The following is a 121,896-nucleotide window of genomic DNA, read 5'->3' on the forward strand; positions in this document are numbered from 1 at the left end:
CGAGATAATTAATATATAACGTGAAAGAGTTTTTTTTTTTTGCTGATCACGAGAGTTTTACTTTATTCGATAAAACCGTAATGTTTGCTGTAAGAGCGATTATTCCGTTCGTCTCTTCAATTTTGGGGTTAATTTCTTCTTGAATAATTACGCGCAATTCGCGAACGAACCAGAAATCGACGGCGCCACCGCCGTCGCCGCGACAACGCATAAATCGCATGGCCAACATGAGTGACGTTAACTGCTGCTAACACACACGTGGGTGTGACACGCTCTGTGGACCACACAGTGCCCATTCCCGCTTTTCTCTCTACCTTCGCCTTCTCTTGTCGGCCCTTTCGCTTCGAGTTACGCAGCGAATCACACATAAAGGGGCTAAAATGAATAATTGTAGCATATAATTATATAACAGGCTAGATATAATTATTATTGGTTAATATTGATATAAAGTGTGACAGTTAAATTCAAAATCAATTTTTTAATTTTGAAATTTTGATTGTCAATTAGCTTGAGAATTTTGTAGATTTATAGAAGAGCATTTCTTTAAATTCCTATAATGCTCGTTTTATTCAGCTACCTTCCTCATTTTATCGTAAATTACTCTGATCATTTATTCAAAACTATAATAAATCCGGGAAGCTTCGCAAATCGTATATATATTTTTAGTCGAGAGAGTTTGCCACCTCCCAGGTTTCGTGCTCTTGTTCATTAACATGTTGTATTAATCTTATTTCAGCTTATATATAAAGCAGTAATAATATAATTTTCTTAATACAATTTTCTATTTTAATTAATAATTACTCGCATTCTGTGAGATACCAGTATTTCGCTCGATTCCTTCTTCGATATTGTCTTCTTCAAACTTTTTATTTGTGTCACAAACTCCTCTGCGATCTTTATTTTCTTATTTATGGCTTCAATTATTTTATTTTATCAATTTTATGATCCACTTTGAAGGATTCTCAGACCCTCATAAATATCTTAATGATATTTTTCAAGTTTCAATCACGTGAAACTCTAACAAACTCCACTTGTTTTTTGCCGGGTGTTCGTGTCAGAGACACCCGAGCAGAAAACCGGGAATATATAAAATGCGGAAGGGAAAGAATGCTTTGTCAAGGTTACGCAAAGCGTGATTTTTGCGCTGTCCTTCTCTAGGTGTGGCCTTTTCCCGCGAAACGCGAAAAAAGTCTCGAGACGAGAATAGGAAAGTCGAAAAAGAAATCGCTGACTATTTTCTAGCTGACTATACGACCCTGCTGAAGCTGAAGGCGCCCACGTGGACGCGACACGATCTCCAGGAGGCGATCGAGGCCGTGGTGACCCAGAAGATGCGCTTCACCCAGGCATCGACCAAGTACGGGATCCCGAAAGGCACCCTCTACGACAACATCCTCGGCAAGTCCAAGAGGATGATGATACTCGAGGAGGCCGGCCTCGACCCGGCCGAGGAAACGGCCGTGCTCGAATTCTGTTGCGACATAAGCGTCAGCCCGTACAATCGACGGACGAAAAAGTCCCTGAACGCGATACTAAATTTTGTCGAGCAGCTCAGGCAGAAGCGCGATCCCGCTTTCATGTTTACCGGGCTGTCGGGCTTCCGCTGGTGGTGGGCCTTTTGCAAGAAGCACTCGATAGTCTCGCTCTATTTCAATGACGAGAACGAGAACGGGGCCGATTCTTCTTAACGTTTGCCGCTCCTTTTGACGTGCTTTCACAAAATCATAATCGAAAACGTACATGTGATGATTTATATCACTATAAAAAAATTGTCAAAGCGTTCAGACCGTTTTGTCTGAATTTTCACGTCTGGAGATCTAAAAGTAATTTAAGATAATGTGTCATAATCATCAGAATCATCTTTCTGAAGATTGAAAAACATTTCAGACACGCTGTCCGAATTTTTTAGATGATAGATTGTCTGAAATTATATAGATATCCAGATCTAAAAATTCAGAAAAAAAATCTGAATTTGTAGACAATTTCTTACAGTGTATTTGTTCTGACAGCAAAATTTTACTTTAATTTACAAAATCATATATTTTCGGAACTCGTCGCGCGATTCAATACTTTAATGTTCGATCGATGTAATTTTTACGTATAGTCGCGAACATAATCCAAAGTGGGGGATTTCTCTCTCGATCGTCGCAACTGTAAAAATCGCCCGCCGAGAATGCGAGAGGAAAAATGCGGAAAATTTAATGCCTCGGCGACAACGAGAGTTCATTCGGCCGACGTTAAGGCAAAGGGAATATAATAAGCCGGACTTTCCAGCGACGCGACTCACTATGCGACCATTATTCATTTCCGCAAGCGAGACACACTCGCATTCTCGGAGAGAATGCAAGAAGCACGTTTAAAGGCGACCAGACGCGTTCCAGGAGAAGCTACGGCTTGATATCGCACTCGATTATCCCGAAATTAAGTGAGCAAAAGTGCCTCTCGAAATCGTATAAATGATAGTACATATCTTTCAAAAAATTATAATTTTATAGTTATAAAATTAAACGAGAGAAGAATAATCACGTTTACATTTCACACAGCAAAGCCCGTTCAAGTGTCTTTCAAAACCAAAAGTGTCAGATTGGATAGAATAATAATGTAATGTCACTGAGATTTGCGCATATCTGGGAAAATTATCGAAATGGATTATTCAACGTTTTTGGGAGGATCTGCCGAGGTCTTCTCCAAGTCTATCAAGACTTTAAGAGATGTATAATATTACACTCCTGAGAGAGAGAGAGAGAGAGAGAGAGAGAGAGAGAAAAAGAGAGAGAGAGCAACACCATATTCGAACATATTTCCGCAATCACTGCCCTTGTTCTTTTTTTAATCCATTTTTTCCCGATTTTTTGTCGCGTTTTTTTCTTTTTTTTTTCTATCCACTTGTATGATTCCTCTGGAGCATGCGCGCGAAACCGACAACCGACGCGCAATCCGTAGACTTCAACGCGGAAAATCGCTGCACAAGCAGGGTCGCAGGAAGAATTTGCCTGGTAATTGAAAATCGAACGCCGCGTTGCCGCTGCGTGCGCGGGGCAATCGCGCGAAATAATAACGCGATTAAAATCGGGGGACTTTAATGGGCAAAAAATGTCTACGTTCGATTAAATTTAATATCCATCAGAATCGATTGCATCAACGGCGATTAGCGCGGTTATTCCCCTGCGACAATGTTTCTCGATCTTTTTTTTCCCTCGGTGTCCGACGCTTCTGAAGTAATAGAATTTTTCATTTGATACACATTAATACAATAAGAGAACTAATTCGTTTATTCGTTAATAACTCCATTTGCTGAAAAAGCGCGCAGGAAATATTTTCAATTAAAAAGGAAACCGGGTATAGAGAGAGCAATATATTAAATATTAAGTTTTTATGAATTGTTGAAATATTTTTCAGGCACGTTAATTTGTAATATAATTTTAAATAATACACTGACAAATAATATTAATATACATTAATGTTGTTTTTCCAACTTGTGCGTTTACAAAAATTTCAATAATTTATAAAAAACAATATTATCAGGCTATTATTGCATTATACATACACACACTTATACACAGTGAATTATTCTATTTCTTGATAAATAATAAAAAATTAATATTAATATTAAAAACAAAAAAAAAAAGAAAATTACTGTTATGGAAATTCTTCGAGTGTCATTAATTTCGGGAATTCTATTGCGAATTATATTCTTGCAAATCAAATTGCTCGTGAAACAATCTAATGTATGATTTTAGTGCCTTCCATTTATCTGCGTCTTCCACATTAATGTTAATCTACAACGAATCCGAAAATATATAATTCATATATATATATATATATATATATATATATATATATATATATATATATATATATCCAAGTGATAGCTTATACTATATTTTGTATATACTTCTGGCTATCATGTGTATCTCAAATCGATGGGACCAAATCATCGCTGAAATCGTTGTTGTTCACGTATATTATAATAAGATGTATCGCGTACAATTAGATATTTTTCTACGAGTTTTATTATTAGCTAAACATGTTTAAGTTATTAACGTTGCCATGCTGCTACTGACAATAATTGCGCGAGGTCATTTCTAGTACAGTACTAGTATATTAAGATCGTGATGAAGGAATGAACGTTCTGTATATGAAAGTATGCGTATTTTTGTTAACATTCCATCTAATTATTGAATAATCGCATATGTGAAACAAGTACATATCTTTTTCTTGTTAAAGCAACGCACATAGTTAATTAGAAAAATGATTTATAAATATTAAAGAGAAAGAGAGAGAGAGAGCAAATGGATGAAGGAAATATGTCACGTACTTACAAAAACTGATTTAGTAGGGCGATAATATTTAATCAGCTTTAAAACGATATTATCGAGCTTATTATTTAAAGTTTATAAATAATTGCGCGCTTTGCCGGTTATATTATATTTATATAATAGCGATATAAATAATATAAATATAACGCGGAAAAAAAATGATTTAGACAAATTTAACGAGAAAGTAGAGCGCAAAACAACAGGGATTTTTCCCATATAAAAGGGCTGCATCTAAATACCATCGATCAGTTGCACGCGACTTAAATCTTGATAACGGCAGATTATCTCACATTCGGTTCATATTTATTCATAAAAATAATATACAGCGACTTTGCATGTTTTATAAATACGAGTAATCTGCTTGTAATTAAACTTAAATTGCCCCAACTGCAAACTGGAATATACACATCTTGATACAGTAATATATTAAAGTTATATACCGGCAAAGCATGCGGCTCAAAATATTTTATGCTAAAACGAGTAGCCATATCTCCCTCGTGCGTTTAGCTCTCCGCTTGTGAAAAATTTCATTCCGCAACGCATAATGGTAATAATTACAAGTGACGACGATGAATGATATTAGATTACTTCCCTGGTGTGTTGCCCCGGAGGAGCACTGTGAGAGCGTGTGATACTTTTATCGGTGTACTTGTGCATCCCGCGTGAAATAAAAGGAAAGCCGAGTCGATTACGCGCGAAGAACAGGACGGGCAGACGATTTAATAGGCTACGCTTTAGACGGCCTTTAGACTTTTTGCGACAATTATCGAGTGCGCTCGCCGGGCAATAAGCGACTAATATCCAGCAATTATCGATCAACACGCGGCAGTTAATGTCGAGATCATCGCTCGGGTTTTCTCGTGAGGAAAAAAAAAAAAAAAAAAAAAACATAATTCCGCTAATTCCCACTGATGCGTTGATAAGGACAGACTAATAGTGAGTTAGATTTCAAGATAAGTATAGCTGGAGAAAGATTCAGTCGGCGAAACCACACACACATTCCAGTATTGTAATTAACTTATAAACTGTAAAAAAGAAAAGAAAAAAAATGACATTTCGACGCCAGCTAAATTATTCTGCCACGTCAAGAGGTACTTTCTCGCGCGGATTATTACGTTTTATTGTTCGCGAACTCGCCTCGAGGCCCCGAGGAGCTCGAAACAACACCCGACGTCCGCCTTCCTCCTTTGGCGACGCGTTGCTGCACTTCTCGCGTCACATTATCGTCGATCCCTGTGGAAGGATGGGAGGAAGGGGAGGGGACTCACAGCTCGCGTATTTACGAGCGGCGCGTTAATTGAATCCCGGTGAGAACGATGTAATATTATACCGCTGTTATCGCGCGTCCGCTAAAAGTGCGGCGACACAGCAAAGTGTGCCTGAGAACGCGAAAGCGAGAGAGAGAGAGAGAGAGAGAGAGAGAGAGAGAGAAAGGGTGCGAGGTGAGAAAATTAAGTGTGAATGAGCGGTATTAAAATAGGCGAATATATACACGACATTCCCCGATAAAGTATCGAAAGTAAGGTACCACGATATCTCGCGGGACGGCCATAAAACGGTGGCGTTACGATGGTGCTACCGCTGCTACGGATTGTGATCGCGATCACAAGGTGTAATCCAGCGGAATCCGCGAGTTTCGCAAAAGTAGCGAGGACGCTTCTCATTCATAAGGCTAGATTAGATCGCGAACGGAATGTAACGTCGCGAAGGAGAATAAAAAAGCGCTACGAACGCGAAAAGCGTTACATTGTAAACAATTGCCTAAGAATTCAGACGCATATTTGTCTGAATTTTTAGATCTGAAAGTGATTCCAGAAAAGCCTTCTCTTAATCGTCAGTTATTTTTATAAAAGTTTAAAAGAATGACAATTTTGACATTTTTCTGAAAATTCGGACAGTGTGTCTGTAAAAAAATTTTGACACTTGGCAGTTATATTTTACTGTAAGAAATTATCTAAGAATTCAGACACATTTTTGTCTGAATTTTCTCAGAGATCTGGATGTCTGAAAACAATTTCAGATAATCCGTCTTAATCATCAGAGTGATTTTTCTGAAAGTTTAGAAGAAAATTCAAACAATGTGTAAGAAAACTTCAAACACTTTGTCTGCAGTTCTTTTTTAGTGTAAATTTGTGTGTCGTAGTAAAAAATCTGCGTCACACTTTTGCTCGAAAGCGATCGAAGAAAAATGTGTTGTACTTAGTGCCTTTTTTTATAGGTAAATAAAATAAGTAAAATTAGAGAGAGAGAGAGAGAGAGAGAAAGAGTTGCGCCCGAGAATGCGGATCTAAAAATAGATAGAATAGTCGCGCGCGCATTTTCCAATGAATTGTATTAATCGTCAAATTGGTCAGGAGGTTCTTAATTAGAGTCAATAACTTAACTATTAAATAATCGTTGCGAATTGAGGTCGGCCATACGTGCCATACGCGAACGGCGGAAGTTACTGTAAATGTCCGCCGCCGGACATTTCTTTCGCTCGTAACCTCGTTATTAGACTCTCCTTTTTGCGTCACAAATATTTCTCGATCGAGATCTTTGTTGATAAATCTTTCCGCACGCAACGTTGAAAAATACTCTATTATATCAAGGAGACTCTTAAAATGCACGAACGCGATATGTGATAAATTAATAATGTGTGTAAAGTAACGTGTACCACTTATTCTGTGAGATTTCTGATTTAGCATACCGATATTAAAATGAAGTGATTATAGATTATAGCACAAAGGACTCAACGATTATTTAAGTTTCGAATTTCATTTTCATGTTATATTTTATAACATTATATAATATTATTATATAATATTAGAAACGAAATGTTTCTAGCTTAAAGTGGAATTTATTTAATTTGATTTATTTTATTTTTTTCTCTTTTCTTTTGTTGCGTTATGAAATAATTAAAGTTACTCTCAACACAATTACACAAATTTTGTGATAATTATATATATATATATATATATATATATATATATATATATATATATATATATATATATATATATATTCATATGGGAGACACGTATCTTAAAACTAATTACAGGTTGCAGTTACACGAGGCGTGTTTTACGACTCCGGCTTCCTGACTTTCTTCTGGTTTAAGAGACGTGTCTTAAGATATATATATACAGCATCCTGCATTTCTCGAGAGCCTCCGCGACGCAATAATTACTCGTTCGTGTTAAGTAGCGTTAAGTACCATTTAACGTAACGCACGCGTTAATGCTCACCGACAACGCGACGCGATTGTCTCGTTAAGCGTACGACTTTATAAAAGCTCTGTAACGATTGTACGACAACGGCAATACAATCGATATTTGCGTTTCATTTTAGAAAAAGGCATAATTCCTTCGACTTTACCTCGCCGCAACCTGCTTACACACATACACATGTAACACACACACACATACACACACGCACACCTGTCTTCCTTAAGCGCCGTTTTCCAGGTGACTCCGCCCACGCTCGAGGTATAACATAAACGTTAGATGCACCTGCGTGCATCGAGACCAGCGGTTAATATCGATTTAAGATTGCACACATTTGCGGAATCGCAAACTGCGATATATATTTGCCCCTCGTTCGCGATAGCGATCTCGAACGAGGTACGCGTTTACGGGAGTCGATCCGATTAATAAAAGAATCATGCAATAATGAGAATATTTATTCCATCCTGAACCCTATATCCTCTGCTCTATCCTATCCCTGAACTCGTGTCGATCGGCCCTAACTAATAGCTGCTTTTCTGTGTTTTCTCTTTTCCACGGGGGGCGTTAACTAGCAGACAGCTACCAGTACCAGCTTCAATCCATGTGGCAGAAGTGTTGGAACACCAATCAGAGCCTGGTGCACAATCTGCGCTTTCGGGAACGCGGACCCCTCAAGTCCTGGCGGCCGGAAACCATGGCGGAGGCGATCTTCAGCGTCCTGAAGGAAGGGCTTTCCCTCAGCCAAGCGGCAAGGTATGTCTATAAAAGCCATACATATTTATTCCGCGCGATATATATATATATATATATATAATATATATGTACTTGGTATTTTAATCTTTCGATTGATATTCTTAGAGTATTTTAATTTATTAAAATGTTTTCTCTTCAATCTCACTAATAAACTAAAACGCTACGGATACTTTGACATATTTTATCGAGGGAGAATCGACTGCTAAGAATTGTTTATTTAAAAATATTAGAATGAGAGAGAGAGAGAGAGAGAGAGAGAGAGACAGAGTTAGTGGAGGGGAGGATATTCGCATATAATATTAATACTATTCGATATTTCATCGTATTAAAATCTTAAAAACCTTGAAACATTTTCAACGTGTTTCGCGAAAATTATTTATCTCATTTAATTGCACTTTTTCAGCAATATTACATATATTAATACACCGACTGGTACAAAACAAGTTAATTTAAAAAATTATTGAAATGCCTCCGCAACGCGTATATTGCAAAAATAATTAATTTAGTTGCAATCATTTTCTGTATACGATGCACATACCATCCATCGCATCATGTGTGTATAGCGTGGAACCAATAATAAAATTAATAATAAACTCCCCCGCGCAGAGTTGCATAAAAGTTGGGCGCGCGACATTCAATATTAATATCGAGTGATGAAATGCGTTAATATAAAAATTAAAGAGTTATTTTTAAAAAATTGCTTATCCCCCAAGAGTTTGTACGGACTCGCCGGCTGTTCTAGCGTGTTCTTTGCGAGCGTTAATAAATAACACGCGAAAGATAAATATTTTATGCGAGTTTATTCCGCCGCGTTATGTTTCCTCCAGCGCGCCAACTCACGCAATGTACCGGGTAAATAGTTAAAATTGTTATATAAATGTCTTATGATGTGGCGCGTACAATAGAGTCGAGTTATTACGCAATGAAAAATTCCTGGAAATTACTGCATCAGGCATACATATCTTATCGCCATGCCTGAATCATGCTGAATAATCGTCCGATCTACTGTTCAAAGCAGCTGCTTTAAAATCATTTGCGCGCAGGCGTCGTAAAGTCTGTATCACGTTTGCGTAACAACTTGCGTCGACTCGCCGTTAAAGGGATTTCTTTTAATTCGCGTACAAAGCGACTCAATAAAGCGCGACTTTACGAGTTCGCGAACGATAATTTTTATGATAATCCGACCCGACGCGATCGATAATGCTTGCCTAATGCTCCCCATTGTAATATTGTGATTATTTTCTTGTGCCATTTTTTTTTCCCAATCGTAAAATGTTATTAACTTTTTGTTAATATATTACAACTTGATATATCATTAAAATAAGAGAGACAACAAAGTATATAATAATAATTAATAATACATATATTACATAGTGTAAAGAGTGTAAGACAACTGTGAGTTTCATCGCTCCTTGCGAGAAGTTACTGTATTATTTTGTTAAACGCACCATGTCACTGCTTATATTTCTCCCACGCGGTTACATAATTTCGAGAGATTGCATAATTTCCATCGCCATGCATTCAAATACGTGTTTTGTTGAATCTTTTATACCATCGGTATGATAAAATTAATATAAATGAAAACGAAATGTAATGAAATGGAGAATAAAATAATATTAAAATACAATTAGATAAGTTAATATATAACGTAAAAATAAATTAAGAAATATTGTATAATGCAATGAGTGTAAAATATAGCACGGGTTGAAGACCGTCAATTTTAATACGTTCCTTTTTCTTTTTCAGAAAATACGACATCCCCTACCCGACGTTCGTCCTATACGCGAATCGAGTGCACAACATGCTGGGTCCGAGCGCCGATGGTGGGGCCGGTGAGTGTTAGCTGTCACTTTCAGTATTCTCGGAGAATGCCTCTGCTCTTCCGTTAAAATATATCACATATTTCTCAATGATAAGACCAAGATTAATGCCGACATGTACAGGGTGTCTACTTAAATCTTTTAAAAAGATTCCCTGAAAATTCCTTGATTTTTTTTTAGATATTTTTTTGTTAAAAATTTCACTGGTAAAAAGAACAAGATTTTTTGATTCAACTTTCTAAAGTTTTTTTATTGCGTTTTCTAATATTTGTCACTCATACGAAGGAAAAACATTCAAGTTTCAAGTGTAAATTTGCAAATAAAAAAAACTGAGTAGCATTTATAAGATAAATATTTTTTCATTTGCATAACACATTTCCATTTTTCTTTATCACTAAATATTACAATAAAAAAATATATACCGTATATTTAATATTTTGTTAAGATATTAAACAAAGATAGATATATATTTAAACACATAATTCATATCTTGATTTATCGGATTGCTTATAATGTAAAAGTATTATCACAGAATTTTAAAAAAATTCCCTAAGTTTGAATAAAATTTCATAAGAATTCCCTGATTTTCCAGGTACAAAAGAAATCCTGAGAATTCTAGGTTTTCCATCTTTTCCAGGAAGTAGACACCCTGATATAGATAAATATTCAACGACAGCAGATTATTAATGCCGAGGGTGAAGATTTATTAAAACAAATTTTTATGGTTTGTCGGCAAAATAAAATTGTTCCAGACGATTCAAATGTGTACGTACTCTCTTAAGATATATGTATACACTTAAGATATACACAAGAATTTTATATATGTCTGGTTTTATCGTTTATTTTATTATAATCCTGTAGTATGGAATATACGAAAATGGATTTAAAATTCCGCAACACGTTCGTTTCTCATTTATCCCGATCGTTACCTCAAGACCTTCTCAAGACCCTAGTTAATCGTGCAAAGGGCTCGCTTAATGGACCGCGATGGTGTAGCCAATTGTAAATAGTTAATAAGCGACGGCCGATCAGGAGAAGAATAATCCAAAGATTCAGTTACGCTCGTAAAAGTCGTAATTACATTGTACAATTACGTCGGCCAAGCTAGCAATCGACGTTTAGTTATCGCATTAGCAATTACATTCTGTAATATTACCTAATTTCATATTATAATTTATAATATAATTTATTAAATTTATTTATAATTAAATTTTTAAGATTTATTTATTTTATGTCATTTATTTATACGATTGACAATCGCAGTTGTCAAATTTTTCTTCACATTTATTTGTATTCTAAATTCGTATCTCCATTTATAATGATTGATTAGCAAGATTTTGCGACGCGAAATTCATTGATAAAATGAAAGAGCTCTTTCCGACGATATCCCAGCCTTCTTTCCCATCGTTTAGTTTTAAACACTTTCTTTATCACAATTATCGAAAATTTTCAAAATATGTGCGAAGGAATTTTGCATTTGCTTGTTGATCTCTAACCCTGGATTTTCCGTATAGATTTGCGCCCTAAAGGAAGAGGAAGACCGCAAAGGATTCTGCTGGGTGTCTGGCCGGACGAGCACATCCGCGGTGTGATTCGCGCGGTGGTATTCCGCGACGGGCACTCGCCCCATATCGTCAAGGAAGAGCCGACCACGATATACCCTACCCTGGCGAATTATGCAGCCTGCAATGGTCCGGAAGGCGCGGTCAGTCCGGGTGCGGCGGCCGCGGCCGCGGTCGCGGCGGTCGCTCAAGGTACCAGTCGATTTCTTTATTTTTCCTAAATTGATATTTTAAAATCAAGATTTATTCCATCTATACCATTTCATGTGGAAAAACGCAATCTCATTCCGGAAGTTTCACCCTTTTACAGAACGCTGTTATAAAATAAAGGAGGACGATGGGTAAAATATGCTGATTTTTGCCCAGAAAGTAACGTAAGTTACATATATTTTCTTATAGTTTTTGAATTGTTGAATACGAAAATACTCGTTTTATTGGTCCGTGGGAAAGTGATCAAAATTTGCTTTAAATGGTCGAAATAAGTCATTTTTATTATTAATTCGATTAGTGTTGATTTTGTTGAAATAAGACTTCAAAATGAAACATTTTAGAAATATTAAATCTATATATATAACATAACAAAATCAATATAATGTAATAATGAAAAAATAAATAATCAATTTATTCAAAGAATCTTAAGTTTCATCAGATGCAACTGTATATATTGTACAGTTTTAAATATCTTAAGATGGACTTTTACTACCATAGAGGTTCCACATAGAAGTGCGTCAACTTTTTTATACATAGTAGACCTTTGCCTGGAGCCCTATTATATTTTTTGTACTTTTCGTATTATACTGTATAGCGTTTCGTTTTATTCGTCAGCGGAATCTTAATCTTGTCAGTTTCTTAGTTGATCGGGTCCGCTAATGTTATTTAAAGTCGAAATATCTATTCCTAAATGTCTTTTTATATTTTTGAAATTCTCTCCTCAACATTTAATTATTTTTATAAGCTGCACATCTGATGAGACTCCTTGAATAAATTGACTATTTATTTTTTAATTTTTATATTATATATTGATTTTGCTATGTTAGATTTAGTATTTCTAAAGTCTTTCGTTAAAAGTGTTTTTTTTTTCAGTTTTCAGTAAAAGAAATTGTAAAACTATAATATAAATAATTAAATAATTGCAAAATCGACACAAATTGAATTACTATTAAAAGAGACTTATGCTTTTAAGGCAAACCACTTTTCTATGGGCTTAGACCAATAAAACGGATATTTTTGTATTCAGCAAATCAAAAACTATAAAGAAAATATATGTAACTTACACTTTCTGGACAAAAGTCAGCACATTTTACCCTTCCTCCTTTACTGGAACATTAGTACTTATTATTTATTTTTATTATGTTTTTTAATTAAAAACTTTTGTATCGTTTCTCAAGTTCTTTCAAGAATTTGCAACAAGATGTCTAAAAATGCGAGAAAAGATTACGATTTAAATTTTATTAATTTTTTATTAAACTAATCTCTCTAAACTTATCAAGATTATTAATTTTTCTTACCTTTATTATCCAGGTCTGCGACATCAAATGTGCAGTATGGTAGCGGCGGCGCATTCGCAGCAACACGACATGATGGCGACGAATTTGTCGACGAATCTGTCGACAAGTCTGTCCTCCAGTCTGTCGTCAAACTTGCAGGCAGCGATGCAGGCTAGCCAGCACCACAATAACAATAACACAAGTGGCAGTAACGCGAGTGGTCTCGGCGGCAATAGCGGCATCGGCAACAACGGCAATTCTCCGTTGAATCTTGGTCTGGCGAGCCCGAGCTCGGGCGGGCCGCCAGAGAGTCCGATGGAGAGTCCCCTGGCGAGTCCGTTGGGCCCGTTGATGGATCCGGGTCACATACCCAGCAGCGTGGAAGTCGGCATCGGCGTGAGCGGTATGACGTATAAGCCGGCGCGAAGCTTCGTCAGTCCCCGCCCGGAGACTCTCTTCCAGGAGGACATCGCCGATCTGGTGAAGAGTCCCCACGGTCTCAAGGACAAGGACAAGATCCCGGTGAAGCTCGAGCCACTCACGGACTCGCGCTGCGAATAGTAAGCCATCGATACGGTGGCCACGGGACGAGGAGCGGAAACGACGACGTGACGTCACCGCTGCAGAATCGCCGGCAAATCGAGGAAGGACGAAGAGCGTCGATGACACCTCAGGTGGACCTCTCTCTCTTCGAGGCCGTTAACGGCCGGGGCCCGGTGATTGCGGATCGGTAGGTGCTGAGAGTCACTTTGACGCTTCTCGCGAAGAATCGAGCTTCGTCTGATTCACTTGGCGACACTCACTTCGCCTCCTTGCGCGCGGAAGAGAGTTTATAGTATATATGTATAACATATACGTGACTCTGAACATTGTACGCGAGCACGATTGAGCGCGATATATTGTGCATACGAGTATGTTAGAGAGAAAGAGGCTTACAATCAAAAAAGAAAAAAAAAAAAAATACAGAGACACACAGCGTGAACGAGATAAGCGAGTGTAGAGAGAGTTTCTCGCCTGGTTTACGTATCGAGGAAGTATGATTTAGCGATCGTGCAGACTAGACGAAAATCGCTCAATCGATTCTCCTGCAACGTGGAAAGAGGTAAACACTGAAAAAGAGAGAGTAAAACCTTCTTCTAGCGAACGTACTATAGCTATTGGGTCGTCGGCGCCCCGCGAGCGCGCCGCCACCTTTTTCCAATCTAGATAGTCGTGTCATCGTCGTGTCGTACAGACTATGTACATGTAATAAAGGTAAAACCTACACGCTATACACGAGCGCATATATGAACATACATACACTCACACACGAGAGAAACACGAGCGCGCCATACACAGGAATACACATTCGAAAATTTATACCTACGCATATATGATAACTGTACTTTTAATGCCAAATGTATAATAACTCGTAAGGGGTCGCCTACTGCCGAATGATTGATTATTCGAGACGAGTCTCGATGAGAAAGTAAGCCGCCTCGAACAGAGCTACACACGTTGTACTATCGAGTCCTTACACAACATGTCATGGATCAGTTTGTGATATATCCTAATAATTCTTAGGTATCACACAAAAAATTCGCTTTAAATTATTTTTAAAAAAAAAGTTAAAGTAAGGTTCTTTTCTTATATTGTTAATATACATCGCGAAAAAAATAGATTATAGACGTCGTGAAGTTACTTTTTATTTTTATAAATTATTACGTCAACATAAATCATTATACATATATATATATATATATATATGATTTATGATATATATATATATATATATATATATATATGATTTATGATATATATATATATATATATATATACATATATATATCTATCAAATGGATCTGGTTTTTTTATATTGCTTCAATAATATAAATTCTTTTTTCTTTCTGCGTCGAACGTTTTAACATAAGTAAGCGGATGATAAATTTTGCTACACGAATCTCTCCGAAACAGAAAATCTCAATTTTGTCCACGACGCTTTGTGCAAGAGTATTCTTTTTGACGCCAGGCAGTAAGCGACGTCACTGATCTAAGCTCGATAAGAGAATATGAGAGGGAGATGTACAAAATTCACTATGACTGTCTACCAAGCAAGTAAAAAAAAAAAAACACGAGCAAAAAGAAAAATTAGGGAGCGAAAGAAAGAGAAAGAGGAAGAACGACGGAAAGAAAAAGGTAAAGACAAAGTATTTAGAGACGGAGAAAACAAATTTAACGGCTTATAAAGCGAGCACACTCTAGGCCGAGATGATCGCTATAACGTTATTAAGTATAATGATTGCCTTCCTGCCATATTTGGGGTATGCCAAGTATAAAAATTATAAGGTTTAGGGATTAGGGAACGAGAAACTCTGTGGCTCGACACGACAGACCGTGTCGAAATTTCGGTGAGTTCGGCGACCACGAGTGTGTGCATCGGTGCGAGATTACGAATCTGAATATGGGCCTGAATGCGAATTTGAACGCGAGTACGAACGCGAGAGATGTACGGATGAAAGGGTGAATGAATTGAAAAAAAACTCGTGTGCGTGCGTTCTTCTTTCGAAAGATCGTGCTATTTTTCAAAATTTTACATGTCGCGCGTGATTTCGAGTCCTCGACAATCGATGAACGAGTCGTGCCGACCCCAGTTGGAGCGAACAGGTATTTTAATATCGAGCAAGATTACGCACGAGTCAAATTTATTTCCTTTGCTAAATTCAATCAATCAATTAAATTTTTGCAAAGTATCACTTTTTAAAATGGTGCTAATAAAGATTTTCATATTTGATCGTTATTTGTGAAATAAACAAGTAATTTTTATTACAATATAATACAGAATAAAATCGGGCAAAATTATGCGCGATTAAAATTCATTGGATCTTATAATCGATCGTCTACGCTAAATTCGGTTCATCTGCAATTTCAAATTGGATTATCGTAAAGTATCGCTTTTCGATGGTGCTAATATGAAAGTTTCATTAACATCACTATAAACTAATCGATAGTTTTTCGAATGGTTTAATTCTAAATGTATTTATCGTAAAAAATGGAATTTTCTGAAGATTCTAATATCGGCACGCTAGTTCGGGAAAGAGAGAGAAAGAGAGAGAGAGAGAGAGTGTGAGAGAATGAGAGCAAGAGTGAGAGAAAGAGAGAGAGAAAGAGACTCCACATGTAAGTGTAAAAAATAAACAAAAAAAATCGAAGTGGCCTTCGGTGAAAGGGAAAGATCATCGCTTTTCGCTTTTGCTCGTACGAGGCTTTTGGCGAAACAAGCCATCCGTGTTATCCATTTGTCTGGGAAAACTTTTACGAAAGAGAGGATAAAAAAAATCGCAGAAGGAAGAAAATTGATTCTCGCGCCACGCTCATGCAGCCAGAATATTTCCAGTCAAGTAGACGAAGAGAGAGGGGGAAAAAAGGGAGAGAAGAAGGGATCGCGCGTTCGTAGCACGTATCGGCGATTAGAGAAACGAAACATCGGTCAAGGCAAAAATAAAAAAAAAAAAAAAAAAAGTAACACGTTATTCTTGATACAAACAATTTTTGTGCGCGACGGATTCGCGAAGCGATGTAGACGGCGAGTTATTCTTAGTATACGCATTGCAATATTTCGATCGACCACGTTTTTCATTTTGGCGGAAGAAATTCGGAAAGCGCGAATATATTCTATTTAGGCATAATGTGTTCAAACGTATAAATTCGCGCGAGACGTGCGACGGTAAAAAAAAAAAAAGATTACGCGAACGAAAAGTTTTAAAATTTACTAGAGAAAAATGCGCAAGCCGAAACGAAAATGACGGAAACAAGAGAGAAAGGACGAAAGAAAGAAAGAGAGAGAGAGAGAGAGAAAGAAAGAGAGAGAGAGAGAGAGAGAGCGAAAGAAAGAGAGAGAATACAGAAGGTCGCGAGAGCGTGGGGAAGAGAGAGAGAAAGAGCGAATGCGAAAGAGTTTAAAATTAAATATTGTATAAAAAGAAAAAAAGTAGTAAGTGCCTTCCAAAAAAATTAAGTGTCCCGTAGACCGTGACCACTTGACTAAGCGACGAGAAAAAGTCATTCGAAATTCTGCTGAATGCATTATTCGTGAGATTACGTTTATAGACACGCTGCGTAAAACTGACACTTAGTTTTTTTTTTAATTAATATATTCTATATTCTAAAATATACTCTTGGCAGATATAAAAAAAATTTATCTTTATTCTCGATTTAATCGAGAAGAAGAGAGAGAGAGAGAGAGAGAGAGACGAAGAAGAAGAGGAAGAAGCTAAATTAATAACTTTGGAAGGGCGAAATGTCTATAATTCATATCCTCCTTTTGTTCTTATTTCGTTTTAAATTAAGAGAATATTAATGTTTAATTATACTCTTGGCTTGATTTAATTTATACTCTACAATGTAGAGAGCATTCCATCTTTCAAATAATATCTAATTTAATTCAATATAATATATATAATTTAAATTTATAATATATAATTAAATTCAATATAACATATGATTTAATTTTATATATATATATATATATATTATGATTTTTACATTTACATCAATATCTGAATTTGACGGTTTTTTATTCTTTTATATAAATTTATAGTTGCATTTGGAGTCGTTTTTCAATATAAAATTTTCGATAGTTCCTAAACCGTTCGCAAAAAAAAAAAGAGTATCCTTTTCGATACGAAATATTTTCTGTTAATCAGTGAACTCTTATGTCGAGTACGCAACGTGTCTACGAACTATGTGTGTATGTCAGAATGAATGTCCGAAGCAACAAACTACCCAACAAAAATTGTGTTTTGGATCAATCCACACAGGTAATACCCTGAATGGCATATTCTCGAGATGTTTTCCTTTTTGGTTTCCCAGCAAATATAAAGTCGACGTATACTTTAGATATGAGGAGAGAGAGAGAGAGAGAGAGAGAAAGAGAGAGAGAGAGCATAAAAAAAGATGAAAAGAGAAACAGCTTACACACCGATAGAAAGGGAGAACGGCTATTTCGAGAGGACCCTTTTGTTTCCACATTTTTGATATATACATATATGTATCTGTGAACAGATGAAAAAAAAGAATACTTATATTACATACCTAAGATGTAAGTGAACAAAAAAAGCATCTAATACGCTATTATTGATATAGAACAAAAAGTGAATATATATATATGAGAAAAAAAGTATATTATATATATATAAATATATATATAAAAAATTGATATATTGACGCTGTAGGATTATACTGAGGTGTGTTTATTGCGCGAAAGAGAGAGAGAGAACGCGAGCGAGCGAGAGAGAGAGATAAAGCGAGATATAGAGGCCGCGGTTCTTTTTTCCGAACGTCGTCGAGGACGAAACAAAAGTTCACGGGCAGAGTTTTGCGCCAGGTGAACTAAAGTTAAAAGGCTGAAGGCTTTAGAATCGAGAAGACAAAATAGCTCGTAGGGTTTTTATCGGGCTGACAAAAAAAAAAAAAAAAAGGATAGACGTGCGTGACTCTGGCGCTACCTTAGAGAACCAATTCAGTTTCTCAGCTCGCGGACATGTATCCCGTTTATCGATAGACACATTGATTTTCCTTCCTTTTTTAACAAATCAGCCATTGCAATTATCTGACGTTAAATTCACAATCCAGTTTTATAAATTTTACAATACCTTTCTTTTATAAATATAAAAGAGAAATACACAAGTTAATTCGATTTAATAAAATAATTTAATAATAATTTTATTTCATAAAATATAATTATTATTATTTTATTTCATAAAATAATTATATAGTTATTATTATTTAATTATTTATTATTTAATTATTTTTAAATATGTTATTTTATTATTTAATTCAATTATTTTTATTTCAATTTTTAATAATTACTTTTGCTTCAATTATTATTATTGTATTATACTTAATTATTAAAAACAATTAAATTTTTAAAATTGGATTTTATAAAAGATTTTAAAACTGTAAAGGCTAAAAACTCACAAGATCGCTCTCACAAGAGCGACTATCGATATACGGGCGATCCAGGAGTTTCAGATCACACGCATGCAAAAACCGATCGGCGAGAGCTTTCGTTCCACGCACGCATGAAATCTTTCCTTTGATCGTCGTTATTGCCGCGGTATTGAGTGGTCAGAGAAAAAAAGCTGCGAGAGAGAGAGAGAGAGAGAGAGAGAGAGAGAGAAAGAAAAAGAGAGCAAATTGAACAGCGACAGCCGACTATAAACAGAGCATAAGTAGTCTCCAAGTACACACGATTTATGACTAGTTTACAGGACGCGCGGTCGACGACGGCGTTTTCCCTCGTCGTGGAAGAGGTTCAGGCTGGCGTATATATATATATGTATATATACATATTATATATATTTATATAATATATATATATATATATGTATTGCATAATCGCGCTGAATTTTATTCGAACAGGAATTGTATGCGCGAGGGAAGACGCGCGTCGTTGAAGCCGCGCGAAGATATACCCGCCGCGTTTCCGTTTCTCTACCATAGTTAACGTTCAAAGAGGACAACTTAGGTGTGGCATCTTTCATTTTGCGAGAACTATTAGTCGAGCGATAGAATTCTCGCGCACTTTCCAGAAAACCCAGTTATTTAATCGCACACGAGCCCGAGTATATAACACATACATTTGTAAACAAAAGAGACACACACGGATATACATGACATACATTTACATCTACTCTTCAAGAAGCCGAGAGAATGAGAGAAGGGACACACGAGATTGTTTGTCTTAACTGTAAATAGACGAGGAGCAGCATGTACGGCAAGGTTTCATCATCGTTATCACTGTATAACGTGTAACATATTTATTTCTCTCGTGGAGTTCTCGTTGAGGACTCTTCTTTAAGTATAGCCTAAGAGACCCGGATTTTATTTTGATTTTTCTGCTGATCGAAGAGAACCGCGCCGAGCGAACCGCGGTTTGGGCGTCTTTCAAATGTGACATTTCAAATGTCAAAAAAGTCTTCATTCCCGAAAGCGTTTTTGACACGTGCCCAAATCGTTGGTGAACTCTTGCGTCTCTTAGGCATTGCCTCGATTCAAGGATAGCGGAAATAAAAAAAGAAAAAAAAAAACGTGCGACGTCCGTGAAAATATTCAAAACCGAATAATTTCAACATCTTGAAATAATTTTCGCTGTAACCAGATTTTTTCAGTCGATTTTTTGGCAAGGCTACTTTCTTACAATATCTCTACTCCTTTCTTACATCGTCAACTTTAGATCGCACGTTTTTTTGGCAATATTCTGCTCTTAATCCGCAATACACAAGGAGACTATCTTTTTAATATATTTATACGATGAATAGGAGAAACTTGTTAGAGCTATTTAAGAGTTTAAGATATTTAAGCAATTATTTACAATTATAATTAATTGAAAAAATTATTAGATACGACAAGAAAAATCTCTAATAAATCGTATTTATAATTATAGTTAAGAAATTTATTTGAAATGACAAATTTCTCTAATATAGATCATATACATATAATATATTTACGAATATTAATTTAAAAATTTATGTTGAAAGAGGAACGTATCTCTAGTTAAACAGTTATTACGTTATTGAGATGTAGGAATTTATCATTTCTCGTATAATATATCGTGTACTATATATTGAAAGCATAGTCTTCAAAGTGATTTAATCGAGACAGTGCTGGCGGAAATGGTATTATCGATTATAAGCGCGCTCGTTGCACTCGTCGTGTGCGACGACAACGGCGAACGGCAATATTTTATAGAGTTACTATCATTTTATTTTCTGCCTTTAAGAGAAAAATGAGAAAGGAGCACACACACACACATACACACACACACACACATACACACAAACACACACACACATGCAAGTATTTCTTTTCTGTAGGTAGCCCAATTTGTTGGATAAGTCGCCCGACCTACCGATATAGATTATATCGATAGAAAGAGATAACGTCGATATAGATTGTATCGGACAACGCGTGATAACGCGTGCGAGATGTAGCCGTGACGACGAAAACTCGTGAAACGACGTTCGTTCCCGATTTACTTCGAGAAAGAAAAGGAAAAAAAAAGAAAAAAAAAAAGAAAAAAACGCGCGAAGACGTGCTGCTTCGCGCACCGTTTGCTTTAGTCACGGACGCAGAAACGCAGAATCGTTCGCCCATTATTAAACGCGTTTTCCACCTCCCCCCCTCCATCACCCCTGCTCTCCCAACCCTCAGATTCCTTCCCCCTCAGTCCGGCCCCCGAGTTCCACTTTTATTTATTACCGATTAGCTCGTAAGATGACGTTCTACCGCGAGGTATGCTATACTTATAAATACACCCTATATATAGTGGAGTAAGCAAGTTACATTACCTACCTACCTACCTACCTATCCGCGCGCTTGACGGGTGGAACAAACAGATGAATCACGCAATCATACATTTAAGTTGCTACTTGGCACGTATACCTAAGTAATATACTAACATAAACAGTATGCAATAACAAATAAATATGAGAAATAAAACATGTGTTTCTTTCTATCTGCATCACAAAAATCTTCCCTTCTCTATCCTTTCTTTTAAATATTTCTTAATTTTAGTAAACCTACTCATTTTTTTGATAGTATTAATTGTAAACATTAGAAGTTTAGTTTTATTAAATTTAGAGATTTCAATTTGTGTAATCCCTGACTTGAGACTTTGAAAGATAATAATAGAGTTATGATAACTAATTCTTTTTCGGAAAACATTTATTCAAGCAATTAAGACATTTATACAACATAAATAGCTTTAGTAGCTTTTTTTCAAGTTTTTTTTTTTAAGTAAAGAAACATTTTTCTAAACAACTGAAAATTTTTGTTCTATCTTGTTAACAATTTTTTGTTGAATGACAATTCGATTGTCTACAAAAAACAAGTTAAATATATATACGTGTATATATACATACATATATATATATATATATATAGGTATATTTATAAAAATATCGATAATTTTATTTTAAAAAAATTTATAATGTATATATATATTTTATATATATTTAAAATAAAATTATTATCGATATTTTTTGTAAAAAGTATCTGTACTTGCATTTTCTAAAATTGCAATCTCTTTTCTTAAATTTTATATAACTCTTTTTACATCGAAAATTATCGAACTATTTCGATATTTTTATCGATTTACAAAAAAACAAACTAAAAATACTTTCACCGATTATCTGGCCGGTGTTTTGCATTATTTACACTTTCTGCACTTTCGGTATACTATTCTGATTAATTTGCTGTTCAGCGGACTTTAGATTCTCTGGAAGATTGTGACTGGGTTGTGCAGGTCCTTGATTGTTCAATGGAGCATTACCCTGAGTATTCTGTGGCACATGATTCTGCGTTTGTTGTTGCGTTTGCTGTTGACTTTGCGGTTGGTTTTGAGATTGTTGTTGGACTTGCTGAGGCTGGCTCTGGAATTGTTGCTGAGCCTGCTCAGCCTGTTGAGGCTGACCCTGGAATTGTTGCTGAGCCTGCTGAGGCTGGCCCTGGAATTGTTGCTGAGCCTGCTGAGGATGAGCCTGGAATTGTTGCTGAGTCTGTGGTGGATGGCCCTGGTATTGTGGTTGAGCTTGGAAATGCTGCTGTGGTACTGGCACTTGATACTGTGGCTGCTGCGCTTGATATTGATGTTGTTGCTTTTGAATCTGATCAGGATAATGTTGTTGCGGTGGAGATTGATAGAATTGTTGCTGCGGCACTTGTCCCTGATATTGTGGCGGTACATGACCGACTATCGGTTGTTGCGGTGGTATCTGTCCTGGATATTGTTGCTGCGAAGGTTGTATCTGCGGATGATACTGCTGCGGATGATATTGCGGTGGAAACTGTAGAATATAATAAAAGATACATTAAGAAGACATAATTGCTAGTTTGATAAAAGACGCGGATTTGCAAATGCTTCACGATTTCGCGATTACTTACCTGTTCATGTTGGACAGGTAGATTTGCAGTATCAGAGGGTGATGGTAACTAACAACAACAACAGAAAGTGCACAAGCTAGGTTAATTACTCTAATCACTACAAACGACTTGTCTCTTAGTCGAAGTGAGATAACAACTATTTAAGTTTGTTGTCAAACGACGAGCCGTCAAATGTGTTTATAATTACAGCGAAATTATGTCTATAAATGGCCTGCTACTCAATTGAAAAATAAAGCGGTTCCTATCTTTACCTCGAACATGCTGTCAAAGAAATATATAACAAAATCGTCACACAAAAAATCGGCAGACACAAAATCATTTCGATTGCGTTCAAGTCTATCTAAAAAATAAAAAAAAAAAAAAAAAACAAAAAACAAAATCACTCGACATATGTGAGGGTATTTAATCTTGTAGTAGTTACTAGTCAGGTACACGCAATTGGATTTGTGGATTGTGATCTTTCTCTACTTATTTTTAAGTGCATTCACATAGGATTACACACGATTTAATTAAGCGCTTACCATTTCTTTGGCAATTAAGTTCTGAATTGCTTCCTGCTTGCGTTTCTCAAGCGCTTGTTTATAAGCTTCATATTCTTCTTTAGAGTACATTTGTTGCTCGTCCAATCCTTGCCATCCTTCATCTTGTTGGAAATCGGGCTTCTTTGTCTGTTCCAAGAACTCTTGATAACTGTAAGAAGCAAAAAACATAAATTTTTTTGTTACCTATGATTCTGTGATAGTCAATTAACGAAAAGAATTTTGAATACGAAATTTAGTAATTTATTGAAATAAGTACCTTATGAGACCATCGTGATTAAGATCAGCTTCGTTGAACACGTGTTCTCTCATTCTTTCCATTTCTTCGTGTCTCTCAAAGATATCGTCTTCCGGAGCACCTTCCGAGTAAAGTTTATCTAATTCCTTCAGGAATAGAGCCTTTACCTCATCTTGATCCCAGAAACCATTACCATCCAAATCTAAATCAATTTGAAATTACATGCATAAATATGACATTTTTTAATAGGATAAAATAACATATCATTAACAATGATGATATTTCGTACCGTGAAGATAAAAGAACGTTTTAGGATTAAATTCTTGATCTTCCATATGATCTTGTTTCTCCCATACTTCCTCCAATTGTTGCTTACTACCAGGATGATGTAACTGCAAATTCATATTACTTTATAGAGAAGAAAGTAGAAAAAAGGCTTGCATCTGTTTTTCAACTTACTGGTTTGTGATCCTTATGTTTCTTTTTCATCGCTTCCAATTCCTCTTCATATTTTTTCCTCTCTTCTTCCTTCATACCTTCCAAAAATAAAAGACATTAATTCAAAAAGTTTAATAATTATTTTAATATTAAATAATAAATTTAATTATATAATTAATTTATTTATTTATAATTATTTGCTAAATTTTTATAATTATTATTAGTTTAACAATAATATTATTAGTTAATAAATAAACAAGCCTGAAAGTGTTATGTTCTGTACCAGTATTACCCTTCATCTTTTGCTCTTCCTCAAATTTCTTTTCCATCTCATATTCTTTAAACTGCTGACGTCTTCGTTGATCAGCAACCGCCAATTCTTTCGTAGTCTACAATATTTTAGTAACAATTGAATACATTTTTATCAAACAAGATGATTCTTGTATAACAACTCGTTATAAATGTAATATATTACCTACAAAAACATAAAAGTTCCTACCTTGGTAATCAATTTTTTTAAATCATCTATCTCAAACGTATGCGTGTTGGAGTGATCCAAATGCTCCGCTATTTTCAAATGCTCCAGATCCAGACCATTTGCTAGATTATGCTCTTTGGTAGCAAGATGCCTCAGTCTCTCCAATTCCTCTCGTTTTAATTCGTCCAGCTTCGTCCTGATCTTGTGATCCACGAATTGCAATTCATGTGCTATCTTTCCCGTCTGTGAACAAAATTATTAAATGAAAATTATAGATTGTGTATTTCCATGAGTCTGAAAATATTAAATATTCAATTCGTTAATCATAGCATCATAAATCTCAATCTATTTGCCACTTGACGCTCTTGTAACAACTTCATTGTTAAAAAATTATTATTTGTTGTTGTGATATTCTAAATTTTTTCTATTTTAAAACAAGACAACAATATCTATTTTATATTGATTCAATGTGGGAAAAGACCTTTCTCTACTTTCCTTTTTTAAATATATTTCCATGTTTTATAGTAACACTTTTTTGATGTATTATATTTATGTTATATTATATTTATATATTATATTATTTTATATTATCCACCCTTCGTAGATATATATAAATATAATATATTTTCATTTATAGTAAAATAATTTAGCACTTTTGATAGCTTATATATATAGTAAAAATTTACATTTCCACTCAAATCAACTTCTCATCTCTATGAAGGATGATGAAGGGTGGAAAAGCCTGGATTGCCAGGCAAACACTGAGTAATTTATAAAAAGCATTATTCTTATAATATAATACTTACACGTATATCATCTTCGTCTGCCTTTTCCAATTTCGCGCGAAAATCTGCGTCTTTTTCTAGAGCCTGCACCACTTCCTTCAAATACCTCTTATATTCTATCTGATATTCTATAAAATTCCCCTGTAAAGACGAACGTTTCATAATTCCATCACAGAAGAAGTTAGAGATCAATAGAATCATTTAAAAAATAACATACTATTTCTTCCATATCGTCGGCCTCGTTCTCTTTGTGATCCCCATCCTTTTTTTGTTGCGTGACGGGCGGTGCAACCGATGTTTGTAGTATTAAAGCTACTAAAAATAGTGGCAAACAGTACTGCATTTTTCTGGAACTATATAAAAGAAAATACGAGTGATAAGAAGCAAAAAATTTGTCAACATAAGATGAAAGTAAAATGATATATTATAGATTAGACATAATTTATCTATTCAAAATGTTTACTTTAATCGTTAGTTTCATGTCTATTATTCAACTATATATCTTCCATTCAACAATATAGGTTCTTTATGTATTTAATGAAAAAAAATATGATCGAGTTTTTATCTGACTTTTTGCCTGTCATACTAAACTGTCATACCAAAATTTAAATCAGAATGTATGTATTTATGCACAATTATGTCATACATGTGAGTACAATAATTTAAAAAAGAGCTGGAAATATAAAAATCACGAAATACTACTATATATATTTAAATTCGTGAAAACTCACACAAATATAAACTATTGCCTACCAGAAAAAAAACAAATTCTTAAATAAAAAAATAAGCTTCTAAGAATATAAATACGCTTAAAGACTTATTTAAATTTTTAAAATTTGATTTTAGAATTGTGAAAGATGAAATAGAATACTAATGAGTTATTATTATTAATTATTAAGACAATGCACAGGGCGTACAACATATTCAAGAAATATCTATATAAATAACAAGTATAAAAATAAAGATAAGAAAGAGATGGGGGAATTAATATTGTAAGAGAAATGAGGATAAAAGATAAGAGTTATCTTTATTTTTATTTTTGTTTTTTCATTCTATTTTTATTCTTGCAATAAAAACATATGTCTAATGCAATACAAGTGTTATATTTCGTCACACATACGAAATAATAATAAAAAATATGGAGCAACATTGTACAATCCACATACAAACATGTATAACATTCTCATTTTTATATATGAGGAAATTATGTACGTTTATTTGTTTACACAAACATGCGTATATTATGTGTGTAGAGTATAGAACGGCTTTTATTCCACGTACTTTTGCTTGTTCAATCGATGAAACTTTTTTTTTATTGCAACATCCATGAATTCGCTTCGCTTATGTGTCAATGCAAGACGAAGCACAATCTCACAAGTACATACGTATAAATTGAAAAACATGATGAGGTGTGCAGAGGACGGGGAGCATACAACGCGATCAAGGCCGCGAACGAATGATTGAGGGAAAAATTGTTCGCCAGAGAGAACGCGGTGAAAGTTTCAGCGCGCGAGATATAATCAAGGACAGCACGAAATTTCCCGGGGACGATAGTCGTGTATTGGATAACCTAATAAGTCATAGGTTAGAAAGGCAAATTGATAGACTCGATGAAGACTTACGTGTGCAATGCAGCTTGTGTAAATAATGTCGTGGTAGCTCGCAAATCAGCAGATGACAATCAGAAAGTGAAAACAGACCGTCGAATACGGCGGATAAATACACACGAACCAACCACAAACGCGGCCAAACAGCGTCTGCCAGCTGCCAACACTCGCCACTTGTCACTTTTAGAAGCCTGAGAGGCGCCATGAAGCCGTTTTTGAGGGAACCCATTTTCACCGCGGTACAGTGGCGCTAACTGGATCGATTTTAGAGCCGGTGGAACTACGTAGCTGGATCGACTTTCTAGCGGTTCGCGTCCGTGCTAGATCCACAAATTACGGTTCGTGTCCGTGCTAGATCCATAACTGTGGATCTCAAAAGTACGAAACATATACATTCATTAATATTTTATTACATATTATTAATTGCAACTGCGCGTGATCTTTTTTCACTTTAACATATATTATGAAGTAATATATATATATATATATATATATATATATATATATATATATATATATATATATATATGTATAATATATGTATAAAAAATGCTCATTTTATTTCACATAAAATTTATTGTTTTAATGATTTCAATGAAAGTATTTGGTAAATATTCACATAAGGTCACCCCTTTCAGAAGTCAATGACCTTGACATATGTTGTCAAGATCATCACCCTCGGTAACGCTTAAAAGGTTTTAGACGTCGCTCGTTGTTTACTAAAAAGTTACATACAAAAATTGTTAAAAATTGACGTTTTATCCAATTATTTTATCAAATACTGGAAATTTAAAAAAATGTTTCAAATGAAAGTCTCTTCAAAATACACGTTTTATATTCTATCCATTTTTATTATACGAGTGATAGTTTTCGAGAAAAACAAAAATAAGACTACAAACCTCATACAATATTAATTATATCATATATAATATAGTTCCACTGTATCCGCATATATATATATAGTATAAATTTTAAGTTTAACGATCGATAAGCATAAGTACAGAGCTGATGTTTTGCATAATATAAATTAATTGTATTACGATGATATTATTGATTAAGTTTTCTATTATTGAAATTGCTAATAAACGATAAGTAATCGTCAACTAATTTTTCAAACACAAAATGTTTTCATTATTGTCTGATATATTTGCAATCTCTTTCATCTTCATTTTCCAACATTGCAAATAAAATGATTTAATATATAATCTATAACCGTAAAAAAATGCTGTTAAGCGAACAAACAATCAAACTGTCCGTTTATAGTTGAATTCTATATACAAATTTGTACGTGTGCGTGTACGTATGTATTATATATTAAATTTATAAGCATATTTTAATTGCTAAACGAAGAATAAAAAATTGCTGTGTAATAAACAGAACTATTTAATTAAGATATGGCACACTTTATCATAAACTAGGAATTAATTTGAAAAATCTGTCTCACGCATAAACATCTTCTTTTTAAAACTGTTTGGTTCTATATAGTCTTTGAATATTTATTATAATGTCATTTTATTATAATGATATCTGTAAATTATTTTATCTTATTTTCTAAATTTCTAAATTTATTCTGTGTTTATTTTCGTTAATCGCATAAACCTATAATTAGGCAGATTTTACATTTGAAATACATTTTGTGTTATACTTATTTAAGACACGTTGTTGAATTTCGCAATTAGAAACTTTATTAATTACTGTTAATTAATGCCGATTATGCAATTGACATACTCGTGCACGATTAGTAATACGTGTCTTCAAATATCCTCGAAAGTTCAATTTTTATTAATAAAATATTTTACATAAATATCGGCAATGTACTATGTAATACTTCGCGAGCAGTAATGTATCTTAAAACGCTCGAAAATTCGCTCCTGAATGATTAGAAAAACATATTTCGCAAAGAAGGTATCGCTAAAATCCGTGGGAAGAACGATACCTTATTTGCACTGTAAATGCATTTATTTGCGTTTACTAATATGCGATTCGTGTTAATAACTTTTGGGAAAAGCTGATGAGATAATAATAGTACAGCAATTTTGTCCCGGCGTTATATTGGAAAGTGCATTTTTGTACAGTATTTTGTATGTTTGGTAAGAAACTTATTACATTTTGTGTGTCTGCGTACTTTTAAGTGTTTTAATGTGTTATATATTCTTACGTTGAGTTGTTGAAGTTGGACCGAAACATTCAAATAAATGCGTTCTTTTATTAAAAAAAATTTGAATTATTTGCGTTCTTTACACTCTGTTCTCCTATTGTCTTTCCTTTTTCCATGACGGAATCGTATAGCAATATTAGAACAGAAAGAAGCCTGAGGCTATAATTATACGAGCAACTTATTTTTAGCATCGATAAGATATTATTAAAGATCGTTAATCTTAGGTAAATTTCATGACTGTCGAGTAGTAGGAGACATAAGATTTTAGAAAAATTTTGAAAAAAAGCAAATAACAAACGTTGTCTTTGTTTGGACTCTCATCAGTGTCAAAAACCTTAAATCGAATGAATAATCCATTTATACATTTTTATAAAAGTAGATATTAGATACTTAGCATCATAATAGTTTTATGAAAAGAAGTTACCGAAAAAAAATTGTGAATGTAATGATGTAATAACGTTTTTAAACGGTCAGTACCATGAATGATACTTAAGCTCAATTAACACAAAGACAAAGATATATCCTAAAAAAAAAAAAAAATATGTCAGAGAAAGGGAAAACAAAATTTATCACAGACAGGACAATTCTCATCGCAAAGTTAATTTTTTACAGCAGAAAAAATCATAGAAAAAGATTTTATTAATGTAGATAATTTTCTTTATATCTATAAATAATATATAATTAGCATTATAAAATAAGAAAAATTTATGTTCCATTCTAGTCATAAATTTTTTACTACAGTTTTCATAGCAGCATATTAAATGTATTTAGACGTTAATATGTTCAACACATTTTTCTTTGAGTTCTCAGATTATTATAAAATTATTATTAGATTATTATTTATATTTTATTCCAGTTTGGTTTCTTTTTAAGAGGAAAATGCATTAAGCACTCCTCGTCGATCGGTCTAGCGAAGAAGTGTGAGACTCCCGCCCCCCCCCCCCCGTCAATAGAAAGTGGTATACCCACTAAAATTTTATTATAAATTTTATTATAAATATAAATTTAATTTTTATCCAATAATCTTTTTTATAATTGTTTTCTTTTTCTTTTTTTATATATTATATTTTATAATTTATATATAATTTACATTTAATGATTTCTTTTTATTTCTCCGAAAAATATTACATTATTTTTATATTTTTTCCCTTAAATTTAAATTTAATTTTAGAGCTTTAATTTTATAGCTTTAGATTTAATTTTATTAAATTTTATTTTCTTTTCCAATATCCTAATAATGCCATAGCAGACCAAGTAGACCTCACTCTACTTGCTGGTTACACTAGCAAAAATACATGATAAAGCGATTTGGGGATCCTAATTGGGAATTCGCGGTAAGATTTAGGAAATCACGATCAAATATATTTTTTACGCCTTTTCGCCAGTTTACCATTTTGACCACGTATTATATTTTTCCAGCCAGTTGGACCTACCTTTGTTGCTCCTGGCTATAGTTATTTTAACTCGATTTCTACGAGCCAAGAATTGAAGAAGAAAAATAACTTCTTCTACTGCCGGTAATAATTATCACCGGCAAATAAGACGACTTATATAACAAATATAATCATGTATATACCGAAAAAATTGTACTCTAAATGTAGACTTTATAAGCCTTCTTAATAGATATTCTTAATAAATAAGAATAATTTTTTACCGTGATATATTTTAAAACACCTTATTTATAATGAAATTAAATGAATAAATGAATAAAACTATTGTATATAATAATATATTGTATATATTTAACTTGTCAAAATTTTAATAAATAGCAAATGTCTATTTGTAAAATTGCTTTTTTTTTTGTTATTGGGATTCATAATCTCAAATATTAAATAATATAATGATAAGAAAATATTCTATTCAGTATATATATTCTTATTTGCTAAGAATATCTGAAAGTACTCTTTAGAAGATTTCTCTCTTAAACTAATTGTAAGAAGATCTTCTTAATGTTTATTTTAAAGAAATATATTATAAAGTTAAATGAAATATTCTTAAGCTGAGAATATAATTTTTTCGGTGTATGTAAAATATATTAGCATGCATATCAATCTGTCGGCGGGTCATTAAACATTTGTATCTTTAAAATTGTTTTATAAAAATCTAATATATATATAATTAAAATAAATATTTCATGTATGTCTTGCATAAAAACTGGAATAAATCATATATTTTTATTTTTTTAAATATTTTTCTTTTTTTTTCAATTTTAGAGATAAAATTTTTTTATAATTTAAAATTGACCCAGAGCATGCATGCATTCCGCCGTCCGAGGGTTAAAGCAACGAATTTATCTACAAGTCTATTAATCTACATCTACAAATCTCTACACAAATCCGTTGCTTTAAAATATATAAAAAGCTTTTTATCACTCACCGACACTGATGTGCAACAGCGGAGTTGTTGATATTAAATCTATACGTTGTCTGTAACATACAAATATAAAACATAAATTATAGCAGCGCTTAAAATAATTAATATTCAAGAATTTATTATTATATATGCTCATCAAATTATTATTATGTACTCATCAAATTTTATATTCAATGCGTACAATAATAAGCAGATATATAAATATCGAATAATTTTATAATTAAAAAAAAGAACTATTTTTAAAAAAAATAGACTTTTATAAGATTTATGTAAAAGTCTTTATCTCTGAGTTTCTCTTATTAAAATCAATCAACTAAATAAATTGAATTAAATCATATACGTAATTTATAATAATTAATCTACAAATAATAATATATAAATTATATTTACCCTGGGGTTGCTCCGCCGATGCAGCATGCCTCTCCTAGGCCTCCTCCTCCTCTCAGATTGTAAGGGACGTCAGGAACTATTGTTTTATACGCGCGATATACTTTTTTTAACTTGCTGAAACGGCACAAAATTAAATCGCGCAATATTTTAAACCGTACAAAAGTAAAAACGCGCGATAGTTTGAACGGCACTTCCGCACTTTTACGCGCGGTACTTTGACGGCACTCCCGAATTTCGAAACGATCGAAAATCCCATTTCATCACGCACGAGAATCATACTTGAAGTCGACAAGTCGGGCGCGATCAAACTCCGAGCAAGAGTTAAGTCCGAATCGGAAGAGGACGGAAGATCGAGGGAATCGATCGCGAATGGGGTACGCTCGATTCTCGTTCGTGCAGTTCCGCATCTCAGACCGACTCAAACTCAGGCACGATTTCGAATGAGCATATGTGTCTATCATACAGACAGTCCACATGATACGTCATAGGGCTGGTAGACGGATCAAGAGGAACACCCATTTCATGAATGTTCAACAATCTGAACATTTATCAACTGGATCGGACCTCTTTACTGAGCGTAAATCATGACCTAAATCTTCCAGTCGACGTCCTCAATGCGATACGTCGTATTGCCGATACAAGAAAAGGGGCCCATCAACGATTTATTCCAACAATCGACCGACCTCTAATCGACTAGGACCGAAACCCGTTGCCGAAGCAGAGACCGTGCTCTCAACAACCGATTATCGAGCGTTAGCTCAATATTAATTCGCGCGTTCAGGTATCTCTCTATACTGAACATACGTTCTACGCAGCCGGCATTCGCCTCAGCCGCGATACTGAGGCGTGTAAACGTTGTTGCCCAGTAAGAAATGACGATTGAAAAAATGCAAATTAAACGCCGATAATCGACATCCATTTGACAACATCTTCCTCAATCAATCATTTTTCACTGGAAAGCAACGCTGAGAGAATCCCAATTAGTCGGCATCAAATACGATCCCCGACAACATAATTTCGTGATCGAAATCAGGAAATATGAACGAAAACACGACCGCGATCGCGATGAAGCCGAGAACCGAGAGCCGAGAGTCGAGACGAATGTCAAAAACAATAGCGCGCTATATGTCACCAAGGTCGAATGTTATTATTTTATTTCGAAATCATTTTAGACGTATTTTAACACGTTAAGATTTATCGTAATATTATTGCATATTATTCGTATTATTATTACGTATATTATTGTTGCGAGAAACGTGTACGGCGCGCTCGACCTCGAGGTGACCGAACGCGAGGCGCACGTGCCGGCGCCGGCGCCGACATCGGAGTAAAAACACGTGCGCACATTACGACGGCCGGAGTAAGAATGAATGACTCATGGCTGTCACTAGTCACGTACGCCGTACGCGCCGGGCTCCCCTCTCTTACTATGGAATGCGTGACGTCAAAGACAAGGTCGAGTATGCTCTTTCTCTCTCTCTCTCTCTCTCTCTCTTTCTTCTCGCGCCAAACAATAACAAATACGCACTATACTACGTGACACAATTTAACGCGTTGAAATATGTACAATCAAATGATTTTAAAATACATATAAAATTCCTTAACTAAAATAATATTATTATTCGATTTAATGCGATATATTTAAAATACATGAAACGCGATTACGAAATTTGTAAAATACCTCAACGAAAGCAATCTTATGACTTACTGTATGACTATTATAATTGCACGATTAATTTATTATATTCGTAAAAAATTATATCAATGATGTGTGTGTGTGTGTGTGTGTGTGTGTGTGTGTGTGTGTGTGTGTGTGTGTGTGTGTGTGTGTGTGTGTGAACAATTATTTGTAAAAGCGATAGAAATTTATATTATAGATACACACATATATATTTATAGACGTATAATAATTAAATATAAATTAATAATAAAAAATATGCACAAATTTACTGCCTGTATTTATTACATTTACTAAATATGTATAATTCTCTGTAATTATAGAAATTTGTCATGTTATATTAAATAAATGTTCTCTCTTTCATCGTAACTATATAATTATTCATTTATATATATATATATATATATATATATATATATATATATATATATATATATATATATATATATATATTACGTATGTTTGTTTTTTTTCTATCAGAAAAAGAAAAAGAAAGAGAGAAAAGAACAGATATTCTATCACTAAAAATTAATGTATTAAATACAATTTATTAATATTTTAATATTTGTTTATTATAAAAAAGTTTTTTATTAGATGTGCCTGTTTTTATTATAGCTTATACTATTTAATTTATTCGATTAAAATATAAATTTTTATTAATAAAATATTTTACATAAATATCGGCAATGTACTTCACGAACAGTAATATATCTTAAAATGCCCGAAAATTCGCTTCTGAGTTATTAGGAAAACATATTTCGCAAAGAAGGTATCGCTCTTTCCGCGGATTATAAGGATACCTTCTTTGCGAAATATGTTCTCCTAATAACTCAGAAGCGAATTTTCGAGCATTTTAAGATATATTACTGCTCGTGAAGTATGTTGCCGATATTTATGTACAATATATTATTAATAAAAATCGAACTTTCGAGAAGATTAAAAGACACATATTATTAATCGCGTATAAGTATGCCAACTGCATAATCGGCGTTAATTAACAGTAATTAATAAAGTTTCATTTCCCAAAATTAATATATTAAACGTCCTGCTATTAAAATTGTAAATTCAAAGCGACAAATAGATGAATTAAATGAGTCAACTGATGAATAGAATTACAGTAATTAAATAAAATAAAATTATATTATAATTATGTATTCGTATATTATATAAGAGTCTCTTGCAACAATGATTTCGGTTAATTAATTTTGATAAGTAATTTTCCTATTCTTTTCGAATCACGATTAGTTGTTACAGAAAGCGTCTCGCATCAACTTTTTTATTAATAATACAAGTATTTATAAAATTAAATATCATAAAATAAATTGTTTGTTTTTGCAAAAAGGAAGAGAGAGAGAGAGAGAGAGAGAGAGAGAGAGAGAGAGAGAGAGAGAGAGAGAGAGAGAATATAATTCATCGTTGTGTTCTCTCAATTTCTAATGTTATATTTATATATAACAATTATTTGTTAATGTGAAATATATGGGAAACATATCGCTACATTTGTTTAAATATGAACCATATAATCCAACACATTATATCATCTTTCATATTTTAATCACAAGAATCTAATCCATTAAAATTATTTTTAAACTAGTAAAATGCAAAGTGGAAGTTTGATTAAAATGATACACCTCATAATTCAAATAATTTTTATTGTATCGCAAAAGTTACGATAACTTTAAAATTATGTTTTCTATAAGATGTATAACTGATCGTGGACAGCATTACCCATCTTTATACATATTGTTTTATTAATAAAAGTCAAAAAGACGAACTTTCGAGAATATTAAAAGATACATATTACTAATCGCGCACAAGTATGCCAACTGCATAATTAGCGTTAATTAACAGCAATTAATAAAGTTTTCTTTTTTCCCGAAATTAGCGTATCAAGCATATTCTGTTGTTTAAATAAACCAAATAGGTGTATTAAACGTGTTAAACTGATGAATAATATTATAATAATAAAATAAAGTAAAATAAATTTAAAAAAAATATATATATATATATATATATATATATATATATATGTAAAGTTACTATAGAAGAATATATAATGTTGGATTATATGTTTCATATTTAAACATATGTAGAGATATGTTTTTTATATACATATTTAGCATTAACAATTATATATAACATTAAAAATTTTACACTATTTTACGGTATAACGGTGTTGGGCATTTACGGATAGACTTAGGTATAAACGACACAGTTATTGACCACTTGAGAAATATTTATTCTTAATTATGAAACAATCGATAGAGATCTTGTCAATAATTATATTTCATTGTATGTATGTGGTAAACAAAAATATTAATTTTATTTGCAAGTTTTTCGTAGACAATGTAAAACATTAGCAAGAAGCATGTAGAGCGAGTTTACATTAAAAGTTAAAATATAAAAGCTACATATACTGATCATTTTTAAAAATCTATTATATAAAAGAATCTGCGATACTTTATTTAAAGAAAAAAACATATCGCGAGTATTAAAGATAAATAAAAACTCGCGGTTTAAATAAAAATTGACAAATGCAAGTGATCAATAATTACAGTGGTCAGTAATTACTTTATACATAGAATACTAAAACTGTCACCTTCTAAGTGTGTAGCGCAATTTTAAATTACCGTGAAGAAATATGAGGTCTATGGACTATTGTTTTTCACATTTAAATACAATCTAAAAGCCATATAAAGTTATCTAAAAGACGCCTTGATCCGTGTCAGACGTCTTTTAAATGCCTTTTGTAAACATGTTTCTTTCGGACATTTGTGTTGTTCCAGAGATAGCTTAATTACACATAAAGTGATAGTTTAGATATTCTACGCCGTTAGTATCGTTTACTCGAAGACGCCCAAGACTGGTAGTCGTTTAGAAGACACTATATAAAAGTATATCGTGGCGTGTAAGTTCGTGAATTTATATTCTTTACGCGAACAACACGCAGCGATAAGTTTCACTCCTCCTCCGTCCCATCCGTACAATTTGCAATAAATAAAGTCGCTATTTTTTTCATACAAAAAAATTCTCCCACGAGACGGCTTACAATTGCACGTATCAGATCGCATTTAATAATCGTCCATTTTCGCGAAGAGAGGAGATTAATCATACCATTAAATATCGCGGCAACATATCGATTATGATAATAAATCATCACTGCTACGATGACGACGCAATCATCATCGTCATCACGGCGGTGATGTATCATAAATAGAGAGAAACGATTGTTTGTAACGGAAAGATCATCGCGTTTCAGCCGGGATGAAAATGATTTTTTAATTAATTTCTCTTAGATCTCTGCGATTATTTATTTCACAACACTATTGTCATATGGAATATTTGGTAATGTATGGTATGTTTCAACAATGTTGATTCTGATTTAATCTTGTATGCAGATTGCAGATTGCACATTAGAGTGACAAATCGAAAAAGAAATTTGAATTTCTTATTTGTTATCAAAATAATTTTTGCACGTACAAAAAAATGTAATTTTCCATTACATCGACCCAGCTGTGACGCTCGCGCGATTGGATTAACATAATATTGATACTAATATTGATAACACGATATTAAAAATAGTCGTAATATGTAATCGATAATCTAATCAATGTTAAGAGATATTACCGTTAATAATTTGATACTCGTTAGCTCCGACAACATCATTCGCATAATCATTTTCATACTTCTCAATCGATTCGCCCATACCCACGACCGTGAAAAAACTTGTTTTGCAAAAGGAGAAATGGTGTGAAAGAGTAAGATACATAGATTAAAAGTGCGAGTATGGGACGGAGAACGAACGGGGAGGAAAGAGAGAAAGTGCAATGCACACGGATGAATTGACGTCCATACGGTATGTATACACATTTGTATCACGAAACAATTGCGTAGGGACAATTAAAAATGAAAAATTAATCATTTTTTTAATATTAATTATTTTTTTTTAATTTATATTCAAAATAAGATTTCTTCTTTCTTTATTTTCACTTCATTTTAAAACATCTATTTTTTTTACGTAAAAGTTGCAATAAAACTTTCGTCATTGACATACATAATCATAACAAATCGCGCTACTGCCCGATCTATAATGGAATTATGTTTAAGTAAGAAAAGAGCAAAAAGAGATAGAAAGAGATTTAGAAGATAAGAATAACGTCCCACTTGTACGCTACGTCAATTTCGATGTCAATGTTCTCCTTCGTCGCTCATGTATATATAATATATTTAGTCCTAAGTGTATATTTTATACTGAAATATTGGTAACAGTAGCGCTAATTAAGCGCTCGGTCATATTGATAGATCGACAAACCAAAGGATTCGTGCGCGGTTTTCTCGTATTTGCGTTCCTGAGTAAGAATGAAAGAGAATAAACGAAGAAAGTAAAGAGAAATGCATTTCCTCGTAAAACATTTATTTCCTCGACGGATTATCAGAGAGCAATAAGATCAGATAAAACAATATAATTAATCACGTTTCATATTTAATTTTTATTTTAATCATTTTTCATTGGCTCCCTTTCTCCTTTAATATCGCTTCAATAACGTCATATGATATGTATTTCGCAAATTATATATTTATAAGCAAAATGTTAATGATAACTGGACACTAAAAGAACAAATTATTTAAAAAATTCATCAAGTCCATTTATGCATAAAGTAATCTGCCTGAATTTTTTATCTAGCGTCAAACTTTTGAAGTATTATTTAAACAAAAATGCCAATTTGTGTCACATTTAAATTTTTTATTTTTCACGACATAACTTGAGCTAAATTCAAATTAAAAATTACTTTACGCGAAAAATTAACAAATGCAAATTTTGTTAATTATTAATTAACTTTAGTTTTAGTTAAATATACTAGAATGTTACTCAATAGAATTATACCTATATCAGAACCATTTTTCATCGCTGAAATGAATCTTCCTCAGGAAAAAAAACGAATTCTTCTCAAAAAGATTTATCAATGAGCAATGTGAGAAATTATGCATTTTTAATATCTGATATTAATATTAATATTAAAATTTTGTTTATGCATTTTTATTAAACTTTAGTTATAATAATTTAGTTATAGTATTTTATTCGTTGTTAAAAAAATATTCGTGATATCTTGCTTTTATACGATTAAAAAAGAATTTGAGATTTATTGTAATTTAATCGAACATATGGGACAAAACTTCTCGATCTAACAATAAAAATCAGACTCTCATTCGTTATACAAACTATTATAGATTATAATTACAAATGCGTCACACAAGCTTGTTTGTGTATTTAAATAGTACGATATATGTTTTCTTATTTTTTATTTTAATAAATTATGGAATATTCAACAAGATTGATGCAGGAAAAATTTTGCATCTCTCTTTCAGGAAAATACGTTTTTTTAAATAAAAATATATGAAAATTTGTTTTTTATAAAGTGTATATATATATATATATATATGCAAAGTCCAGAAAAAAAAACATAATGAGAAAGATATTTAGCTGTCTGGATAAATAAACTTAAGGACCATAAAAATAAATCTAAAATACTTGAATTATTTTAAAGTCATAAAAAGTGTCCTAAAAATATTTTTAAAAATATAAACACTGAAGCTTATACATTTTTCATTACAAATTTTTACTAAAACGCTATTTAAAATTAGGACAATCAGGAATGTAAAACAAATAGAAAAGCACGTTGATGTATATCTGCATTTTGAATTTTGATTCGCGAATTCCTTTCTTTCCGCAACTATTTTGCATATTTCTCGTTTTTATCGTTCTAGTTATAATTAACTCGCCATTTTGCAGATTGCGTTCTGCAATCACGCATGCCACTTCGAATTCACAATTGATCGGCAAGTTTTAACGCAAGTCTGAGAAGAAACACATGTTTTTATAGCTATCGATGTGTAACGAGAATAAATAACGTGCGTTAGCTATTAAATAAGACTTATCCTGTAATCGCATTAAGGGAGAGAATTTTAATCCAGCGGTATTTTAAAAAAATACAAAAGTAAGACAAAGATGCAGAGAACACAGTTCGAAAAGGATCGGCTGACAATCCACAATTAATTTCGCACTTCCTTAATTGACTGAACCGATCACGATGACTTATGTGTTTCGGTTCAATCTGTGCGCGCGAATGCGAATCGTCGTTCTACGCTCATCTATCTTAAGGGGTGATAATAGTCTTCACGATATATAACACATACATACATACATGCACATATATATATATATATGTGTGTGTGTGTGTGTGTGTGTATGTATGTATAACACAACGCACTATTATTGCGTATGGGCGTATAAATATCTAGCAAATACGACTGTATTATTTGTACGAATAATCACATTCAAGGAGCACGGGATATCCTTCCGCATCATTCATGAATAAACAAATTTCTTTACAATATGCCAACTAATCAAGAATGCTTTATACCAGACATGCTTTTAATAGTTTTAGGCTCAATCGCACCAATATTATTTTAGATTTAAGTGGGACTTAAACATGTTATCTTTATCTTTTACGTACAAAAAGAACGTATAAAAAGAAATTCTTCTATGATTTAAGATTGACTCAGAATTCATTAGAATGCACTATATCTTGCCGTCCGAGGGTTAAAGCAACGAATTTATCTACAATCTACATCTCTATCTATCAAAATCTCTACATAAATCCGTTGCTTTTAAATAAAAACTTTTTTTCGCTCACCGACACTGATGCAAAACAGCAGAGTTGTCGACATTAAAGCTACGTTGTCTGTAACATACAAAATAAAATCTAAATTATAGCAACGATTTTAAATAATTAATATTAAAGAATTTATTATTATTATACTTAATAAATTTATATTCGACTTAATAAATTTATATTCGTACAATAATAAGCAGATATATATAAATATGGAATAACTTTGTAAATTAAAAAAAAATTTTTTTAAATAAAAACTTTATAAATAACTTATAAGATTCGTGTAAAAATCTTTATCTCTGAGTTTCTCTTGATTAAATTATTCAAATAAATGAATCGAACTCATTCCTATAAAGAATTTATAATAATTAATATACAAATAATGTTTACCCTAGGGTTGCTCCGCCGATGCAGCATGCCTCTCCTAGGCCTCCTCCTCCTCTCAGATTGTAAGGGACGTCAGGAACTATTGTTTTATACGCGCGATATACTTTTTTTAATTTGTTGAAACGGCACAAAAATAAAATCGCGCAATATTTTAAACCATACGAAAGTAAAAACGCGCGATAGTCTGGACGGCACTTCCGCACTTTTACGCGCGATACTTTGACGGCACTCCCGAATTTCGGAACGATCGAAAATTCAGTTTCATCACGCGCGAGAATCATACTTGGAGTCGACAGGTCGAGCACGATCAAACTCCAATGAAAGAAAGATTAAAATCAGGATAAATGAACGAAAACACGATCGCGATCGCGACGAAGTCGAGACAAATGTCAAAAACAATAGCGCTCTATATGTCACGAAGGTCGAATGTTATTATTTTATTTCGGAGTCATTTTAGACATACTTTAACACGTTAAGATTAATCGTAATATTATTACATATTATTCGTATTATTATTACGTATTATCGTCGCGAGAAACTTGTATGGCGCGCTCGACCTCGAGGTGACCGAACGCGAGACGCACATGCCGGCGCTGACGGAGTAAAAACACGTGCGCACACTACGTCCGCCCAAGTCGGAATGAATGACTCACCGCTGTCACGAGTCGCGTACGCCGTGGTCTCCCCTCTCTTACCTCTTACTATGGAATGCGTGACGTCAAAGACAAGGTCGAGTATGCTCATTCCTCCGCGGGAAGAGCGATACCTTCTTTGCGAAACATGTTCTCCTAATAACTCAGAAGCGAATTTTCGAGCATTTTAAACTACATTACTGCTCCTAAAGTACATTACCGATATCTATGTAAAATATTTTATTAATAAAAACTGGACTTTCGAGGATATTAGAAAACACATATTACTAATCGCGTACGAGTATATGTCAATTGCATTAATTAACAGTAATTAATAAAGTTTCTTTTCTCGAAATTAGTGTATAAAACATATTCCGTTGTTAAAATTGTTACTAACCAAATAGCTGAATTAAACGTGTTAAACTAATGAATAATATTATAATTAAATAAAATAAAATAAAATAAAATTATTAATATGTATTTATATATATAGGTATATATACGTATATAGTTACTATAGAAGAATATAATATGTTGGATTATATGTTTCATATTTAAACAAATGTAGAGATATGTTTCTTATATACATATTTAGCATTAACAATTATATATATAACATTAAAAATTGACAAAACACAACGATGAATTATATTCTCTCTTAATATCTCTCTCTCTCTCTCTTTCTTTTTTCAAAAACAAGCAATTTATTCTATGATATTTAATCTTATAAATTTTTGTATTATTAATAAAAAAGTTGATGCGAGACACTTTCTGTAACAACTAATCTTGATTTGAAAAAAAAAGGAAAATTACTTATCAAAATTAATTTACCGAGATCATTGTTGCAAGAGACTCTTATATAATATATGAATACATAATTATAATATAATTTTATTTTATTTAATTATTTTAATTCTATTCATCAGTTGACTCATTTAATTCATCTATTTGTTGCTTTAAAATTACAATTTTAAAAGCAGGACGATTGATATATTAATTTCGGGAAAAGAAACTTTATTAATTACTGTTAATTAATAAAGTTTATGATTATGCAATTGACATACTCGTACGCAATTAATAATATGTGTCTTCTAATCTCCTCGAAAGTTCAATTTTTATTAATAAAATATTTTACATAAATATCGGCAATGTACTTCACGAGCAGTAATATATCCGCGTGAAGAGCGATACCTTCTTTGCGAAATATGTTTTCCTAATAACTCAGAAGCGAATTTTCGGGCATTTTAAGATATATTACTGCTCGTGAAGTACATTGCCGATATTTATGTAAAATATTTTATTAACAAAAATTCATATTTTAATCGAAGAAATAAAATAGAATAAGCTATAATAAAAACAGGTACATCTAATAAAAAACTTTTTTATAATAAACAAATATTAAAATATTAATAAATTGTATTTAATAAATTAATTTTTATTGATAGAATAAAGTGATAGAGTATCTGTTCTTTTCTCTCTTTCTTTTTCTTTTTCTGATAGAAAAAACAAACATACGTAATATATATGAATAATTAAATAGTTACGACGAAAAAGAGAATATGTATTTAATATATTATGACAAATTTCTATAATAGCATAAAGTTATAAATATTTAATAAATGTATTTATACGCAGTAAATTTCTATTTTAATATTTTTCGATTTACGTTTAGTTTTGTCTAATAAATAAACTTATGCGTGTGTCCGTAACTCCGCCAGTGGGAATAGTTTATCTAGGACCACTGCCAGTCCCAAACCTGGATAAAGGAGGAGGGTTTGTGCGATGAGCTGATTCCTCATTCACAGTAAAAAAAAACTCTTGTCGCGAATAAGTAATAGAATATCTGTTCTTTTCTTTCTTCCTTCTCCTTTTTCTGATAAAATAAAACAAACATACGTAATATATATAAATGAATAATTAAATAGTTACTATGAAAGAGAGAATATTTATTTAATATAATATGACAAATTTCTATAATTATATAGAGTTATACATATTTAGTAAATGTAATAAGTATAGGCAGTAAAAAAAAAATTTGTACATATTTTTCATTATTAATTTATATTTAATTATTATATGTCTATAAATATATGCGGGTATTTATAATATAATTGTCTATCATTTTTACAAATAATTGTTTACATCATTGATATAATTTTTAACAAATATAATAAAGAAATCGTTATACAGTTATACAGTAAGTCATAAGTTTAGTTTCGTTAAAGTATTCTACATATTTAGTAATCGCATTTCATGTATTTTAAATGTATCGCATTAAATCGGATAATAATATCATTTGAGTTAAGAAATTTTACATGTATTTTAGAATCATTTGATTGTACATATTTCAACGCGTTAAATTATATCACGTAGTATAGTGCGTATTTGTTATTGTCTGGCGCGAGGAGAAAGAGAGAGAGAGAGAATGAGCATACTCGAGCTTGTCTTTGACGTCACGCATTCCATAGTAAGAGAGGGGAGCCCGGCGCGTACGGCGTACGTGACTAGTGACAGCCATGAGTCATTCATTCTTACTCCGGCCGTCGTAATGTGCGCACGTGTTTTTACTCCGATGTCGGCGCCGGCGCCGGCACGTGCGCCTCGCGTTCGGTCACCTCGAGGTCGAGCGCGCCGTACACGTTTCTCGCAACAATAATATACGTAATAATAATACGAATAATATGCAATAATATTACGATAAATCTTAACGTGTTAAAATACGTCTAAAATGATTTCGAAATAAAATAATAACATTCGACCTTGGTGACATATATAGCGCGCAATTGTTTTTGACATTCGTCTCGACTCTCGGCTCTCGGTTCTCGGCTTCATCGCGATCGCGGTCGTGTTCTCGTTCATATTTCCTGATTTCGATCACGAAATTATGTTGTCGGGGATCGTATTTGATGCCGACTAACTGGGATTCTCTCAGCGTTGCTTTCCAGTGAAAAATGATTGATTGAGGAAGATGTTGTCAAATGGATGTCGATTATCGGCGTTTAATTTGCATTTTTTCAATCGTCATTTCTTACTGGGCAACAACGTTTACACGTCTCAGTATCGCGGCTGAGGCGAATGCCGGCTGCGTAGAACGTATGTTCAGTATAGAGAGATACCTGAACGCGCGAATTAATATTGAGCTAACGCTCGATAATCGGTTGTTGAGAGCACGGTCTCTGCTTCGGCAACGGGTTTCGGTCCTAGTCGATTAGAGGTCGGTCGATTGTTGGAATAAATCGTTGATGGGCCCCTTTTCTTGTATCGGCAATACGACGTATCGCATTGAGGACGTCGACTGGAAGATTTAGGTCATGATTTACGCTCAGTAAAGAGGTCCGATCTAGTTGATAAATGTTCAGATTGTTGAACATTCATGAAATGGGTGTTCCTCTTGATCCGTCTACCAGCCCTATGACGTATCATGTGGACTGTCTGTATGATAGACACATATGCTCATTCGAAATCGTGCCTAATGAGTTTGAGTCGGTCTGAGATGCGGAACTGCACGAACGAGAATCGAGCGTACCCCATTCGCGATCGATTCCCTCGATCTTCCGTCCTCTTCCGATTCGGACTTAACTCTTGCTCGGAGTTTGATCGCGCCCGATTTGTCGACTTCAAGTATGATTCTCGTGCGTGATGAAATGGGATTTTCGATCGTTTCGAAATTCGGGAGTGCCGTTAAAATATCGCGCGTAAAAGTGCGGAAGTGCCGTCTAAACTATCGCGCGTTTTTACTTTCGTACGGTTTAAAATATTGCGCGATTTTATTTTTGTGCCGTTTCAGCAAGTAAAAAAAGTATATTGCGCGTATAAAACAGTAGTTCTTGACGTCCCTTACAATCTGAGAGGAGGAGGAGGCCTAGGAGAGGCATCCTGCATCGGCAGAGCAACCCTAGGGTAAATATAATTTATATATTATTATTTGTAGATTAATTATTATAAATCACGTATATGATTTAATTCAGTTTATTTAGTTGATTGATTTTAATAAGAGAAACTCAGAAATAAAGACTTTTACATAAATCTTATAAAAGTCTATTTTTTTTTAAATAGTTCTTTTTTTTAATTATATAATTATTCGATATTTATATATGTGCTTATTATTGTACGCATTGAATATAAAATTTGATGAGTACATAATAATAATTTGATGAGTATATATAATAATAAATTCTTGAATATTAATTATTTTAAGCGCTGCTATAATTTATATTTTATATTTGTATGTTACAGACAACGTATAGATTCAATATCAACAACTCCGCTGTTGCACATCAGTGTCGGTGAGTGATAAAAAGCTTTTATTATATTTTAAAGCAACGGATTTGTGTAGAGATTTGTAGATGTAGATTAATAGACTTGTAGATAAATTCGTTGCTTTAACCCTCGAACGGCGGAATGCATGCATGCCGTACTCTGGGTCAATTTTAAATTATAAAAAAATTTCTTCTCTAAAATTGAAAGAAAAAGAAAAATATTAAAAAAAATAAAAATATATGATTTATTCCAGTTTTTATGCAAGCCATACATGAAATATTTATTTTAATTATATATATATTAGATTTTTATAAAACAATTTTAAAGATACAAATGTTTAATGACCCGCCGACAGAGGAATTGATATGCATGCTAATATATTTTACATACACCGAAAAAATTATATTCTCAGCTTAAGAATATTTCATATAACTTTATAATATATTTCTTTAAAATAAACATTAAGAAGATCTTCTTACAATTAGTTTAAGACAATTAGTTAAGAGAGAAATCTTCTAAAGAGTACTTTCAGATATTCTTAGCAGATAAGAATATATATACTGAATAGAATATTTTCTTATCATTATATTATTTAATATTTGAGATTATGAATCCCAATAACAAAAAAAAAAAAGCAATTTTACAAATAGACATTTGCTATTTATTAAAATTTTGACAAGTTAAATATATATAATATATTAATATATACAATAGTTTTAATTTCATTATAAATAAGGTGTTTTAAAATATATCACGGTAAAAAATTATTCTTATTTATTAAGAATATCTATTAAGAAGGCTTATAAAGTCTACATTTAGAGTACAATTTTTTCGGTATATACATGATTATATTTGTTATATATCTTTAGCAACTTTCGACGACTAATGATACGCATTTACAAAACGATTGTATTATAATATCATACGATCCTAAATGAATATAAGTCGTCTTATTTGCCGGTGATAATTATTACCGGCTGTAGAAGAAGTTATTTTTCTTCCTCAATTCTTGGCTCGTAGAAATTGAGTTAAAATAACTATAGCCAGGAGCAACAAAGGTAGGTCCAACTGGCTGGAAAAATATAATACGTGGTCAAAATGGTAAACTGGCGAAAAGGCGTAAAAAATATATATGATCGTGATTTCCTAAATCTTACCGCGAATTCCCAATTAGGATCCCCAAATCGCTTTATCATGTATTTTTGCTAGTGTAACCAGCAAGTAGAGTGAGGTCTACTTGGTCTGCTATGGCATTATTAGGATATTGGAAAAGAAAATAAAATTTAATAAAATTAAATCTAAAGCTATAAAATTAAAGCTCTAAAATTAAATTTAAATTTAAGGGAAAAAATATAAAAATAATGTAATATTTTTCGGAGAAATAAAAAGAAATCATTAAATGTAAATTATATATAAATTATAAAATATAATATATAAAAAAAGAAAAAGAAAACAATTATAAAAAAGATTATTGGATAAAAATTAAATTTATATTTATAATAAAATTTATAATAAAATTTTAGTGGGTATACCACTTTCTATTGACGGGGGGGGGGGGGCGGGAGTCTCACACTTCTTCGCTAGACCGATCGACGAGGAGTGCTTAATGCATTTTCCTCTTAAAAAGAAACCAAACTGGAATAAAATATAAATAATAATCTAATAATAATTTTATAATAATCTGAGAACTCAAAGAAAAATGTGTTGAACATATTAACGTCTAAATACATTTAATATGCTGCTATGAAAACTGTAGTAAAAAATTTATGACTAGAATGGAACATAAATTTTTCTTATTTTATAATGCTAATTATATATTATTTATAGATATAAAGAAAATTATCTACATTAATAAAATCTTTTTCTATGATTTTTTCTGCTGTAAAAAATTAACTTTGCGATGAGAATTGTCCTGTCTGTGATAAATTTTGTTTTCCCTTTCTCTGACATATTTTTTTTTTTTTAGGATATATCTTTGTCTTTGTGTTAATTGAGCTTAAGTATCATTCATGGTACTGACCGTTTAAAAACGTTATTACATCATTACATTCACAATTTTTTTTCGGTAACTTCTTTTCATAAAACTATTATGATGCTAAGTATCTAATATCTACTTTTATAAAAATGTATAAATGGATTATTCATTCGATTTAAGGTTTTTGACACTGATGAGAGTCCAAACAAAGACAACGTTTGTTATTTGCTTTTTTTCAAAATTTTTCTAAAATCTTATGTCTCCTACTACTCGACAGTCATGAAATTTACCTAAGATTAACGATCTTTAATAATATCTTATCGATGCTAAAAATAAGTTGCTCGTATAATTATAGCCTCAGGCTTCTTTCTGTTCTAATATTGCTATACGATTCCGTCATGGAAAAAGGAAAGACAATAGGAGAACAGAGTGTAAAGAACGCAAATAATTCAAATTTTTTTTAATAAAAGAACGCATTTATTTGAATGTTTCGGTCCAACTTCAACAACTCAACGTAAGAATATATAACACATTAAAACACTTAAAAGTACGCAGACACACAAAATGTAATAAGTTTCTTACCAAACATACAAAATACTGTACAAAAATGCACTTTCCAATATAACGCCGGGACAAAATTGCTGTACTATTATTATCTGATCAGCTTTTCCCAAAAGTTATTAACACGAATCGCATATTAGTAAACGCAAATAAATGCATTTACAGTGCAAATAAGGTATCGTTCTTCCCACGGATTTTAGCGATACCTTCTTTGCGAAATATGTTTTTCTAATCATTCAGGAGCGAATTTTCGAGCGTTTTAAAATACATTACTGCTCGCGAAGTATTACATAGTACATTGCCGATATTTATGTAAAATATTTTATTAATAAAAATTGAACTTTCGAGGATATTTGAAGACACGTATTACTAATCGTGCACGAGTATGTCAATTGCATAATCGGCATTAATTAACAGTAATTAATAAAGTTTCTAATTGCGAAATTCAACAACGTGTCTTAAATAAGTATAACACAAAATGTATTTCAAATGTAAAATCTGCCTAATTATAGGTTTATGCGATTAATGAAAATAAACACAGAATAAATTTAGAAATTTAGAAAATAAGATAAAATAATTTACAGATATCATTATATAAAATGACATTATAATAAATATTCAAAGACTATATAGAACCAAACAGTTTTAAAAAGAAGATGTTTATGCGTGAGACAGATTTTTCAAATTAATTCCTAGTTTATGATAAAGTGTGCCATATCTTAATTAAATAGTTCTGTTTATTACACAGCAATTTTTTATTCTTCGTTTAGCAATTAAAATATGCTTATAAATTTAATATATAATACATACGTACACGCACACGTACAAATTTGTATATAGAATTCAACTATAAACGGACAGTTTGATTGTTTGTTCGCTTAACAGCATTTTTTTACGGTTATAGATTATATATTAAATCATTTTATTTGCAATGTTGGAAAATGAAGATGAAAGAGATTGCAAATATATCAGACAATAATGAAAACATTTTGTGTTTGAAAAATTAGTTGACGATTACTTATCGTTTATTAGTAATTTCAATAATAGAAAACTTAATCAATAATATCATCGTAATACAATTAATTTATATTATGCAAAGCATCAGCTCTGTACTTATGCTTATCAATCTTTAAACTTAAAATTTATACTATATATATACATACACATATATATATATATATATATATATATATATATATACATACATACATATATATATATATATATTTATATATATATATATATGCGGATACAATGGGACTATATTATATATGATATAATTAATATTGTATGAGGTTTGTAGTCTTATTTTTGTTTTTCTCGAAAACTATCACTCGTATAATAAAAATGGATAGAATATAAAACGTGTATTTTGAAGAGACTTTTATTTGAAACATTTTTTTAAATTTCCAGTATTTGATAAAATAATTGGATAAAACGTCAATTTTTAACAATTTTTGTATGTAACTTTTTAGTGAACAACGAGCGACGTCTAAAACCTTTTAAGCGTTACCGAGGGTGATGATCTTGACAATATATGTCAAGGTCATTGACTTCTGAAAGGGGTGACCTTATGTGAATATTTACCAAATACTTTCATTGAAATCATTAAAACAATAAATTTTATGTGAAATAAAATGAGCATTTTTTATACATATATTATACATATATATATATATTACTTCATAATATATGTCAAAGTGAAAAAAGATCACGCGCAGTTGCAATTAATAATATGTAATAAAATATTAATGAATGTATATGTTTCGTACTTTTGAGATCCACAGTTATGGATCTAGCACGGACACGAACCATAATTTGTGGATCTAGCACGGACGCGAACCGCTAGAAAGTCGATCCAGCTACGTAGTTCCACCGGCTCCAGTTAGCGCCACTGTACCGCGGTGAAAATGGGTTCCCTCAAAAACGGCTTCATAGCGCCTCTCAGGCTTCTCTTTGTTAATGTACATACATATATAATGGAGTAATGTATATATATATATGTGTACACGTGTTTATCATCGCGTATTACGACAATGAATCGCGACGAGTCACGTGTTGCGTACGCTAGATGGTGACGGATGTCTCGAGCTCAACTTGATATATATCAGCTGACGCATCTCTGTACTCAAGTATATGAAATAATTCGATATCTAAAGATACTTTCAATAGCGAATTTATATAATTTTTGTAATCCAAAATTATATATGTATATAAATATTTTTTCTCTACTATTAAATATAAATAAAATTAAAATTTTTAAATTAAAAGTAGATTTTTTTAGAACTACATATTTATATGTAAGTGTGTAGAGATTCTTTCTCTATTATCAAATATTAATAAAATTGAGATTAGATTAATAAGAGCACATATTAAAGTTACATATTTTGAAGATGGTATAAGATCTCATAATATAAGAAGTAAACTACAATTTTTTAAATTTATATGTAAATCCAACCTTTATTTATTTTGATTAATTAAAATAAATAATAATAAATGTAAGAGAGCAAGCTTTACATTTTTCATATTGTTGTACTTTCATATTAACAACTTAAATATTGAACGAATAATTCTATGTAATTATACTACGATATAGAAGAAAATTATAGTATAAGGATTGAAAATTGATGAATTAAAGTTAGAAGCTAAATAGTATAGTTTAACCTTCTAAAGAAATTGCGCATAAACTTATCGAGTACCGCGCAACACAGATAATTACTGTTTCAATTCACAGCTTGATAGTTACATTGGCCGAGTGCCAGACGTAGTTGCGAACGTGCAACTTGTACAAACAAAACATATTGGCATTGCTGATGATTATTTTTTTTATTACACCGAGATCTAATTTATAAAATAAATTATCAAACTGAACCTTAATTATAAAAAAATATAATAAATAAATAAATAACATTCATTTTCTGCGAATAGAAGGAATTTCTAATGAGAATCTCGCTACGCAATTAATTACCCTACAAGTATAATTAATTATGGACGAAACAGACGAAACTTTTTTCTCAGGTCTCAGAGAGACGTGGCAATAATTAACGCAACGTTATAAGGTCCACCATAAAATTCGTGATCGAGCCGACTGAATCGTGAAGAAGAAGAAAAAAGTCTGCAGGCGCGACGTGCTAAACGCGGTGCTGTGGCAAAGTGGAAATCTATTACCGGGCTTAAAGGCTCTTTCTCTCTCTCTCTCTCTCTTTCTCTCTTTCTCTCTCTCTCTCTCTGTTTTGCTCTTTCTCAGGCCAATAACCCCATTTACGTTTTATGGCCAGCTGTTCTATCTTGATTTGGGCGGCAAGTAGGTCCGGTGTGTTTCTCGCTCTTGAAACCGGAAAGGGAACACCGAGCGCGTCGAGAAAGAAAGAAAGAAGAAGAAATAAAGAGAGTGAGAGAGAGAGAGAGAGAGAGAGAGAGAGAGAGAGAAAAGGAGAGAAAGTCATCGTATCGATGGTGAACGAATGAACGAACGTCGACAGGTACAAGGTGGTCTCCAAACTATATACACCGATGAACACTAAAGTTTACGACCACGCCCCTGACAGATCGGAACCTGTATGCCGGACACGATTCTCCACTTGGCTTTAACCGAGTGTCATCACTTTGGAACACCCGTGCAGTTTTCAACAATACCCAGAACTAATCCAGCGCGCAAATCGCATCAACATTCTTCATTTCTGAGATAAAATTTTTCAAATTCTTTTTATACATGTCTCTTATCTCATTGTCAGTTAAATCCCTTCTAGGCTTTCAATGATTCTATAAGCTCAACATATTGATAACTTCATGTCATAAATTTCTTTCTTGTTGATAAGAAAATGTATTGTTATAAATTATGTTTAATAACCATTTTTCATTTTAAGTTTTCATATTTAAAATTTAAAATCACGAGAAAGATTACAAGTTCTATTCGACGAGATATATCGCATCTGTGATAACGGTACTTCATACGGTGTCCTACGCGCTTTTGAGTCATGTCTATCGTCGTCGCAAGTGACGTTTCTCAATGATCACATACGTTCGATAGACAAGAACGCGATGCAGATCACTACACCGCCATCAAAGTCCTTGTTAGATCGATTCCGAGCGAGTACCGACCCCCTGCCGGTGCCAAAGGGGCATCACACGTCATGGTGGATCACACGCGAGTTTCCACATCCTGTGAGACGCCACGAGGAAGCCCAGGCCTCCCTGCCAACTCGGTTTCTTTCCAATTTCAACAGCAAAGGTTTTGAATTCTTGGACCGGTCATTAAGACGGTATACCTGTGTCTATACTATATCTTTTGTATAGGCCTGTTACCTCGCCGACCACAATGCTTCGGGGCCCCGACAAGTGTTTTCGTATCTGATTGACCCATCTCTGAAGCATAGCTCCGACAAACGGCTAATTTTTCTTCGAGCTAACGATCTTCGTATACCTGACATCCTCCATTTACTCCCACCCTCCTCTCCTCCTCTATCTCTTCACTCACTCTGCTGACCAATTTCGCTTCTTTTGTCTTTTCCCGCTGCTACGCGCCCTGCTTTTTACGTCCACCTTTGCCTATCGCAAAACTGCAAAGTCACCGGAAACGCTCGCGAGCCGGTTGATCTCGTCGTCGCGTAGAGCGCTCTTCTATCACCCTCTGTATTCTCCGAAGGCCTCGTCCTCCCCCTCGCTTTCGAAAGCGAAGCTCACTCGGAGAGGAATCGAGCTGACGGCGCGTTCATCCTCCACAACTGGACCACCTACCGTGCCTAGGGATAACGTATCTTCTCGTGTCCTGCTGGAGGACCCGCCGCCAGGTTTAGAAGCTTTTTTTTTACCGTTACTTATTTCCTCGCGGAATTCGGGATGTAAAACAAAGGAAAATTTTATTGAAATATATATATGTATATTTAAAAAAAGGTATGTGTGCCTCTTTTTGGCTAAAAGTCCAAGTAATGCATCATGCAAGAAAAATTTCGTCAGGATCAATGCTTTTTTCAGACGGAAATACTTTTCTAGGGTCCCTTCTTGATAACATTGAAGTGTTAAAATATCGAATTTATCTTTTTTCACAAGCGTTCTCACGGTCGAGAGACTAGATAAGTTATACTTTCGAAAATTCAATTATTGGATCGATACTTCAATTTTGCTAGAAATCATTAGGTTTAAGTATATATTACTTATGCATAACCTTTAATGTATAACATCATATATATTAAGTGTATAAGTTATATCTTGAATAAAGTGCGCGTAATTAACGAACACCTAAAGTCGATAATAGGAACTAAGACTAGTTTTAATATTATATTGTCTTGTCTCGAAATTCGAGATAAGATTTTTAATTATCAAGATAATACCAAGAATAAAATTATCAAGATTATTTACAAATTATATGAGAAAAAATTAGTATATTATATACAAATTTAAACAATTTTATTTAATAAATAAAAACATTTATGTTAACAAATTTAGAAATATTTAATACAATAAACAATATAAAATTTTACATAATTATTCAGCTGTACAAAACTAAATATATGTTAAGTTTTAAGAAATAAATGAATAACATAAATAGTATTAATTATCTTAAATTATATTATAAAGATTATGTTTAAAAAAATATTATTTTAAACAATTGTTTAACATTAGATCAAAATTGTTATAAAATTGAGACAAAACATTACAAGACAATTTTTGCTACAAAGATTCACTCAAGATCAAGACAAGATTTAAATTTTTTAAAATTTTCAATACCGATATAATATTTTTACGAATTGTCTTGTGCAATCTTAATCAATATATATATATATATATATATATTTTTTTTTATTTTCTTTTCCTTTCGGAATATTAATAAACGTATAGAGTTAATTCACTTTAAATATCACCTCACTCTCTCTTTCTCTCTCTATCTAACAATTTTACTTTTACTTTACTTTAAACTTTCTTTACGGAACAATCGTGGCTAGATGCATTGTTCTATGATAGGATTATCTACCTGTAGATTTTTCATTCTGTTCCATCTGTCAATTATCTTCCCTTGTTTTTTCCAAGAGACTCAGCCTCTTATCTTTCGAGTTTCTTCCGTGATAAATGGAATGATCTTCTCACGCTTGTCAGAATCACAAGTTTGTTTCTTTAAACGTTCCTTTTTTACACTTTTAGTACTTGAAGTGAAACAGGTAAAAGAAATACATTTTTTACTTAAACATTTGTTTTGAGGACCATTCTTAAATATATCTTATTAAAAAGCTTCATTACTGAGAGATGTCTAAAATAAAATGAAAAACGCTCTAAAATAAATAATATTAAGCAAAAATTACTTTCTCTATTCGCTTATAGATATTATAATTCTAATAATTACACATAATATACATATATAAAATAATAAATTTTTTTAATAATTTTATATTTTACACACAAAATTCGCACGGTATAAAATGTTATTATATGAAAAAAAATGACTTGTAATCTCTTTTATCATTAAATATCTTCAATCTATTTCGTACAGAGAGAAAGAGAAAGAGAGAGACATCCTAAATTGTGCGATGAGTGTGTGACGAGTATTCGATACTAGAGTATCAACGAGTGTTATCACTAACCGCCGCCTTCAAGAATGGATGACATACGGAATTACGGAGTCGTTCATCGTGCAACCTCTCATTTCCCTCCTACTGCAATCAGCGGCATTTAAGCCTGCCTTTCGAGCGTTTAAGCATTTAGCCGCTTCCGCCATATCTCGCGGTTGTCTTGTACCGGGCATACTTTTTTCGCGGAATCGGATGGCTCTCCCTCGTTCGGTTCCCAGAAGAACGGACGCGGCGATGGAGGTTGCTATGGCATGTCGTGGCAGCATGTCGTGACAAGAATTGTACGAGTCACCATAGATCCCCATTCACGTAATTATAAAGCAGGAAGACAGAGATCGACACGGGTCGTGATTTTGGCTTCGTTTAAAACTATCGAGAATGCAATTAAGTAAAATTAAAGTTGGAATGAGATACAAATGGGTTTTCACTCATTTGTTACGTTACGTCAAAGATAATACAAGTCGACTCCAAATTGCTCGAATTATCATTAGCGGAAACAAAATGCGATAATTTCAATAATGCATACATCATACATAGGGGAACGTGGGGTAGAACGGCCAACGTAAGAATTGAACAAGTTTTCAACATATTAAAAAAAAATAAATCCATCTTTTTTTTACTAAAAATATTCTTTGGAATATCCACTATAAGAAAAAACACAAGTTTATTATAAAATAATAGTTTAAATAGACGAGATTATTGATTTAGTAAAAGCCTAAATTTTCGTGATATGCTTTTCATGCGGGGATATGCGGGGTATAGACTACCTCCAAAAATTGTTTATTTCATTAACATTGATGTCTAAAACTTCTTAAAAGTTGTATATTATAATGTGATATATAGAACATAAGTATATAGATTTGTATTTTTAAATGATAACTATAAATTAATAAATAAAAACAATTCTCTTGTTATAATAAATATTTTTCTCTTTAAAACATGGAAAAATATCCTTTAATGTAATATTTTTTGGTATTAATTTTGAAAGACGGCATCTATGTGTACTCTCTTTCTTTCTCTAGTATAAAAATAAAAAGTACAACGAGAAGTTTTACATAACGAGAAATTTATAAAAAAGAGAGAAATAGCAGAAATGTTTTTCATCAAGAAATTTAACAACAACACAATAAACTTACAAAAAGACAGAAAATCTACATAATATTTATGACAAGATTATAAAAGTCGTCTAAAATGTTTTTTAAAAATCGACAGTTTAGTTTCGATATTAGTTTTGACAAGACGTGTTCCGTCACTTGTTGGTTCGTCAAATCATTATGTTTAACTAACTGCTACCTGTACAACACATTGATATACATCTTTGTTCACTCGAATGTATGTACTAAATTTATTTGGTTTTTTTTTTTTTTTTTGATTGATTTACTGCGTTTACCGTCTTGGTTCAATTTATAATTTATTTGTTATTCATTGTAGTTAAACTTGAAAAGGACCACAACCAAATGGTCGAAACAACGTTTTAATATTAAATAAAAATATTATTGGCTAGTTTGGTCGTTCTACTTACTTGCTATTAATTGAGTACTAGCGATTGGAATTTAATAATTTGGAAAAAGTACAACATTTCGTGGGCTAATATTTTATTAAAAACGTATTTATTTACTTTTGATCATATAAAAAATTATAATTAATCAATATTTACATAGACACAGTATGAAATTAATAAGAAAAGATCATTTTAAAACATAAATGTATTTACGGTAATAAAAAATAGAATTTTATCATTGTTTATCTTATGTAAATATATCGAAGAATTGCAACTCAGTCGCGGAGAGCACAGCAAGTGCATTAAATAATTTATAGCACTTTCAACTAAAAATATTGCGACCACTGATAACAGCACGCAGAAAGAGACACCTAATAGCAATAATTGCAACATATTTCATGACATGGTAGCATCTCTGTAAAAAGATATCGACTCTGCACTATTGTACCCCGCGGTGCCGTTCTACCCCACGTTCCCCTATTATCGATTTTGTATCATAACATATAAGATGTCATCTAGGATTTCTATGTTTCTCAGGAATTTTAAGAGAAGTAAAATGTAAAAAGTATCCTTCTCTTACAATACTCTTTATCGAGATAAAAGGACTTCATAATCTTTAAAATCCCATTTTTCAACAAATGTAGGAATAAAAAAATATACTTTGTAAGGAGGGTCTACTCAAATCTTATTATTAAAAAAATTTCCTAATCTTTCAGGTAATTTTATTCAAAATTCCAGGTAAAGAGAATATTTTAAAGATTTTTTGATGCAATTGTCTAAAATAAATTTTTTATTGTATGTACACGTTTTCTAATGTCTTTCACTTATAAAAAAAAACACCAAGCCACTTAAGTTTTAAAAGTTAGATTTACAAATGTAAAAAAAACTGTTTTATATATAAAATAGTTTATGTAGAATAGTTTTTGTTAAAATAACAGTTTCTAACTTTCATAATATTTTCATTTTTTATTATTAAAAATTAAAATAAAGAATATATACTTCAATATTTTGTTAAAACATCGAATATGTAAACAGAGATAGATTTATAGTAAAATTATAAAAGAGAAAATAAAAAAAAATCCTGAGTTTTAATAAAATTCCATAAGAATTCCCAACTTTCTTCAGGTATAAACATTCCTTGAAAAGATTTGTCACGCTTTTCCAGGGAGTATACATTAACATTATATCTGATTTATGTCACAGAAATGTTATATAAATTTCTTCAATTTTTTATTATACGTTTTCACAAATTTTTCTTCACGAGACTTTTAAAATATAATTAAATAATATATATAAATAATAATTACCTTATCAAACCTTTGTAAAAGAATTGTGATTTAACTATCAGAAGGCACTTGAAAGAACAATTTTCATAAAATTGAATCCACACACAAGACACAACATTTTATACGCAATAATTCATTTGATTATATAAATTTTCATTATACATCGTAATATCGATACGCTACAAATGACAATCTAGAGCCCGGATCGACTTGAGATTTGCCAGTTCCCAGCCACACAACCGCGAGTCCTTCGTGCAATCGCTCCCCTTTCGATATTGCGATACGCAATCGTCGATCTGCTCGCGTGTTTTTTATCCTCACGGAAATCGCCTTCTTATTGAAACGGCGGTTGAATAATTTTACACCCAACGAGTCGAGGCGAGAAAGGTCAGCCGGATATCTGCACGAGTTTCGGAATGCATTATCTCTCTCTCTCTCTCTCTCTCTCTCTCTCTCTCTCTCTCTCTCTCTCTCTCTCTCTCTCTCTCTCTCTTTCTCTCTCTCCTCGTTATCGGAGATTATTGCGGAATATCAGTTTCCTTTTTCGTAATCGATAGCGAGTGCATCGGCGTTGCAAATGTCACGATCTTTTAATTTCGCACTTACTGCGAGCATGCGGGCGAGATAGGTCAGCCGGATATCAACGAGTTTCGGAATGCATTCGTCAAGAATCGTTGCGTTGTTACATAGGAGGAACTTTATACCGTCGATGTTGTGAAACGATTGCGAGAAATCATGCGCGAGAGTAGCTGTGCAATCGAATACAAATATTTATTTACTTAACACACACACACACACACACTTTGCGCGTGAGATATACATATATGTAATCAGCAAACTTTGTGTATACGACAATTTATAAAGTATTTTTCAGTTAATTATCATGAAAATGTGATAATAAAATTGTTTCTGAAATTATTAATAATATTGTGATAATTATTTATTTATTAAAAAATAACATGTTTAAAAAAAATATATTGGTTATAAGCATATTTGCATTTGCATTATCTCTTGCATAAATTCATGAAAATATCTTATTTCCATTTTTTACTACATGATTTATTAAGTTATAATTTTATGATTATATTACATACCTTATAAAATAAAATAAGGCAATTATATGACAATATCACAAATTTTCATCTTTCGATCGTCGAAACTTTAGTCTCATATCCTGCATCCTTATAAAAGCGGCCTATAAGTTTAATCGAGTCTTGCGTCGAGAGTAGTTTTACACACATTGTATTAACGGAGTGTTTACTACATAGATGGCAATAATGAATTGTACAGCCTTGGAATAAAAATGCGATTATGCTAACCTGCCAACGCGCATCCTCGGATGAAAAACGGGATGACTTATGATCGGCAACAGCGATGAGTAAACTGAATTCCATGACCGCCATTCTTGTTGTGACGATCGGAAGCTTTCAAGGGTTTCGCAATACGCATTAATTTAATCCACCAAGTGCATATGCGTAAACTTCGCGAACTTCCTCTTACGCAACACGCACAACGCGTGCTGGGATTTTTCTGCGCGCTCAAATTCTTTGCGTGTTTTCTTTCCTTGCAACGCAAAAAAAGGCGTCGCGCGCACGCTGGGTAATATGTACTCCGAATGCAACCTGCACTCATCTGCATTCCTCAGATGCTGACGCTCGCGCAGAAACACACAAGCGCGAATACCAACGTAAAATGCGATGGTCTACGAAATTCGCAAAAAAAACCCACCTCAATTATTTTTCGATAAAAAATTCACGTGGTAAAAAAAAAAGAGATTATTGTGTAAAAAATTTTCAGATAATTATAATTAATTAAAAATAAGGTTCGACATACAATAGAGAAAATATTAAGAATAAAAATAAAAAATTAAATAATATAATAATAAAAATAAATATTAAGTAATATTAGGAATATAAATAAAAAAGTGGAATTATTTCTTTTGAAAAAAAGAAAATAAAATGGATTAACGCATAATAAATTAAGAATAATTAATTCATTCCATTTTCTTATTTGAAGTAAAATAATTCTAAATTGCGTTTCCTAATATTTAATATTTATTTCTAATATTTTCTCTATTGCGTTGGAACCAATATGAAAAATGATAATCCTTAGCAGATTAGACGTAATATAATTATTATAATTTTAATATTAAATTGTTTTTAATATTTTATTGTTAAACATAATTTATAGTAAAATTATGTTTAACAATGTAATACAAAAAAAACATTAAATATATAAAAAATGTGAACTTGTAAGGAAAGTTACAAAAATTAAAGCGAAAAGGAGAATAATGAAGAGTAAAACGTATATATTTACATTTCGAAAGCTCTATTTCAAATAAAAAAACGTGTTCATGCTTTTGATCATTTATCAAACATTAATCAAAATCTAGAATTTTCTAAATGATATTTTCAAATCGACACATTTTGGAGAATCGCAATTTTGTGTCTATTGAAGCGCTTGGTGACGACTTAACCGGTATTAATTTAGTCACGATTGCAATTTAATATTTCATGAAGAATGAAACACAACGTTTATTTTAGATACGCAGAATATTCAGCCGATGCGCAAAAACAAGTTAAGTCAGTTTTTAAATCGTTAATCTCCGCGGAGAGTTTCGATTGAAAAAGACTCATCGAAGATAAATCTTCTGGGACGAGCTATATTAGCATACGCGATTTATGTTATTGACAAAAAAGCCGCTATTTTCGCGAGCATAAAACACGCTAGTTAATCCCCCGACAAGCTGTTTGATTTCCATGCGCATATTAATATAATGAAATAATAAAGTAATATCTAATCGAGACGAGAAGCGATTCTTAATTCTGGGCTTATCAAATTTCAGCAAGAATATTTAAAGACGCTTCAATTAATCAAAATTGTGAAAATTATTTGGATTGTATGTCAATAAAAAAAAAAAAAAAAAAAAAAAAAAAAAATAAATAAATTGTCTTTTCAATTCGATCATTTTATATTATTAGATCGGTACAAGGTTAAAAAAGAAAGCTTTTTTCTGATTAAAATTTTGTGCGATTTGATTAAACTTAACCGCGTAATAAATACGAATGAACTCTTATTAATTTGACAATCAAATTCTTCTCCACTAATATTCCTTAATATTATCCTTTGTTCTCGGAGACCGAAAGTCTCGAAGCACCCAGGGACTGAAAGATTCATCACGCAGGATGACCATCCACGAAGAGAGATCCATCTTCGAGAATTTCGGAGTCGGCCCGATCGACCGGCGGCGATCGAGGAGCAGCGACGGCCCGGAGCTCTCGACTCACCCGTTACTCGTCTAGCACGCTCTGCGGGAGGGCAAGGGAGGAAGAGAGGGTCGAAGAACAGGGGGAGAGGGAGAGAGAGAGAGAGAGAGAGAGAGAGGCGGTGAGGCTGTGCCGAGGTACAGGTAAAACAAAAAGTCGGGAAAAAATTGAAAACCAGTCTTATGCAGTCAGTAGTCCGGACTACCCGACCGTCAGCGGACTCTCTTTCTCTCTCTCTCTCTCTCTCTCTCTCTCTCTCTTTGACTTCTTCTTGCTCTCTCTTCTTTTTCTCTCTTCATCATTCTTGCTCTCTCTCTCTCTTTCTTGCACGAGCTCTCTCGTTCTCGCTCTTCTCTTCTCCACCTCCACCAGAGAGATCCGCGACGGTATAACCACTACCACCATCATCATCATCAGCGGCGAGCGCTGCCACCACCTCCTTTTCCTCCTCCTCCATCTCCTTCTTCCGCTTCTCCGCGATCCTTCTCCGCACGGTCCACGCTCTTCCTTAATTCAGTCCAATGAGAACCGCTCTTCGATTCGTCACACCCGCCGACAAATCTCTTTCTGTACTCCGTTTCTATTTCCTCTCTCTTTCTCTCTCTCTCTCTCTCTCTTTCTCTCGCTCTTCCTCTTTCTCCCTCGCTTCGAAATATAGCCGCCAATTTTGAAAAAAAACCGAGACGACGGGTCCGGGTATTCCGGGTACCATCGAGCTCCTCGACGCCGCCGATCCACGGAGCGAGATCGCGATCCGGCACGACGCAGTGCGTCGCGATGCGTCGCAGCAACGTGATAAGGTCAACGTGAATCGTGGATCTGGCGAGGAACTCGCATTCGGAATTCGCGCGGTGCGAATTTTCCGCGCCGGATGGGAGAGCAGGAAGAGGATCCTCCTCGCGGAAGACGGACGCGGCTCGTCATTCCGCGAGTTTGTTTCGACGACGGGTCACCGTGTATACTGCGCCCGCGAGAGGCGGCGAGAGAGTCGGTGTGTCGTAAACACACGCCTGTGTGATATATAGTGCGCGATTCCCGCGAGAACGCGTTTATATCGAACGCATGATCGAACGTCGGAGGAGGCGCGAGCGCGCGGGGCCGATCGATCGGACGCAATCGACCCGTTTCCATCGCAAGGAAATACGATTGTGAAAAAAAAAAAAAAAAAAAAAACTGACGAGGAGACTTTTCTTCTTCTTTTCGAATACACGGACCAGTTTTCGATAAGTTTGTGACAATCAGTTTGACAGGTGGATAAGATCTTATCCTCGATCGTGCGGTTTGGCCATTTAAATCCTCCAGGTTGTGACAGACGCGACGAATCTCCTAACTGCCAGGACTCTCCTTCGCGCGAAAGGGAATCGCTCTTCCCGAAGGATGGAAGGAAGGATTTCGCCTCTCGCCGAAGAAACATGTCCCGCGGCGGTCGTCGCAACGCGCGAACCGGTTGCGCGCTCTTAAAATAGTTTCTCACGCGCGTAGGACTTAACTGGCGCGCACACAACCGTCCTCCCGCTGTTGAAACACCAGAGAAAACGTCATTGTAGTAGTATCAGGTAAGTAAATATATATATATATATATATATCGATCGACTATCGCCGTTAGATAGATCCCCTATTGCGCGCGAGAGAGAAAGAGAGAGAGAGAGAGAGAGAGAGAGAGAGAGAGAGAGAGAGAGAGAGAGAGAGAGAGGAAGGGAGAAGGGAGATCCACCCGGATCCGGCGCAATCGCGATCGTGCCGGCCTCCTCTCTTGTGATCATGGAAAATAGCTCGCTTCCAATTAAAGAGGTATTCGAATTCGAGCGTAATCATCGCCGCGATCTCTGGCTGCGAGTTATTACCCGATCCCGGGTCCCCCGGAACGGCCGACGAACTGCGGAGAAACACACACACGGTTCCTCCTTCCTTCTCTTCACGGAAATTGCTTCTTGGAGAGCTTGTTTGTTGACATAGAACTCGAAAAGTTTGTTCAACGAGAGAGGCTGCGAAGACGGAGAAAGCCCGATGCCTCGGACCAGAAAGAGAACTGCTGTTTCTAATTTCTGTGTGTTTAGAGTTCCCTTCTTCCTCTCTTCTTCTTCTTCTTCTTCTTCTTCTTCTTCTTCTTCTTCTTCTTCTTCTTCAGCTTTTCGCTGAAACTTCTTTAACGAGAGGAGAGTTATTTTCGATGGAGGGTGGATTGGTGTGGTTTTGCGCGGGGAACAAATCTACATATATTTACATGTGGGAGGGGGATTCGAGGAATCGTCTCGCAAGTGAGTGACGGAAAATTCGATCCGGGATCGATCTAAATACTACGTCTCTTATCGATTCGCGTTTTATCAACCCACATCAATTGAGAGAGAAAGAGACGCTCATCAGTCGAGCTCGTTGATGGAATTCATTCTCAATAGCGATCTATATTCGCACATCTATGTTAGCGTTCAATGCGCACACTTTTTCATCGCTCGGTTTCCAATTCTCGGGAAAACCGCAAGAGAGAACCGCAAATGCTTCTGCGATGCAGATCGATAGATCGTGAACACGCGTGTAAATTTATTTACCTTTCCGGGTAACGAACGTTAATTCAATTAGCGCCTGAGGAAGACAGCGTTGAAATTCCGGGGATTAAGCGATCGGAAAAGTCAATCTTCCAAGAAGCTCAAAATAGAAATTTCTATCGATATCACGACAGTTCGATTTATCAAAAGTTTATTAAGCAGTGACCTTATTTTGTATATCCCAATTAACGATTGTTCAATTCTACGTTTCACTTGAATTCATTAATAATTGTTATTTTAAATAAGGAGTAAATAAGAAATGATAATCACTAAATATAATTGATATAAAAAGAGATAAATGAATATTTGTATATATATTTGTAAATAAATTCCTTATAATATTAATTATAATAAATATATAAATATATATTACAATTATACAATTAATTTCTCCGGATTAAACTTGTATTAAATATAGTGCAATCTTTTTTATAACGGTCTTGCTATTAATAAACATTTTTAACATTAAACATCTTAAACATCTTAAATGGCGTAGTGGCCGTGATTCCGATCTTTCCTTCGTCTATTATTAAGATGCTATTCAATGTTATCACAGACTATCGCGTCCTGCATAGCTACATTTAGCATACATTTAATGCCAAGCGCGTGTTGTAAGTTGGAGCTGTCGATGACGAAGAGCGTGAATAGGCTCGCAAGCGCGTGTCTCGTGTGCTCGGTAATTCCTGCAATAACCGAAAATAATAATATAGCAGACGACACCGTAAATGGCAGCGATAGCGTAATAACGGTGCGATGTCAATTGACAGTGATGCTTCGATAACGCGGATATTTACGCGCAAAGGAGGTCACCAGATGCGACCAGTCTTCTAGAAATTTATACCGAGTTGCTATAAATTTTAGATTGAGTCGCTATACTTATTTCACACGATCGTTTAATTAAAAAAGAAAGAGAAAGAGAGAAAAAGGGCGTAAATTCTTTTTATAATTAATTTTAATAATCTTTCCCCCCAAAAATGCTAGAGTCAAAATATCATTCGTCTGCTCGATGTCTGATGTAGGGCTTGAGAAATTATACGGTTTTTGATTATCTAAGCGGTGACGTTCACCTTTATCAAAATACTAATGGAAATATTATCTTACTATATGAATAAGAAAGAGAAAGAGAGAGAGAGAGAGAGAGAGAGAGAGAGAGAGAGAGAGAGAGAGAGAGAGAGAATGGGAAGGAGATTAAGAGATATTCAGATCTGTTGGTTATTACGTCATGGTGAACGCGACATGTAAAAGGCTAACCTTTCACGAAATTTAACTCCGATTCCACCGAAGCGTAATGATCGCCATCTCAACCCTTTTCAAGTGATTTGCGTATTGAATATTGGGTTGTCAAGTTAACTTGACATTAACTTTTTAACGAAGCGTTTTACGAACATGTTTTATAAGAACTTTCTTTTTATATATGTACAGCCAATTTTTACGAAACACTGTGTATATTTATATTTGCATCAGTTGTTAGGTGATTTTTTTTATTGAGGCGTTTAAAGGAGGCACGCGACGAGAACGGAGGAAGAGAAGAAAAGATGAGCCAGAGGGGAGTCCGTTTCAGTAGTAACACAAAATGATTGGAAAGTCTTCCTCCGTCGTGTGAACGCGCATACATACACGTAGCTGACACGTAGGTAGAGATACCAGGCTTGCTGCCGCCTTCTGCGAAGGCGATTGGCGATTTGTTATTGAAGTTATTCCATCGCCTCGGGCGATGAGAGAACGAGAGGCGAGGCTGTGATTGTGAGTGCCAGCATGAGCGGCAGCATACCTGTCCCTGGATGACAAACATCCACATTTCGCTCGCGAGTTGGAATTTTTATTAAAAAACTCTTTGATTGCCCCTCTCTCTCTTTTTCTCTCTCTCTCTTTTCTCGTATACTCGGTGTACCAGACGTATCACGCGCGTCGCGTGTTTATTTATTCGAGCTTTCTGCCTTCAGGTTCTCTAACAAGCTTCCTTTGACCGTAGAAAGTGGAGTGATTTATTGCTTATAATGAATAGCTCGAACGATAAAGTGCGGGAAAGTTTGCTCTTCCACTTTACGTAATGATTCTACGGTCGTCAAATAACGTTTATCGCGTCTCTCGATGGTATAATAGGGTGCTATTGTTGTCTCGTAGCGGTAGTTTTATTGTCCCGACACACAGGTATGCGATGTAATGGACGCAGAGAACTTTGTAAAAAAGCCTTTTGCGGAATATTTGAAATATCTTCGGTTTATACGCAATTAGTCTAAATTTTAAAATCATAATCCGCATTTTTATACATAGAAAAAAAGTAAGTGTCGAATCAAAACTTATATACTCATGTGAACGCGTTCATTGTTTCATATATACGCAACAATTTATAATCTTCTTAGAAGAATTTACAAATCTGAAATTTCAACAATATTATAATCTTATTTTAATACTACAATAGGGAGTTTGCATTAAAAAAAATACATTTTTTTATATATGTAATTTAAATATATATTATTATAAATTTATTTATGAAAAATTTTAAATTTTAATCAATAGGAAGGTATAAAATATTACATTAAAATTTAATAAATTTAAATTGTGAGAAAACGCTTTTGATTGGTTGGAGTGCGTGACGTCACAGTGCAATAGTTTCAAACGTTTGTTTTCTGTATTCTGTATTGCGATATTTGGTCATTCTTGAAGCGTTTAAATTTATTGAGTGTTTTAATTGTTGTACTTTTACATAGAGGTAGAAAACAAGTTTTGTGTTACCTTTGCCTATTTTCACAATAACTGAATATTTTAATAAATAAAAATAGTGTGTTGTCACTGTATATATTGGTTAGGTTTGGGAGACGCTATTTCACTCTATTTAGCGCTATTAGCGTCTCCCCGAATGCAGATATTGCAATGTGACGTCACATCGCGTTTGGGAGGACTCGGTCGTTTCCGGATCGTATTCGATAATTTCAAATAATGTAATTTTTATTATTGATTTTCTCGCTTAATTTGCATTAAAAAATTACAAAAAAAATAATTATATTTAAAACTATATATAAATTATAAAATGCAATTGTTTTTCAAAATCATGCAAACTCCCAATTGTCATTTCAAGAATAAAATAATTATTTCAACTCTAAAAAAAATTGTAATCTCCGATTTGAACATGTGTTATCTTCTATCCAACATTTTTTCTTCTCCATTCAAGAAAATTATTCTTAAATAACGAGAATATATTTTTTTTGGTTCAACTATATAAAATGTCTTCATCCAAACAAATTTTCTTTATTTAAATATAATCTCATTTCAAGATTTACATTTGAAACTAAAGATAAATAATGTCAAAATAAGAATATTCTTTTTTTCTGTTTAGTGACATTAGTTGGACACTACAACAGTAGGATCTTCTTGTAGGGCTTTACAAGTTTTGCTTACGCTACATTTTTCCCTTTGTCAATTTTTCCCACCATAAAATCTACCTCGAAAACGGTTCTTAAAAAATCAACCGTCACTGTAATTTGTCAAAGGTAAAACATTTCTGTATATCGGAAGCATAAAAGGATTTAACGAAAAGAATTTAATTTTATTGTTGGAATAAGATATTGTTCGCAAATTTCTTGGATACGGATTGGCCGAAGAAAATTTTTGAATCAGTTTTCAAAGTGATTATAACTCTTATCGCGTGATTTATCTGTCAAGAACCTTTTCATGACGCATTTTCGGGGAAAAAAGAAAAAAGACAACCTTTTAACAGCCCTGAGCTGCCGAAAAGTGATGCGATTGCTCACGTCGAAGAGAGCGAATAGCAGATAATTACCTGAAAGCCATCGTAAAACCGTTGCATGGTGGCCGGTGCGCTTTCATTTACGGATGATTTCCGAGACCCTTTCGAAATTAGAGTGGGGATCTCCTACCTAAAAACTATAGCTGTCCCTTTGTCAAAATTTTACCGTGAGTTCACTAGAGAAATCTGCCTCAGTAAGTTCTGTCATTCAGTAGCGCGCTCGTCAAATTACCTCTGTGAAACTTAACTAATTGAAAAGATACAATAAAGTAACAAGTAGTAATTTTGAGAAAAGTGAGTTTTTTCAACAATTATACGTAAGATACATGCAATGTACATATAAGTGTAAGAAATAATTACATATGTGTATGTGAATATAAAAAATAATTATATAAAAATATAAATTTAAAAGTATATAAAAATAATAAAAGTTGCATAAAAATATATTTGTTGTAAAAATACAAATTTGTTTAAAGTATGTTTGAAGTGTGTGTGAATTTTGCTTGTATTTGACAATCAAGAAACAAGATCACGCAACAAGATCTTATTCAAGTACCAAATTATTTGAAATAATACTTATGTGTCTAAAATTCTCATTCTATAAATTGATTCTATTATTAATTATCCTTTTTTATTATAATTATTAACAACTATTAATTTATACAGAAATTAATCATTAATAATTATTAGCAAATCAAGCAAAAAAAGAAACCAAAGTTTTAATTAACATATTCTCTAAAATGTAAAAATAATATTACATAACAATACTTTTAATATTTTTAATATTACAATGAAGATAAATCAATTAGCATGTCTATCAGATACTTATATTGAAGAAATCGATAAAAATTTATTGGCATTAACAAACTAATCGATTGAGCGATAAGATTAATTGGATAGTTAGATACTATCTTTCCTCTTTTCTAGCTTTAACTTAAATTAATTACCACTGGTATTTAGTAGTATATTAATGAACAGAAGATAAGAGAAACAACATGTGGAAAGTGAACGTGAAAGTCGTCGCTAGTAGTGACACATATCACATTGTATCACGATCGCGCCTTTTCGATCTCCGTGTGTAACAGGTCGTTGTGTAGTGGAATTCTTTTCCAATAATAATTCACCCGAGTTGTCGTAGGACGCAATTAAGCGCGATATAAATAGGCGGTTAATGGGCATGTTGGAAAGATGCAATTATTGCGCGAACGATTTCGCATCCGATTAATGTCGTTCTTCTCCTTCTCCATTTCGCTACATTGAGGTATTCAATGCTCTGAGAAATAATTTGCGCATACCTGTCGGCTCGCAGAGAGACATAATAAAGCTCTGAAAGTGAAGAATATGATCGCTACATTTGCTTGCCATTTTATGAAATTTCTTAGAATCACTTTTTAATTTGTAGCAAATTTTCACGCTTATTTTATATCATTTTTTTAAAGGATAATTAAATTCGTAATGTACAGAAATGAATTGCACATTCTATACAAGAGATATATCTAAGATAAAAAATAGTTTTTACGTAAAAACATAATTTTGATGAATATTAATATAAAGCATCTTAAAAGTGTATAAATAATTATATATTAAATAAATTTTATTTTAATAAATAAATTAATAAATGTATTAATGAGAATGTGGTTCTTTCTCTTTTGTATTTATTTGTTTACAAACTCATTTTATTTTTATTATTCTCGTAGACGTAAGAGATTTGCAACAAGTTCTCAAATTTCCACGGTTATGTTTTCTAGTAGGAAGTGAAGTCACTTTCATGCATTTGTTAACACAAAAAGATGCCGAATTCGTGAAGATTTTAAACGACTTTAAACGTGTGACCTCGACGTCATCCCTGAACTGGAGAGGAGCAACATTACGCTGATTGCTCGGGTTAGCGCGTTAGTAGCATTTATCCAGGAGAGGAGACTGAAATTTCATTCTTTTTAGCACGCGTTCTCGCTTAATGACACCCTGACTCACATTCGTGAATATTCTTAATAATCTTAATCGGCCCTCGTCGGCATAATCGCCGCTCTTCTCGTCTTCGTAATCACTCTGAAAAGCATGCGAGTAGGGGGATATAATCATAGTGTCCAGCATCTACGCATAAACAATAGTTCACGTATGAAAAGCATGTAATAGAAATATTACATATAAGAGATTATGGCTTAACGATATTGAGAATTTGATTTGTATTTTAGTAAGTACTGTCAGATTCTATTCTGCGAGTTCTACAAAGAAAAGAAACCTAGCTCTATGTGAAAAAAATGTTTTAACACTGTGCATAGCATGATCAACATGACGTATCGTTTGAATTATGTAGGAAATATCGATTAACATAGCCTTCTAATTATATTTTATTTATATTTTTGGATATGTGGGAAATTAAAATAACTATTTTGTGCAAATTTTTTAGGTTAAAATATTTTTAAAAGTTTTTAATTAAGTTGGCACAATTTTTTTGATAACATTATTTTTGGATATATAGGATATATATTTTACACAATATACATATAATAATTTTTGACAATTGTAAAATTAGCCTCTTTAAAAAAAAAGATAAGTTTTTACAGTTTTATTTAGGTTTTTAGGATACATTAAATTATCTCCTTCCTTTTTATCTACACTATTTCTCCATTGATTTAGTAATTTACAAATATACTAAAAATAATGTATAATAAATATATAATAAATATTTCTAAATTTATTAATATATATATATATATATATAAAATGTACAAAATATTACGAGTCATCATAATCTTTCCATTACACGCTGATTAAAGTGTGTTGTTGTCAATTTATTCCAACACATTTCTTCATGACTTGTTTATTTACATGAATAGATAATATTAGGAAAGGTCTTATCCTTTTTGTACCTCTTTGTTACAAATTACGTAGACTTAGAAAAATATTTACAAAAATTTAGTGTGTGTGTGTGTGTGTGTGAGAGGGAGAGAGAGAGAGAGAGAGAGAGAGAGAGAGAGAGATGTTTGAGAGCATTTCATCCGGTAGTGTAGATCATGCGAGGGAACTAAATCAAATCTGTCGCGAGTAGGATGACAAGCTGGAGTGTGTTGTTCGTCGCAGCCGCCGTCGGGATTCTGCTGCTGATGACCGCGACGAAACGCTCGGAAGCGTGCAACGAGGCGATCTGCGCCAGCGTCGTGAGCAAGTGCATGCTCACGCAGAGCTGTAAGTGCGACCTGGTTACCTGCACCTGTTGCAAGGAATGCTTTTCGTGCTTGAGTTACCTGTATGACGAGTGCTGCTCGTGCGTAGGTAAGGAACGCGGACGATACTTCAATCTGATATGTATATTGATATTTATATCAGGGTGTTGGAAGTAGTTTATATTATGTGTGCAATATTAGAAAATTAATTATAAAAATTATAAGAAGTATATAACAATTGCAAAAATTAGGAGACAACAACAGGATTTAAATTACAGTTCCAAATCAAGTTTAGAGGACATTTTTTTACGTTTTAAAAATTATAAATAAATTCTATAGATTATGTTTCTTTTTTTTTTATATTGTATCAATATATTACATATACACATATATCATTTTATTAATATATTTTTGGAAAAGCTTTATATGGAAGAAAATAAAACAGACGCTTTTTAATTTAAGCTTGTACGATTGATTTTATTCTATTACTCAGATAAAAAAGAAAATGATATATAATTTCGAAATATTTGTAAATAACGTAACATGTCTTTGCGAGTACAGATCTTTGCCCGAAGCCAAATGTTACTAAAAAAAGCCAGTCTCAGGTGGTGGAATTCACTGATCCGATACCAGCGCTTTTCCAAGCACTCACGGCCGAGGCGGACCCACGCGAACGATGGCTTACCTTCACGTATCCAGTAGATTTTGACATGTCACTACTCACACCAAAGCACGAAAACGAGATGAAATATCAATTGCGTAAGTATCGAATATTTTGAATATACATATAATTGCAAATAAAAGTATGAACATATATTTTTTTGCAACATATTCAGTGCCAAAAAGTATGAAAAAAACTGCTAAAATGAGTTAGTTAATCGCAAATTGCATAATATGCATATTATATACAATAGCTGATTAAAATATTAATATAAATAAGATAATATTAATATCAAAATTATATAAATTATATATATGTGTTAAAAAATAATAAAATAAAACAAGTTTTCGTACAGTGAAAATTTTATAATTAAACTTATCGATGCACAGACTTCGGTTAAATGACGCGAGAAATCGATATATTTTGAATGACAGAATTCGCGGACGGAAAGCTGAGCCCGCTGAAACCAAACGTGATGACGGTGAATTGCACCGTCGCGTTTATGGCACAGTGTACTTCCTGGAACAAATGTCAAAACTCGTGCCAGAGTATGGGCGCCTCGAGCTTCAGGTGGTTCTTCGACGGTTGTTGCGAATGCATAGGCCACACGTGCATAAACTATGGAATCAACGAGTCTAGATGCACGCAATGTCCACTGGAGAAGGAGGGCGAGTCGGATGAGTACAACGATTACGGTCAGGACGAGGAGGAGTTGGACGAGGACGAAATGGATTAGCTGTCAGTTATTGTATCTTTTTATCACTTTTGTCGCGTGATCAAGAGAAAAGTGCTTCGCGCAAACGATGGTGATTGTTACATCGCGGAGTTGACTTTGATAAAAAAAAGTCTGTCGTGTGCAAAAGTGAATTTTACCCTGGACTTTAATATACACTTAGAGTTTTATTTTTCCAAAATAATTACGCAACGTTAAAGCAATTTTTTCATAATAATAATTAAATTTTTTAGTAACTTTATTAATAAAAATTTTACCTGTTTTACGAATTTTGAAAATGACTTTGAATTGTTGAAATCACACAACATCCCAGGTAGCACTGTTCGTTTTATAAACGTTTTCTAAACGTATCTAATACGAAAAGATACGTTTATAAAACGTTTATTAAACGAACATGTGCTACTTGGGATACACATGCTCGAAAATTTCTCAGTTTTTGCAAAATTAATTTTTTGATCGTGATAAAATTCATAAGTGTAAATCTAATTGTAGAGTGTCGTAAGTTTTTTCTTTTAGAGAAAGAAATTTATAATGAACTTTATCGCAATATAATTTAAGATAGAGTCGCCGACTGCCGACGACGTAGAAATGTGTCAAGGAACACGAAGGCGACCAGACACGACTGTTCTCCAAGAGATCTAGTTTCTGTGTATGACTGCAATAATAAAGCTGTAAATGTAGTCTTTCGAATCTTTTTTTATTAAGAATGCACTCGAGTAGCATTAAGTTAGATTATAACGTCGAAAATTTTTATTATCGCATTCGTGCCATAAGTAAAATTGTACATACATCAATTCTCATCTCGATTCTTAAGAACATCGAGATCGCTTTACACACGTAAGACACCTCCAAATTCTTCTGGGAAAGGAAATTGAAACTTACAATACTCCCCGTTACCATGATAAATCTCTAAATATATATACTGTAAAACGACAACAAGTATTTGCAGCGACCATTTTAAAGCAATCGCAAGAATTATAACAGACCATAATCATATGTTGTATTTATAAAAATATATTTTTAAGATAAATATTTTAGTAAAAAAAAAAAAAAAAAAGAAAAAAAAATACAAGTTAAGGCACGTAAAGCGTGTGATAAATTTGTACATGTATATCCGAAGATATATCGATTATAAATATACATTAAAGAAAAAAAGTTTAAAATTAATTTTTTAGAGATATAGATATCGACAATAAATTCTATTCGGATCTTTATTTATATAATTAATGCAGCTATATTGAATTCTCTATTTATGTAATATGGGATATATGGTCGAGAATTTACGAAGAATTTACTGCGTCTGAGACAGTCGTACGGTGTTAGATACGCAGTAGAAGTAAATATAAATGCGTCATTTCTTCGAATGGAATGTGATATGCTTCATTGATTGTATAATGATATTTAGCAAGGTGTGAAAAAACACTCTCGAGTTTTACATTATCCGATTAAATGGTAGTAGTAAATCACAGGTTTTGGTATCGACAGGAATTCGAGAAAGATTGATTCTCTTCAATTGTGAGCCAAATGATACTGTCCTCGATTGGTTCATGCATACATATATACGTATATTAGGAGTTTTAACAATATATAGGGCGTTTATTTTTAAACGTAAGCTTCACACTTCGTAGTATTTATCAGATTAGTAGAAATGATTTAAATGTTTATGTATACGTACGCGATACGATACGCCCTTTTAAATATAGCGAATAGGACATGTAAATTTATACTAATTTGATATATATTTTACGATTTAAAATATCTCACAATAAATAAATATTACGAAGTGAGCACCCTGTATAACGTTCTTTATATATTTTTCTATATTGTACACTCAATATACACGTACTAACTCGCGCTCACAAATATCAAACATGTATACACATCACGAATAAAATTGGTCGAATCACTATTGTAAGTGAATTCACGGATCAACAAATTTCATCTTTGAGATGATTTACCTTTGGATTGCTAGATCACAAGAGATATACTTCTATTTTTTTTTCACACTAATGATTGAAACAACATTTTATATATTAGATTTTCTATTATTTTTTTAGGGTGTAATATCTTTAAAAAATCACATAAAAAGGATTATTTCACGATTTATCAGTAATCCAAAGATTGAATTTCTCATCGGATACATTTGAAATAAGAAGTGGCAGACATTTAAGTGGGTGGATGTTCATCTTGTATCTCGTTGCTCTCCGGCAACTTGATGAAGGACAAGTCGCCACCGCTCCACATCGAGTACAATTGCGATCTCGTACATTCCTAAAAGCAACGATGTTTAGAGATGTATGAGAGAGGGAATCAAGAGAGCAAGCGAGAAATTAGAGTTTCCAAGCGTCGTGTAATATAACGAGACAGTGTAAATAGAAGGATGTAACCGTATATAAGTAATTTGTACGCTATCTTAATTTTTTTTAGATCGCATATACATCTCTTAAATACATATCCTCTAGCATTAATCGTTTTGTCTAAATCTTCAAATTTTTTGTATATATAGTTCTAGAATTTATATATCTATTATTTTAAATCGCATGAAGCCGAGACATTCACTGTGCAAAAGTGTCAAACATCTTTTTTTATCCACTGTATATTTCAGAAAAGATATTGGCTTATAATAAACTTAAGTTCACTAACAATCAGAAAACAACTGATCTCGTTTATTTACCCCGCCACCAGCGCTTTCTGAACCCGATCGGCTGTGCGCCGAGAGGCAGGAATCGGTCGACGAGCTGCTCTTGCGAGAGGGCAATGTGTCCGCTGTACCTTCAACGAAAGCGTGCGAGCTGAGATCATCGCGTTTGATCAAGTTTTATAGAGATTACGTATTCTTAGAACAAAAAAAAATATTTCGGGTACGGCACGATATATTTAACGTACTCACCAGTTTCCGTTTCTCTATGATCGCAATGCGAATGAATGCTATCCTTACTATCGCCGTGACTGCCACTGGCACCGCTTTGTTCTGCAATGACATTATGACAATATTATTTATGATTTTCATGATTTTAAAATCCTCATCTTTAAATGAACGACGATAAATCTTACCCGAATCTCTGTGTTCGCCGCTATGAATACTGTGATCGCTATCACGATGTCCGGATTGATCGGAATGATCGCTAGAATCCTGAGGCCAGCATCTGGGAGAACCTATTCTACGCGATCTCGACCAGATGGCAGAGTCGTAATTCGAGTCGAAATTGCAGGTTGTCAAAGTGACGCCCGGGATATGCTGACTAGTGTAAGCCGAGAGTTGATTGGACGGCCGAACTCCTGCACAACGCACAACCTTCCAATTGCATGGAGAATACGAAACAAAGAATAGCTTGTATATTTTTTTTTTTAATTTTACGAAAATTACAAATTAAAAGAGAAATATGAATTTCTAATACTCGCAGGAGCAGATATTGAGCTTTTGTATTAATTTCAAAGATGATTAAAACTTGATCCACATTCCTCATAAAAAAAGATTCACTTACATCTTGCGAAGAAATATTTCCTCTCACAACATGAAAATCATTTGTTTTATTTTGAAGAACGCGAGAAGGTTCATTAAAGAACTTGTTGAGGTTTTTTTTAGCTCTACCTGGTTTACAAGATAACAACTGAATCGCTTCTTGCAGACCGTCCTGACTAGCCATCGTAGACGTTTTCCACACCGAATCAGGCGTAGTTGATCTGCTGCGATCTTGCTGGGGTACCCTTAATCTCGACCTCGCATCCTGACGTGGCCACTCTATTACGTGCTTGCAATCCCAAGGCATCGACCAACGCCTCATCGTGCTCTCGACGGACTCGCCTGACATTTCCGCCGCCGCCGTTTCCGACCACCTCCTCTGAACCTTTATACACGAAACCAAGCATGACCGAGCTTACTACAAGTCGTTTCCAAGTTAACAAACATACATGCTAATTACCTGCGGAAACAACGAATACGGCAAGGGGGATCTCCGACAATTAGATTGTTGGGTGGACGAGGAGGAAATTGGCGGTATCGGTGAACTGTAAAGACGTTCAAAGCATTGCTGTAACGTGGCGATATCGCAATCGCCGCTACCGTTCTGGGAGCAAGAACATTCTGCCATACCACCTGAATAGTCAAATTAGAGAACAATTGAAAGTAGAACTTTGTTAAACCAAACTCAAAGTGTCATCATTATCTGTATTGCTTCAATTCAAATTTCTATTAAATCTAGCGTTACTTTAATGTTTCAATCTATTTTTTAATTTTAATATTTTTCTAAAATAATCTTATTCTAATTTGCTTAAAATATTTCAATAATTTTATCTAGTGACCAAATGTAATAACTTTAATAATACAGGCTTACCCAAGCACTCACAACAAGCAACGCAGAACTGATATTGCAAGTTTATGAATGTTAAGAGATTTTCTCTCAGAATATCCTGAAAGTGCAAAAGCACTCTGTCAGTTACGCTAATACTTTAAAGAGATAATATAATTAAAGAGATAATTTAATTATATTACTAACATGTTTGTCCCCATCATTGTCACGAGATTCATGATCCCTCAGAGCAGTGATTACATGATTCTTAACAGTACTGCTGGCTATATGTGTGGCTCTTGTCAACTCTTCCCATCCAGCCAGACATTGACCTGTCAAACGGCACTGTGCCACTGTATCATGCATAGAAAGAAGTGCTTGCAGGGATTGAGCCAACTTAGTACCAGCTGTACATAGGCCATTAAGTGTCTGTAGTATGAGAGATGATTTATTTTCTGCATGGCGATACAACACAAGTACTATCGAAGGCATACCAACCTGTAAGTATATCAACCAGTTACCAAGGCATTCATTTATTTCTAACTGACCTCTTGAAATCTGGCCGTCAATAGACTTTGGCTCTGTTCCACCTTCAGCCATAGCTGAACTCTTTTAGATTGTCAAATGCCTAATAAAGCTCATCACTTAGTCTCACGCATAAATATTTCAAATATCCAACATAAAGAGAAGGTACAAAATACAGTCACTAGAATTTATCACAAAATAGTAAAATACTACAGAAGCAACAACTTTGTGGCAAAAAAGTCAATGCACTGATGCAGTGCAGACCCTTCCTGAAAAAAAAAAACAAAAATAGAGCAACGTTAATGAGAGACATATAAATCATTGAATTTAATTGACAATAACGTGATTTCAGTACTCACATGTTTCTAATTAAATTAACTCAAAGGCTTGAATTATCTCGTGGGAAAATCATGATTCTTGTACTGATGCCGGCGCCAACCCTACGGGTATTCGCCATACAAATACAAGTGAGATACCAAAGCACCTGCACGCGCGTTCCGTCCACTGTCATCGCTGGTCGTCGCTCCGGCTGCGAATGCTGAGTGAGACATAGTACTACGAGAGTCTGTTAGATGACGCCATTCGATAGTTGTAACGTTTATAATCGAACGATACATCGCGCTCTCGTCAAGGAATCACGCGACTCGATTGAGAGATAACATTGTTTTGACAGATGCGACGTTATTTCACATTAATGTCCTTACTCTTATAATTTTAAGCAAGACTTTGGTTTATTTTTATTGCAATGTTCGATATTTTTATTCTTTTCAAATTCGTGATATGTGATATATAACAGCAGAAAGAAGCCTGAGAGTCATCCCCTCGATTTATTTATAGTCCGTTCTTATATATAAGATCATCTTAAGACATGTTTTTAGTCGACTTAAGACTACGTTCAGCTAATCCGGCCGAATAGAATTTTAAGATCTTACTTAAGACGAGCTTGAATATAAGAACGGACTATGAATACCGGCCTTATGTTCATAAAAAATGGACATTGCAACTACATAGCTGTGTCCACGAAATTTATTATTTTGCTTATTCGCTTTCACCTGAAAATAATTTGTTATTTCTCTTCACTCTGGCAATAATTTACTTTTAATATTAAATAACCAAATAAATATTGTCAATATTCTAATTTCGCCAATAATATCTTGATTTTCTATAATTCTTTTTCTTTTATTAAACTCGAGTTTAATAAAGCTAAATCGAGGGGATGACCGCTCTCAGGTTTCTCTTTGTATATAATTATCCCTACAATACAATGATATATTGATGGAATATTGCGGGAATATTGTTTTGTAAAATTGGAATATTGCATGCAACATGCCTGAAAGCTTGCCACAATATAAATATGTCCGCTCCGAAATTATATTGTGCAATATCTGTAATGATGCTGATATATTTCTGCAACGTCAATACAAGATATTGCAGAATAGTTCTTATTTTTGTATAATACTTATTTATTCGATTTTTAAACAATTAGTTTAATACCTGAATTCTTTTAGGTACACGATATATCACAAATTAAGCTGATAGAAAAATAGAGTTAATAGTTGCATTTGTAACTTTAGATACTTTCATAAAAAAACTTGAATACGGAATAAATAACATATAGTTAACTAACAAAAGATATGTGATTGCATTATAGTAATATTTTGCAAGATATAGTAATATTTTGCAATATCTCTAATAAAATATTAAATTTATATATATATATTTGCACAAATATGGCTGCAATTTGTAAAATGTCACAATATTGAAATATTTATGCAATATTTCAGTAATATTTTGTGCTGTAACAATTTAATTTTTGTATAAATTTTCTATAAATTATACTTGTTCTTTTGTAAATACACAAACAAACAAAAATATATATTTTTATAAAAATCTCGTTTAATAAATAAATATATTTTTTTGTTTGTATATTTACAAAAGAATAGCGTAATTTATAGAAAATTTATATGCAAAAATTAAATTGCTATATAGCGCGAAATATTCATAAAATATTGCATGAATATAAGTAACCAAATTTGTCAAGAGTTCGCACAGTGCAAGAAAATAAAATAATGTATAAGATTGTATTAGATTATTATATATTGCATACTATACATTTTGAAATATTTATATAATACTTTGTTTAAAATTGAAATTATATATGTAATATAGTATATATTTCTTTCTATTAAACTATACATTCGCTATCTAATTACATTATTATTTATTAGACAATTATATTATTATATAATATTTTGCAAAGAGTTAAAAGTAACATTTATCGAAATCCTTATAAAAAGGATTCTTATAACATATATATATAAGGTTAAAAATATGAATGATAAAAACTGTACAAAAATTTTTAAATCGATCAAATAGTTTAATAGCGATGATCAATTTTATTATATAATTCCGTAATTTTATTTTTATTAAATAAATTCCAAATAATATCGTTTATATTTAACATAATTTAGGAACGTAACATTATTTTAACATAGATATACGACGCATTCGGTTGACATTCGATTGTAATTATAATAGGAACGCGGATATAATTTTATAAAATTTATAATGTCGAAGATCTTGCGGAAGGAAAGCGGAGGCGGCTTCTCTAACTCGTTAATCCGTTTCGCGTCTTTAACATCCCTAATTATAGCCTTAGAAAAGTAGTCTTTCCTGCAACACAAAACGCACGTTTCTTCATACTCAACCAGCTAACTAAAGTTGTTAGGATTTTATTAAAATCTTATTCAAATCTAAATATATTCTTTATTATTCCTAATTATATCTCAAAATATAGCTAAAAAATGCGAAAGAAAGAAAATTAAATTAATTTTTTTTATAAAACTAAATGTAATCACGATACATTTGATTGTATTATCATATATCACATGTATAAGTGTTTATTTTGAGAAGTGATGGTTTTAAAATATAACTGATTGCTCTTTTTTAAAGACATATCTAACAATACCTAAACATTTTAAAAACAGATTATTTTTTTAACATTTTTGTTTTTCGTTAAATCTAATTAAAAAGTTATTTTAATTTCAAGTTTTCGATTATATGTATATATTAAAAGTATATACTATATATACTAAAAAAGTCACATTAAAACATTAAATTATATTGAAAAGATAGTTTTAGTCGAGTCGATTAGAATAATAATTTTTTGTTTAATTTAATAAATTTAGCAACAAAAAAAGAAAGTAACTAAAATTATCTATATATATATATATATATATATATATATATATATATATATATATATATAGCTTTATTAACATGTTATAAATATTTAAGTTTATTAAACAATCTTTCTAAAATAAATACATTAGCCGTTTTTTCAGAATTTAAATTAATCGCTATCATAGAACATTATCATTTTACCCAAGTCTATTTTATTCTCAAAAATCACACATATCGATGAATATTTGTATATGTGCCTCTGTTTCTCGAATGAATACGGAAAAGAGGTAAACCTTGCTGGAGGTGAAAGGGGCCCAGATTGACGTCGTTGATTGAAAAAAAGACGGCGAACCAGCGAGGACAGAAGCGAGAGACACTGGAAGCGCGATCGCACGAAGAATATCGCGCGGTGGCAGGATTACAAGAAAGCAGTGAAGAAGAAGAGGGTCTCCAGGAGGTAGCGCGCGGTCCAGTAGTCCCGGAGAGGGGACCCTTAACGGTAAAGTCGCGGTAACTTTTATAGGCGACTCCACGTCACTGACCACAACTGACTCTATGTTTTTTTTTTCCCAAGACGGCGCTTCTCCCTGAAGTACGCACTTTGTTTTTAGAATTTTTTGATGTAACAAATAAAATTCCAGCTCCTTTCTTCTGGAGTTCTCGAGGTTTTAAAAAGAGTTCTATAGAGAAAAATATAAAAGAAAGAGATATATAAGTGTCATTTTTACGTTTTCGTTATACGAAAGATTGTGGTAATAATTTTTTTTTATTTCTATCAGAATATATATATATATAAATTAGGCGTACATTAAAAGTTGCGTATTACATATATATTATTACATATATTTGCGATAGAACCGGTCCCTTTTAATGTAATTGCGAATTTTAAAAGGAGGTCGATCGGACATAAACAGTAATTTTTCAATCTAGTCCGGTTTTGATCCAGAATGTAGTTATATAGCGTTTCTAAGCTGCCGAAAAAAAATTGAAGCATGGACAGAATTTAGTGTCTAGTGTATCAATTTGAAAATTTAAAAAATTTAGGAAATTACCAGTTTCCTTGACATGTAAACCGGAATGATCACTTGAACAATTTCAGTAATAAAAAGTACGAAATGTTTCATTAAGATTTGCATTAAATATTAGAATTTTATTATAAAATTAAAGTTGAATAATTGATGTATTTATATTAATCAAAAAATTTACGTACGAGTATTAGTAGCGTTTATCAATGTAACACAATTTCATTAAAATTTCATTGTCCAATTTTAAATCTACGAAAACAATTTCATCTATTCTTGAAGAAAATTTTTAAAGATTGGATCTTATTAAAATTATTAAGAATTATTATTTCTGCATCGTCCGTTAAAGTAATATTATTATTTAATTTCCACAAAATTTAACGATTTAATGTTTTAAAAATTAAATCATGCCCTTTTCCACTGATCCAATTGAAGATTAATTTTTCCGTTGCTCTTCTCTCGTGGCATTTAACGGCAGTAGAACCTACGAGAGTGTGCGAAGATCTAATGAACTAGCTAACATTGTACTACGTATACAAACGTAGCAGTTGAACGTAATAATCGCTACTCGACTGATCGAGTCTGCTCAGCGCGGGACTTTCATCGTCGAGAGAGCAAAGAGGGCCTCAGGCCCGAGGCACTCGACGGTCGACCGGTGAAGGGAACGGATCGTTGTCCGACTCGTGCGGCGAACAAATCGCGGGTAAAATGCCGTCGAGTTGATATTTTATTTTATCCACGTAGTTCCGCGTATCATCAAATGCGAAGATATATAATTTAGCCGATAAGGATGACCGAAGGATACATGAAAAATTCGACGACCGTTGAACGGTGTCGCGATTAATCCGAGAATCCTGGATTACGACAAGCATCTCTGATCGTGGACTGAAAAGTGTATAGATCGTTAAGAAAGTGCCAACTGATTGTGTTGAAAAACTAGCCACGACATCGCTCGTCGAGCATCTTGAAAGATCAGCTGAAACTGCAAGCGTCTAATATCGATTCGACATTTCTGATCGTGTTTCACGAAAGCGTTTCGACATCGAGGAAAGAAACCTCTCTCGTAAAAGTTCCTTCGCGAGTGGTGCGCGAGTGCTCTCTCCTGAGAGGTCCTCTTATCCTTAGTGGACCCCGATACGGATGTTCGCGTATCGAGTTGATTCCTGGTTCGCTAGATCGTCGATGTGATCGCGTCGATCCGTGGAGAGAATGATATTGGTGTACGGGATCATCCTGCCCTTCGTGGCAAGCTTCGCCCAAGGCACGTATAGATATGTAGAGTCTGGCTTTGAAAGCGGCGTAAATCGAATCGCGAAAGAAAACGAGAGACGGATTAGATTACAAGAATCATATTACAAGGAGTGGTCATGCGGCCAAAGTGCAGTATTATTTAGAAATCGATATTGCAACATATATTTTTCATGAAGCAACGAATGATTCAAATAGCCTCACACGTGTGTTTTTACATGACATAATAAATGTGCGTATTAGACTATCAATATTGTCTATCACACTTTAACCCTTTGAGTCACGAATTTTTCTAATTGTCAATATTTTATAAAATTTGGTATATAAGGGTTTTTGGGATCGCTGATTACGAATCCGTTGTCAGATTTTCAAAATTCAAAATAGCGGATCCAATATGGCAGACGAGATTTTCAAAACTTTACTCCCGCCATATTGGATCCCTATATTAAATTTTGGAAATTAAATTTTTTCCCTTTAGATTCAGATTCTACGATCTAAATAAACTTTCAGAGAAAAAATTTCAAAAAGAATACAACTGTTACTTTTTAATTTAGAACAGAAAATATTGTTCTTTATATATTTTTCATCAAAAAAAAGAAGATTTAAAAAAAACAACACGGTGGAAAATTCTAAAAAAAATTCTGAAAAATACTTTAGAGTGTACTAAGATTGTAAAAAAATTGCCGTATTTATTGTCATAATAGATTAGTAGAAAATGCATTTTTTCGTAAAAAAGTACTAATTTGGACTGTTTGTTTATATGGTATTTCTGCAATTAACAATTAATGATTGTTTATATTTTTTTTACACTTATTGATGTTCTAGAGATTCTGCAGAAACAAAAAATCTGGTATTTATTGATAAAAAAGTAGTTAAAACAATAAAAAACTACGAAAAAAGAGATGGGTCTCTGGGTGACCCGCTGTGACTCAAAGGGTTAAGTTACATACTTTTCTACGTAAAGTTTGCATCATTAAAATAATCAAATTTCTTATTTTGACAAAAATTCCTTACTTATTTATAATTAATTACTTAAGATTTTTCATTATTTTATTAATTATATTTCAAGGCAGCTGATTATATTTTCTTTCTCCTCTCAGCGCGAATAAATCATAAATAAGAAGAAAAAGAAAATATTGCTACGCACTTTGGATAGTTGCACAATTCAGATATATATCGAAACGTTTCACGCGAGGCCAGAAAAAAAGGGCGCGCATCTCACAAAGAGAACCTTCCTTGCTGAAAGCCTTCTATCGTTCGCGTTAGACCTCTCGCAAAATGCAAAGCAGACGCAAGTACGCGTGTATCCTCCTTGCGTCTTTCTAAGTAGCATCTATACAAGAGAAAAAAAGACAGAGAGAGAAAGATAGAGAAAGACCGCATTCCCCGAATGCAACATTATAAATAGTAAAACTCTTCGGTAGAGAGATAAAGAAAGAGAAAACAAACGTCTCTAAATATTCATTCGCAAAGATTTTACTATCCGGGAGCAATCATGCGAAAAAATCTTAAATAAACGCGAAATAAGAATTCTAAACAGATGATTAACTCCATAATTTCAGTAATAAAAAAAAGTAATCCTTCTATGAAATGTTTTATTAAGATTGATCGAATATTAGAAATTCATTTTGTTATGAAATTAAAGTTTTTTCACTTATTGAACAGAAAATTACGTGTTTTCGTCTGAAAATGAGAGTAATTATCAATGAAATAAAACATTTTCACGAGTGCAAAATTTAGAGAACGACTGTCAACAACCTAACCACTTGTCCTGCTCCTCGTGAAAACAACTTATCATAAAAATAATCGAGTGTAATTTCGTAATCTTATAAATAGAAAAAGGTGGATTTCTTCGACAAAATCGTTATGTACTCTGTGTTGGCTGCTTGGTGAGTAAGGAAAGGAGAGTATATAAGAGAAGCGAGCAAAACAGGTACCGCCCACTCCTCCGGTTCTCTCGTCCTCGGTTGTTTTCTGGTGTCTCGAGGTCACCCGGTATATCCGCGGATAAAGCGCCCTGCCATTGGCCCGTGCCATTTCACATTCTCTTAATTCGCGAAATGAATAAAATCGAAACTTTTTTTTTACACCTCGAGACTCGTCGGATACTCTCTTTCTCTCTCTATCTCTCTCTTTCTTTCTCTCTCGTGAGCGAGGAGATACTTTAAATGTCAATAAGTAAAAGTATCGTCGAGTTATATCCCGTTCTATTTCGTGACGCGCGTTTCATTGCTGTCTAATAGTCGTTAATTCCACGCAATACAATTTTTTTTCGCCACAACCTCAAATGCCATGTACTAACTAAAAGCGTTTTATCCTACTCTAATATTTTACTATGACGCAAACAGATCGTTAATTATCATATGTGAAATTGTAGAAAACGTGTGATAATAAACGAGTTTACGATCGTAAATCTCGATTAAGTTAAATAATCGGGTAAAATTTATTATATCCATATGTTTGAAGTTATATGTGTACCGGAATTATAAATAAATTAATACACAATCTGCATCAAAATTAAAATTCCATTAAAATAAATTTTATTTGACTTACGTTAACAATGTCGATAAATTTAAAATTTCATTGAAATAAATGTACGTTATATGCATTGATGTACTTAAAATGCATCAGTAAAAGTTCGTACTGTTCGTCGCAGGACACACCGGAAGTGTAGGGGAGACCCACCTGTCCCAGGCGAAACACGATCTGGCGGTGACCTACTTTATCGAAAATTTTTGTAGCCTTTTATTTTTTCCATATTAAAGAAATAACCATATGAAAACTAGACCAGTGGTGCGACAAACGGGATATGTAGATAATACGTTTTACATATTAAGGCGAGCCGCTTTTACATTTCCACGATCACCTTGAAATCCTTGAAATGCCAATTTATCTAATGACGTCTGGAACTAAGTAAAACGTGTCGCGCGCGATCTGCTACTTGCTACTGTCACCAGATTGATTTTGTCCTTCGCGGAAGCTGCATATTTCCTTGTTGATGCATACATAATACCGACAATTCCTCCGAGAAAATGCAATCTTTTTGCATAAGAAATTATATGTTTCTGAAGCATGTGAAGCTTGAAGTATTTGAAAGTATATACAGGGTATTTCGCAATATGCCTATTATTTAGTGCATGTGCGTGGGAATATTTTTTATCGAAGATAGAAATAATTTTTCTTTAGCGAAAATTTACTTCAATGAAATGTGTTGTATTATTGTATATAATTATTATAAATTAAAGGAATTTTTTACAAAGATTTGCAAATAGATTACAAATCTTTATTCTCAAAAAAAGAGAAAGTACTATATACTCGTATTAAAATATTTATTTTACTGAATAGAAAAATATTATCTCAAAATATTCTCAAGTATTGACCGAAAAGAGAAATCATATTCACTTGTAAAATCAGATCTACTTGTAAGTTCAGTATGCTTGCTTGAACTTTCGAGAAACGTGGGAGGACACTGATCATATAGTATTCTTAAATCATTCCTGAGTTCAGAATCGAGTGATAATGACCAATGATAGACATGAATTACATTTAACTGTCTATCTATTCGAGTTATAACGATCAACATGTAAATAGACTTATGTAAATAGAATAACATCGAAAGTTTTCTTGAGTTTAAAAAAATGGGCTCTTATTGTATCAATTTATTGTCAGAAATGACTCTCAACAGTTTAATATACGTGAAATTGTGCTCGCCTTTTGTAGCAATAATTTTCCAGCAATTTTGTAGCAACAATATTCTTGATAAAGGCAATTTAATATACATGAAATTGTGCTCGCGATTTGTATTAGCAATAATTTTTTAACAATTTTGTAGCAACAATTTTTCAGAAATTTTGTAGTAACAATTTTCCAGCAATTTTGTAGCAACATATTCTGGATAAAGGTTCATAGAAACTGATTCTCACATCGGTGACCGCAATATGCGTATATACACGCATCGAGAAAATCGCTACTTCGTGAAAGTGTGTGTTCGCAGCTAATTCAAAATTCCGACGGCGATTCCTTTCTCCGTGGCTTTCTTCTAACTTTAGTCGTTTAGTTTGGGCGATCACGATTCGAAACTATGATATTATATTGATTGGTTGTACACTCTTCAATCATTCCAAAATTTTTTCTCGAACTCTACGTGGTTATATACTTTCTATTTTATCCCAACGATATTATTAGATGCAAATCGTTGATTTACGAATCTCGCGATCGAGTAAAAAAAAGTATATTTTGAACTCTGATTGAAAAATATGTAAACTATATACAATACTGTTGATTATGTATGATTGCAGTTTCTATTTTCTAACATGGATGTGGAAATATAATTGTTCATAATTCTCTACGATGATATTATAATATACACTTAATGTTATACGTAACGTGTTTTTTTCACGCATGGTGAGAAAGAGTATCTCGAAGAAAATATTATTCGAGTTTCTACGAGATATTCGTTCGCCAATTTCATTTCCATTTTGTGTTCAACTTGTACCTATCACGCTGGTTGATTTTGTAATTCACAAGCATTCTCGTTTTTCACTTTTACACCGAATCTCGTAAATCTCACGCCAAGTGTCGGGCAAGATAGCGAGTTCGCACGCTGTCGATTCGATTGAATCGCGCGGGTGGCAGGTCAACCCGATCGCCCTATATAATGCAACGTTCACGCTCGCGACGGGAAATTAAAAAATCTTGTCCTCGCGACGGAAGGGGAGAACACTGTTCCCTCCCCACCCCGGGAAAGAGGAAGCGGATGAGAGAGCGCGAAAGAGATACGCTGGGACGATTGTAACATTTATCCATTAGAGTTCCAACGAACGCGAGGGAATGCAATAAACATAATCGAACGCACACTTTGACGAGATGCAAATGCCGTGACGAGGTGCGTTTGTATCTGTAAATATCACAAGAAAAAAAAAAATAAAAAAGTAGCGTAAAATAATCGTTTGATTATTTTACACTCTATATTTATAATATAAATTTCGTCAATGCCTGTAAATATCCTACAATAAGGAGTTTACATTTAAAAAAAAAATACATTTTTGTATATATGTAATTTAAATATATATTATTATAAATTTATTTATAAGAAAACTTTAAATTTTAATCAATAGAAAGGTATTAAAAAATTAAATTAAAATTTAATAAAATTTAAATTGTGAGAAAACGATTTTGATTAGTTGGAATGCGTGACGTCACAGTGCAATAGTTTCAAACGTTTGTTTTTTTGTATTCTGTATTGCGATATTCGGTCATTCTTGATCTCGAGGTACAAAGAAAAACAATTTATTGGGTGTTTTAATTGTTGTACTTTTACATAGAGGTACAAAACAGGTTTTGTACGTGTACCTTTGCCCATTTTCACTGGATATTTTAATAAATAAAAATAGTGTGTTGTCACTGTATATATTGATTAGGTTTGAGGAGACGCTATTTCACGCTATTTAACGCTATTAGCGTCTCCCCGAATGCAGATATTGCACTGTGACGTCACATCGCGTGCGGGAGGACTCGGTCGTTTCCAAATCGTATTCGACAATTTCAAATAATGTAATTTTTATTATTGATTTTAAAAATTACGAAAAAAATAATTACATTTAAAACTATATATAAATTATAAAATGCAATTGTTTTTCAAAATCATGCAAACTCCCTATTAATACAAGGTTCATTTAAGACTTTTTCTTCGAAATAAATAAAAAGAATCATAAAATATATTTTATATGCTGTAGAGAGAGAGAGAGAGGGAGAGAGAGAGAGAGAGAGAGAGAGAGGAGAGAAACGATTGCTATGATATCATATGTTGATCGTATCTCTCGATTTTTAGCACGATTTATACTTCAGAAAGAGAAATTTATTTCCTCTCGTAATTCAATGAAATCGTGAATTCTACGCGGTTGCGTTAATGAAATTTCTTATTTATATACTTAGTCACGTGCTTACATTGGTTAAAGAATAAATATTCATATATATATATATATATATATATATATATATATATATATATATATATACATATATATAATTATATATATTATTAATTATATAATTATTGTACATGTTATATACATATATATATATATATATGTGTGTGTGTGTATATGTATATAAACGGAAAAAGAAGAATTTACTCAGAATACTCTCACATTATTTGAAAAAAATTCCATATGTTCTAAAGAAAACATTTCCATATGTTTGAAGACTCTTTTAAGCGCGCGCTGTTGAAAATGAGATTATATAATAGTAAATTATGACATACAATTATAAATTCTGGGAACGCGATGAGTTTAGCTGAATATATCTCTTGTTTCCGCAAACTTGTGTGTTAATTACAAAAAAAAAAAAAAAAAAAAAAAGAGATTCGCGTATACTGGCTTTCACGTTACTCTCGTCGCGATGCATCGCGTCCTTGGAGGTCATCGAAGCAGCGAGGATGCCGGCGATGCATCTCTCGAAAGCGGCTGTGCAATTTTGACGGATCGAGTAGCGGTTGCAGGTACACCAGCTGGCTATGACGTGTTTCATAATATTTCACGGCAGGTTGGGCGTAGAAAGGTGACGCAACGAGACGGCCGATATATCTCGCTCGTTTCGCCTCGTACAATGGATTAGGAAACTCTCTCGATATACATATAAAGCGGGCTTTCTTCAAATCTCTGGCGCTCGAAAAGAAGGTAAAGGAAATAAGCCGGAGCAGAGTTGGCAAAATTCTACATTTTTTTGGATATAATCTATGCTAGTGATTAAAATTAATATTGCAGAAAAAACCGACAAAATTGATGTTTTCTGTTAAAATTGTTAAAACAACGAAAAAATAGCTTTTTATCGATATATTTATCAATTTGTTTTCTAATTTAAAATTTATCTAATTGTAAGATAAAGTCCGTAATAGATTAAGAATTGATGTAGCAAATAAATTAGTTCTCTTTTAGAAGATGTTGAAAAATAAACGCAAACCAGATCTTTATTGATAAAAATTTTTAACTCTATCACTATTACATTTTTCTTATTAAACTAAAAATTAATATAAAATTAGTAACATTTAAATTTCCAAAGTTTTTGTTTTAAAAATTTCACATATCAATTTAAATTAAAATAAATGTTTTTAATATTGATTTCATTTTTTTTAACTGTAGTGATTAATATGATTTATTTTTATTAAAACAAAAAAATATTTTTCTGTATAAAGTTATATAGTTATATTTTAGCGTTACATATTAATTTTTATAATTTTATTGCCAGTTTATTTCACTGGATAATGTCCGGGATAGTAAAAACTGGAATTTATCATAGTTTTTCACATTCACTGAATTTTTCCTGCCAATCCTGAGCCGAAAACATTGTCAGGCTCAGAAAAGCACAATATTACATCAATGACAAGACAGAATGCTTTACTCTTTGCGAACACATGTTATATTGTCATTGATAAATATTTCGATCAATTTTTCTCAAACGACAATTTCGAGGAGGAAGATATTCATCATTATTTTCTAATTTTCAAATAATAATCCGCACAAATACAATAAATAATTATTCTAATTATAATTATATATCCTATAGATCGTATGTGTTCGTCTTGTTTTGCCGAAAGTACGAGCGATTAAAATTGTCAACCGGTTTCGCTCTCGCCGAGGTAGTAAAGTTCGCTCTCGATAGTGTCGCTTTTACACAAATCAGCTGACACGTAATATACCCTGGTTGATTACGCTAATAAAAAAATCGCCGGATAGAGCGTCGGGAAAAAAGTGTCGCGTGTCTGATCCGATCGGCGAGTTTTGTCTTCCATAAACGACTTCCGGTAACTTCGATTAGATCGCTATTGTTCCGAAAACTCTCATTGTCGCAAGATAGATAGATGACTGGCACTCGCGTGTCGTAAGCTTGACAGATTGAAGAAAAAAATGGAAAAATTGTTAGACAAGTAAAAGTAGAGTTGATTAAAAAAAGATAATAATAATAATAACAATTTCATTGTTATTATTTGTTAATACTAATAATATAAAAAAAATAAGATAAAATTTTAAAAATCTAAAAATTAAGTTATTTTTTAAATTAAAAGTTTGCTTCTAAAAATTGTTGAGGTATTTAATAAAGGGATAAAAATGATTAAATTCTTTGCTGTAAAATTAAAGTAAAAGAAAATGAATTTCGATTTACAGAATTTATATTTCCGCGTTTTATTATTGAGTTTATTCATCTCAACTTTCTAATACACTTTACTGCACGTTCGCATAAGCATTGTCTCATTTTAGAGATGCAGAAAGTGTAACAAAGTGGAGCATAAAAATAAGCTTATTATCTCGTTATATTCACTGAACGCCAAACGACGGATCAGTAATTTGTTGAAAAGGATTGAGCTGTTTTTAGCTTTTTGTACTCACAAAACTTGCCTAAAAGAGAAGGCAAGGGCTCGGACTATGACTGAGCTATTCGCAAGTCGATCGCTGTAAAATATTGGGTGTTCGTTAGATAATAATTTATATTTGACGCGCGCGGGAGAGATTGTATGGCTTTAAAGCCTTCTTCCGGTATTGTATCAGCATACACACCCGGTGGATCGACCTCTCCCTCTCTTGCAATGGATCACGGGCACGCCTACTTTCTAACTTCCTCGACAATCATTCTACGATACTGCATACACGTATGCAACGTTACAGATCCACGGTGCACAGGTCGATCGCTATACCCACGTTCTTACTCAACCAGCGTGTATAATGCAGGTATTACAAAAGCTCATCTCTCCCACAAGTCAATCGCTCGAGCTCTTAAATCATTAACCAAATTTTGATTGTGAGAAATATATTATCAATAAGATTGCAGTTTAATGCTGCACGTGAGCTGAAAACAGATCAAGTATCTCCTCCTCATTAAAATAATTCAATTGCTTATTGCATTTATAAAAATTTATATAGTCATAAACTTAGAATAATAATTATAAACAATAAATAAAAAATAAACAAAAATACAGGAAATTTTTAGGATTTAATTTTATTAAATTATTAAATTGTAATTTTAATCTGCAAGACATAAATTGAATTGACTATTTTATTGCTCTCGTTCCAATTTTACAGATTTCGATTTCATTCGAAAGATATTATATATTTTAAATAATTTATTTGTCACACGCTCATAAAATGTTTTTATAATGATCGATGAGAAATAACTGTTTTAGAACGTGTGAGTTGGAGTTGAAAATTGTGAATTACATTTCAGAGTTCAAAATTCCTTCGCATATTCGTATGTAAACGTAACACGTACGAATGAGGATCACGTAACGGAATAATTTCGGATGTCGATGTAAGAATAAAACTGCCGATAGGCGACGATGAATGCTTCGAATCTTTAACGACCAGGATGGTGTTTGCCAAACAGTTCATGTTACGCAATGTAGACTGGAATGTTATATATTTGACTTAAACTAAAGAAGATAAAATGAAATCATAATAGATTGTTTATATAATAACGATGTGGTTTATTCTCTATATAAATACAATTTTCAAACATCTTGTTTTAATGAATCTGCAATCAATATTTCGCGATCTGTAATTGAAAGATTATTGTTGGATTTAAGAAAAAACTTTATCATCTATGTAAAAAGTTAATATATGTAGAGGAAAGAACGTGAGGTAAAACGGCCAACGTAAGCATTGAGCAAGTTTTCAACATATTAAAAAAAAACAAATCGATCTTTTTTTTACTAAAAATATTCTTTGGAATATCCACTATAAGAAAAACACAAGTTTATTATAAAAATAATAGTTTAAATAGACGAGATTATTGATTTAGTAAAAGTCTAGATTTTCGTGATATGCTTTTCATGCGGGATATAATGGACTACTTCTAAAACTTGTTTATTTCATTAACATTGATATCTAAAACTTCTTCAAAGTTGTATATTATAATATGATATATAGAACATAAGAATATAGATTTGTATTTTTAAATGATAACTATAAATTAATAAATAAAAACAATTCTCTTGTTATAATAAATATTTTTCTCTTTAAAACATGGAAAAACATCCTTTAATGTAATAATTTTTGGTATTAATTTTGAAAGACAGCATCTATGTATATTCTCTTTCTTTCTCTAGTATAAAAATAAAAAGTACAACATTTCGTGGGCTAATATTTCATTAAGCCTCAAAACGCATTTATTTACTTTTGATCATATAAAAAATTATAATTAATCAATATTTACATAGACACAGTATGAAATTAATAAGAAAAGATCATTTTAAAACATAAATGTATTTACGGTAATAAAAAATAGAATTTTATCATTGTTTATCTTATGTAAATATATCGAAGAATTAGTCGCGGAGAGCACAGCAAATGCATTAAATAATTTATAGCAACTTTCAACTAAAAATATTGCGATCACTGATAACAGCACGCAGAAAGAGACATCTAATAGCAATAATTGCAACATATTTCATGACATGGTAGCATCTCTGTAAAAAGATATCGACTCTGCACCATTGTACCTCGCGGTGCCGTTCTACCCCACGTTCCCTTACATCTAATACATTTCTAGATTCATGGATTTGATTGATTTGAATTAATTTGTGAATTAAAGATTTTTGTCCTGTAGAATTAAAATTTTTATTTTCATGAAATTTTTAATGTACAGTCATTATAAAAAAAAAAGTTTGTTCGTTATATTTACGATTTTCAGATTAAACTATACCTAAATTAATTTGCGAGTTAAAATAAAGATTTGCCTTGTAGAATTAAAATTTCCATTTTCAAGAATTTTTCGTGTAGAGTCATTATAAAATTTTTACTACTTACAAAAAAAGAATTCAATATAAGATAATATTTACAACTTTGAGATTAAATTATACTTTACAGGAGTAAATTAATTTCAACTCGCTAATTAATTATTAATTTTATATTTTAAAAGTGTTAAAAGTATTAACTTTTGATATAAATGAGCCTTAAAATTTCTTCTAAAAATTCGACGGCGTATTCATATTTCCGATATACCGTTCGCGAATGACAGAACGTCGATGTATCGATGATAATATGCAAGGAACTGTACCGTGACATGCGTTCCGACAGCGGTTAATCCCGATTCGAAGCGACACCGTGGATACATGTACCGTTATTTCGGCTTCGAGGTTTTGTAACCGAGTGACCCAGACCCGCGTCGAGGACTCACTCACATCCAGCCAGCGCATCGTTATTACGCGGAAATCTTCGACCGGTTTTTCACGTAGATTTTCTTGCCACCATCATATCGACAATTTCTCGCGAAACTGGTTCCTGAACAAATTACCGCTACCGATACTTCAATACTTGTGATATTTAATACTAAATGACTATGTCTCCTTTCGAGTTATTAACGCATACTCATCCAATTCTAATTGGATAATCATTTATTTTGGAATCCGAATTTGAAAAATTTTTTTTAAATATATCTTATCTATAAAAATTTTCATATATGTAATATAAATATATTATTCCTTTTTATGTTAATTTGTACGTAATTAATTTACATGACTTAAATTATTTTGTTATCAAAGCTTTCAGACTTTATGACATTTAAAAATTATATATTAGTTTTATATTTTCTTCAAAAAAATATTTCTTTATAATGAAAAAAAATATTTTGTACAATGTAAAGTATCATAATATTAAAAAAGAGATACAACGCGTGGTCACTTTAAAAATTCAATATGTCTTACAAGTGTCACTCTGAAACAACTTTCAAAAAACCAGTGTTTTATGTGAACATATATATATATATATATATATATATCATGTGAATATCTATGAATATCATGTGAATGTTTATGAATATAATGTGAATATGTTATTTCACGTTCAATGTCAATGTGAAGTGATACTGTATTAATTTATTAGAAAAAATGCCCTATGGAAAAGCAAGTGCTTAAACAACCTGTTTCAATGCAATTAATTAGAAGACTAGTCTGCCAATTCATATGGAAATTCTGTGAAATGTGCAAAGGAGGAGAGATATATTAAAAGATAATTGTTTCACTCGCGTGCGAATTGAAATATAGTATATAATCATCTAAGATTTATATGAGCGCTAGTCACATGTGAAAAAAATACAGCTTCGCGTACGCGTGTACTCAACCACGGTCGATCGCGACGCGATATAATGGCGAAAGTAATTAAAATCCGAGAAAAATAAGCGGAGAAAAGAAAGAAATTCCATTGTCCGAAGTGGAACAGCGCCAAGTCACCCGCCAAGTGAAAATAATTCATCATCTGGGAATGGAAAAGAAAAAATTTTGTGGGACAATTGGCGAACGGTGAGCCAATCATGCATAAAATTTTAATTGACATTTAACGGAATGACAGATAAGATTAAGAATCGATTTTTATTTTTTTCTATATTTTAAGGTTGTATCTTATTAAAAATGATTTCAAAATTGAATCTAAATTGAATATTTCAAAAATTATAAAAATAACATGAAAAACGTGATATCATTGATGTACTTGCATGGATGATTATATTGTTCACTGTTTTAAAAGTCATTAGGTATAATTATAATTTTGACGAGATATGTATGTATTTGTCGTCAACGTGGAATTTCGGCCATTAATTAAACCGTTCGCACGCATGCACAGGAACGCAAGAATTATGTTTCGCTTCGTGAGAAATGCGATTCTCTCTCGAGAGCGCGTCTCGGATCGGAACATAATAACCGGAGGCTTTCACTCCGAAGATGTCAGCCTCGCACGGAGTTAAAATTAACGAAACGCCTCCGGAGCCTCTCTGGAGAAAGATCTTCTCTTCCTTTTCTTTTAACCTTAGATTCCTGATTATGCGATCTGCGAAAGTGTGTGTGAGAATAGTCTCTCATAATTACATTAATGATATATCTGTGTATCTTACTGTAACGTTATTAACTTTAATGTTTATTCCTGTGATATTAAAATCATAAAATCTAAAACAATGGCACAATATGGACTAAAAAAAAATCACAATTATAAAAATTACTATAATTTTAAATATATATTTTATTTATCTTAAAAATAAATGTAATAATTCTAAATTTCTTCTGCGAAAAAATGACTTTTTAGTTATATCTTCTAGTTTTTTAACTAATACAGACAGAAAAAGAATAATTATACTCTTTACTCGGCTCTTCTCTTATGGAGGTTAAATATCTTTTAATATTGTTTATTAATTAATTAAAAAATAATATTAATTGTTTATAGTAATCATTAATTAGTTGGAAAATAATTATCGTGAGAGAACCATCATAGCCGGTCTATCATTTGTAAAATAATTTAAAGAATCTGTGCATTAATCGGAATATCAATTATGGATAATTACGATGCTGACCTTTCTTAAAAATCTAAAACGATTTATCGCGATTGACCTTGAAAATACGACAGGAAATTATTCCGCTAGTCGCGCGACCTCGCACGTGTAATCAACAAGATTGTATCGCCTCTTCTCTCCTTTTTTAAGAAGGTTATAAGGCTCATAAAATGATAAGCAAGAATCATGTCTTTCAACCGAAATAATAAAATAACCCAGAAAGATATTTCAGAAACAAATCTAATTTTATAAAAAGTAATTTACAGCTAACAATTGTTTTAATATAATAAAATATAATTCTGCTTTATATAATTTCTCGCGAACAGGTAAGAAATAGTACTTAAGATTACATCTGTGATTTCAAGCTGAAAATTTAAAAGTCAATTTACGGTTTGCAAATTCACTAGATATCTTTAATCGCGCGGTTATTTTCCTATCTATTGAGAAATCTTTTATTCAGCCATTTATGTTCTGCGTGTAAACATTATTTTTATAACTATGTTTGAAATTTTGCGAACATAATAGTTACAGCGAACCAAGCGACACGTGATTCATTACGTCAAGATAATTTCAAAAAGGGACAATATGACAGCACGTGTGAAGTTCTAAAAATGCAGTTTGAAGGAGCGATTTCGTCACACGTGACCGCCACACCGCAAAGGGTTAAAGGAAATCACAGATACACGTGAGAATGTTGGAAGCGAAAACGAAAGAAAATGGCACAAGGGAAAAGATTGAGAAAGGTGCTTTCGCGTTTAAGCGTGCTCAGAAAAATGTGCACCATCCATGATGAGAAAGATTTTCCCATGGAAAACGCGACGCGAATTTCACGATGTCACACGATATCACATCCTCGCACAATTTCGAGATCTAAATTGCTATAGCCTTTGGCGCATTTTCATCGCAATCCGATAGACTTTCCCCATGAGGAAAAAGTTCGCCTTATGCGAACGCATCAGCAAGTCTCTCTCTCTCTTTCTCTCTCTCTCTCTCTCTCTCTCTCTCTCTCTCTCTCTCTCTCTCTCTCTCTCTCTCTCTCTCTTCCGATCGGGAATGTTTTACATTTCGCTTAGTTAACATTAATATACACAGTGTCCCGGAAATAACATGATTTCTCTTCGGAACATGATTACATACACCGAATAAAAAGAAAAAGTATTTATCAAAACAAGGGAAATGTAATTAGACTGAATAATACATTATTGTCGTCGTGCTTTTCTGACGCGCGAATTCCAACTCTAATGCGAGTCGTGGAAGCTATATAGAAGTCATATAATGGAATTCGCGTGGGATCCCGTCCAAGGCTCTTACAACGTCCGTTTGATTTACTCACCAAGTAAAATGCCCGAACAAAAAGTCATAGCTCTTGAATTTATACAGGCGTATTAGCGATTTGAAGAAATGAACAAATCGCTCTAAATAGTTTTGAGAGACAAATGTGTCCTTAACTTTCATCATTTGTAAAAGTGACTAGAGAGAATTAAATGTAGAATCATTTAGGATCTCGTGTTCAAGTTAGTGATTTAAATGATGGCATCAGCAAGTGCCACAATCCTAGATGCATTTCTTTCAAGATTTCCATAGAGATCTCTCTAACGGGTTCATTATTTAAATTGTTGCTGGCATGAATACGACTACCGTTTGCCTTTTCGAGCATGACCAATCGATAGTCTTATTCACGTTGAATTGATCTATGTTATGCCCTGAAAATTCGATCAATCGAGCGTCATGCACGAAGGCAAAAAAGTAGATTGTAATTCATAGAAGCCGCAAAAAAAAGCAATATAGATCTCCAAGCGTCATCGTGACACTGATACATCTGAGATAATTAAAAATGAATAAAATTATTCATTTTAAACATAGAAGAAATATATTTTCTCGCGTATAAATTATATGCTTTGAAATTAGAGACCTCGCTATATTAAAGAAGATTTCAATATTTTTTTCATTAACTGTCCCATTACAATTAAAGAAATACAATTTCCATAAATTATCTAGAAATTATAGGCATTGAAATTTTAAGCGTAATTGTCGAGATGATTCGCCTGCAATGAGAATCTAACGCTTTTGTAAGCCTGGGAAATCGCATAAATAGTTTCGCGCAAATTACAGAAGATAATAGATGGTTACGCGGTTACAATTCGATATTTTTATCGAAGAGATGGTATCGTTTGCTCGCGCGCGGCTCACCTTCAAACAACTAAACGTCCGTATAATTTTGCTGATTACAGGACTAAAGTGCGGCCATCCGGCTGTGCCGATGAACGCCAAAGTATCGTTGTCTGACGAATCCTTAACAGTCGGTACCGTTGCGAAGTACACCTGCGATGCTGGCTACGAGTTGTTTGGGTAAGTGCATTTTCTCGTATAACATAATGCATTACAATAATACAATATACTTACATGAACTTGATACCCTATTTTTAACAAATTAAATTTTCAATAAAAAAGGAGTATTTTCTATTTGTAGTTATTTATGATGACAATAATATCGTTCATAGTCGAAACTTTATAAAAAATATATCATTTTGAAAAAAAAAAATTCCTGACCTATCTTCAGAATTGTTCATAATTGGTAATTTGTCACTTAAATATTATATTTAAAATATTTTAAAATATTATATTTAAAAATAGTAATATTTAAATATAAATATTTAATTTAAATAGTATATTTGTAATTGGCAAAAAATGCAGCTTTGAAATTTCAGAAATATCTCAAGTCCACTTTTATTGGGTTTGTCAGAATTGTTTGCAATTATTTTTCTTTATAATTGAACTAGAGTTTATAATTGGATTAATTTAAAAATTATAAGATATTTGCAATTGATGAAAATCGCAATTTTCTGAGTTTAAAGCTATTTCAAATCTGTCCCCGCTGTTTTTTCGCTCTCTATAGAGGCCGATCCCTGCAGAAAATAGTTTCTTTTAGTCAGATTCAAGCTAAGCAACTAACTAGTTAGTTATGAAGAATTTGAGTAAAGACCGAAACTAATATTTATTGCAGCTACTGGTTCCTTTTGAAAAATGAGAAATACAGGAAATGTATATTATTATAAATACTTTATAGCACGTGTCCAGAGGTTGTCAAGTGACAACAATTCCTTTTCAGTTGTTTCTATTATTAGCATCTCGTCGCGGTTTATTCGTGATAATGATGTAATGGGGCTACGCCCTATCGCGCGATATCCGCGGATAATATTACTTTCCCGGAAAGAATCTTGATCGACAGGCGTGCCATTCTTCTTACAGCAGCGAATAAATTATAAAGGCAGTAAAAATAAATTTAAAAATAATTGATAATATAATTGAAAAAAAATTCAGATAGATAAGGAATTCATAAGGAATCATTTGTGAAATTAGCAGTATTTTCAAAATTTTGATATAATCGATAAAATTATGAAATTGAAAACTCTATCAATTACACACCAAAAGTCTAAAAATATTGAGTAAATAAAATGAATATGATATAAAATATGAGATATTATCTTGTTGTCATATATTCATTATAATATAATTAAACTTGACTTAAAGTAAAATTGCGTTGAACTTGACACATTTGAGATTCTCTGCCTTCAATTCCAGGTAGTTCGGAATGCACTTCAATCATGAAACTTCAAACAGTATGTCATGTAACTTGTAATAGTACCGTTAAATATATACTGTATGTTAATAATGTACTTAACGTTTCTTTACTTCTTAAATATTGTATCTCTTAAGTTAATTACGTCAGGATAAACGTCACTAGATTCTAAAGTATGTCATTAATTCCCAAATTGCGTTCAGATAATTCAGATTATTTTTCTTTTAATTTTAATCGCAGTTTTTGTTGTTGTAAATGCATTTATTGTTAGTGATATTTCATAATAAATATCGACGGACCATCCTAATAAAATTTAATTAATATCATAATAACACTATGTACATATATATGATTTTTGGAATATAATAAAATTGATATAAATCAAAGTTGATTTGATGATTCAACGATGAAATAAGTTATAACGATAGCTTATTGTGAATTTTCTGCAACGTGTCTTATGCATTCTTAATTGAAATCAAGATTTGATTTCCATTGACAATTATCACACTTTCTACATAATTTTTATAATTAATCTAGCAATGAATCTAGCAATAAGAAAAATAAATTTATTAATTTTCGCTTCTTGTAAACGAAAAGTTAAAGTTAATCCAGAGTAAATGGAAAAAGAATACTTGAGATCAATAGCTGTCATCTTTATCATACATTGGAAAAGCATACTTGGCGTGTAAAAAACCAACTTTTTGTCGCGAAATTAATGTGATAGTAAATTAATTTCTTCGGCATTCTGATAGGGACACGCGACTGGAGATTGTGTTACGCGCGATTGGCTACACCTTCTTCTCAACGCGTGCAACGAGTCGAATGCACGCTTTTCATTGAGAATAGTGATTGCCTATAATGCGGTACACCACTGACTTTCTCCCTTTTCGAATGGTTAGTGTGGGATGGTTTCATTTAAAAAAAAAAACTCAAAGAATAATAGAATACGAGAGCACGAAATACAAAGAGTTTGCGGCACATTAAAACTACAGTTTCTAAAAAAAAATAGTAACATTTCTATCTACATATCTGAAAAAATATCTACATTTCTTTCTCTGCTTAAAATAATTTTTTAAGATTAAACTCACTAGAACTTCATCATATTGTATACATTGTTGTATATATACTAGCAAAATATATTCAGAAAAGAAGTAAAGCGAGGGGAAACCCATTTTTGGAAACACATGAAAAAATCTCTGGAAACCTTCGGAAATTACAAAAGGTGTCAAGATACATACTATCTCACAGATATTATCTTTAAGAGAGTGTTGAAAAAGACTCAATTCAACTTGTGCTTACATCTTATTAAAATATATTTTCCTGTTAACTTCAAAATTTTTAATGTTAAAGTTTAGATTAAATTAATAGAATATTTCTTAGAGCTTTAATTTACATTACATTGCGATTACTCGTAAATCTAATGCATTTATAAATAATCATGTCGAAGGTAATTATATTCAATAATATAATAGTATCGATAAGTGATAGCAAAAGTTGTAGCAAAAGTTTACCGGTTGTCTAATCTCTGATTATAGGACTCTAATATCTTAGGGTCTTGTGGTTTTCAAATATTTCCGGAAATTTCCGAATGTTTCTGAAAATGGATTATTCTCTTGCTTTACTTCTTTTTCAAATATATTCTCCTAGTATGTATACGCAATCTTTCTTAATTTTTTTATAATATATAAAAAATTTTCATGGATATATAAAACTAATCAAAATAATCATCGATTAATTTTGCCTGACGTGAGTAATCCGCACTGGCGGATAGATCACATAACTTATCAGTGGCCAATCAAATTCTGTTCGGCAGTGGCGATTTTTTGATTATAGGAGATATGTACTGAATATATTTTCTGATGGAAATATTTTGCTGAAAGTGAAATCGATGAAAGATAAAATAAAAGTTATTAAGAAATTACTGAATGTATTTCAAAATCAATCATAATTTTCTGTATGAAATTCAATGTAATACTGCGAAATATAAGAAAAATAAAAATATACTGCTAAAAAGTAGTAAAAAAAGTTTGGAAGTATTAGATATTATGAAAATTACTGAATTAAATTGAAAACTGTATTACTTTTAAATGAAAAATTGCTGCAATATTGAAATATTAATGAAATGATAATGAAACGGAGTCAGATCAGAGAAATTTTCAAAAAAATTTAATTATATTTTCAGTAAACTTTTTTCCTTCAGGGTTCTCCTAGTGCGCAACAATTGCAATCTTAATATTTTTTATAATAAATAACGAAATTTTCATCGATAAATAAAACTAATCGATGATTATATTTTGTTGTAATAAATAACGAAATAATCATTCATTACTTTTATATAAAATATATGTTAATAATTTTTCAAAAATCTATTTAAAAATCTACAACTCTCTTTCGAAATTATTTAATAAATTAAAATATTTTTTTATTCCAAATATTTCTCTTGAAATCTTGGGAAAATGTGGGTTCCTGTCTCGTACTATCTTTCTTCCACTTGTAGCGCGTAATTATACCAGTTATAAGCAGAAAGTTATAAGTAACATTTTTCGCTCCAACGGTCCGATAAAAGATTTTTCATGCATAACACGCATAACGATATACCTGTTATCAGTTACGTAAATAACGTCGCGGGAAAGTGACATCCGCGCGATTGCCGTTTCCGATAATTCACATATTTGGTATCCGCTCCAGCTTTTGTGATGACTATTACTTTCTTTCAGAACCGGTAGCTTGACATGCAACGCCCGAGGAAAATGGCAGGGTGACCTACCGTTTTGCGGTAAGTGTTCATCATTTTTTCGCGGTTCTTCCTTGAATCGATATACTGTATTGTACATACTGACCAGTTCCACTAGTATAGGGCTGCCGTACGTCCCGGACATGTCCCGGTTTAAAGAACAAGTCCTGGTCGTCCCGGTCAACACGCTAAACTATTAAATTATATCTCATTTTAACCACAAAAATAAAATAATAATAAAAAAAATAGACATTGCTCTATAATATAGAATAATAAAATATATATCGAGTCTATATATTTTGAAAAAAGTAAATATTGTAATGTAAAAGTGAAATTTTTTTGTTTTTTTATTTTGTTTGTTTACTTATCGACGATTATAAATATTCGAAATGTTAAGAATACATTTTTATGTTAAGAAGAGTATATTTATGTTCATATTGAGAAAAAACTAAAGAATATATTTTTGTTTATATTGAGAAAAAGAAGTAAAGAATATATATATATGTTTATATTGAGAAAAAAAATAAAAAATAAATTTTCGTTTTTATCTTGACACGATATAGTCTATTGACTCCCCCCCCCCCCCCCAGTCTTCATCCTTGTTCTGGTCGCCTCATGGCTCGATATGGCAGCCCTACACTAGTATCGTGCTAATATGTTTCGATATGATTAACTCTCAATATCCGTTTAATTGCTTTCATTATGCTAATTATGCATAATAATTCGTCCGGTGCATTCGCATTCGCATTCGTTTTCCATCAGTCTCGACTATAACAATCGACTTTCTCCATCGCACGAAATTAAGTTTGTTTTCGTGATATGACTGGAAGACTTGACGCGACAGGGATCGTCGAACGAGAGTCGCATTTTCGTTGGAGAGAACATCAAACTACCTGCCTTAAAATACCAATCAAGCTACTTTCCCTCGCTTTATACAAGGTGTTCCAAAATTATCATTAATTTTCTCAGTTACAGGATAGAGAACAAGCAACATAATAATTTTTTGTATAATTAAAATTAAAGAACTTCAAGAATTTGACTTCAATTTTTACTTTATCAAGAATTTATAACTGGAAGGTTTAAAAAATACTTAATTATAACAATCATAAAATAATTTTTTTTATATTATCGTGAAATAAGAATTGTAAACCAGTTGCTTGAGAAATTTCTAAATAAAAGAAGAAATAACAGTTGTGGGACATCCTTTTGAAAGCGTTCATTTTATGTGTAAAATTTCTATTCCATTCCTGTTATAAATTTCATCGCGTTATCCAACGAATAATATCCGATCCGCGGCGATAGATTTTTTTTAAATCATTGAACTATTAAAAAATGCGGTTTTCTTCCATGACTTTCCCTATGGTACGTAAAAAATTTGACTGCAAGAAAATGTAATTGTCATATTGTTTGACGGTAGCGGAACGATCCGCACCATTTCCATGAAATAACGACAATGCAACTTGTCGCAAATTGTCCCAAGAATCATGCCTAAGGATATAAGACATGAATAAAAAAAATACCTACACATTGATACACGATGCGGAACAATGGTAACGAAAAGCAATTGCTTTGTCAGACTTTGTCAGAATTAATTATCTCTCTCTCTCTCTCTCTCTCTCTCTCTCTCTCTCTCTCTCTCTCCCACCCTCTCTCTCTCTCTCTCTCTCTCTCTCTCTCTCGGTGATAATTATAAATAATTATTAAACACATCCTGCCGTTAACGAGCGTTCTGTTATTTAATAATCGACGTTTCCAACGATTAACTACGGTGACTAAAGCGGTGATTAATAAATGTCAAACAAGTGGCGTTTATTATATCGCGATCGCAAAATAATAAACCCAGGTAACAAGCACATGTCATTTTGACGTCGAAAACTGGTCATTTCTGGTTCAATAACGTCATGTGACCAAATAATGTCTAATTTAAAACGTCTTTTTTGTGACGTCTTAATGATGTTGTAAAAGAACGTCATAATATCATGATTCTTAAGTCATTATTATAAATTGCCTAAGTATTACTATACTTTAACTAAAAAGTCATTTAATTTTTTATAATATCTTAAATTATTCAAACAATTTTGTGTATAATTTTGATATTCATAATTCTCTATACCTCAGGGCCCTAACATGAATTTCCTCTATAACCTGGGACTTGATCATGACATTTGATCATGAATCTTTTCCTCCAGCGTGAACTCGTGAAAAGTGAAAAGTTTCATTAACAAATTCAATATTTGTGAATGAATTTTTCACCTTTCACGAGTTCACGCTAGAGGAAAAGATTCATGATCAAATATGTCATTAAAACGTCACTAATAGCTCTAAAATGATCATGAAGTCACGTCTTTTTAACATCTTGAAATGTCGTCATCGGTCTGCGACATTAGTCCGTCATTTTTCAATCATTTTTACGTCACGTCATATTTGGTTCGAACTGACCCTATTTTGACGTCAAAATGTCGTGTACTTGCTACCTGGGAACTGTTTAAATAAAATTAATTAGTTATCAGCACTTAAAATTGACACTTTGAATTTTGTTTTTATATTGTTTTATTAGAGAGAGAAATTACAATGATAAACTGCAATTGATAGAACAAATAATGCGACAGGTACGAATGTGGGTTTCCGCAAACCGGCAAATCAATCGACGACTGTGAGGGGCGGAAATGCAAATCACGGTAATGATGGCGACTTCAGTACGGAACACGACGGGAAGAGATGCACGGAAACTCAGAGTGAGCCCAGTCCCTGGTGGAGAGTCGACCTTCTCAAGTCGTATTCCGTCAAGGTTGTTCGAGTGACGACGCGAGGCTGCTGTGGTAAACTTCCGCATAATCGTTTCATATTCAAGACTTAAAAGGATCGCGGCTCGCAATGACCCCATTATTTTACAAATTCTTAAATTATGAATATCTTGATATTAAAACACGTTATTTTATTATATTTGGAATAAAAATTGTTTTTATTCCAAAAAGAATAAATTTGCCTAATTTTAACCTAGAAGATCATTTTAATATATAAGATATTTTTTATCTCTCCAAGGCTATCTTAAGCTTTATAATTGTATATTCGCTTCAAGACTTGACTATAAATATGACTAGCTTGAAAAATGACTTATCGATTGCTCGGCAGGTCATCAACCTCTTCAGGATATTGAGATAAGAGTAGGCAACAGCAGCGCTGAATTACAACGTAATCCTCTGTGTGCCTGGTTTCCCGGTACTATTGGTAAGTGTTTCAAAAGACAGCTACGAACAGTATAACTTGTTAATAGGAAAACATTCAGAAAACATTCTCACTTTTTGTTATTGTCTTTTTAATGTATTATAAAAGAATTACAATTACTCTACATCGAATAATATAAAAATCTTTCAAATAGATTAATGATCTTAAAAATTTATTTATCCATATATTTGGAGTTCTGAATGTTTCCTGGAAAATTAAAGCAAATCAATTAAGATGATGAATCAAACTTGCAGAAGAGGGTATCACGAAGACCTTCATCTGTGCCAGAGCTTTAGTGGGCCAATACGTCTTTCTGCAACTGGTTGGTGTCGAGGGTAGCTTAAGCCTTTGCGAAGTAGAAATTTTCGCTACCGACGGTAAGTTTAAAAGCTTCAAGCTTGAATTTACTTTCCCTTTCAATAAATAGCACGCACGCGAATATTCCATTAAAAAAAGAAGTAATAAAAAATGAAAAACTAAGGAGAAATAATTGAAAAATTGGAATAAATCTTCCTTAATGTGTTCGATTAAAAGCGTGTAAATTTAGATTATGTATCAGAATAATTGGATGTCCTCTTGAAGGAAAAACAGTACAAAAAACGGTATGAAAAAGATTTATAAATGTTTGCAGAATTCTCGATAGATAGGTGTGCACATGCTGGCACACCCGCTGACGCCGACTTGGCCGCTTTCAATTCCACATGTTACGAATTCATAGTGAAGAAGGGCGGCTCTTTCCAAGAGGCAAGAAATTATTGCAAAAATCGCGGAGGTGATCTCGTTCACGGTTTCCAGGTTATTATATATTATTATATTTATATTTATTTTTATATTCAATTTATTTATTTTATACATTTATTCCAGATATTTTTATCTTATTCTTGTATGAAATAAATTGAATAATTGTTAAATACTTATTTTTAAAAATTAGAGCATGTATAGTACTATAAATTAAAAATTTTTATTTTATTTAATTTTTTATATTTTCATTTTATTTTAATTTATTAAAAGAAAAGATTAAAAGATAGAGATTTATATATGTATGAAGTTAGCACCCCAGTTTTCAAATTTTAAAGTTCTAAAAGTTGTTTCAGGTTGTTCTAGACTTGTTCTAAATTGTTCTAGAAGATCAAATTTTTATAATAAAAATTTTCGCGGAAAATTGAATTTTTTGACCTGGCCCTCCATTTTTTGAAAATCAAATTTTTCAAGGTTGTTCCAGATTGTTCTAGTTGTTCCAAACATTGTTCCGAAGTATTAATAGTGTCATTCACAAAATATAAATATATTTTTTTTATTAAGTTTAAGTAATATAAATGCCGAATACACTATAAAAAATAATATTTAATATATATTATTCAGTATTTAATTAAAAGTCATTAAAAATTTGAAAAATATCACGTATTTTCAAACGTGATATGACGTCACGATATATATATGAGATAAATTTAGGTGACTGCATGGAAATACAAACATCGTGTTATGATATATTCATAATATATTATTCGTATAAAAATAAAACTACAAAAATTAAATTAATATTTTGGAAATCTATTATACATATAATTATTATAATTTACGTCAAAATAATCTTCGCAGCAATAAAAAGATGCAATTAATGATGTTTCATTGGGATCACGTCAAACTTGTTTTTTCCAATCGTGTTTCTTCTTTTGGAACACTCACAAATATTTTAGAAGAAGTCTTTATTGTTCTTAAACATTCTGACACGACAATATTTATATACACCTTTTCATTTTTTAATTGCGAATTCTTCCATTATTCATTCCTTATGATGCAAGCTATATTATATATCGTGACGTCAGACGTCATAAGTTAATGGCGCGCTTTCTAGTTCTTGTCAAACGCTTCTTATTTTTAAGTTATTTTTATGTTGTTATAATGATTCTACCGCATATATTAATATTTTTATAATGTTTGTAGAATCTCTAGTTTTATTTAGAATAATAAAAAAAATTGAAAATGTTCTCCTATTCTTTAAACAAAGGATTTTAAAAGATATAATAAAAAATAGTATCGAGCGCTCAAAACTCTTTATTTTTACGTCTACAGCTATTGTTATCATTTTTTGAACACCAAATTGCATATTTAAGCTAATAATTAATGTAACAACCTGGAATGCCCTTTAAAAATTTGTTCTGACAAAAATGAAAATTATTTCGGGTTGTTACGTTAATTATTAGCTTAAATATGCAATTTGGTGTTCAGAAGATGATAACGATAGCTGTAGACGTAAAAATACTGTTTGAGCGCTGGATACTATTTTTTATTATATATTTTTAAATTCTTTGTTTGGAGAATTAATACTTTGGAACAATGTTTGGAACAACTAGAACAACTTTGAAAGTTACGATTTTCGAAAAATAGGGTGCCAGGTTAAAAAATTTTTTTTTTTTCAATTTTCTGCAAAAATTTTTATTATAAAAATTTGATCTTCTGGAGCAATTTAGAACAAGTCTAGAACAACCTAGACTTGTTCTAGAACAACTTTTAGAATTTAAAAATGTTTAAAATAGAATGCGAACTTCATACAGATAAGATTTATAGACGATAGTGCATTTATTGAAATTAAAAACTGATAATATTCATAATATTCGCAGGGCGTATCGTCTATATTTATCCTGAACAACCTAGAAAGGCGAAAAGATAAACTCAAGACTCAGCTGGTCTGGATCGGAGCCCAAAAGGAACCGCAGATCACAGCTCGAACATGGCGATGGGTGGACGGTAAGTTGGCAAAGTTTCGACGAGTTATATTCCCATTATTATTAACGATCACCCGTGAGAATCGGGCCGAGAGGGCGGAATTGGGTAACTCGAGGTGAGATTCGGTAATTCGATTGTCGATTCGTTTGTCCGGTGATTATCCGGCAATTACAGAACCATTACGCGACATCGTGTTATTTCGGAAGCGGCGATTTGCAAATTCGCATTCCAGCTACTTTGCTTCGAAAGGACGACGATCGCGTTCCGTAATGATGAGTCAATCGAGTATCGTATAATCATCCGGACAAATTGTATCGCGAAGTAGAATCGTTACGGGCTTGCAGTCGAAGCATCGTCCGACGATAAATAGAACGTGAAAGTTATTATGCCGTGTCGAAATCTACAGGAAGTTACATCTTCCAACGTGCATCAATTAATAAGTATACTTCTACTTGTGAAGTCATCTATCGTTAACACAACAGAGTATGATGTGTCAATAATATAGTAAATTAATTAAATAAAATATAACAAAATCGATAAATAATATAATCGCTTAATAAGCTGTACAAATTATTTATATAAATATATTTATATTTTTATAGATAATATAGTGACAACATTTTCACAATTCACTATGTATATATTTTTATAAATTTATATCATAAAAATATATATTTGCAAAAATGTTGTCACTTTATGTTAAGTTTTGATTTTCTTGTTTATGTATATCTATTTTATATATGTCATGATATAATATGTATATTATTATAATAAAAATTCTTAAAGCGAAAATAAAGATAAAAAAATCAATTGTAATAGATTTATTTAGAATATTGACACAGACTGATCATATTACAGGCGAGATTGTGCAGAAACCATCCTGGGGCAAAGACCAGCCGAATAATTACAATGGCGAACAAAACTGTGTCGTGTTGGACGGAGGTCGTGGCTGGCTTTGGAATGACGTCGGTTGCAACCTCGATTACCTTCACTGGATCTGCCAGAGCAGTAAGTGTGAACAGGAATTTTGTCTGTGGGACAGAGAAAAAAGTCCGGCTCTTGCGAAAAAAATGTTCTATCCTTGTTGGAGAAAAAAAAAAAAAAAAAAAAAAAAAACCTGCATAAAACTATCTCATAAAATTGTCGTAGAAATGTATATCTTTTTTACTTATTTTGTTTTTCGTAGGACCATCGATCTGCGGCAGTCCCGAAAAAGCGGAGAACACCACGATTGTGGGATCCAAAAGAACGATAGGTTCCACAATAGATTACGTTTGCCTGGACGGTTATATGTTGATTGGATCGAAGTCCAGAATGTGCGGACCGAGCGGTTTTTGGAGCGGTGGCGTGCCCACGTGCAAATGTGAGTGTGAGACTTTAGTGGCGTCTGATCATTCGCCTTTTAAGACAATGTCATGCGACAAATGTGACCGCCCCTCATATATTTTGTGCCTTTTCAATTCTTTCCCTCTCTCTCTCTCTTTCTCTCTCTTTCATTGATTCTTTATTACAGAATGATCACAAAAGTATCGCAAACAGTCACAATTTATACATTAAATATAATAATCTTGGATCTATTTTGTATAATCAAGATTGCATTATCACAAATTAAGAATTAAGCTGTTATATTTATTAGATTTAATTGTGATAATTTTATACTAGTGATAAATTTTTTATTTGTGTAACAAACAATATGAGATTTCAAAAGACATTTAAAGTATCTACATAAAATTTGTCTCTCAACATTCAAAAAAATGAAATTTCTATACATCATTTGATTGCACATTGCACATCAGTTTGTTTAATTGTTTTTATTTATACACATATATTACAGAAAATTATTTAAAAAAATTTTTGAAGGGTTAGTATAAAATTAGTTTTTTAAATTTCTTTTTTGAATTATTATTTTTCTAAATATGTAAAAATAAAAACTTAAAAATAGCAAACGATGCATTAAAATTTAATTTTTTCGAATGTCATCAAGTTAACTTTCATGATGTTTAAAGAATATTTCAGAAAAATTTAAGACAACTTTGTATTACGTTATCTACATGAGAATCGTGCAATTATATTTAATGCTGAACATGCGATGTAAATGTATGAGCCATCTGTCACGCGCGACCTCCGTCATTTTTCAAATATTTTCACAGTTGTCGACTGCGGCGTCCTACCAGATTTAGAGAACGGTGTTGTCACGTTACTAGAGGACAGAACCACGCACGGTGCTCTCGTGGATTATACGTGTAAAGAAAATTACACGCTAGTGGGTGACACGAGACGAAGATGCGGAGACGGTGGTATCTGGAGCGGACACCAGCCTCAATGTTTGTGTAAGTATTTTTCGCATTTATTTCGCCATTTAGTTCAGGTTTTTCTTTACAAGTTTTAAAAATGATACTTGCGAATTAGACATTTAGTCAGTGCAAAAAGTTGCATAAAAATTAAATACCCAATATATACACAGAGAGAAATATTTTTAATTAAATATTAATAAATTATATTTAAAAATAATGTACTAATTTTCGTAAATATGTTTTATTACAAATAAGATCAACTGTTAATAAACCAGATTAAAATTTTTGCCATTTGTTTTTTGCACACAATGGATTTAATTATTTATAATTATTTATAATTATAAATCTCATGTGTATATTACTGTTAATTAAAAAATAATTGCATGTTAGTTTTTAAGTAAAGAGTCGCGTTTCAGTATACTTTCTACCTTGTCATGCCGTCTGTGATTATACGGCTAATTACTTTTCAGTCGACTGGTGTCCCGAGCCACCGGAAGTAAACGGTGGCATCGTGACAACTACCGGAAGAAGAGTGGGTTCCACCGCCACTTACTCCTGTCAAAATGGATTTATTTTGTTCGGTGATAATGTAAGTTCTCAGTTTTCTTTTAATTAATTGTTATATTTAAAATTATGGTTTCCGAAATTCTTTTTATTTATATACGTTAAAAATATATAATAAAAACTGAGATATATTTTATATGTGCGATCCTTTGACTGATTAAGATTCTCACGTGTAATATCGGGGGCGAATGGTCCGGCAAGACGCCACAATGTCGATTCGTCGATTGCGGGGCTCCAGCCCAGATCGAGTTCGGAACAGTCGTTCTAACTAATGGCACGACCACAGTGGGTAGTTTAGCCGTCTACACGTGTCGAGAGGATTACTGGTTGGTGGGCGAAGGAAAGCAAGAATGCACCAAAGAGGGCAAGTGGAGCCACGACACGCCATCCTGCGAGTGTAAGAATTATTTTATAAAAATTAATTCCCCGAAAAAAATCACACAAACTTTGATTTATTAAAAGTTTGCAAAGTTTTATGCAAAAATCAACTTTGACGTAGAAGAAAAACATCTTTCTTTATGAAAATAATAATTTTAAAAGGAAAAAAAATATTTACTATCTTTTTTTTATTAAAACATTTTTTATGATATTCAATTCGTTATATATATTTATTATTCTTTCTATATAGTAATTACGTGTGAGGAGCCGGAAGTGCCCGCCGGAGGTTACGTGGTGGGATATGATTTCAACGTTCACAGTGTTATCGAATATCATTGCGACCTGGGTTATTTACTTCACGGCGAGGCCAGGCATTCGTGTGGCAAAGACGGACAATGGACGGGAGAGGTGCCGAGTTGCGAGTGTGAGTCAATCTCTCTCTCGTATCTCTTTCTCATCGAAATCACTCGAGTGACATAATCGCGTTATATTATACAGGAAAGGAATATAATTTAGAATCAAGGTTGTCTCCGTTAAAGGCGTTGCAAATGAGATATATTTAGAACAGCTTATTAACTCTCAAGAAGATGTTTAAAAAAACCATATTTGAAGCATCAGATTTTTTTAAAATTTTTATTTAGATGCTTTATATACATAGATTATATTTTTCATATTTTTGTCCTATATAGAATCCTATATAGAATTATAATTTTTTATGAAAATATAATGTGTATTTTTGTCATAACTCTCAATCATTTTTAATCGTTAGATTATGCTAATAGAATAATTATTGTGCAGATATCGATTGCAGCAAGGTTCTTCCGATTTTGAATGGCGTTGTGGATTACGCGAACGAAACGACTCATCTTGGCAGTGAAATCACATACAGTTGTACGAGAAATTACAGATTAAATGGAGTTTCAAGAAGATATTGTCTGGACAATGGTCAATGGAGTGACGCCACTCCAAAGTGCGAAGGTATAAATGCATCAAAAAGTATCACTAAAATAAAAATAATTAAGTAAAATTGGATGAAAAATTGCGCGATATTATAACTGAAAAGATATTTCTTCTTTTTATACAAGAGGCGTTCATAAAAGACGCAATCACATTTATGTAAACTTTCTCGATACATTGTAAAAATTTACCCGCGAGTTTTATGAGAATCAGGATTGGTCAGAAAAACCCACTGAGTGGAAAAATAATGGTAAATTCCAATTTTTACTGTCCTAATTTTATTAGAGGAAATAAACTGACAGAAACTATAAAAATAAGTAATATGTAATACTAAAATATATTTATTTACTTTATGCAAAAAATATTTTTGCTTTAATTAATAAATCATACTAGTTATTATAGTTTAAAACAATGAAATCAATCTAATAATAAAGTCATTTTTAATTCAAATTAATATGAATAATGTGAAATTTTCAAAACGAAAACTTTACACATGTAAATGTTACTAAATTTTATATTAATTTTTAATAAGAAAAATGTTATAATAATAGAATTAAACATTTTTATTAATATAGATCTGATTCGTGTTTACTTATCATCTTCTAACAAAAAAATCAATTCACTTGATATATTGATTCCTAATTACATTCTCTTTATTACAGATTATTATTTTTGAATAAACTTAAAACAGAAAACATTTTCAATTGACGAATATTGGTAAACATGTTTTATTTTAACATTTTTAAGGAAAGACTAGTTTTTGTCGGAAAATATCAATTTTTACTATCGGCATGGATTTTATATAAAAAAAGTGGAATTTTGCCAACCTTGATGAGAATCCCTATATGTGCCCAGATTATATCATATATTTTTTATCTCAGAGATTCGTTGTACGGAGCCTGTACTGGCAGAACACGGAATTCTTTCGGTGACCGGAAACGATCGAATGTACGGAAGGACACTGATTCGCACAGGAACTGCGGAGAATTCTAACACGGGTGCGACTTCGTACAAGATTGGGTCCTTGGCAAAGTATAGGTGCGAGAGAGGATACAAGGTGATCGGAGAACCTCTGTCCACTTGCGAGGAGAACGGAAAGTGGAGCGGCGAAGTACCGCAATGCGTCTGTAAGTACCTATCTAGACACTCTAACCATCGGAAATTGCATTCTGTCAGATCAATCAATTATACACGTGCGTAAGATTATATATAGGATAAGTAACGGTTATTGACTATTCAAAGGATTCTACATTCTCTCTTTAAATAATCGATAAACCTTTTTTGTTAAAATAATATTTTTTAAAATAATATTTTTCGATATTATGTAAAATATATTCGTAATTTTTTTTGACATTTTAAAACTTTATAAATAACTAAAATATCAGATATGTGACATTTTTATTACATTCTTCTAACAGATGTTGACTGTGGCAAACCTGAACACATTCAACACGGACGTTACTCGCTGATATCGAATGCAACGTACTATGGAGCAGCTGCACTTTATGAATGCGACGGTAATTTCGAGTTGGATGGCTTTGCCAGAAGACTGTGCCTTGAAAACGGTACCTGGAGTAGCGACACTCCTGTCTGTCGAGGTAATTTCGAAGATAATTAATTCTTTAAAAGCCTTGATATCCGAACTGTCACATCAATGTAAAAAGATAAAAAAAATTTTATTGTTTAAATAGTGCCAAGTATTAACTTTAATCTTAGTATTCAATTGTTTTAAAGCGTAATTAATTAGGTAAAATTAAAATATCAATCGAATAGCATTTAATTGCAACAAGATTAACTAAAGTCTACATTTACAGAAATTCGATGTAGAGATCCTGAGAAAACCGGCCTATTATCAACGCAAGTTTCGACTCACAGTGTGGGTGGAGTGGCGCATTATAGCTGCCCACGTGGATTTTACATGGAAGGAAACGAAACTAGAGTTTGTTTGCAAAATGGATCTTGGAGCGGCACAACGCCTGCTTGTTTCTGTAAGAGATTTCTCTAATTTATTTTGGAGATAATTTATTATTTTTAATAATAATATCGTCATATATTTTCGTATAAAAAATGTAATATTTTAATAATATTTTTCAAACATTTTTTAAACATTTTTTTCTTTGTTATACATATAAGAAGATAAAAAACATTCTGCGAAAATATTTCTGATCATACATTTTTATATCGATTGATAATAAGAATCTTTGTTATTGAACGAACCATTAAAAGAGTTTAAGATTCATTCGCGATAACTTTTCCAGCGGTCGATTGCAAGCATCCGGGATCGATAGAGAATGGTCGAGTGATAATAGTGAATGGATCGACGACTTACGGAGGAGCCGCGGAGTATCACTGTTTACCGCAGTATGAAAGAGTCGGCATATTTCTGAGGAAGTGCTTGGACACAGGATTTTGGAGCGGCGAGGAACCAAAATGCGAATGTAAAATATTGTGCCATATTTTTTAGAATATACCTAATATATATATTTAAAATATTTTATATAATTAAGATAAAAAAAGGATACATATATATATATATATATATATATATATATATATATATATATATATATATATATATATATATATATATATATATTAATTTATTGGATATAAAATTGATAAAACCGTAATTTATTAATTTATTATATATATAATTAATTAATTAAGATTTTTAATAATTATATGTATATATATATATATATATAAAATTAATATTTATATGTATGTATGTATGTATGTATGTGTGTGTCTTTTCAAACTTTGTTGACTAACTTAAGTTTCTTCAAAGTATTAAAAATTATTTCATCAAGTACAACGGATAGTGAATGACTCGAAATAAGTTGTAAATTGTTATTAATCTTAATGCTTTGAAAAAGTAAGTTTGTTTATAAAGTTGAGAAACATTCAACATATTTGATATAAAAAATATTCCTTAATCACAGTAGCTGCGAACGAAGTAGCGGAGCCTCAAGGTGTTGGTACAAGCGTCGGCATCGGAGCTGGTGTGATTATATTTATATTAATTATCCTCGGACTAGTCTACCTTAGGTTGTAAGTATCGCCCTTTGATGTAAATCGTTTTTCTCCAATATAATTTACAAATATATTAAACCACCGATATATTGATAGGCGAAAAGCTACACCAGTGAAAAATACCGAGAACGTCCAGGCGGCAGAAAGGAAGGAGGATCAAAATGCTGCTGTTATGTCTTACGCGACGTTAAATGACGGCACGCCCAATACTATGTACGAAAACGTCCCTGAAGATGGTCTCTACGATAATCCGTATAGTTTAGGTGGTAGCGCGTATAGGTAAGTTGCAAATGTATGTGTAAGGAATTTGCAATAAAGCGACATGATAAGTATAATGTGAGATATAAATATCTTATAATATTAATTAAAGCATTGGAATTTAATGAATGACAATTTTATTAAATTAACTTAAGTGGAATAAAATTAATTATTTACAAATATCCGTTCGAAAAATGTATGAAAAAATAATGTACTGAACAAATAAAGATGTAAAATTTTTTTTTTAATTTTAAGATAAATAGAAACAATGTTATATTACTCTATCTGATAAATTGATGTGTTCGCAACAGATACAACGGTCAGCCGAGAAGAACATATGGTAGATCTGGACATTACGAGGCCGAACCGGTTCCTAACAGAAACGGAATAACTATCAACGGTGTGTCTGTGCGATAGCTTGAGGTTCCATCAGCCCTCTTCATTTTCATCGAGAATCGTGCACGATTGCTAACGATCTCGAGAAATCTCGTTCACGAGATGATATTTTATGTACAGAAAATGCCGAAGAACTTGTTATCGTTATTTATATATTATCGCCCATCGTGGGTGCGACAATTCATGTAAATAATTTTCGCGAGAGAATGTATAAAAGGACGAGCGTGAAAGATTTGAAAAGGATTGTATGTTGATGACGCTCGTTCTTTCGAGAAGATTTCTTCTCCGAGGATCAAATATGTGTGTACGATTCTGTATATACGGTGTATTGATCGTTTAGATTATTAGATTATTATATATAGGCTTGTTTAGCGTAAGTTTATGATCGTGCGTAAATAAAGAAACCAATGCCCTTAACATCTACTTGACACTTCATCATATTATTTTGATCTTTTACTCTTTCAGAATAACAGAAAATCAAGATAATAAATAAATTTTTTATTTATATTAATTTAAATGTTACTTAATATAATAAATTTTTAATAATTATATATAAAATATTCCGATAAAGTGTTTTATTTATTCTGAGATATCTCTCTCAAATATAAGATAACTTCTCAGGTAGCACTGTTCGTTTTATAAACGTTTTATAAACGTATCTAATACGAAAAGATTCGTTTAGAAAACGTTATAAAACGTTTATTAAACGAACATGTGCTACTTGGGTTATACCGGCATAATGCAAGAATGTAATTATTGAAAATAATTTAAATTTTATAGCCGCTAAAAAACAATATATAATTAAAGTTTTTACGTGTGTAAATGTAAAGTTAGCTTGAAAATTTTTTAAGTAAGTATAAGCACCTGTTTCTAAATAAACTGGCAATTAATAACTTATTTCTACACAGTTAATAACAATTACTTTCATATTCATTGCTTTGACAATTGTTTAATAATTATCGTGAAATATGCACTGACAAAGAGAATAAGAAACAGAAGTTATATATTATATAAATCCAATAAATCATTTTAATTTTTTGCAAATAATATATATTAAATATTGACAAGACTGATTTGATAAACGGCAAAAACATTTTATTCCCTGTAATTAAAATAATAGTAATTTTCTTTATCGCAGAAATTTCATATAAATAAATTTTTCTAATATCAACTACTTCTTTAAAAATCGTTTTCTCAGTTTTTATTAATTATAGGAATTGAATTAAGATGGAAATTGCAGTTTTTTTTGTTGCCATTACGAAAGATTACAAAGTGATAAATGCAATGTATTAGTCTCTTTCATGTCCTTATATGGTTGTGAGTCAGTACAAGACGTTAATCCATGTATGGAAGCGATTCCCAGTTCAGGGCTGTAATTACTCATAAATATTATCTTTCCAAAAATTTTAAAATTAAATATGTGTTTTATATTTATTTATTTAAACTATATATTTGTAAAATATTGCTAATATGTAAATACTGTTTTCAATAATTATTTCTCATAATTACATTTTATTATCTTACTATCTTTCGTTATACTAATTTTTTAATATTCTATATTAAGTCTCTGCTTGTAAAAATCTCAAATTAAAATTTCAATTTTTTTTAATTTTTAATTTTAAATATATAGCAACTTTGAAAAAAGTTTTTTTATTATACTAATCTCATTATTTGTTTGTAATATCTAAATATATATATTATATATAAATATATAAATTATTATTGTCGTGACTATTTTGTTAATAGAACAATCTATAATGGAATAAAATAGTTATCATTAAAAAATATTTTTTAGACAAAGGATCAAAGTACAGTCCTGATCGGCTATTGGCAATGGCCTGAATTTTTCTCCATTCGCGGGCCTATTCACCTATCTTCCAGCAGATGGTGCTGATGCTGGTTGGTCGGGTGTGGTGAATGACCATAGAGTGACGCGTAACGTGACTCATGGTCAGTGTTCATCGTGAAGTTTCGATCTGTTCTACTTTCCAGTTTTCAGACGTTTTCTGAGCTATTATTTATCATTGTTCACCGAGTAAGTATGCATTGATCTTTCTCCTTTAAATCAGACGAATAATCGAACTATCGAGCAAAATAGTACTCTTTCCTGAACGCAGTTCCAGCACGTGAATCCGACAGTTTGACAGTAAACTTTATTCTCGAAAGAGCCGCCATTGTCATTCAGTAACATTTTGAACAATTTAAGTTGTGGTTAATTAAAACTTAGAGAGATTGCTATTCTTTATGAAAAGGCATAAGGTGTAAACAGAATATTTCTTGGTTAGGTTATGTATTTACATATGCGATCTGGAAGAAATGGACCAACATTGCGAGCGTGCGCAGTGACGTAGATAGTAAAGAGCATCATGGTGTAGTCAGAATCAAAACTATTGTATTAATTTTAGTACTTATTATACTTTTATACTAAAAATTGAAATAAATTTATTGAAGTAAATTGATTAGGAACAAAAAAATCTATTGCAAATATTAAAATAAATTTATTCCAACTCAATTTGTAGTATACTAAAATGTCCATTAGACTGATTTTGACAGCACTGAGTGCGAAAAAAATTCGAAGGGAAAGTAGGACGATTTAAAAGAGATGAGTAAACGTGTATAAGTAAAAATTACTATAGAATTCGTGACATATACTTTTAAGGAAAATTCCATCTATTTTTTTCAAATTAGATGTATATTTTTTATAAATATTAAATATAGAAGACAATGTTTGAAATCTCTTTTTAGAGTGTACGAAGAAAGTTTATAACACGGAACAAATATTTTATATAGGTAAACAATATCATTTAATGTAAAAGAGAGAGAAAGCATTATTATAAAAAAATTAGAATATTTAAAAGAATGTTTAAAAAAGTAAATTATAATTCGAACATTTCGATTTTTTTTATTCAATCCTTTTAAACTTTTTTAAGCAAATATATTTTTAAACTGCATATTTGCTAAAATTGAACAAGAAATTGATGGCTGATAAAAGCAATATTATAACGATGGAACAAGTTGTATATAAAACAGGAGACGTTTGAGTACACAAAGAGAGTAACGACCTCTCAACTGTCTCAACCAAGAATTATTTTTATATCCTAATTTCGGTCACGTCGCGCCGGGATATCGTGAATTGATTACTTAAAATAAACGCCAATGGCGATGGTAACTTGAAAGCTCGAACTGTCTCATGTTTGTTTAAAAAGAATGTGTCTTTGTTTCGCTAAAATTTCGAATTTATAGGGAAAGAAGTCACAGTTAGATTAGGTTTATTTTTCAAACAAACAGTTTCTACAAAATATATGTTCTATAAATAAATTGCGTCAAGTATTGTTTCTTCGAATGTATTAGACATATTAAATATTATAATATAAAATATTTAATATCCTAGATATCTAGCAATAAACTTTCGATTATTTCAAACTATTGTTAAAAAAAGAAACAAAATTTGATATTTATTAAAGAATTCATAATTTTAGCAGAAATATTTCTCAGATTATTTAATATTCAAATGTGTTCCTGTTTTCTTAAGATATAATATTTTTAATATTAATATACAATATTAATGTAATTATAATATTTTTTAAATATCTATAATTAAAATTTGTTAAAATAGGAAAGTTTAAAAAATGCTATAGTTGTTTTTTAATTTATTAGATTTAATGAAATTATTCAGAAGCATGATTAAAATTGAATTCTTGTTTTAGTAGGTGCAAAATGTCTTCCCGTAAAACTGCAGGACGTCGTGCGACCACGAAGAAACGAGCTCAACGCGCGACGTCAAATGTCTTCGCGATGTTTGACCAAGCGCAAATCGCGGAATTCAAGGAAGCTTTTAACATGATCGACCAGAATCACGATGGATTTATTGACAAGGAGGATTTGCATGACATGCTTGCTTCTCTGGGTAAGCAAATGTAGAAAATTCAATATCTTTTTGCATGGTTTATATACGCAAAATTACTACCTCTTTTTAAATTGAAATAAGATATGTGGATGAAATGAAAAGAAAATTAATTAACTTTTATAGGTAAAAATCCTACTGATGACTATTTGGAGGCAATGATGAACGAAGCACCTGGACCTATCAACTTTACAATGTTCTTGACATTGTTCGGAGAGAGATTACAAGGGACTGATCCTGAAGATGTGATTAAGAATGCCTTTGGTTGTTTTGATGAAGAAAATTCCGGTCACATAAATGAGGAACGCCTTCGTGAATTGCTGACAACAATGGGTGACAGGTAATATCACATACATTAAAAATCATATCAATGCTTTAGACAAAATTCACAAAATTAATTTAAATTATTAAATGGTGGCAAAGTTAGAAAAATTTAAGAATTAAATTTAGTTTTTTTGCTTAAAGATTTTGTTCAAAGAAGAAAAATACGACAATAAGTAACTAGTAATAATTGACGAATATCTACTATATAATAATAAACTACTAATATAATAATAAAAGATTGTAACTGTCTAGTATGTATTGTCTATATATTATATTAGACTCATTCAATTGGAACATGGACTAAGGTCATTATTCCACCAAAATCTTACTCTTTGTTTCAGTTGAACTAATAGTTTATTAAGTCTTTTATATATATATATATATATATATATATATATATATATATATATACTCTATTTATTAATTACATTTTTAATAATCTGCCAAATATAATAATATCAGAAAAAAATATGATAACACAATTTGTTTTTAAACCAATAAAATCGACTAGGATTTTTCTTCGTACAAATACAAAAATACAAAGTAGATTCTCTTTTATCTCTAGATTCACAGACGATGACGTAGATGAAATGTACCGTGAAGCACCGATCAAAGGCTCGATGTTCGACTATCTAGAGTTTACTCGAATTTTGAAGCACGGCGCGAAGGATAAGGATGAACAGTAGTGAGCGAATTAATCATAAAAAACCGCGCATCCTGACACGAAATCGTAGATAGTATTCGGAGTTTTTCGCGCGCATTTCGCACTTCTGAATTTATCAAATTCTTATTCAATTTATTTGAACAAAATTTTCATTTCATTTGAATATTATCAGCAAATATTTTATTATTAATAAATAATAAAGAAAATTACGTAATGCGCACATGTAGCAATTGAATCACACGGAATTGTAATTTTGCTTGGGAATATTTTCATGCTACTTAAAATAAAAGTTTTAATTGAATAAATAAGTGATATATTTGGACATGCGAGATGTATTATTCAAAAAGATCTTTTTGAAGTATTCAACTATAACCATTTTTTGTGAACGATTACTGTACAGTTGATGAAAGTTACATTGGTAAGATATTTATATATATAAATCAAACACATGTAACTGTTGTAGATTCAGCATTTATATTTTAATATAATATTCTATTGCGTATGAAAGATTTGCGATTATTTCTTTGAACCAATTAACAAATTATGTATTAGCTTAGACACATATTAACTCTGTCACTAATAATAATATATATAAGTTGATATTTATTGTGTTTGATATGACTCGAATAATAATTATTTTCTTAAGATTTTAGATTTTTCTTAAATTATATATATAAGAATTTTCATATAATTTGCGATTTAAAAACATTTTAAGAAAACTTTTTCATGATAATTTGTTCAATAATAATAATAATAATAATAATAATTCGAATAAATGTAAATTTTTCTATAAGAAATTAAATTCTTGAAAATAGGACTAATTAGATACAAACATTTAAATATTTTTACATTAATAAAGAATTAATGAAATATTTTAGATGCGTTTTTAAAATATAAACTCTACAAATGAAACGTTAAATAAAATGGCAGAAATAGTAACTAGACTGATGCCTATAATGTTGTTTTCTTACTTACTAAAAATGTAAGTAAAATGATATCATAAGACTAAATAACTGGTTATTAGTGATTATGTAATTACAAGTAACTGGAAATAATAGGCACATATCCAAGTTTGAGAATAGAAAGTTAAGTACACAATCAAAAAATTGCACAATTTTTTCTCGCATGTGTGTCCATTGCCAAGTTCACACACACAAACGAAATAAATCTTTTATACTATTAACATATTATAACAGATTTATTATAATAATATGTATTGTAATAGATTTATATATACATAGTATCCTTGTTTTATATCTATTTACATGGCACTTTCTTTAATTATTTGAAAAATTACTTGAAAATGCAAACACATAAATGGAATTTTATTTTGAACTTTTCCAATAAATTCTGTTAATGTCACCATGTATTTTGTAATATTCAATATTTCTCATTTGCATTTAAGAATTTATTTTTTCAATAATAATTATAATTCATAAAAAATTATATACAATTCAAGTAACTAACTAATTGTGCGAAAATTTGAATAATTATGGATTTAAATAAAATTAATTCAGAGTGACAGAGCATTAACTATACAAATAAAATAATAAAAAATTATTCTTTTCAAACAAGAC

The 121,896-nt window shown here is 32.2% G+C and overlaps 6 protein-coding genes across 20 annotated transcripts in view; 4 read left to right on the forward strand and 2 right to left on the reverse strand.

Annotated features, from left to right (window-relative positions):
- The window catches only part of LOC140663397 (protein bric-a-brac 1), a 377,385-nt gene extending 359,350 nt beyond the window's left edge, over positions 1-18,035 (forward strand). For 2 of the 3 annotated variants that reach the window (XM_072887507.1, XM_072887508.1), the window contains 4 exons: positions 8,098-8,278; positions 10,025-10,110; positions 11,613-11,852; positions 13,182-18,035. In XM_072887507.1, the coding sequence (XP_072743608.1) occupies positions 8,098-8,278; positions 10,025-10,110; positions 11,613-11,852; positions 13,182-13,708 (1,034 nt within the window). In that variant the 3' untranslated portion in view covers positions 13,709-18,035. The remainder of the gene's footprint in view (positions 1-8,097; positions 8,279-10,024; positions 10,111-11,612; positions 11,853-13,181) is intronic. The other variant, XM_072887509.1, reaches the window with a different exon arrangement.
- A 4,152-nt stretch (positions 18,036-22,187) lies between these two features.
- On the reverse strand, positions 22,188-27,329 carry Nucb1 (Nucleobindin 1). Of its 4 annotated transcripts, none has more exons than XM_072887514.1 (11): positions 26,828-26,889; positions 25,764-25,899; positions 25,568-25,687; positions 24,783-25,004; positions 24,576-24,672; positions 24,305-24,381; positions 24,135-24,237; positions 23,867-24,047; positions 23,590-23,758; positions 23,069-23,116; positions 22,189-22,971 (listed from the first exon to the last, which is right to left on the reverse strand). In XM_072887514.1, the coding sequence occupies exons 1-11, from the start codon at positions 26,872-26,874 to the stop codon at positions 22,339-22,341; spliced, it is 1,833 nt and encodes a 610-aa protein (XP_072743615.1). In that variant the 5' UTR covers positions 26,875-26,889; the 3' UTR covers positions 22,189-22,338. The 4 variants fall into 4 exon arrangements, with proteins under 4 accessions (XP_072743616.1, XP_072743615.1, XP_072743614.1 ...); XM_072887513.1 differs by having other exon boundaries at positions 24,567-24,672; XM_072887516.1 differs by lacking the exon at positions 26,828-26,889 and adding an exon at positions 27,169-27,329 and having other exon boundaries at positions 22,190-22,971; positions 24,567-24,672.
- Positions 27,330-61,206: 33,877 nt separating this feature from the next.
- Positions 61,207-74,354, forward strand: LOC140663501 (protein twisted gastrulation). The gene is made up of 4 exons (XM_072887728.1): positions 61,207-62,413; positions 70,201-70,424; positions 70,877-71,074; positions 71,411-74,354. Exons 2-4 carry the CDS (start codon positions 70,202-70,204, stop codon positions 71,710-71,712), a joined length of 723 nt encoding a protein of 240 aa, XP_072743829.1. The 5' UTR covers positions 61,207-62,413; position 70,201; the 3' UTR covers positions 71,713-74,354.
- Positions 72,388-77,052, reverse strand: LOC140663499 (uncharacterized). 8 transcript variants are annotated; one of them, XM_072887722.1, is made up of 10 exons: positions 76,883-77,052; positions 76,497-76,792; positions 76,206-76,427; positions 76,044-76,119; positions 75,633-75,805; positions 75,302-75,557; positions 74,764-74,988; positions 74,600-74,680; positions 74,384-74,475; positions 72,388-73,980 (listed from the first exon to the last, which is right to left on the reverse strand). In XM_072887722.1, exons 2-10 carry the CDS (start codon positions 76,596-76,598, stop codon positions 73,876-73,878), a joined length of 1,332 nt encoding a protein of 443 aa, XP_072743823.1. In that variant the 5' UTR covers positions 76,599-76,792; positions 76,883-77,052; the 3' UTR covers positions 72,388-73,875. The 8 variants fall into 8 exon arrangements, with proteins under 8 accessions (XP_072743823.1, XP_072743822.1, XP_072743821.1 ...); XM_072887721.1 differs by having other exon boundaries at positions 74,384-74,481; XM_072887720.1 differs by having other exon boundaries at positions 74,384-74,501.
- A 4,304-nt stretch (positions 77,053-81,356) lies between these two features.
- Positions 81,357-115,868, forward strand: Fw (CUB and Sushi multiple domains furrowed). Of its 2 annotated transcripts, none has more exons than XM_072888459.1 (22): positions 81,357-81,989; positions 97,513-97,630; positions 101,579-101,637; positions 104,205-104,414; positions 104,728-104,823; positions 105,075-105,197; positions 105,452-105,615; positions 107,442-107,568; positions 108,406-108,555; positions 108,734-108,910; positions 109,698-109,877; positions 110,312-110,430; positions 110,568-110,802; positions 111,034-111,207; positions 111,582-111,761; positions 112,622-112,867; positions 113,159-113,338; positions 113,555-113,728; positions 113,999-114,178; positions 114,683-114,791; positions 114,870-115,052; positions 115,343-115,868. In XM_072888459.1, the coding sequence occupies exons 1-22, from the start codon at positions 81,938-81,940 to the stop codon at positions 115,446-115,448; spliced, it is 3,342 nt and encodes a 1,113-aa protein (XP_072744560.1). In that variant the 5' UTR covers positions 81,357-81,937; the 3' UTR covers positions 115,449-115,868. The 2 variants fall into 2 exon arrangements, with proteins under 2 accessions (XP_072744560.1, XP_072744561.1); XM_072888460.1 differs by having other exon boundaries at positions 114,686-114,791.
- Positions 115,869-117,318: 1,450 nt separating this feature from the next.
- On the forward strand, positions 117,319-120,835 carry Sqh (myosin regulatory light chain sqh). Of its 2 annotated transcripts, none has more exons than XM_072888630.1 (4): positions 117,319-117,462; positions 119,135-119,334; positions 119,458-119,671; positions 120,221-120,834. In XM_072888630.1, exons 2-4 carry the CDS (start codon positions 119,145-119,147, stop codon positions 120,339-120,341), a joined length of 525 nt encoding a protein of 174 aa, XP_072744731.1. In that variant the 5' UTR covers positions 117,319-117,462; positions 119,135-119,144; the 3' UTR covers positions 120,342-120,834. The 2 variants fall into 2 exon arrangements, with proteins under 2 accessions (XP_072744731.1, XP_072744732.1); XM_072888631.1 differs by having other exon boundaries at positions 117,323-117,462; positions 119,138-119,334; positions 120,221-120,835.
- The last annotated feature ends 1,061 nt before the right edge of the window (positions 120,836-121,896 follow it).

Source organism: Anoplolepis gracilipes, chromosome 3, assembly GCF_047496725.1.
Source record: "Anoplolepis gracilipes chromosome 3, ASM4749672v1, whole genome shotgun sequence".
Lineage (NCBI taxonomy): Eukaryota > Metazoa > Arthropoda > Insecta > Hymenoptera > Formicidae > Anoplolepis > Anoplolepis gracilipes.

What these genes read in the sequence shown, in the direction of transcription:
- Nucb1 (XM_072887513.1), bottom strand. Translation starts at nt 26,874, where the DNA reads ATGGATGTTGCAATAAAAAAAAAGTTTCATCGATTGAACAAGCAAAA. An exon ending in CCGACGATATGGAAGAAATA is followed by an intron (nt 25,688 to 25,763) that starts GTATGTTATTTT and finishes TCGTCTTTACAG; the next exon opens with GGGAATTTTATAGAATATCA. An exon ending in AAAGATGAAGGGTAATACTG is followed by an intron (nt 24,382 to 24,566) that starts GTACAGAACATA and finishes TATTTTTGGAAG; the next exon opens with GTATGAAGGAAGAAGAGAGG.
- LOC140663501 (XM_072887728.1), top strand. Translation starts at nt 70,202, where the DNA reads ATGACAAGCTGGAGTGTGTTGTTCGTCGCAGCCGCCGTCGGGATTCTG. An exon ending in CGAGTGCTGCTCGTGCGTAG is followed by an intron (nt 70,425 to 70,876) that starts GTAAGGAACGCG and finishes TTGCGAGTACAG; the next exon opens with ATCTTTGCCCGAAGCCAAAT. An exon ending in CGAGATGAAATATCAATTGC is followed by an intron (nt 71,075 to 71,410) that starts GTAAGTATCGAA and finishes TTTGAATGACAG; the next exon opens with AATTCGCGGACGGAAAGCTG.
- LOC140663499 (XM_072887720.1), bottom strand. Translation starts at nt 76,598, where the DNA reads ATGGCTGAAGGTGGAACAGAGCCAAAGTCTATTGACGGCCAGATTTCA. An exon ending in TGCTTGTTGTGAGTGCTTGG is followed by an intron (nt 75,806 to 76,043) that starts GTAAGCCTGTAT and finishes TTGACTATTCAG; the next exon opens with GTGGTATGGCAGAATGTTCT. An exon ending in CAGAAAGCGCTGGTGGCGGG is followed by an intron (nt 73,981 to 74,383) that starts GTAAATAAACGA and finishes CGTTGCTTTTAG; the next exon opens with GAATGTACGAGATCGCAATT.
- Fw (XM_072888459.1), top strand. Translation starts at nt 81,938, where the DNA reads ATGATATTGGTGTACGGGATCATCCTGCCCTTCGTGGCAAGCTTCGCC. An exon ending in TGGCGTGCCCACGTGCAAAT is followed by an intron (nt 108,911 to 109,697) that starts GTGAGTGTGAGA and finishes ATATTTTCACAG; the next exon opens with TTGTCGACTGCGGCGTCCTA. An exon ending in CGAAGTACCGCAATGCGTCT is followed by an intron (nt 112,868 to 113,158) that starts GTAAGTACCTAT and finishes TTCTTCTAACAG; the next exon opens with ATGTTGACTGTGGCAAACCT.
- Sqh (XM_072888630.1), top strand. Translation starts at nt 119,145, where the DNA reads ATGTCTTCCCGTAAAACTGCAGGACGTCGTGCGACCACGAAGAAACGA. An exon ending in TGACATGCTTGCTTCTCTGG is followed by an intron (nt 119,335 to 119,457) that starts GTAAGCAAATGT and finishes TAACTTTTATAG; the next exon opens with GTAAAAATCCTACTGATGAC. An exon ending in CTGACAACAATGGGTGACAG is followed by an intron (nt 119,672 to 120,220) that starts GTAATATCACAT and finishes TTTTATCTCTAG; the next exon opens with ATTCACAGACGATGACGTAG.